Raw genomic sequence first — 133,442 nt, 5'->3', positions numbered from 1 at the left:
CATGAAAAAGCTACTAATGAAATGAGTGCTTTTAAAATCATGTCTCATGCACCATTGTCGAAGAGGAAGACGATAACATTACGTAGATTGAGAAGCTCTGCGAAAGAACCATTTGAGCTTTATTGCTCCATAGATCAGCCAGCATGACTAAACACCTGTAGTGCTGACACATACTTCCAAATGTAGGGAGGAAAAAAATGCAAAGACCAAATTAGACCCCTTTCATGTCAGCAATACAAGCCTGCTACTTGGGGGGCAAACTCTTTTCAAACACTGAGTGGGGCCCAAAGCATCAACAGCATAATTTTAGCATGGAATTTTGCTGACAAACAGTGGAAGAGTCTTTAGACCCGGGAAGCCAGAGAATCCATAGATAGAAACAAGTCATGTGTTTAGTTTGGCTCTACTAGTCAAAACATGATCTAAGCCATGGGAGCTAATTATACATTAGTTAAAAATTACACACTCAGAAGTGATATATGAGATCCTTACTAACACCAGGAAGAAATGCTCCAGTATTTTCACTGGTCTAGCCCGTCACTGATTCAGTCTCATTTCATGGACAGAAGAAAGGATTGTTTCTTTGTTTAATTTGTTCTTATTAAGCTTTTGAAAGAGTTACAAGCATGCATTCTTCCAAAATGCAGGAACTGCATAATAATTAACATATCGCACATGAAAAGCTATTACAATTCCTGCTAGAAAAAAAGATTAGCACTGTGGAGACAGCTGGCCCTGATTCTGATCTCAACTGCTGTGGTAAATCAGGAGTAATCTCACCGAAGTCTGTTGAGTTACACAGGCAGAAGAGATCAAAATCAAGCCCAGACAACTGTAAAAAAATATTACACACCTCTTAGCTAGCATTTGTCAAAAACACAGTTCTTGACATCAATTAAAAAAATAAAACCTAGAAAAATGTGTTATAGAAAGATAAAGTATCATGAGATGTTGATGTACAAATGCATCAGGAATTTTACCATTTGTATCTAGTCCCGCTCCTAGAAGTTAGTTCTGTTTTTTATCATTAAGCTGAGACAATCAGGATGACATGTTGCATTATCGCAGTGAATATACATCTATATACACACAATTTATCTTCAGTTAAATGAAGTTTGGTGTGTAATAGTCCTGAAGTCTGGAAAGCCAGAGGACAGAATTCAGATGATAAAGCTAATAATATTCTGCATCCGTTATAGGGTATGTTAGCAACATCAGGAAAAACTGAAATTGTATTTTTAACAAACTGCAGATTAGCTTTTCATTTCCAGATCCTGTCCATTACACAATCTCTGTATCATGTCAGTGAAAGGTATTTTGCAAAGCAGAGGGTTTTTAAGGGTATACTGTACACTTTCACTGTGTTGAGAGGAGGACCAGTTGCAATCAATGAAGCTAAAACGAGATGAACTATGATTTCCATAAGGCCCAGTTTATGGTGAGCAAGCACATTGGACCATGAGAAGACTAGGCCTCCGTCCCGCAAACTCTTACATACATGCATCATTGTAAACGTGAGTAGTCCCGTTGGCTTCTGTGGGACTATTCACATGAGCAAAATTACTCACGGGCATAAATCCTTGCTGGATTGGGTTTATTGTTCTCGACAAAAAAATCCTTAATCTTGTCATCACGCTCACAGACGATACTTTCCTACATCTATATCGTGCTGATCTAAATTATGGTTTATTTTAAAAGTGTTTAGCTTTGACTCAGAGGCATCCCATCTAGCTGAATGAGTTTTTTTGCATTGCAAACCAGTTCCAAAGGGTCATTTGCAATGGAATGCGGTAGAAGTGGAATCAGATTTCCGATCTGCTGATTTAGCTGCTCCTAGGTCAGAGACTGTTAAAGGTGACCATGGAGGGAGCCGAAGGGAACGAACATATTGTGAACACTGCTCTGAGTGACAGTAAGATCAGGGGTAAGAAATTTTGCACAAAACATTTTTCCCTTTTCTCCTTTCTCTCCTTTCATAATGGTGAAAAGAGGAGAATTTTTAAAAAGAAGGGTCCCTTTAAATCTAAGAAAATTAGCAAATGCACCAAAAAAAAAGGCTGTCTCCCTTAACAATTCTCTCTGGTGGCGTAGTCATTATATTTTGCTTCTGTGTGACATGACAAATTGCTCAAATCACTATTCTCCCACTCACTTTCCACAATCTCAGTGGTAATATGAAAAAGAGTAATATAATCTATAAGCACCTGTTTATTTAAAGCAATCCCTTTGTAATGATTGCTTGTCTTCATAAGGCATGAAGACATTTTCCTTTGCACAAAATATGCATTTTTAACCAGGGAATGTTCTACTTTCTTCCTAACATGCTGTCCTAATTCACCTGAAAAGCAATAAGATCAATATCAGACAGGAACAACAAACACACACACAATCAAGATCTTCTTTCATAGTCCAGCCATTTCTGAAGTAAACGATGAGGCTGGCTCAGCTTTTGACTTTTGCCTTTGAATAAGAAGGTAATTGACTGTGTTCCAGTTAGCCCCACCACCAGGGCCCCCACAAGGGGGGGGGAGAGGAGGAAGGGTACCAGTTTACCACGGGGCCCGGCCCAGGCTGCAACCCCCATTACCATGAGGAAAAATTTTTTCATGGCTCATGAGATTGTATGTATGGGATGAGGGATTGTGATTTGTGTGTGGAGAGGGCCCGTGTTACAAGTTTGTACTGGGCCCAGAAAAAATATGCTTAGGCCCTGCCCACCACCGTCACCACCATCCCAACAAGGCATCGTGGGAATGATGTGCTTCTTGTTGTAATGAATGTCTACTGAAATGTGCAGCAAATATCCTTTTAGCCTGTTCCGCTATTTATACAAATCCAAGGTAAGCGTAACTGTGAAGAACGTAGGGAATAGCCTGGCTAGTGTTCGACTTAATGCCATCATGGATCAGATGAAGATTTAGCACTGTATCCACAGCTACATGTGGGATGCCTACTCAGGCAGTTGTCTGTGTGCAGCCATTCTGATACATTGAGAAAATTACTTTACCTGCTTTGTGCCTCAGTTTGCCCACCTGTAATGTTGTCAGTAGCACATACCTGCCTCTCAGGGGTGCTAGAGAGACAAGGTGGGTGATGTAATATCTTTTAATGGACTGACTTCTGCTGGTGGAAGAGACAAACTTTTGAATTTCCCAGAACTGGAAAAGTTATTGAGAGCACCACGGCTAAACACAAGGTGGGACAGATTGTGATGTTGCCGGGGACTGGTTAAAGTGAAGTAGGCAATTAACACCGCTGCAGTCACAGGACAAAGGACTGCAGGTTGTTGTAATGAGATATAAAACCAGTGTTGCTGCTGAGCCCGTGATTTTTGGTGTCTAGCAGAAGTCGGGATTTAGGTTCCCAGGCTCGCCTTTTGAAGGTGCTGTGAAGGTTTCTGAAGCGAGGGAGTGTGTCCGCCCCATTTGATCTTGATAGGTGTAACAGCGAGAGGGCATGGCCTCTCTTGGAGACTGACAAGGGGGGAAGGCCACGCACTCCTACAGTTTCCTTTGAGGATGAGGACTGAGAGATCTGATGTGGAGTGATCATTTTGTGACAGTTGTTCACCCACAGGGGACAGGGTGTTCTTTTTTCTTGTATCGCTTTCCTGTGCGAGTTCATGCGAGAGCGTAGTGATTGTCTGGTTTCACCCATCTCGTCGCTACCGGGGCATTTGGTGCTCTGGAGGAGGTACAGTGTATGTTGTGATAGGTATTTGCAGGACCCATGGATCTTGACAGGTGTGTTATGGGGGTGTTGATCATCAAAGCAGTGGAGAGATGTCTGCAGGTTTTGCATCTGTTCTGGCAGGGCCTGGTGCCGCTTTGAGTTGGTGTGTCGTGGTTTGTGGGGAGCTTGAGATTGGCACGTTTGGGAGGTTGTTTGAAGGCCAGAAGAGGGTGTTCAGGAAAGATATCTTTCAGGATGGGGGTCCCCATTAAGTATGGGTTGTTGTGAGGCTTTATTAAATAATGTATGTAAAAAACTTGATCATCATTTGCTCTACGATGCTGCATAAATATAATAGAAAATACAGTAGCCACTGACTGGGATCCAGGAGATCTAGGTAAAATTCCTCTGCCATACCCACAAATTGGCTTTGTATAAATCTCTGTCTGTGCTTCTGTTCCCCATTCTTTCTCCCGTCCTTTGCCTGTCTTGTCTATTAAACAATAAGATCTCTGGGGCAGGGACTGACTCTTATTGTGTGTGCAGTGCCCAGCACAATGGGCCCTTCGGTGCAACTACCCTACACAGATGGTTAGTACCGATAGTTCTTCGGGAGGCGTGGGGCAAAAAGTGTTAAGAATCAGTTAAGGTGTGAAGGGAAAATATAAAGGCAGAAAGAAAGCAAACTGAGTTGATGTTACCCAAAGGGCTAAAGGCAATAAGGAAGTGCTTTACAAATGTCAAAGAGAAAAATATTGCTGTTGTAAGAAAAAAACACGTCTGTTAGGTGAGGGTTGGGCTGAAATATAATGATTAAAATGCCTGAGATACTGAACTCCTTTTACAATCCATCTTCACAAATTAAAAAAAAAAAAAAAGAACAACCAAAAACCAAGAGTATGGGTAATTAGGGATAATTAAAGCTGTAACAAAAAACCCAGCTATCAATAACAGTGGATAAAACCATACTTACTAATGTGACTATATAGAAATTAATGGATCTCGGTAACATACATCTTGTTCCAGGAAATGGCTAACTCAGGACCAATCCCTGCACACACTTGGTCCTTAATTTTTCTGCACACATTTACACATGCATGAAGCGTACTTGCGTTCCAGTGAGTTTGCCTACTGGAAATGGACTGCGTTCCTGAGTAAAGTTAAGGAGGTGATCAAATGTGAGTGGGTGTGTGGCCAAACTGATCAGATCCCTGAATTATTTCTGAAAAGTCACAGATAAGTGGGATAGTACCAATGGATTGGAAAAAGCAAATGAGATAACTTCAAAAGAAAGATAGAACATTGTTTACTATATACAAAAAATTGGCTGTTTCTACAATGTTCTGTCACAAAAAAAGAGCTGAATTATCTGCTACAATATAAAGGACTCCTGCAATTTTGTTAGCCTTTATTATTGCACTAGTCTTCTATCATAGAATAAAATACTACATTCTATGGAAAACCAACCTATATTCTACTTCTCCACCTCTTTTATATGATTTGCATAAGACCCTTCTACCTTTTTCTTTACCAAAATAATAGCAAAAGGCACAGAGAATTATAATCACTGCATTTCTTTTCCAGATAAGATTCAATTATCAGTGTTTCACTGTAGCAGCAAGTTCAAAGTACAATGAGGTGCAATTAATACTGTATCTGTTTTAAAGAGCTCTACCCCAAACATTAAGAAAAGGATCAGCACTAGACTGCTTTGGTTCACACTCACTTCGGTCAAAGACAATTAGATTCAGACAGATCATTTGACAAGAAAATTATATAAAAACTTATTTTACAGAATTCGGCACAGAAAGAATACTTCTGGCCTAAGGCATGGGACGTGTTTGTGAAACGCATGAACCGGTTCTCCTATAAAAGCCTGTAGCGCCCATTAATTGCTAGGTAACAAGGTCTTGCCCTGAGGCTGTCAGCCAATGACAGCTGTTTCAAGTTTGCAGGTGAGTGTGCTGTTGGAAAGACTTTTTATGGACCTGCTCTTAAAGGTGATGTTTAAAGACAAATGAAAATGGACTGATGTACTTTTTTCCCCTCCATACCGCCCCCAATGTGAGACTGTTCTCTTAAAAGCATTAGAGAGACAAGGTGGATGAGGGAACATCTTTTACTGGACCGACTTCTCTTGGTGAGAGAGACAAACTTCCAAGCTACACAGAGCTCTTCTTCGGGCCTTGGAAGGCATGACAGAGCCAATACAAGTAGATACCTGTCAAGCAAAAGAGAGAAGGCTTTGGTCTGATCTCTTTGTCTCTTGGCCACTCGCAAACAGGAAAGGGAGGTGAAATTCATCAGACTTTATTTGGCCAAGTATAGGTTCAGTGTCGCTCTTCAATCTGAGGCCTCGTCTACACTGAAGAATTACAGCGGCACAGCTGCCTCCTGTCAGCAGAGATACTCCCCCTCCCTGAGAGGTGGTAGTTAGGTCAATGGAAGGATTCTTCCCTCAACCTAGCACTGTCTGCACAGAGATTTAGATAGACTTAACTACATCGCTCAGCGGTGTGGATTTTTCACCCCCTGAAGCAACATAGCTAAGCCCACCTAATTTTCTAGTGTAGATGAGGCCTGAGGGACCTGTAAAAGACAGATGGCTTGTACGTCCATTGTCTCCCTTACTGTTTGCTATGAGATGAGGGGATTGGTCAGAAAATGTTTAAGGGCAATGTAATCAAGTAGTGAACTCTTTGTTTGATCCAACTCTCCATTCTATGCAATACCTTTGGAGAGAAGCCGGAAAATAAGAGTTCTCTTTCCCCGATGATCTTGTATCTTTCCATTAGGCAAACATCGATTTTCATTTCTTATATTTTTCATGCCATAGAAGCCAATATGGGCCAATTTCTGTCCTCCCACTGGTGCCAATCAGCAGTAGCTCCAATGAAGGCAAGGGAGTTACACCGCTTTAAAACCGATGTGATCAGAATCAGGCCTGAGATCTGTTTTGATTACTACCTTGCTTATGCGCCGGAGATTGCATCAGCAAGCATGAGAGAAGAGCATAATAGCTGTTGGATGTTGTTGTCATCAACGAATGGTGAGCTCTCCCCTTATCGTCGTTATGGGCCCAAGAAAGCTAAGGACAATGGGTCCACTTCTGATCTCACTCCAGTTCTACACCAGTGTGATTTCATTGAAGTTAGAGGAATTACTCTTGATGAACGCTGGTGCAAGTGAGATCAGAATCAGATCTAATGGGCACAGTTCAGTTCTTACTTACTACCGTGTGACTTCATGATTCTAAAAGAAATTATTTGTAGTTTATGTCATTAATGGCTTCTGTCATTTCTTTAATTCCTTAGGGACGCAGCGCTAGGGCCAATAACTATTGAACTCAGCAGTCTGAAATGTAGTTTTTTTAAAATAGAGAGATAGAGAGATCTGTGGCCACCTTCTGCCCTCAGAGTCTAGCCTGTGATCTAGACCAGTGTTTCTCAACCTTTTAAGTAGCAAGTGCCCCCTAACTTCTGAAAATTGTAATGAGTACCCCAACACGCAATATTCCACAGGGTTTTATATTTACAGACTAATGTGAGCCCTATGTTGGAAGAAGGGCTGAGTACATTTGAGAGGAGGAAGGGGTGAGAGAGAGACAGGGAAGGAAGGTGTGAGAGAGAGACAGGAAAAGAGGGTAACTGGTGAAATCTGGGGCTGTCATAGTTGTCAATTTCACTGATCAGCTAGAGCAGTGAAATTGACAAGTTTTCTGGGCACTGGGCTTTGAGCCAGGGAGAGGGGCTGCCACCTGCCTGCCAGCCCGGGAGGTGTGCGACTGTCACCCAATCCGAGCTGGGTCAGAGGAGGCTTCCACACCGGCTGGGACCCAGGGATGTGGGCAGGCGGCTGCTGCCTGTCTTCAAGCTGGGGCGTGGGTGGCTGCCCCAGAAGTCAGAAGCTGCCGCCCGCCTCCCCTTCACTCAGTTTTTCCCGGGTACCCCCTGCCTGTGCCTGGCGTACCCCCAGAGGTACACATACCACAGGTTGAGAAACTATGATCTAGTTCATAATCTGACCCAAATACCATGCAGGGGGCAAATCTAGAGCTAAATCAAATGGAACAGTCACTTTAATTCATAGACCCAAAGGTCAGACGGGATGATTATGATCATCTAGTCTGACCTCCTGCACAACGCAGGCCACAGAACCTCACCCACCCGCTCCTGCAATACACCTATGACTGAGTTATAGAAGTCCTCAAATCAGAATTCTCGGTAGTAACTCCGAACCCACCCCATCTAACATCCCATCACAGGCCATTGGGCATATTTAGTGCTAGTAGTCAAAGATCACTTAATTGCCAAATTAGGCTGTCCCATCATACCTCCCCTCCAGAAACTTAACAAGCTTAGTCAAACATTGTTCTTATCTGGATACCTTGGAATGCACTGGGATAAATGTCCAATGGTGCAAAAGCCGGTGTCGTGGGGCATTTGAAAAATGTAGTACTAGGAGACATCTTGGGCAGATCACAGTGGCCCTACACTTCAGCAAGATAAATCACTGAGAACAGAACATCCCACCCTCCATAAACTTGGTGTTAAACTGCAAGGTCATCAGGGGACCAGGTCCCAGCTAGACCAGAGACCATTTCTCATCTGAGACAGCTGTGCTTTTCTGGAGCAATTCAGATATCAAAACATAGGACAAAGCTCATGAGAGCAGAAGACAGAGCATTCTCACTCAAGGGCCCTTACCTGTGGAACAAGCTCCTGAAGAAGATAAGACTAAACCAAACCTAGCCATCTTCAGAGCATGAAGCAAGACTCACCTGTTCACCAAGTACTTCTCACTACAACAAAAGACAAGGGGGAGAGGGAAGGGAAGGGACAAAAACCCAGCAGAACTTCCTAAAACCTGAAAGAAGCAAAGGGCAAAATCCACAACAAAGTCTTCTATGGACAACATCATCCAGATCTAAATTTGTTCAGGACTTAGATACTGCAGTGATGCGTGCTACAGTAAAACCTCAGACAGATATCTTAGCAGAAGCTCCATTTAATACATTTCTCCAGCAATACTACTTGGGGGGAGGGAGAGCCAGGACAGATATCAAATCACTCCATTTAAGCAATGCACAAAGCCACATTGTTGCTCTAACCATCAACTTTCCAAATGAAATTAACCGATCTGATCATTAGGACCACATGCCCGTTTCTCATTACGGGAACTATGCACTTCGGGTGATTCATCGTCCGATTAATTGGCTCGCACCATTCACAAAATGGATGTAATTGCTGGCTGTGCTGGACAGTTGCGGAATGCAGCATATTTCACGCTCTCAGCAAACGGTGGCTAGTTATGACTCGCTTCGGTGCTCCATGTTGCTGCCTGGTGCTTTCCAAAAAGTAGGCATTAGGGGCAATAATTTAAAAAAAAAGTGAAGAGGAGAAAAATAATTGCCCCATTTAAAATTACTCACCGTGGAATGTCAGAAGCTGAACCGACAAGGCAAGTGTCAGGAGCAATATCAAATCCTTAGCTGTGTGTTTCAGATTAATTCCTCTCCAGTTCATAGCAGGGTTCGCTGTCTCCTTGTAGGAAGCCACGGTGGCCTCCCATGGAGCCAGAGCCTGGGGAAGGGCCCGAGAGCTCTGATTGGCCCAACTCTCACCCTGCCCCAGAGTCTGCCCGGCAACAGGGGACCTGGGTCGTGATAGGGCCACCCGGCCAGGCCAATTGGCAGCCCCGGGGCGGAGCCCCAACAGGAAGGGGAAATACAAAAGCCTGGCCCCTGAGCTCAGTAGGGCCCAGACTGCAGGCAGAGGCAGATGTGTTGCCCCGCCAACAGAGGCCTAGGCCGGAGCCTAGCCGCCGCCGATGAACCCTGGGCCCAGGGATTGGATAGGGCCCTCGAGGAGCTGGACAAGGCAACCCGGCCAGGACGACTGGGCCAAGTTACCCCGACCCCGGGGCCGTGCTCTGGGACCACCAGACTGGGCCGAGACCCCAGAGCAGCCCGAGTGGCAGACACCCCCGGAGGCCAGGCCAGGCCAGATTTGGAGGAACTGCCGGCCGCCGAGCCCCTCCCTGCAGTGGGGCAGGACTTGGAGGAGCTGCCCGAGGCCGACCTGCTCCCCTCTTACAATGACCTGGAGGAGCTGCCCCCTGAAGAGGAGTTTCCTGCCTTACCCCCGGTCGACGAGGAAGGACTAACAACGCTACCCCAGGTGGACTATCCTTGGGACACGGAGGCAACAGGTACTAGGGTCAGTGGGGAGGAAGTAGCCCAGGGACAGCCACGGCCTGTGGCTGAAGCCGCCGTATTGCCGGTGTGTTGTGGCGGGAGCCCCGCCGGCACAGTGGCAGCCGCTTCTGCCACTGCTAGGGCCCTGGGCTGGGACGCAGTGGAGACGGGTGGGCCTGCGTCCCCCTCCCCTTCCCCTTCGCCCAAGCCACCCCAGGAGAATTGCTCTCCTGACCCCGCCGGAAGCTGTTGCCTCCTCTGCTCACCCTGCCTAAGGGTTGGAGCAATAGACTCCTTGCTCGCTCGCCCTGCCTGAGGGCCTGAGCGATCCGCCTGCTCGCCCTGCCTAGGGGTTGGAGCGATAGACTCCTTGCTCACTCGCCCTGCCGGAGGGTGAATTGCCTAGACTGATCTCTCGCCAAGAGTGAGCTATTCCCCTGTAGGAAGCCACGGTGGCCTCCCACGGAACCCGAATCGCTTACACTCCTGCTGAAGATCGAGCGGCACTCTCTGGCAGTAGACGCAAGAGGATGCTTCGAAGATTCCAGCTACAGGAAGGGGTGGGTAGCTGGGAAAAAAGCCCCCCTCTGCCCCAGCAGTACCTGCCCCCTCACATACCATTTCTATCTGACATGCACATAGAACACGTATTCTTCATAACCTAGCTATCTAGGTAAGATACTTATCTGATCCCCACCATAGCATCTGAGCATTTCACAATCGCGAATGTATTTATCCTATGAGGCAGGGTAGGGATATTGTACAGATGGGGACTCAGATGACCAGATCCACAAAGGTACTTAGGTGCCTAACCCCCAGATTTAGTCCCAGTTTTAGACACCCCTGTGACAAACCCCCCCACTTTGGCTGCTACCTAACCCAGGAGGCGCCTACACTCACCCTGTGCCTATCTTTTCGGGGTAAATGTTCCCTATGCACCTAGGTTTCTGCCTCTAGGTGTCTGGATGCCCATCTCCCGCCTAAGCTTCAGAGCTATCCACAACCTGGGGGAAGGCAGACAGAGGAGCGCCCTTCTGCCTGCGGGACACGCTCCAGCAGACGTGCTCAGCAGCCATCTGACTGATTGTGTCCCATCCAAAGTCCGACGGGAAGCAGAGGCGGGGCTTAATTTGTTATGAAAGAGGTGCCGGGGGAACAGAGAATTGAACCTAGGATCCCTATAGCCAAGGTTAGGGCCATAGCTACTGGACCATCCTTTTTCGTAGAAGAGGACCTGAAGAGAAATGAAGTAGCAGTAGGGTCAAACCCTGCTCACCTCAGTGCCAAGGGCAGCCTCAATAACGTCTGTGTGACTGTTTGTATGGGTAAAACAAGCAGGGTCTGGCCACCAATATTTCAAAATTGCTGGGTAAAAGACGTGATGATACTCCAGTGTTTATAAGGGTTCATGTTTATCAGTGTTGTCGTTTGGGCTCTCTACTTTAAACGGCACTATTCTCCTCCCCTACCCCTGCCCAGACAATAACCCTTCCCCCTCCCCAACACTGCATGTGCAGAAAGTTAGATTTTAAAGAAAAAGAGACCAGCACTTCAGCAGGCGAGTGCTGGCAAACGTGACTGGGCAAGGAGGGTGGTTTTTTAGGAAGGTGTGTTCGATGTGGCAATCACTGGAAAAGATTCAGAATGGAACTCTTTCAATCTGTGCTGCCATGAGCCCGAGCACGTAAAAAGAAACACTCAGACCTATAGATTATTTATCCTCTATCCTTTTAATGCACTGTTACTCTAAGAGGGACTGATCCTGAAACCTGTACTCATACAAACTGTCCCAACTCTTACAAATAGTCCCACTGACGTCAGCAGGGACCAACCCTATCAGAACTGCAAATTGTCCCTCCGACCAGCATAAGGCGCTATCACTCAATTGACAGATATGCTTTATTCACGGGAATTCCTGAATTCTGATGCTGCCCCTCTTGGTGGCTGTAAGCAAGTCGCTTGTGTTCTCTGCCTCCATTTCTTCCTATGCGAAATGGAGATAGTGGACCGGATCCTCAGCTACTGCAGATCAGCACAGCTCTCTTACCTCCATGGGGCTCTGCTGATCTTGATTACCAAATGAAGCTGCACCAGAGCCAGCCCTGCTTTGCACTAGTGCAGTCTGTCAACACGACGGGTTAATTACATTGGTGTAGCTTTGTGGTGTGGATCGCCTTCATGTGGGCAGGGGAAAATATGATTGTACCCCTAAAAAGCAAGGGAATGTTCCAGTTTTGTCTAACCACTGCAGCCAGAAGCAAGCATCTGCCATAACCACCTAAGTCCTATGCGTTCTCTTCCCCCAGGTCAAGCATTGGTGTTACCACACTGAGGTCATATTGCCACCGTCTTTCCTCGCCAGGATGAAAGAAACAGCCCAGCTTTATTATGCTATTCTACATCCTGTCTAAAAATGGTTGTGCTTTAGGTTCACTCACTATGGCATCGTTCCAGTATTCTGTAGGCGTCCACAGATATCATGCTCAGGACACCGAGAACCATGAGCCAGTGTGTTATCAGCGCACCTTAGCGTGAGAGAGCTTTTTTGCGGCTGCTAAGCTGAGCGTCAGCTCACTGCCACACCAGCCTGTCTGCCCGGCCAGCAAACTCTTCAAGACGCTGCCCGCCCAAACCTTGCCTTGCAGGTTGCAATCAGTGAACCTCAGAGACGTCTCCCTGCAGAGTCCAATCCCTCTCACTGGACACTCACAGAAATGATTAAGTTCACCCCTTCCAAAGAGACAGAGCCCACATCAGCCTGTTAGGTTAGCTGAAGACGGACACTTCACTTCAATGACAACACTAAGATGGTTTTGTGATAAAACATGAATAAGCTTATTAACAAAAACAACGAGAGTCCTGTAGCACCTGAAAGACTAACAACTTTCTGCGGGCATAAGCTTTCGTGGGCTGCAACCCACTTCGTCAGATGCATGAAATGGAAATCACAGATAGGAGGTATATATACATCCACGGGTAAGAAACATAACAATGGGGAGGGCAAGTGCTAACAAAGTCAATTCAGTTAGGGTAGATCTTATGAACAAAGAACACAGATTTCAGTGATACTCAGCAAGAATAAAAGAGACCGGTATGATTACAAACAAAACAAAACACGATTTCTATTGACTAAAACTTAATTTTAACTAGTTACAATCTTTGCCTAAGGAGTTTTCTTACTTACATCAATTTATCAGCATCCCTAGCCCTCCAGACTAGGAGATCCAACTGTGGTAGAAAGAGAGAGCCTGAAGCATGGGGCCTGGTACAAGGCGAGGCCTGAACTAAGGTGAGCAAAAGTCAGGCCTTGCGGATATAAAGAAAGTTAGCAAGAGTCAGGCTATGAGCAAAAGCCAGGCCCTGTTACAAAGCAGATGCCTGCTTGCAGATTCTCTGTCCAGTACGTGAACTTGGCAAGAATAGTCCTGGTGTTGAAAAAACACAAGCACTGCTCTGCATTAAGGATTCACATCAACACATTTCAGGGGGCTTGTGCCAGAACACCCCAATACAAGATTATGGCGTAAATACACTCCCCAAAGATGATCCAGGGACACACTGACATTCTCTTAAGATAAGGTCAGGATGACAGAGTGATGGATATAGATGTTTTGATCAGACCAACAGGTACAAGGTAACTAACCGTGTCAGAGGGGCAATATGTAACTTGATTATTGAAAGAGGGGTCACAGAGGGGGTGTCTTTGTCCAGCCTAGGGGGAGTGGAAAGCCCCGCCGCTTACTACATTTGCTAATGTAACTGTAGACATTGAGCTAGGGAGCAAGGACCATGCTTCATTGACAATAAACCTGGCCGAGCGCCTTCACCACTGAACCGAGGGTGTGGTCTCTTTGGGCAGTTCAATCAAGAGAACACACACACAGCCAACAACCGACTACACCAACTTTCACAGGCTCCTTCCCTCACTGATGGACAGCCACAAGTCTTTTTGCTCCCCTTTTGTTACTCAGAGTTGCTCTTCTCTGCCTCAAGAACCAGAAAGGCTTCCTGGGGTGCAGATTCTGACCCTGGTGTGATTGTTAAACAGCCTCCTCCCCCGCTTTTTTATCTTGATTCCTTTGTTTACCTTATATGTAAAAGTATTTTTACTGTCCTCTGACTTACAAAGCTTGACCCAGACAGGTGAACCCACCTTCCTTCATCTAAGCCAAATGTGTTTCTCAAGTCTGCCCCTGGAACGTATTCCCAGCACACATGCATAACCATCCATCCATACGTTAGTCAACGGTATTCATGAACAGCATGTCACCAGTTTACGTATGACACCTTACACGACATCCTTGAGATGTACATTATGACAATAATATGTTGGAGCACTGAACGTGTCAGGACTGATGTGCTTTACTGCATGGGAGGGGGGCTCTGCCAGCTGGCACTGTGGGGCACCCGGGTCACAGATGCCACCACCCTACACTTCTTTTCCTCCAGTTCTTTGTCACTTGAGTGTCTCTTTTGGTTGAGACACTGGGCTCAACCCTCCACTGCTCGAAGTTCAACCACATGTTATTGGGGTAGATGCAGGAATCCGTGTGTGAAATTGTACGTCCTGTGTGATTTAGGTCAGACTGAAGGGTTGCTTCTGGCCTTAAAATCCATGAAATACCTGGGCAAAGTGAGCCAAAGTTGATGTGAAGTGCTACCAAACCAAAATGGTAGCATGGTTCTTCGAGAAAGGGATCATTGCCTACTCAACACAGAATGTACAAAAGTATGAGAGATACAAAACAAGTGGCCCTGTAGAACCTTTCTTGTGATCTAGAGCAGCTGCCATGGGCTAGTGAGTGAGAAGAACAGGCTGTTTTGTTATATGCAGCGTCTCTGACGTGGTCTTCCAAAGGATTTCTTTAGCAGAGCCAACTGTTAGGATGGAAAACTATTTGTGTGCATTCACCACAGAAATCAAATCTAAACTCAAAAGGCAAAGACTTCTCTGGCGAAGTGTCAGGTTTATTAATCAAATGGTTCAGCAAATGCGTTATTCTATCATGCTGTGGAGGAAGCACTGGATATTTCCCACCTGTGCCTTCACGGGAATCGATTCATCAACGTGCAGTGACAGAACAAGGAGAAAAGGAACAAGTTAACAGTACCAACGCCGACTTCAAATCAAGAACTGCTCTCGCAGAGCAGAGCTGTGACTGCAGCGTCAGGCTCTCTGTGTCTCAATTAGTACTAACAGACACAACAAGGAAATCCATCTCAGAAGCATGGCAGAGGTTTTGGGTTTGGTTTTTTTTTTGTGTGTGTGTGTGCATTGATCTGTTTCACACCTGCTCAGCCATTAGTACTCTCAACAGCCTGGATGTTGCTATTAAGGGAGACCAGGTGGATAACGGAGGGATTCATTCTTACATCACCACCAGCAGGGGGAAAGAACACAAAGACAAAAAGCCTGTGTGGCCAGGGGAGCAGCATTTCCAGTGCGTGCTTTCCCACACTCCTAGACACAAGTTGAGGCTGCTGGGTTATGAATGGGCTGTTTCTGTTCATTGCCTCTGAGCTTTGGGGAGGGAAAGATTGAGATCCAAAGTCTGCAGCTTGGGTCCTTCTTTATATTAAATTGCTAGTAACCCACTTTGTTTATTTGTTTGAGGGGGAGGGGAATTAAAGGGAAGTTATACTTGTTTGCTAGAAAGAAGTGGCTGGATTTAAGAGTTTTTTCCTTATCTTCTATGCTGATCTTTTTCTGGCAAATGAGGAAATTAATTCACTAGCACACCTAAACTAAAAAACTGATCCTATGTGCAAAAAAAGCCCCGAGCCCACAAACGCTTACACCCTGATCCAGCAAACACTTACATACATGTTTATCTTTATACATGGGAGTGGTCCCTTGGAAGTCAAGTTAAAGGTAACGACATGTATAAGACTTAGCAGGATCAAGGTCTTAAACCCCTGCTTACCTTTACTGATGTGCATAGTTTCAACATAGGACTATACATGTGTAAAGTTAAGCAGGTGCATACATGGTTTCAGGGCAAGCAAAGAAACAAATTTCAGTGTCAGGGATCTAAACAGCTGTGCTAATCCGTGAGCAGAATATGATGAAAAATATAATCATAGCCTTTTAAAGATATTTCAATTATGCAACCTTACTTTGGACCAAAACCTTTCCATTTCGGCTGAAAACTGGAGCTTTTCAGCGTTAGACCCACACCATTGGACGAAAGAAGTCCAGCACTTCCCTCCTCTGAGCAGAAGAGTGAATTGTTCCTTCCTAGCAAAACAGAAAAAGATGATTTTTACAACAAAATATTGGCAGGTCCTTAGTCTGGGTTGATGTATTTCCATACGACCAACAGATGAACTTGCTCAGACAGCTATTGTGCATAGGTATTTACTAGGGTCAAGTTAAGGCACAGACACATGCCTAGGGTCTCAGCTCCTGGAGTTATGTGGTTACATCAATATCTAAGCTTTCATTTATTAAAAAAATGTTTCTAGACCTCATGTTTTGGGGAAAAAAGCTAGGAAATGTGACTCAGGTGTAACCAACACAGTGACGTCTGCCTGGGTCTGCCAACATCCTGAAACAACAACTCTGCAAGAGATAAACTCTCCCGTACATCTCAATGGGATAGTAACACTGAAAGCTACTGCTCTGCTTCCACCCCCTCATTCCCACTCCATGCTGGCACTACCCCAGCAAAGGACTTGGGGACAGAGGGCTGGCTCTGCTGCACTGCTGTCAGTAGCCCCCCTCACCAATAGTGTCTGCTTGGGTGGATGAAGGTTGAATCCTCTCTCTTCTGGGATAGGCACCAGCCTGCCTGGAGGCAGTGAGCGGTAGGCAAGGACATGGGAAAGGCCTAACCTGCCCAATGAAACGGGTGAGCTACCCGTTGATTTCAACAGACACTAAATACCTTTGTTGGCCTGGGCCCTTGTCTTTACCACATCAAGTAAGGTAAGAGCCTTGTGAAGGGTTACCTAGGACCCCGGTTTGCCTTAATCCAGTCCTGACATGAACACTCTTTTTTGTAACATTTTAATGGCTCAAGAATTTTGCATCCCTTAAAATCAGCAGAAGAATCTTATGGAATCAAGGATGCATCATGCTTGCTTCCATCGAAATTAAATCAGCCTCAAAACTGACATACATTGAATAGAAAAACTGTAACACAGGCTGTCCAGAAGGTCCAACTCTGGTTCAGCTCTTGAAACCCCTACAGCTTTCCATTATTTATACCTGTAGGACTCAGTCCTAAACTCAGCGCACCGGGATATGTTATAAACATCGGTCTGCAAGGAGTTTAGTCTTAATGCTAATTCAAACCCAAAATAGTTTTGGAGGCTGGGGTTGTCTGGGTATTAAACTGGAGTTATCAGACTGATATTTTTCATTACGACTGCGAGACCACATTATGATCGGTCAGCTTTACTGTGAATCTCCTGTCCGTTTTCTAGCACTCTCCACCTTCATGATAGCAGCAAGCTGCTCCCAGCGCTCCCACTGAAAAGGCTGTTCTAAAACACATTGAAATACACCACTATGGCTTGTGCTGAACCTTGCACGCCTAACAAACTTGTAAAACAATTCATCAAAGCCCCATTAGGACCCCCAGTTCCGGTTAATTAACCCAAAGGGCCGGGGAGGAATGGTTAATCATGGCCAATTAAACACAGCTGTTTAATGGTGCTTGTTTTCATTTGCCTGGCTTCACCTGAAGAAAAGACGCTTCCTGGGCTAGGGTGTTTTATCAGCCCCACTTGCTTGTGATCTCGCACTGCCTATGACGAAAGCACATCAGTGAAAGCTGGGAGTAACATATCCCCGCTTAACTAGTTGTAGGTAGTTTGTGGCATGTTAATACTCAAGTGCTAGCTTTCAGTCCATACCGCCTCACCCCTCCATAAAGAAACTTTGTCTGCCATTTACTTTTATAACAGGGGCCCATAACAAACATTAAGTTACAAGCACATAGTAGGGGAGGGAGTTGTGAAAAGCGTGTGGATTCACAATGCCTCTTTTCACCCTTAGCGCTGCTAGAGGGAGAGTCCAGCGATGAAATCCAAGGCCGCCCTATGGAAAAGACACCTTCCCTGTAATGGAAAAGTGGCGTTTTCTATGGCCTAGGCTGGAAGACATTCAGCCCCCCCTAGCCCTCCTCCCTGTTGTCTAAATAGCTGGGAGGGGGGGGGAGATGATCAGCGTCTTGCGTGGGTTCTGGCTGCAAGAAAGCACCGCTTCGCCCAGAGGGGAGCGGAGCGGACCCCTCGCACACGGAGCTACTGGAATCAGAAGCACGCCCCCCCCCCCCTTGGGCAGGGCTGCGCAGCTCAGAGGCGCTCCCCGTTAAGACGGCATCGTTCCATTTACACGCGCTCCCGCTGAAAGGGGGACGATTCGGTTTGGCCCGGGAGAAGCAGGCGGCTCTATGGAGACAAGCGGCCGGATCCGGTGCCCCTAGGACCTTGCAGATGCTGTGATCCAGGGCACGGCCCTGGCTCACCCCTGGTCTGCGGGACACCTGCAGCGAGGGCTGGGTCAGACCCTCCCTGAAATTAGCCGGGGGGGAACCGCCTGCAAACAAGCGGACTTTATCCGGGGGGGCCAGACCCCAGTGTAAAGGGAAACGCCCGGCCCAGCCCGGCCCTACGGGGGATCGGGACCGCTCGGCTCGTTCCCGTCAATCAGGCCCAGGTGCGACGGCAGCTGCCGCCGAAATGCCCCGGCCCGCCCCGCTCCGCCCCGGCCGGACGCTGCCTCCTTCGTGCCCGCCGCATGGAGCCCTCGCTGGAGAGCTACTGGGACCCGTGCCCGGGCCAGGTGAGCCTGCGGTGGGGCTGGGCGCCCCCCAGGTTTGGCAGCGGGGCTGCCTGTGCCAGCTGGAGTCTCCCCTGGTTTCCTTTGCGACTGGGGCAGCAAGCTCCTGGGGGACAGGGTCCATGCATACTGTTTGTACAGCACCTAGCACCCTGTGGGGCTGGCCCCCGGGGCTGCTGAGGTTCCCAGGCACCATGGCCGTCCTCCCGCTACAAATAATCCCATTGGAGGATCAGGGCCTCAGACTGTCTCTGGCTCCTCTCTGCTCTGCCCATGAAAACCAAGGGAGAGAAGCTGTCTGTTCCTAAGGGCTCCTCTTTAAAATTTCTCCCTCCTAGAGCCAAGTGCCTTGCTGCAAAGGCATTAGCATCCTAATGCATTGCAACCCTGCCTCCATCTAAGCAAGGTGCTGCTGGGCCTGGGACAGGAGGGTTCCCACCACCACTCACCCCTGTGGGGCTGAACAGAGGGAACAGGTGTAGACAATCCCTGTCGGATTAGCTAGGCCCTTCTGAGGTCTCTGCCTTGTGGCAGGGTTTTGCAGGTTTTTAAGGACCGGTCTGGGCTGCAGTATGGATGGTGTTAACAAGCTCTCCTGCAGTGAGCTCTGTTTCAGGCAATGGGTTGAGGCTGGCCTGTGCAAATGAGGCAGAGGGGCAAGCTTCCCTTTTTGTAATGGTGCCTGCCAAGGTTTAGGGCAGGTCTACACTACTGCTTCTGCTGATCTAATTTATGTCACTCAGGGGGTGTGAAAAAGACACCCCTGAGCGACTCCGATTAGGCCCCCGAGTGCTGTCCATGCTCCCATTATGTCAGTGGGAGACACGCGTCTGCCTCTTGTGGAGGTGGCATATGCCAAGGGGAGAGTGCTCTCCTGTCCTCATACAGCATCTTCACCCGACGCGGTGCAGCGACACCAATCTAGCGCATCTAGAGTAGATCTGCCCTCAGATTATTTTTTTAACGGTGGCTGGAAACCATTTTAAAACTGTTCATCAACTGCTAAAACTGTGTTTCCCCCAGCCTCTCAGGGCTGCAAGGGGTTTTTGAACCCAGGCCTCATTGTAATGTGGAGAGGACCTGAATCCAGCCCTCTAAAGGAAGTAATTAGGGCAACTGATAATGGGAAGGGAGAGGACCAGGAGGTGCCACTGATACTCATACTGGAGGAAGAAAAACTAAAATGGTCTGGAATCACAAAGCTGGGCATGTATCTAATGTAATGTGTCTTCTGTTGTTACTCATTCCTCCTTCTATTGGTGTGCACTAATTCACTGTCTTGTCTTAAACTAGTCCCCAGTCCTGCAAACTGATCCATGCAGTTTGAGCCTCTGCACCTATCACCCTTCATGCCCTTGCAAAACTCCTCTGAAATCATAGGTTTCTGCCCAGGTGCAGAGGTCCATTCGCAGTGTTGGGGACTTTCCACTGTAAACTTTCTGGAGCATGGACCAAATCTTCCTGTGTGTCTCTGAACGGTGCCTAGCACAGTGGGACCTGATCTTGATTTTTGACCTTTGGGTGGTACCACTACAATACAAATGATAAAACAATTGCTGCTGCTGAGTTTGGGGGGGTTTTTTTAGCCACACAATACCTATCTGGGGTCTAAATCAGTTTTGTCCCAATTACACTGTACACAGACAATGATCTACTCTACTGCCAATGAACGTCTTCAAATTGTAGTGACCTCTCAGGCAGGGCGTTGCATGCCACGCTTTCATTTCTTCAGGGAGGCAATGGGAAATCCTCCAAACCTGCATAGCTGAGGGCAGAAACAATCCTCAAAGTCAGCTAACCTAGAGTCTATGTTAGGTAACACTTGGCAGCCAGTTCAGTATAAAACTTGTCATGTGCTGCTTTTCCCTCTTCTCTTCCATGGTATGGTCTTTCTTCCCCCATGCTTTGTCTGGTTTTTTTTATCCCACAGGCCAACTTTCTATGATATTAAATACAAATGTAATTTTCAGATCTTCTTTCCTTAAAGAATTTCATTCTTTAAATCTGCCTTTCTCATGAAATTACTTTTGTCCTCTTATTTATTTTTACCCCTGCTTTTTTTTTTTTTTTTTTTTTTAAAAAAAAAGCTTCTTAATCCTTCCCTCTGGCTCTCACATTCCACCAAGTTCTCTCAAATTGACTGACTTCATTCGTGAGTGTCTGCTTTGATTCACCTTCACTTTGGGGTGTGGAGGTGTCTCCCGTATTCTCTATGGGGAAAGAGAGAGCATTGCAGCTAATGTTCAATGTGTTGCTTTCTCCTCCCCAATAAGCAGCGGCCATGGTAGTATTAATGAGCTGCCCCATGAGCAAGCATTAGCAGAGGAATAACTGGGTTCAGAGGAATGGTGCTATCTAACTTCTGGAACTCATTTTGTCTGGCTAGTATGTCATTTGCGGCACAACTTTGTTCCACCGGCCAGGAGGGCTGAATGTTTGAGGCAGGTAACCAGGAAATTGTTTATTCTTTTTTGTAGAGAGAGAGATTTGTATGAGTGGTTCCACTCATAGCAGGTATTTCTTTGGGTGACTAATTCTGGGATTTCTCATGGACTCCTACCTGGTTTCACTAAACTATGCAATCTTACCACAGTCTCACAATTCTCTTGTGGAAGTTATTTTTCTATTTTGACAGTCCTCTTCATAGTGCATGCTTCATGTGTTGTAGCGCGTTAAGATCTCCCCTCCCCCTGGCAAATAGGAAATAAGTAATGTGTATCTTAAATTAAGATACTTATGCCAAACATGCTAGGGGGTCTCCTGTGCAAATGCCTCCTTATGTCTTACCAGCTTTCGGACAGTTTGCATGCCATGATGCTAAAAGGGTTAAATACAGCTGGTCTCTGTCGCTTTAAAATATGTCCTCAGATACATGTATAATGTCTGGACTTATGTGTTAGTTGTCAAAATCTTTGTGCAGAGTCTGAATGTGGGATTTTCATCTTTAAGGACGGTTCTAGGTACACTGTATGTAGCCATAACTGTTTATGAGGCTCTGAAAATAGGTCCTATGACACCTTTAATGAATGTATCACAGTTCCTTCTTCTACCTACCAACCTAATAAGAGGGAACTGTCTAATTTTTTTGACTGAGTAAAATTTTCCAAAAGTGTCTCTGTTATTTGGATGCTTAAATCCCACTGACTTTCAATAGGACTTAAAGCAAAATTTTCAAAGTGCATAAGTAATTCTAGGAACAAAGGATGTGTCATATTGGATCAGACTGTGATCCAGCCAGCCAGTATTGTCTTCAAGGATTGCTAGTATTCGATGTTTCAGAAGATAATGCAGAAGGCAGTTATTGCATAATCTGCCCCTAGGGAAAGTGTGTTCCTAGTCTCCATTAAATAGATGCTCTTTACATGTTGAAGCAAGAGGATTTAAATTCCTCCCCAAACTTTTGCCCTTTAAAAATATTATAATAAGGCATTATATATTTGGGATAATAAGCCAAGCAAATGGTGATAGCGAACTCAGGAATTTGTGGTTGGGAAACAGTGTATGCCTTTACCACTTCTAAAGAAGAATGTTAGCTATGGTTGTATTAAGGCATTTATTTCTCATAAATTAGTCATAGCCTCCACTGGCCACATAGTACCAGACAGACTGAAGTATGTATAATAGAGAGCAACAGTACAACAACACAAGCCAATACACTTCTGTATTCAGTTGTGAGCTAAGGGAAAATTTAAAGATGGATTCCTAGATTATAATCTATACTGACTGGAGACTACAGCTAGTCAAAAAATGCCAATTGTCTTCCATGGAGAAACTTTGAAAATGTCTTGGGTTTTCCCCCAAAACTTACCAAGAAACTGGAAAAGGTTTGCTGAGAAACCCAGCCCAAACTGCTTCAGTTGGTGAAAAATCAAACATTTTGATCCAAATGAGAATTTTCCACAATTTTTAATTGAGTCAAAAACCCAGTTTTCACTTAAATTTACTTTTAAAAAATTGGTCAGCTCTAATAGACCTTAGTACATTTACACATCTGTCTAAATAAAGCATGGTGAGAAGAGTCTAGGAGGAGCACCTCATTGGAAAGATAAGGTCACAGATTTTTGCGCGTGCTTGCGGGGCTCAGCACATGCTGGCTTTCCAAAGTGTTGAGCCAGCAGCAGCTTCCACTGACTTCAGATGGGGAACGTTAGTTTCCTTGTTTCCTGAGACCACTGAGAACAAGTAAATTTTGAAGTCTGTGGGACAGGTGAAAAGACCCAGAGTGGTTCCCTTTGATCAGTTAAAAGTTCATCCCTGCCATCTACTGGACTCTAAATGGCCGTGCCCATACAGTTCAATATACAAAGGCTGGAATTGGACAGTAAAGACCCTTGTCTTGTCAGGTACCATATGTGTGTAACTTAGATGATGCCAAGGAAAGAAGTTATTTTAGTACTCCACAGTAATTAACTTTAAAACTTCTAGCCAAACTATCACATGTTGAGCTAGCAAGACGGGAGCATCACTTCATCACTGAACTCCTAAAACTTACCATGTAAGTAAAGTTTAAAGTATAAAATTGACTTGCACTAGAAAAGTAAAACAATTTACCTGGCACAATCATGCAAATTAATTGTGCAATAGGCAAGGTACTGAAGAAGGCCTAAAGACAAGTGCCAATTTTATTGTTTGATTCCCTTCTTCGTTTTTCAGTATTTTAGTAATTTGGGCATTGTTTGGGGGGTGCTGTTTGGATGCTCATTCAGTAGCTTATGTGGAACTCCTAGAATTGATCAACCTCTAAATAAGGGTCCAATCCAATGCCCAATTACAATCACTGAAAGACATTCCCGTGGGCTTTGAATTGTGCCCTAGTAGCACAGAGTAGCAAGTTCATCTAGGTACCATGTTGCAAGAAAATATTTATAAAAACAACAATAATCAGTTAATGGTATTTGCCTATTTCTAGTAATGTCTAACATGAGTACTGGGGTGACTTGACTTGCCATCTGAGAACTCCTCTCATGTTTGAATCCATTGGAGTAGCTGTGTTGAGGGTGTGCACACGTGCATCTGGTTAAATTTTGAAACCCTGGACAGCAGCCTATGTTTTGCAACCTTAAATCTTTTGTCTTCACAATAACCCTTTGAAATAACGTCTTCCTCTGGCCACCATGTACTGTTCATGAATGCTGACTTCTTGGTGTTATGCCGCAGCTTGATCTAGCTTGTGTAATAATGAAACTTGGTTTGGAAAAACTCATAGAAATCCTCTAGATCTTAGAGGCTGACATCAGTGAGATGAGAGGGAGAGAAATCACTGAAGTAGGAGCCTATAAAGCTATTTTTGATGAACTTTCAAATTTGAACTTGAAAGTGTTCTCTGTTACAACCGAGTCAGAGTGGGGTGGAATATTTTATTGAATTTTCTTCATGGAATGGAAAATGCATTTCTCAAGTACTGTCACTTGAAGTACATGGGATTTTGTCTTCTAAAACGTGCTTTTCTTTGGCTTTTAAATGAAGGATGACCTTTCATCAACTGGTCCTCAACTATACACTCCCATGAGCCCTTTTGACACAGACCTACCGATTCAAGCGGCTCAAAGTGCATCCTTGAGTGCTCATCTTGACCAATCCAAAGAGCTTTCTACAGACTTTTCTTCTGTGGATCTCAGCTTTCTTCCGGATGACCTTAACCAAGATAATGGAGAAGATCCTTGTTCAGAAGGTGGTCATGAAATGCAAAGAGAGCAATACAGGTCACAGTCAGCAGAGCAGGACAGTGGGTTCTTAAATGACAGCAATTTGTCACAACTGAGCTATGCAGATGCAACTCAGCCCTCACCTGAAACATCTGGTGCCTGTCCCCCTCTAACACCTATGACCCCTATCACCCCAATGACGCCCGTTTCAGAAAGCTCTGGCATAGTTCCTCAGTTACAGTAAGTAAACTCAGGCTTATGGAGGGGAGGCGGGAAAGGCCATATCATATATCTGAAGAAGGGCTAAAGATTAAAATGGAGAGGTAACTAATTGTAGAAATAAATAGTTCATAAATAAATAGGCCAAGTGTAGTTCAGGCTTCAGCAGCGAAAGCTTCTCTAGGAGAAAGGTCACTTGGTCTCCTTGCAAGCATGCCCTTGGCATAGCATTGGGAAGCCTCAAACTACCTAATCACAAGGGTTGTGTGTAACTCCTGCTTCTGAAGGAGCAGCAACCCTCCTCTGCTGTGCAAGCTCCTGTTGAGGAAACTATATTTTAATGTTAGTTAAATTTCAAATTTAGCTGCCCTAAACTCAAACCCAGAGCCTGCCAAGGCCCTAAACCACTACCTGTGCCCTAGACTGCTGGAGCCAAAGTAACAGTACTTGAGAAGTAGGACCTCTTTAGCCAGCCAGGTTGTCATTGCCTGTTGTCAGCGTGGAGGGGTCTGCAGTGCAGCCACCAGCTGGCTGGTGAGAATCCTGTTTGTTCTAACTTCTGTGGGGCTCCATTGACAGGGAGCTGAAATAGTCTGTCCAGCAGTGGGGCGGGGAAGGAAACGGCACAGCTGCAGAAGCAGATCGAATCGTGGCCTCTGCAACAGCCAGGCTGTTGTACTCTATTAGCCTCTCTAGGTCAGGGTGACATCTCTGTAGATAGGAGGTAGTTCACTGACTGCTCAGAGTGCAACAGTAACTCAGTAAACTTTTTTAGCTATAATAATACAGGTTAAAGACATAAAAGCCTATACTGCTGTAGTACTGGGGGTGGGGGGAAACTAGCATATTCAGTCATCGCAGTAGTAGGGTCTCTAACAGTTTTGGTATTGGACCATTTATATTATTGACATTTTCACCAAATAATTTGCTATATGACTTTGTAGTGAAGTAGTAACTGAATAGTCAGGAATGTAATCGGAAGTAAAAATTAAATGTACCATGACTTCAGATGATGTTGAGGATCTTTTTTAATCTATGATCACTTTAATCTATGATGACATTCTAAAAACATGTGGTCACTTTCTTATTTCTTCAGGAATATAGTTTCCACTGTAAATTTGGCGTGTAAACTAGATCTGAAGAATATAGCTCTACATGCCAGAAATGCAGAATATAATCCAAAGGTGAGATTTTATAGAATGGTTTCATTGGGGTTTTAGACTCGCTGGCACTGGATTCTAATCCACCCTTCTTAATCAACGGATTGTCCCTTTTTGAATAGCACTCTCCATTCATAAAAAAGAAATACGTTGAATTCAAGTAAGCAAAAGCTTTTGCAGACTCACCAGTGTTCTGTGAAGGGCAAACATCTTTGTTGCCTTCTTTTATATCCTTGCAGTTCTGTCTTGCTGTGTGCTGAATAAAGCATTTATGGAGTGATCCTGCCACAGGATTCCTGGCCCTTTACAGGAAGTTGGGGCCTAGCCTCACCTGTGACTGATGAGCTAGGGATCAGTTGATTCTGAAAGCCAGCAAATGGGCCAGCTGGGGGGAGAGTTGCTGGAAGCATGGAGGCTCTGGCAGGAAGCTTCTGGGTCAAGGGGGAGCTCCAGAAAGCAGGCTGGCTCCTGTGAGAGGCCCTACTCCAGGGCATAACTCTCAGACAAGTGGCTTGTCCAGTGGAAATGTGTAGGCCCCTGCAGAAGACCCTGGTTGGGGAGGAAGGGGGATGGTTGATGTGCTGTGCTATTTTATGTAGAAAAAACCAAGCTCAAGGCCTGAACCAGCCTGTGGGGGTGTTGTCACTCCTTCCTGGGCTGAGAGGACAGGCCAGCAGCTTACATGTCCCTTGAGGTTTTTTCTTCTAGTTGTACTTTTCAGTGCTAAATAAACACATGACAGTCTCAATTTGGGTTTCTTAAAATGGCGCTGCATATTCAATAGTTACACCGCACTGAAAACAGCTCTTTCCCCTTATTGTGATCATGAGTAGAGCCTCCACTTCCCAATAAAGGGCTTGATCAGGAACAAGCATGTGTAGACATGCTTATTCCAGAATAAAAATACTTCATTCCTGTTTAGGTTAATTCACTGTGGGCTAAGCACTGAGGGCTGAGACATTCCCCTTGATTTTAAAAACAGCCCTTTGCGTCACTTTCTACTATAGCGGCCATATACACACATTCCTAATGATTTGGGATCTAAAGCAGCTCTTTGTGATTATTAGACACAATTAAAGGTGATCTTAAATTACACGTGGAGATAAGCCCAAAGTTTCAGAATGGAAGCCTTAATTTGGAGAAAGGGATACTGAAGTAAATAACATATATTACCAAGTGTGCATCACAACAAAGAATTCAGCATAACCAAACACCTCTTAAAGCTTGTATTACTTACTGTGAAACTTGGTACCAACTTGACACAAGCTTGGTTACCAGGTATCACTCTTATTTATATTACCATAGTACCCAGACCCCCAGTCGTGGACCAGAACCCCACTAGTTTTCTTGTTTTGACTTTTAATCTCTAGAGGTTTGCTGCTGTGATAATGAGAATCAGAGAACCAAGGACAACTGCCCTTATATTCAGTTCAGGCAAAATGGTCTGCACAGGAGCAAAAAGGTAGGACATCTTTCTCTTCTAGGTCTGGCTCTAACAGCACAGGGCATTCTGGGAGAAAATTGTGAAATTATCTACCAGTTCCACAGAAGGCAACATCCCAAGCCCACAAAGATGGGGAGTTGTCCCTGAACACGTCTACCTGTCGGCAATGGGAGCTCTCATGACTGCTAAACTGCACGCTGCTGTTCTGAACTGTAAATTGAGCTGAGCAGGTATTAATAGAAAATCCCTAAATGCTAGAATTCACTGAGTTACTTCCATCTCCCACTCATTCCAAACAAAGCCTCGATGTAACCTGTGTTGCTGTCTAGTCTCTCTAAGTAGGTGTGTTTGAGTCTAGCTGAGGTGCCTTCGTAGCACGGAAATATTCTGCATGTGTTTTGAATCCTTGCTTTCTCTAGTTCATGCTCTTGGTCCTTAAGCCCCTCTTACGTCAGCCTTTCCTGAAGGGAATCACTGGGTCTTACTTCAGAACTAGCAGTGCTGCTTCCTACTTACTTTAAACTGTAGCTCATAATTTACACACTCCAAAAACCATAACCCCTAAGATGCTTGATTAGTTACTGCCTAATCTTATTGGGCCAGATCATCCGTGCTACTTCAGCACAGAGATGGAGAAACTGGCTTAAATGCCCAACTGAGTTTTCCTCCTTCACAGGGGAATCTGAGTGGCATACACTAGAGCCCTGCATGGGACTATTTTTTTTTAATCCCACTCCTATCCCACCCTGCAATACCCACTCCCACCCGCTCCTGCATTTTCTTGCATTTTTATCCTACTCCCACCTGTAAAAAACAAATCCCGCAGGAGAGACAGATTCCCCTATGCTACTTAATATATATAATATTGGAACTCAGAAACAATTTTTACCACTAAAAGAATAAAACAAATCTTGCTTAAGCCATGTAAAAAAAATGCCTTAACTCCTGTTATAATAGACATCAAATCTTTCTGTCCCTTGCTTAAATTTAAGTATTAAAACCTTTATTTAAAAATAAAACTTCCTTTACATTGCTGACATTTTACTTATGACAAACAGACGAGACATTTCCTGTTTTCCCACAAATTACCACAGTCTGTCTGTGTGTGGTTTGTGTTTTTGCCCACCCAATCCCACTCACAACGAAGTAAATTTTACCCACGCCTGCTATTATAGCACCCCAGTCCTGCTGCAGGGCTCTAGCAGGTTGCCTGTTCTTCTTCACTCACTCCTGGTGACCCCCTCCAAGTGCAGGAGGGGTGGTAGGAGTGCCTTGTCTCAGCAATCCTGGGACAGGACAATGGCTCCTTGGCGCTTTTATCCTAAATCCTGTCCTAAATTGTGCTGCTGCTCCTAGGGAAACATAAGGTAGCCTAATGATAGCCCTGGACCAACCCCCTTCCATATTGGAAAGGCCTGACGAGAGCTGTGTGAATAAGTTAATTTTTGTTCAACCTGAAACACGACGATTTGTGTCAATTTTGAGCCTCTTTGGAACACTTTTATTAAAATTAAAGGAAATATGTTTAAACGTTTTGGTTTGACATTTTCTAGGTGTGTTAGTTTTTCAGATGAGAGAATTCAGTGAAACTAACGTGACTTTGCAAAACTCTTTCTTACTGGGGGGGAAAAAAATTAGCCCTACTGCTGGACAAAGTTTTTCGGACAATCTATCATCTTCACCCTAGCCGTACACTTTCTTCTTTTCTTCTGTTGATAAACTTTATGAACTTCCTGCCAGATGAGTTTACAAGGAGCTGTGCTTATCCATGATGCCAAATAACCTAGTGCTGCAGCCTTCCTTGTTACCTTCGACCCCGTTCCTGGATCTGCAGGAACTGGTTGTGACACAGTCTTTGTGGCACTTCAGAACAAACACCCATGTAAACTCCAGCTGCTTGACCACAAAACCACTAGTTCTATTCAGGGTCTTGAGTCTGGCCTGGTCTCAGAATTGAGAACACCAAACTCTCCTATAGACAAGACAGGCTTGATTAAGGCAAGAATGTGACTACAGCCAACAGGGTGTGGGTTTTTTAAATTGAAATTTCAGGATAAGGCTGTAAATCTAGAAAGAACTAAACCGCAAACTCCTATTTCCACCTCTGTGCTCCCTTTAGTGAAGAGCAGTCACGGCTTGCAGCAAGGAAGTACGCTCGTGTGGTGCAGAAGCTTGGGTTCCCTGCCAAGTTCCTGGACTTCAAAATACAGAATATGGTGGGCAGTTGTGATGTGAGGTTCCCCATCAGACTGGAAGGATTGGTTCTAACTCATCAGCAATTCAGTAGGTATGTTGGTGAGGGGGTGATCAGTAGAGAAAAGTACAATGCTCCATATTTTAGGGGGGTTCAATTATAAAAAAAACATTTTAGGGATGAAGTCGTGTAAAAGGACAAGGAAGAAATTCTGATGCTGTGCTATCACTGCTTATGAGTGAGTTATTAAATGCCATAGCAGACCCGTGGTCTGCATGAACTGGCTGCTGCACCGATTTGCTCTGTGGCATCTATAAACCGCTTCACGTTCACTAGACTTGACCGTAAGAGTTTGGCTCTTTTGCAGTCATGTCTATTGAGAAACATTCCCCAGCATGTTTGTTTCTAATGTGGCAGAAGTCAATATGACTGTTGCACCTGCACTGTGGATGTTGGCAGGAATGGTCACAGCTCTGGGAGAGTGACTAACTCGGTGTGTTAGTGGCTGGCTATTAAAAGTACACTCCTGTGTATCATTTGGGAGAGAAGTTTTGTGCTTTGCAGTTCTCTTGCTGTAGAAATATTATTATGTTGTTGTGCTCTAATTAACCTTGTATCATCTTACTTGAGTTTTCTCAAATTGTTAGAAGCATGCTTGGACCATTCTTGTTAAGCTAGTCTTTAAACTCTGGTCTGACGGGAATGTTGTACACACTGAGATAATGTGCCTGTAGAAAGCAGTGAAGTAGGTAGTCTAATCCTAGTGGCGAGAAATATTGAAGCGAATGTAGAGCACGTCCTATTGGTGGACAATGCAGAAGTGAAAACTTCTTGTATGCGTATTCTTATGTTATGATCTATGCTCTGTTTGGACTATTTCAAGTTAATATGTACACATGTAACCTCATGGCTAGGTGACTGACTTAACATGTTTTAAGATGCATTCATTGAAAATTAGTCACCACAAATGATATCACGGGATACTTGGAAAAGGGTGAAATTTGAATGCAATGGAAATTAAAAAATTCAAATTGTGTCTCTGAATTAGGCTTAATACCCTATGCATCATTATTTTGGGCCATCTTGGCTTAGTGTGTACTGTAGACCTATTTTATCTCCTTATTTGCTGTATTTGCATAAGCATTTGTAACTGAAGGATTCTTGGAGACTGATCTAAGACAATGATGCCAACACTTTCACACGTGAGTTACTAAAGGTTGGTTCCTGAGTAAGTGGCCTAGATCTTAAAGGTGCTGAGCAGCCACAATCCTACTAGCTGCAATAGGGCAAGAGGCTACGAGGCTTCAGCAGGAAGCTACAGGTGCTCGGTACACCTGAAAACTGAGCTGCTTAGTCAGGGGTCTAATCGTAGGCAACCAAATTCAAAACCATTGATTTAACTAACTTACAACGTGATACAATTGTAATATAAGGGAGCAGTTTATATTTCATAAAACTTAATAATCATAGAATCATAGAATATTAGAGTTGGAAGGGACCTCAGGAGGTCATCTAGTCCAACCCCCTGCTCAAAGCAGGACTAACCTCAGCTATATCATCCCAACCAGGGCTTTGTCAAGCCTCAGCTTAAAAACCTCCAAGGACGGAGATTCCACCACCTCCCTAGGTAACCCATTCCAGTGCTTCACCACCCTCCTAGTAAAAAAAACTTTTTCCTAATGTCCAACCTAGACCTCCCGCCCTGCAACTTGAAACCGTTGCTCCTAGTTCTGTCATCTGCCACCACCGAGAACAGCCTAGCCCCATCCTCCCTGGAACCCCCTTTCAGGTAGTTAAAGGCCGCTATCAAATCCCCCCTCATTCTTCTCTTTTGCAGACTAAACAAGCCCAGTTCCCAATCAACTAGTAGTAAAAATCAAATGGCCAAACAACGCTCGTAACCCTTTTCCTTTTTTGTGTCTCTAAACAGTTATGAACCAGAACTATTTCCTGGCCTTATTTATAGAATGGTCAAACCAAGGATTGTGCTGCTTATCTTTGTGTCTGGAAAAGTTGTATTGACTGGTAAGTGGCCTTTTTATGTACAATGGTAACTCTGAGCGCTCTGTGTAATAAGATGACACTTATTTTTAATTGGTTAAAGCTAGCTGAGCTGATGTTTCTTGCATAATACAAACACTACTGATGAGCAAAACCTAGAGGTATGCCTTTCAACAAAACATCGAGGATATAAAAGTACTATGTACTACTAGAATATGCCACGAGTTCAAATAACCCCTTTAAAAAAAAAACAAAAAAAACCCCCCACAGAGCACTAACCATGGGAATTGTGTTTTTTTTAATTCTCCACTTATGCCAACATATCAAATATGGCAGCATGCTATTTTAATAAGCACCGTAACTAGAAGCCTACTTACAATTAATGTCTGATGATACTTTCAGGGGATTCAAAATCATCTTATTGCAACAAAACCTGGTCATGCTTTTTCCCCCTAAGTTAGAAAACGTCTTTATCATTAGCATAGTTGCAGCTGATGGGAAAGGAAGGTGTCTATCCTAATCTTGGTCCTTGTTCAGCAAAGCACTTAAAATTAAGTGCTATGATGAATCAGAATACTTCACAGAACCTAGAATCCAAGTCTGTAGGTAAACATCAAAATTCTTGGATGAGCACGCTCAAGCATTCTTTCTGGAACATTTACCATCTTGGGAACATTTTAGTTTACCTTTTCCCCTTATTCAACTCGACTATCTCTATCAGACATATGTGCTGAATGGTGCCAGTGTATCAATAGAGGTGTGTGTGTGGCACTTTAAAAGCAAATAAAAATTGCATGCCTTTGCCCAAAGGAACTTACTATCATAATTATGAATGGACATTGAGGAGCTAAAGCTAAAGCTAAAACATCTCCTCCTCCAACCCTCCTCCTAGGTCTCATGAAGTCATGCTGGCCATCTACACTTCATTGATGCCTCCAGAATACATTTTTGGATGTCATAACTACCAAAAAAAAACCAAACCCACACAAACCACACCACAAAAAACACTCCTCTGCTGGAGCATAAAGCAGGCCCATAAGGGTTCAGGTAAGTCCCATTTTGAAACCTGAGCCTTACTGCAATTCTAAAACAGGACTTACTGAGCTCCTATGGTCCCTCCCTGAGCCAAAAGAATTTTCTGATACCCAAACATCACAAAATAATGTTTTGGAGTAGAGTCAATGGGTGTGTTGTGTGGAGCTTATCTTTTTACGGAGGGGAAACTAAAAATGTTTTAGATGTTTGTCAAGCTGTCCTGCAGTGACTCAAGCATGAATATGATCTTCAGGGTATAAACCCCAAATTGGCTGAGAGTTCTGTACTTAGATTTCACCAACCAATTATCAAAGTGTGAACTCCTCAGGCACTGTAACAGCCTACACATGGGGTCATGGACAGTCCCCTTGGGTTCTCAGATCTATCTTATCACCTAGGCAAACCTACCTTTGTGATAGATGATCCTTAAATCATGAAGCACAGCAATGTTCAGGTTACTTTCAGTCCCAAAGGACCAATCCCTTACAGTAGTACTGGAACTAGGAGTGCTGTCTGGCTTGAAGTAGTAACAACAAACACCAAATACATGGTTTCCATCATCAGCACCCCCATTATAAAAATTGTTCCAGCACCCCTGGTCATTTACCCAAGTCACCTGTACCTTAGATCTTGCAACAAAGAAAATGATTGTAGCCAATCCTATAAACTATATACAGATTTATTTACAAATGAGTTACAATCTTAAGTTTCAAAAGGTAATACAATTTCGATAATAAGCAAAGTCTGTATCTCTTGTAGGGCCAACCCAGGCTAAGTTGCTGGGGATCCCTTGCTTATGCCTAGAAACGTTGCCCCTAGAGTCCAAGCTGTAATGTGATATAGTTCCACCTTGTTGGGAGTTTTTATTCTCTCCCCACCCTCTTTTGCTTTGAGTTGCAAACTCAGCTGATTGGAGGAATTCACTTTCAAGACTCACCTTCATGGGGGTGAAGGGAGAGAGTAAACAAGTCTTCTATCCTCATTAATGTTCCTCTCTAGTCCGTTTGGTGTCGATGGGCTTCCTTGTCAGGCAGGACATGACAGCTTCTGTGGGAGACCAGCATTTCACACGAGTTAATGTCTCTTTCCTGTCTGGAGACTTGCATCGTTACAAAGGCTTACAATACAAATGCTCAAATACCACCTTACAATATGGGATACAGATGTTATAAGTGAGATTAATGCCTAGAGTCACTCACAAGCACTCACTGTCCAAACACTGAACACATTCTTAGAATTATAATATCTATTTTAACAATACTAACACACCAGTGAGCCAGACTGGTACCCAGCTGTGCATTTGTCAGTGTTCAATGGAGGTATAGGGACTTTGGCATGAGTTGGCAACTAGTCTGCCAGCGTGAGCAGGTACATATGTTGGAGTGTCTTCTTTTTTTGTTTTCTGATCGCACCTCCATGCTAATGTTACTATGTCAGCAACAAATGTTTTTGGCCTCCATGGTTTTGAGCTGGTTTAAAAAGTTAGTATGGTAGTCAGGATGTTACTGGATTAGAGACTGAAGGCTGATTATATATGAATGATGCAAAAAACAATAAAAATTTAATCAAGGCACTGAGGGATAGGAGAAATGCTCTAGAGTCGGGAAACGTTGCTGGTCAATATTCATACAATACTCAGTACTTGAATTGCAAAACCAGGGGAGGTGGATGTTGATAAATGCAAAGCACTTTGGAAAACATTATCCCAACTATCCATACAAAATGATGGAGTATAAATTAGCTGTTACAATTCCAAGATCACTTTCTTGAGTGTGGATGATTGAGTGGATGTTTTCAGAGAATGTGCACTGGCAGTCAAAAAAGCTAACCATGTTAGGAGCCATTAGGAAAGGGATAGATAAGACAGAAAATACAATACACTATATAGAATGCACGGTACACCCACACCTTAAATAGTGCGTGCGGTTCTGGTTGCCCCATCTCAAAACAGATGTTTTAGAAATGGAAAAGGTACAGAGAAGGGCAACACAAATGATTAGGGGTATGAAACACCTTTTGTATGATGAGAAAGTAAAAAGACTGGGACTATTCAGCTTGGAAGAGACAGCTAAGGGGGAAGGATATGATAGAGGTCTATAAAATAATAAATGGTATGGAGAAAGTGAATAAGAATGTGTTTACCCCTCCACATAACACATGAACCAGGGGTCACCCAATTAAATTAATAAGCAGCAGGTTTAAAATAAAAGGAAGTACTACTTTACACAATGCACAGTCAACCTGTGGAACTCATTGCCAGAGGATGTTGTGAAGGCCAAAAGTATAACTGGGTTCAAAAAAATAATATAAGTTCATGGAGGATACGTCCATCAATGGCTATTACCAAGATGGTCAGAGATGCAACCCCATGCTTTGGGTGTCCCTAAGCCTCTGACTGCCAGATGCTGGGAGTGGACAGCGGGATGGATCACTTAATGATTGCCCTATTCTGTTCATTCCCTTTGAAGCATCTGGCATTGGCACTGTTGGAGGACAGGATACTGGATTAAATGGACCATTGGTCTGACCCACTATGGCCATTCTGTTGAAAGTTTCATAACAAAACTGAGCATTAATTGCTGGCTGACTAATCAATCCTACAACTAATATTGAATGAGGCATTCAAATCAAATTTGGATGCAAAAATAATGGGGTTTGTACACTCTGTTACAAAAACTTACACTAATACTAACTAATAAACACTTCCAGGGAATTTTAAAAAGCCCCCTGAGGGACTGTAATCTTCTTTTTTAAATGCAATATTCCTTTATGGTATATGCAACTTCAAAAATCTCAGCAGTATTCCACTGCAAGAACCCAAAATGAAAGATTAGATACTGACCAGGTTAGCTTAGCTTAGCTTTTTCAAGATGAGAACAAGGGGAAAAAATAAACCTACTGTTTAATCTAAGGTGATGATAGGATCATGGAAAGGAATCTTGGTTTTAAATTATATCTCTGTTGACTATGCCCCTTATTTAAATCTCCTTAAGAACCTTGGCTTTTCTCACTTTTGGGGATGCTTTTTATTAGCTATTATACTAGGACTTATTGGTGTTGACTTAATAGTAATGAATGCAACCTTGTGAGCCATCTTTAATATTGTCTTAGTTTTTATAATGTTTTAAACTGTTTTTATAGGTGCCAAAGAGCGTTCTGAAATCTATGAGGCATTTGAAAACATCTATCCTATTCTAAAGGGTTTCAAGAAAGCATCTTAAAATTTCTTGCCAAAAAGTCCAAGAGGAATACATAGGTTTGTATGTTTATGTATAGAACCAATGTAACAGTATTCCTGAACCTAAAATACAAAATTGTGAATTATTAGATATAAAGCCATTTTGAACAGACTATAAACCATTACTAGATAGACGCTACTTACAAAAGTGTGTATGAAACATTTTTGCTTTAAGACTTGATGTTTCAAATGTTCAGTCATTGTATCAAGTTCTGTTAAAGACTTCACAATATTCAAAAGTACATTTACTTTTGAAGAGGCATGTAAACTAGGACCATTGCACTATAAAACATTTTACCGTATAATTAATGGAAATCTGTTTGTTTCTGCAGTAGAATGGCTGTATCAATGGAGGTTAGTCCATAGATCAGTCTTGTTAAAATCCTTAAGGTTTTAATCAATATTTTGTAGCACTAAAAGCTAATTTCATGTTAATTCAGAACTTATTTTTTGTCTATATCTTACACAATTTAACATGAGCCATTTTACAGTCAAACATCCAGACACGAGTTCACAAATGACTTTTGTATAATCCTCGGTTGGCCCAGAGAATGATACAAGATCAGGTGAATTATGCCACATGGTGCTGTTGGCGATCACCTTATTGACAATGAATTGAAGACCATTGATGGCACTGGGTGAGGGTAGTTGTCAACTAACGCTAGTAAGAGTGGTAGCTGAAACTGACATGCTACTTATTATTCTTAAAATAAATCACTAGCTGTAGTAGACACAGGTTCTACAAATTATCTGGATTTGGGTTTGGACAAGTAAAAGATAATGCAGATCGAAGCTATCAGATTTTAGGTTATCACAGCCCTATCAAAATGTGGGGTATGTAAGTGTAACCTGGTCTGAACAAACATTTCTCAACTCAGTTTAGAAAGCTACTTTAAAATACTGACTTTACCATCTTGAGCAAAAATACAAACTTTATTAGGACACTTTTTTTTTTTTTTAAATTAAAGTAGCTAGCAAACTAGTCAAGACTTAGCCAGAGTTGAGAGCCCATCACCATCCTCGGGACATTTGATAACTTCATCACCAAGCACACCGTCTACGCAAGACCATTGCGCTAGCCAGAGTGACCACGGTTGATGGCATCACACTGGTATTGTGTAGCGAACTTCCCAGATCTGTCTTAATCCTGCAGATCCACAAATTTGTGAGGCAGCCCTGCAGCGGAACCAAGTCGGGTAAGGGTGTGCACCCCTTTGCATGCTAATAGAGACTTTAAGAGCATGGTCTGCTGAGGTGTTTGTCCATTCTGGCAACATGGCCAAAAAGCCTGCAACACCACTTTTAAATATGAGTGACTGAAGGAAGGCCAAATCTCTGTGAGACTGACATTTCGCAAACTGTCAAACTACTTTTTGCTCAGGATTTAATAACTTTCCAGGTAGGAAATGTGTTTTTTATGCCCCACTCTTTCCTCTTCTGTTGCTATTTTTTTTTGGAAGCATTACTACTACTTGTTTCAGAGAAATTTACAAGTCTTGTCCACATATAAACTGGCAACACTAGTTCACGCTCACAAAGAATGGTGAAGCAGCATTGTCAAAGTGTAAAAGACAACTCAATGTCTATATGTCGGAGGTAAATGCAATATAGCAGTGCTCTCCTCATTATAGGGTTTCAGAGACTGAAGTTTTATCCTGTTTCTTTCATTTAACTGGAACTAGGATAAACCCCACTCTAATTGCAAAGAGGATAAAGCTGTCCTGGAACTGGCTTTCACTCTGAGCCACTAGAGGTCACTGTTAGGTGACTTCTTGGGAAATGAAGAAAAACATAACCCATTGCCAAAAAGCTTTCGCTACCTACCACACCCACTCATGACCCCCTCCCCCACTCCTTGTATCAGACCGCAGATGCAATAATCAAGCCTCTCTGCCCATGAAAAGATTTAACAATCAGGTCTGGGAGTTTTATCTCCCATTTCAACCTGTCTGTTTCTGAGTGTGTCAAGTTTCTATAGAGTCCAATGCTATTTCCTGTCTCCTAGTCATGCGTAGTTTTTTTTCTCATCACTAATGGAAAAATCATCTCATTCCTGATAACTTGATGAAATCTTTCTTGCAGTCCCTTGCGACAAATCAATAAGTGGGAGACAGATCTCTACACTGGGTGCATTATTTGAATTGTGAATTTCCATACTTGAAATGTTCTCAAGTTTAACTTTTAGCTTACAATTTCCTGGCCCTCTAATAATCTTTAAAACTTCTTAGTTACACTAAAGCCAGTTTGTGATGTTCTGGTGGCTTTAAAGTTGTTGCAAATTAGTTTGCATTGGGAGAAGCCTTCTGAGTTTGAAAGTGAAAAGCAGTCTTAGGTCTGGTCTACATTTAAAGTTTTATTTCAACAGTTATGCCAGCAGCACTTTTATATCTGTATAACTATGTACATGATGGTGTGTTCACTGTTTTAACTATGGCAGCATATTTAAGGCTGCAACATTTTAAGGTGTAGACCAGGCATCTCATAAATGAGAATTAGGCCTAATTGTTATGTTTTCTTTAAGTTCTAGATATTGTCTGGTTTTTTGTCTTAAAAAATTTAGCAAGTTTGTCTTGGTTCTTATTTTTACAAGGTTTCTACTAGTGTCAAGGTTCTGTTAGGGATTTTTTTTTTTTTTTTTTTTTTTTTTTTTTTTTTTAAGCAATTCTACTGTTTTTTCTTCTTCCCAGTGGTTGTACACTGAAATTTAAGTTCTGGCTTGGGAATGATCCATCTTCAATTCAGAGTGAATTATACTTTCTCTTTTTGGTTCAATTCTTAGTTTGTCTTATGGGGGAGGAAATGTGTATGGATTTTGACTGATATTCCTATGAATCACTATTTGCATGATGGTTGAGACAGTAGCTATGGGGAGGGGAGGGGTGTCATGTGAAACACTATAACTTTTTGTAACCCTAACCCATGTCCTGTAACCCGAGCAAGGAAACATGCTTTCAAGAATGTCTATAAATAGTGCAACAAAATTGCAGGAATAGGCCTCTGTCACACTTTGTTTTGGAAATAGGTCACTTTGTGTTTGGGTAGTACTGAGTCACTTAACTTAAACTCAGTCTTCCAAGAAGTTTAGACGGGTAGCCGTGTTAGTCTGTATACAGCAAAAACAATGAGAGTCCTGTAATTTGTTAGTCTTTAAGGTGCTACAGGACTCTCGTTGTTCAAGAAGTTTAGAGTGATTCTAGATGAATGGCTGATTTGAGGTACCAGAGCTTTCTCCACCCTACCTCCCTTCAAAACATAAAAACATCCAGGACTGTGAAGATGAAATTGGTACATGAGGAGATTCTGGATGCTGTCATGATACCGTACAGTACTATGTCAGAAATAAGCCTAAAGTTCGGATGGGTACTCTGCATTGAGAAGTGCATACAACAGAGCTCATGGTGTCCTATTCTGGCCAGCCATGAATGAGTCTATTGAAGACAAAATATTAGTGTGAACTCTACAATCCACTCTAGAAGCAGAATGCAAAAGAACCACTGAAACCACGTGGGATTCCTGTTCCAATGCTGATGCAAATCTGCTTGAACTAAATGGGAAAAATCCACCTAGTGGACAAGACACAGGTGGCTCCATTTATTTTTTAAAAAGTTTGCACTATAGACCAAGCAGCAATATTTATGATCTAGTATTAACAGTAGGTTGCTTGTCATGCGATTTTAGATGAGCTGATCCATAATTCATGACTGAATTATTGTGGCAATTCTTTTTGATTATATCAGCACAAGTACACCTTGTCAAGACTTTACTGCGTACAGTCAGATGTGTTACCCGAAAAGTACTACATACAGCAAAGAGCTTGACACAAAAACTGGTGAATATGAGAGATTCATGCTGAACACTGTTAGGCTATCGCTACTCTGCAAAATGTCTTCTTAGGATCACCAGTTTTAGAGGCTTTAACACCTGGAGAAAATACCCATCAGAAACTGGCAAAGATATCTTGCACCAAAGCCAAGTAACCCCACAGTAGTTGCTAAAGAACCATAAACTAGGAAACTGGAATAGAAGAAATTCTGTAACCAGTGCCAAATAGTTACCCCAGTTGTAAGTGTGAGTTAGATTTCAATCCAAGTGTGGCTGGCACACTTGATGCTAAACTGTCTGCATCAAGTACATGCAGCAGGGACAGAAGCCATATCAACAAAACCAAGGACACTGGCTCTACTTTTTTGAGGCTATCCAGAATGCAGTTGCCAGTGCTTGTGTTGATGCAAACCCAATAGGTCACTGCGCCCTCTTCCTCCTCTTCCCCCCTACCCCTCTTATTTTCCAGTAAATGCAGGCCTCCATGGGGGGATCCCAGTGGTCAGAAAAGGCTATTACTGAAGGAGCTTTTTTGATAAGCAGCTGTTTGATCAGAAAGTTAGGAAGGATAGTGAGGTTTATGTCTACTATATTTTTCAAATAAAAGGGGAAGCTGTAGTAGTAGCACATGGAGTGGGGTGGTGGTATTGATCTCTGTTATGGGCCAGGGAAATAACCTTTTGTAAGTCTGAGCTATATTGTGAGCCAGGAGAAGAAATAAAGACCAGCTTTTAAGCAGCACTCCTGTGTGTTCTACCTTTATTCTACTGGTAATTCACACTCCTATTCATGCTGTTCTAGAGGCTTAAAGCAGAAAGAGTGGCCCTCTGTGTTTCCCCACCCGCAACCTTTATAACGGGTCATGCCCTATTTTTAATAAGGGGTTGGGTGGATGCAGTGCAGTGTGGGTGACCATGCTACTCCAATTCAAGAATGTAGAATGTGAAAATAAGTTTATTTAAGGGACTATCTCCTACACTGACTCGCATACTAAACTCACGGGTATAAAACAAGAGGAGGCTATGGATGACTACTCAACTTGCAGAACAGTAAATACAGGGTTTCTGTTCTCAGGGGGGAGGGCATTCTCGAGCTAGTGTTGATATGGCTTTAGGTATCTTACTGAAAGGTCGTGGGGTTGGCAATTCTGGAAGTCATGCCAGTTTAATAAACAGACTGGGTTCTCTCTCTGCCCATCTCTGGCTCAGCTGTGACTGTTCAGGTTTTCAAGAAAGTCTTCCACTCCCCCTGGGGCTAAACTTCGCTTTGTTTCTGAGGGAAGCAGATTCTCTGTTTAGTCGCAGGGTGGCAGGAGCGGGGGCATTAAGGGGGAAAAAAGTTGCCACTGCAGCTTTTGTCCCCCCTCAGAAACGGGGATCTGGCTGGGCTTTTGTACATGCTGCCCCACCTGCCCCTCATCAACCCCCTCCTGCACTGCCCAGCCTGAGCCCTGAGCCCACTCTTTCCAGCCCCCTCCCTTGCCTCAGGGACTCTCCCCCCCCCCCCTGCTCTCTGCCCTCCCCCTACCCTTCCCTCAAGTTTGCCTCTCATTCGCCCCCTCCTCTCCTCTCCTCCCCCTCCAGAACCTGCCCCGCCCCCTGCCTCACTCCCCGCCCCTCCCAGGCCTTCCCCCTCCAGTCCCTCCCCCCCGCCCCTCTGCTCAGCCCCCGCCCCTTTACCCAGCATGCCCCTGTTTGAAAACAAAGTCCCACGTGAGGGGCGGCGCGGAGGGCCCGTCATGGCGTCTCCCAGCGGCTGCTGGCCGCAGCCGGGCTCGGGCTGGCGGGGGCCCGGGTTGGCGGCGGCGGCGGCGGCGGCGGCGGCGGCCGGGCCCGGGTCGCTGGGCGAGGAGGACGCCGAGGGGCTGTACGTGGCGGTGGAGCGGTGCCCGCTGTGCAACACCACCCGCCGCCGCCTCACCTGCGCCAAGTGCGTCCGCGGCGGCGATTTCGTCTTCTTCGACGGACGCGACGCCGAGAGGTAGCGGCGGCGCCTCGCGCGCGGCCTCGGCGGGGAGATGGGACGGTCCTGAGGCCCCCCCCCGGCGGGGAGATGGGACGGTCCTGAGTCGCCCCCCCCCCTCGGCGGGGAGATGGGACGGTCCTGAGCCCCCCTTCCACTCCCGGGCTGGGGTCTGAGCCCCCCTCCCGGCGGGGAGATGGGACGGTCCTAAGCACCCCCTCCCGGCGGGGGGATGGGGAGACCCGGGGGGGTCCTGATTTCCCTCAGGCCGGGGTCTTGAGTTCCCTCCTCCGAGTTGGGGGATTTTTTGGGGGGCGGGGGGACTCTTCATTTCCCACCCTAGCTGGGGTCTTGAGCTTCTTTGCCCCAGCCAGGTGATGGGAGAGTCAGTTGAGGGGGGGTAACCGCTCTTCCCCCCCCCCCCCCGCCCCATCTGGGAAAATTGAGGGGGCGTTGGGGGTCTTGGGCTCGGCGGGCTGGGGAGATTGTGAAATATTGGTCAACAAATGCGTCTGGTAACAAATGCTGTGGCATAACCATTGTGTGACTCAGAGAAACGGAAATATATTTAAAAACATTCCGGGGGAGGGAGGCATAAAAGTATCGTGGTATATTTAAAAATGCACATATACGTATGAACTTTCAAAATTCTGCCGTAAACTGGTGTTAACCAAGTATCTGAAAAATCACAGACATCTTTTGTGTGTGTGAGAAAGCCATATTCCTTTCCACATAAACAGTTCCAATCTTATATGTTTTAAAATTGTCCAGATGTAGTATTCACTTACTCAAAAAATCAGACCCAATAGTTCCTTCTTCCAAAGAGCTGGATGGGTGGCAAGGTTATTTGAATGTCCTGATTTAACTCTGCCCTTCCATAATATATTTTCAACTACTGAGGTATCCTACCTGCTACAAGATGACCATCTGATAGGCCTAATAAATAGTCTGCACAGCACGGTCTGTCTGAAGAATTGTCCCTGTTTTTGGCGTCTGTGCTCTTGCCATATTTATGGTCATTTTACTGAGGCTTCGTTAACAGCTGCTGAGTCTGATTTCTTGAACTACTTTGGGAAGGTGGTGAACAGGTTTGTATGTCTGGATCATTACTTTTGGCCCAAGGATACCAAATACATTTGGTGTAAGAATAGCCACGAAAATTAGTGTCCCTTCTTAGCCTACTGATCTTAAAAATAAATTAATGCAACTCCGTGCCAACTTTATCCAGGATGTTATACTGACTTTTTAAATGTAAAACTTTTTCTGTAGATATTGACTCACCCAAATTTGTACTATTGCATAGTCATATGCTGGACCTTTCATGTAGCTAAAATTGACCCTGTCTCCAATAGCACTTAAATTTAAAAAGTCCACTTATGGCTTGATCCATATAATGGGACCCATCTGCTGCTTAGTCATAATGAATTCCGTGGGGTCTGTTTGGGTACAGGGAGCCCCATGCTAACCATCTTGCAGGACTTTAGTCTGATCTCTGCTTTTATTAGTGCCATAGAGCTATAAACTGACTATATTTTAGCCTTCCAAAAATAGATGGAAAACTAACATTTGTTTAAGGCTATTAGGGGTTACCCACAGCTTCCATGATAAGCTCATTTTGAGAGTCTGAAACTTAAAGAGGCATTTGAGGCTCCTATCCTTTTCCTAGCATCAAGACCAGGAAACTGAGTTGCAGCCTTTATTATAGAGTGACTGCTGTTTCTCCATAAATACTAATGTTTGAGAGGTTTAATGGATATGTGACTCTTTGGAAGTAGTTATGAAAAAAAAAGGTGGTGGCCCTTTTGGATGCTCCAGAACCAACTGAAAAGCCCAACTGTCCTTTCGATTCCCATTTGATATGATGGGTGCTGAGATTTCTGCCATGATGCTTTCTCTGGACCTTACTTGTGGCTTCATCTTTCTCATCCACCTTTGTCCAGAAAGAGCCTTATAAATTTGAGCTATGTCCTTCTGGCTGCTGGAAATGAGAAGGAGTTTTGTCTCTTCTCTCTCATTGCCTTCTGGTTGCATCAGTGGAGAGGTCCGCACTACTCTGCCCATCCAGCAGCCTCCATTTTTTTGTAGCTGTCTTACGCTCTGAATACCCCCTATGTCTGCTCAAAGCTTTACCAGGCACCAGCATGACTTTCAAGTTTCACTGCTGTGCACAAAGGTTCTGAGTGGCAGCTGTCCTTTAGATAAGTCCAGTCTAATTACACAAATACTGAGTTCATGATCCCATATTTGTGTAGCCATAGGGCCACCATATAACAGCTTCATATTAATCCATTACATAGCATTGATGTGAATTCACCTCTGTAGCAGGAGACAGAATGGTATGAACGTAACTTTAATTCTTGTGTTTCCTGTCATTATTTCTTATTCTAAGATTAATGGGATGCCATCAACTGCCAAAAATCACATTTTTGTCTGAAAATTTTTACCTACTATTGTTACAAGTCATACATTACCTGACTAACCAAAAGATTTTAGAGAAGTAGTCTTTTATTTTAGTTTCTGCAATTGAGAACATTTTGTGGATCATCTCTTTCATTATTTTCTCTTTATATTCAGTTTTTGCCATGTGAAAGACTCCCACAAACAGCAATGGTGTGGGGAGAGACATTTTGAAAAATGTGATCACATAAATTGGCAGAGATACTCAAGAGTAGTGCAGTCACTGGAAGTACTCTTAACTTTTTTTTTTTTAATTGACTAGATTTCAAGTCATGTCCCTTTGGCTTTTATTATTAGTAGTAGTTATTAATTTATCTATATTGCAGTTGTGCCTAGATTAGTTTAGCCCCAGCAATTGTTCAGTGCTATACAAGACACATAAATAGCCCTGGCCTTGGTCCTATCAGTCCCATGCATGACTTGGGTAAACCTACGTTCTGAAATTGATTTACCCATGTAATGAGAAATAGAGGAGAAGTGTACCTCACACAAGTTTCAGTCGTGCTTTTAATGAAGTTGGTGTCACTTTTCCTATTCTTTTCAACTGGATTAGGATTGGGCCCACTGTTTGTATTGATTAAGCACATTAGTGGGGTATTTTGTTGGGGAGGAAGGGTTGGAGGGGGAGAACTTAAAAATAAATTTATCACTTCATTCCAGACTGTTGAATTGTTATTAGTTTTCTTGTACTCTATAGAGTATTTAGCATTATAAACTATTAGTCATTTTTTATATTCCAGCAGTGAGCTTCATATCATTTTAGACTTTTTTGTGCTGGAGTATATTATACACTAAACTATAATAGGATTGAAGTTGCTCATATATCTGGCAAAAATTACGTATAATGGTAGCTCACAATGGAAGATAATGCTTATCCTTGATAGGAACTGTCATTCCTAATTTTGCATGTGAGACTGAAGCTCTATTTAGGTTAATTACTAAAGTACAATCATAATTAAGACTCGTGTGTCCGGAAGTCCTTCAGTAATATAAACACCAACATCATTCTTTCCATTATTTGCATTGGGCTTTGTGACATGTTTGAAATCCATGCCAACATCCTTATGTTACGTTTGAGCATGGATGATTAATTTTTCTGGGAGTGAACCATACCCAGTCATTCAAATAACTTTGCGGAGTACATTTTATAAACATACTATAGTGCTTTGCAATTCTGTTTACACATCACAAATGTCAAAGCCAAGAATTAACTTGGGTGTCTTAAGCAAGTACACTTTCTGTAAGTCATGGTTTATGGTTAGATACAGTGAATGTTTGTGGGTAATGAGTTTTCCATGGTTAGAAGGAAGAAACTAAAGTAGATGGCACGTTATTCCATTCTGATCTGGCAGTCAATATTCATACTGGACTTGATTCAAAATACAGTTCCTTTAATCAGTTGACAGGTCAACCAGCTGACTATTGTTTTGGAAACTAAATGATCATTACTTTCCGGTAAAAGAGACCTTTAATCTTACACTATCTATTTGGCAGCCTAGAATTGTTGTTTGCCAGCTTGTCAAATAATATATCATTATGTCACTTGGAAAGAAGATGGGCAATGTATGTTTGTTTTAAAAAAAATTTTTTTTTCTTATTACAGCAATTCTGGCGGTATTCATTTGTTATTTTCTGGAAACTTACAGGATCTGGTAGAAAATATAAAAAAGCTGGGACTGGGACAAAAAAGCTTTTTTCTTTTATCATTTTAAATATGGGCTGGTAGGTATAGTCTTCTTCCAGTATGCATGCAACAAGAGGAGAGCACATTTCCCAGTAGTTGAGATAGAGGCAAAGAATTAAATGTTGTCCACGTCAGAAGTTAGTGGTATAATTAAGGAATTCAGTGATTATGACGTAAAAAGAGTCTATCAATTATTTAATACTATATCCTATATCCCCTATCCTATAAACCTGCACATGCTTAACTTTACTCACTTCAGTGGGACTACTTGCACACACAATGTTAAGCATATATGTGTTTGTGCAGGATCAGAGCTTATAATATCTGTGGCTGCCAATCAGGATCGGGACTCTATTAAGCTAGGCACCATACAGATAGATACAAAAATATCAGCTCTGCTCTGAAGAAAAATGACATACGAAGAGGGATACAGTCAAATGTATACAATATTTGTAAAGATTTGTGGGTTTTTATTATAACATGGATATAGTGACAGCTATCCCTATCAATTTCCACTTTTGTCATTGCTGTTCAGCAAGCAACGAATTAATAAGTGCTCTTTTACAGTTATTTTTTTCTAATGATTGCTGAATCTAGAGAAATAATTCAGAGGAACAGATACTTAGAGAGACCTATCTGTTGGTACTTGAAGCTAGAGAAACCTTCTTTTGCTTACAGATTTAATGTACGACTTCAGATACGCTACATCTCCTCAGTTAAATGAAATAGGAATATCTCTAACTGTTCATTCAAAGTTACACTTGTTTTCTTCTACACTAAAATGTTGTATCTGTATAACTGATTTCTTCTATATACTTTATAATTAGGAACGTATTAAAGGGATGGGAATTTGTGTTTTGAAGAAACCTGCTAAATATATCTGTGAGCTACTTGACATTACTGATGGCTTTGTGTGTGGTAATCTACAGTTTTATTCATTCCCCTCTTATCGTGTAACAACTGACGTTAGTTCCACATACATAACAATTTGGCTTCTTTTTTCCTAAAGTGAAACTCATGATTAGAGCAGTGAGTTTTGCCAGATTTTCAGCACAATTTTCCTTTTTTCCATCACCTGTTAATCTGATTATAGAAATACAGAATTTCCATAACCCCTCTCTACATGATTGCTGGGCAGTGTATCCTTGGGCAAAGTTACATTTGGTTATAGCCAAAGTCAGAGTTACAGTAGGCCTGTATAATTCTCCAGGGTAAATGTAAATCTGGTCCAGTGCACTTCATGTAATTTTTCATGATGACTAGTAGATTGGCAATGTTCAGAAAGGATGAATGTGCTGGGCTGTGCAGTTGGAATGCCTGTTGTGCCACATTCCTCAAAATCATGATTTGTCTCTAGCTTTCATAGCACCTCCCATATTTTTCTTGGAGGTTAACAAATATTTGTTTGACTAAATAGCATTTCTGCTGCCTATCTCTCTGTCTTACCATTTCAGTCTGTCAGCAGGAATGCTGAATAAACTCTGTATAAACCCACATCTATGCTATATTCTGTGAGCTCTCAACCCTCGGCATTTTAAAGAAAGCCTTACAGTTCCATTTTTCTCAAATCAAATGCATGTAGTCAAGCAAAGAGACACCCCACCATTCTAATCTGTTAACTTGCCCTTGGTCTTTGATCCTTTGAGTGCTTAGCTTACATTTAGACCAGGGCAGAATTGTGAGGTGTAGGTGAGCTCTGTCACTAGCGTGGAAGCCTGGCTACAATGCTGGAAACACCCTATACATTTTCCCCCTCCCCCCCTTCAAACTAGTAAAAAGTTGCCAGTAAGGAGACCACTGCTTTACTACTATAAATCAGTGGCTCCCAAACTGTGGTCTGTGGTCCGTGGAGAGCTGGCTGGATGCATGGTGCTGGTTCCTCCCTTCGTTCCAAGAAGCTTCTGCAGGTTTCCTGATTTTTCAGTGTAAAGGCAAGCAAGACGGCCTCTCAAGACAGCTGAATGTGGGGGGTGGCATCTTAGCAGCTTCTGACTCGGGGTAGGGCTGTGGACATTCATTAATACCCATAGCAAGTTCTAAAAGCTGGCTAGCAATCTTATTGATGGCAAAACCAACCCCATGAATATGCCTCTCTTCAGATGACTTTCTTTTCCAAAAGAAGATATAGCCGCCTCCGTCTTCTTTCAATTGACCTTCATCTGCCCAACAGGTCTCATTTAAGGCAACAATATTGATGTCATATCTTGAAAGTTTTCCAGTTATTATGGCAGTTCTTCTTTCAGGACAATCAGAGTTCGGGGACTCCATGAGACTGTGAACATTCCAAGGGGCAAACTTCATTAGTTTGCTTCATATGTTCTGACAGTAGGTAGAGTGATCCTGCTGGACATGGCCATCCAGCCAGGAGGGCTGAGACAGCCTATGTTTAGTGGACCTTTTATAGCCCCTTCCCCATTCAGGATGAGCTGAAAAGGACTGCTTAGCCTCAGCCACACCTGCCCAATTGCACCTCTGTCCCACAAGTCCAGGCCCACGATGACTAACACGCCCGCTGCCTGTGAGCAGATTTGTGACTAGGGATTCCCAGAGATATTTTCTCCTGTCCCCACTATCACTCATCCATCACTGCAGGACTTCATTAGTGGGAGATGTTAACACCCTTGGCAGAGGCCTATGCATGAAATCTTTTAACAAGGGGGAGCCAGTGTGCAGGTGGCAATCTCACAAAACTTGACAGGAAGGAACCCTGGACCCGGTGGCAGGGAAGTCCAAGACAACTGGAGGTCTCCATCCTGCTGCAGCCCTCATCCACTTTAACAGCCACAGAGAACTGACGTACGTCCTCAAATATGCCTGTTCTGCCATTGGGGTCTTGAGAAGTTTGCACCAGGCTTTGTCTGGAGCTCACTTCAGAACTGTTTGCCAAGGGTGACTCTACCAGGAGTACAGAATTCCAGCTGACCTCGTTCTCAGGGTCATTGGGGGACACAAGCCTCTCCACCACAATAAGGTAATGATTCAAGGCAAGGTCTCCTTGACTCTGCATCTTAAGCTTAATAACAACCAGTATGCCACAGTCATTAGTGCATGTGCTCCCATACTTGACAATGACGAAGACAACAAGTAACGGTTCTGCTGTGCTCTTGATGCAGTTCTCACTGCCACAGCCAAGGAAGACAAGTTTATCCTCATGGGTGACTTCAATGCAAGAGTTGGGCAACATCCTGGACTCTGGAAAGGCACCACTGGGAAAAAAGGCATGAGGAAAGTTAACTCTGATGGCATTCTTCTCCTCACTAAATGTGTGGAGCATGATTTGCCTATCACAAATACCATCCTTAGACAGAGGGACAAATATAAGACCACTTGGAAACATCCACATTCCGAACACTGGCATCTTCTTGACTAGGTCATCATCAGAGCCCGTGATCCTACCGATGTTGATATTACACGAGCCATGAGAGGTACGGATGACTGCAGGACAGACCATTCTTTAGTCAGATCAGTCATGAACATGCAGCTTGCCCCACAACACCGCAAACAACTGAAAGGAATTCAGAAAAGATTTAACATCAAGGCACTTCAAAATCACGCTAGTCAGGAGACTCTTTGACAACGCCTCATGGAAAGGCTCTCAGACCTACCTGACAACATTGATGACATTCAATCACATTGGGAGGCGCTTAAGACCATTATTCACAAGGCATGTGCTGAATCGATTGGATATTCCACTCACTCCCATCAAGATTGGTTTGATGAGAACAGCAAGAAAATCCTAGCACTTTTATTCATCAGAAGAAAGGTGCATTTTGCGCTTGGCAAAATGAACCCTCTAACCAGGAAAAACGAGAGACTTATCGGCTTAAAGCTGTAGTTCAAAGGAGGCTGCTTGACATAAAAAAATCAGTGGTGGCAAGCAAAGGCCATGGACAGGCCCACTGATTGGGGAGGGAGGGGGCAAAGGAGGCAATTGCCCAGGACCCCGGTGATTTTAAAAGGGCCATGGGTGATTGGTGAAGCTTCCCCTCAGGGAGGCTAGCTCCCCATCCCGCCTCCCACACGTGGCCCCACCACAGTTCTACCCCATTTGTCCCGCTCGCTGCTGCATTCCCCCCCCCTCGGTCCCGCTCCTCTCTTCCACACACTCCCTTCCTTGCTTGGTCTCCCCACCACCATGTCCCTCCTGCCATCACTCACCGTGTGCGTCCTCTCCTCCCCCACTCAGCCCCTCCCCCCCCCTCCCGCTGTCATTCGTTGTCTGGGGGAAGGCGTTGTGTGGAAGAGAGGAGGGGGACTGAGCGGGGGGGAAGAGACATACTGGGGAAGGGGGGGACACCTGGGGTGGAGTATGAGCAGGGCCATGGGCAGAAGAGGTGGCATGGAGAGCTAGCCTCCCTGAGGGGAAGCTTCACCTGCCAGCCATGGTCATATACCTCAGCCATCCTTTTCTAGGGAGGCGGGGCCATTGATGGTTCTGTCCTGGGGCTTGGAACTGCTGTCGGCAGGCCTGACCATGGAGATCCAGAGTTTTGCTGATCAACATGATGTGCGAAGCTTTTTTCCAAGCAACAAAAGCCATCTACGGGCCAAGTTCAAACGGCATAACTCCTTGGCAATCCCAGGACAGCTCCACCCTTCTTAAGGACAACATAGCTCTCAAGCAATGTTGGAAGGAGCATTTTGAGACTCTGTTGAAGTCTCAGCTGCCACCATTGCATCTGTTCCTCAGCATCCAGTCATAGAACCTCTTGCTGGCCCCCCATCTACTGAGGAAGTTTGGCGTGCCATCACTCAGATGAGAAACAAGGCACAAGGCCCAGATGGCATCTTTGAGGAGGACTTCAAAGCAGGTGGAATAACACTCATGCAAAAACTTCGTCAATTTCTGGTTAGAATTTGGGTTAATCAGAAAATTCCACCTGACCTAAAGAATGGTAACATTGTGACCATTTTTAAGAAAGGGGACAAGTCAGTATGTTGGAATTACTGAGGTATTGCCCTCCTCTCCATTGCTGGAAAGATCTGTGATCACGTCCTTTTGAACCATCTCCCTCTTGCCAAAGACACCCTTCTGGAATCCCAATATGGTTTGACTGTCTCGGGGCACCACTGACATGATTTTTGTTTCATGACAGATCCAAGAGAAGTGTAGAGAACACCACCAGCCATTGTTTATGGCATTTGTTGACCTAACTAAGGCTTTTGATTCCATCAGTCGGGAAGCGTTATGAAAGGTGCTGTCTAAGTTTGGTTGTCCATTGAAATTAATTTGTGTTCTCAGACTGCTTCATGATGGAGTGACCGCCGCTGTCCTCTGTAAAGGGTTAAAGGCAGACCTGTTCACCATCTGTACTGGTGTTAAACAGGGCTGTGTTATTACCCCAACCCTTTTCTCCATTTGTCTTGATGTAATCTTGATTCTTATTCGTGACCACCTTTCCTCTGTAATTGAGATTGATTATCACATGGATGGCCCGCTTTTCAATCTGCGGCGTCTCCATTCTAAAACTTAGGTCACCAGCACTGTTGTTACCGACCTTCAGTCTGCTGACGACTTTGTTATTCTCGCACACACTGAGGCTGACTTGCAATCCACCCTAGATATTTTCTCGGGTGCCTATCATAGCCTAGGACTCTCCCTCAACATTGGGAAGACTGAGGTGCTCCACCAGCCTGCCCCAGCACAAGTTGCACCCCTTCACACACACATTGTCATCGATGGTGGAAGCCCTGGAAAAAGTTGAGCATTTCCCTTACCTTGATAGCCACCTCTCCTAGACAACCAATCTTGATGTGGCGATCAAACATAGGATCCATTGTGCCAGCGCATCCTTTGGAAAGTTGCTCCGTCGTGTGTTTATTGACATAGATTTGTGGGTGGAAACGAAGATCCGGGTTTACAAGACAGTAGTCATCCCCACTTTTCTTTATGGGTGCGAGATATGGGTGATATATCGAAGCCATTTTAAGCATCTGGCATGATACCAGCAGTGTTGCCTCAGGAAGATTCTCCATATCAGATGGGAAGACTGTCGCACCAATGCCAGCGTTCTGTCTGCAGCAAACATCACCAGCGTTGAGGCGAAGATTATGAAACATCAACTTCTCTGGGCTGGTCATGGTGGGTGGCTGGCTGATACTCATCTTCTGAAGCAAGTCCTCTTTTCTCAACTTAGTCATGATAAGAGGACCTGGGGGGATAGAGGAAACGCTTCAAGGACACCTTGAAAAAATATCTTAAGAAGGGAGAAATTGACCCCATGAATTGGTCAGAGCTGGCTGACAATAGATTAAAGTAGTGTCACACCATACATCAAGCCTCAGCCCGTTTTGAAGAAAATCGCCTTGCTCACAAGGCTAGGAAGCAGCAGAGAAGGAAGGAAAATGTACAGCATCCCAGCCAGCAATTGTGCTCTCTCCAAGCAACCACCTGTCATATATGTGGAAAAATCTATAGAGCACGAATTGGATTCCTCAAGCATCTGAAGTCTATCAGTGACTTCCCCCCAGCAGACATCATCCTCATATCGAGGGATAGCCGATGATGAGGGCTGTGGAGAAGGAGGAGCAGGAGAGGAGGCAGGAACCTCCCTCAGGTCTGGATACATCAGTAAGAATGAAGGTACCAGCCAACTAGAGAAGAATATCTAAGGGAGAAGGGAATGAGGCAGTCAGGCAGTATAGCAGAGGAGCAGGAAAAGGCTGGATACTGTGTGCAGAGAAAGGAACTCAGTGTCAGAGAAGCATATGCAGGGTGAGAGGAGAAGAGACCCAGAGAAGCTTGCTCCAAAGACAGCTAAACTACATTACGAGTTGAGCAATATCACTTTTCCATGTATTTGTTTGTTGAAGTTGTCATAGGGATGTATACTATCACAAGTGGGAGGGGAGATGGCCTGGGCCACATATCTCTATTAAGAGGAGATCATAGAATCATAGAAGATCAGGGTTGGAAGGGACCTCAGGAGGTATCTAGTCCAATCCACTGCTCAAAGCAGGACCAACCCCAACTAAACCATCCCAGCCAGGGCTTTGTCAAGCCACACCTTAAAAACCTCTAAGGGAATGGAGATTCCACCATCTCCCTACGTAACCCATTCCAGTGCTTCACCACCCTCCTAGTGAAAACGTTTTTCCTAATATCCAACCTGGACCTTCCCCACTGCAACTTGAGACCATTGCTCCTAGTTCTGCCATCTGCTACCACTGAGAACAGCCTAGCTCCATCCTCCCTGGAACCCCCTTTCAGGTAGTTGAAGGCTGCTGTCAAATCCCCTCTCATTCTTCTCTTCCGCAGGCTAAACAAGCCTAGTTCCCTCAGCCTCTTCTCATAAGTCTTGTGCTCCACCCCCTTAATCATTTTTGTTGCCCTCCGCTGGACTCTCTCCAATCTGTCCACATCCTTCCTGTAGTAGGGGGCCCAAAACTGGACATGGTACTCCAAATGAGGCCTCACCAATGATGAATAGAGGTCCTTGCTGTGCAAAAGTTTGACTACCTGAAATAAATGAGGCAGGCGGAAGGGGTAAGAGGGGCATCGAATAAGGTGAAAATATTAAAGTCTTGCACCTTCCACATGAAAACTTGATCTTCTAGATGATTCTCTTCAGATTAACTCCTAGAATGCTAGCGTATGGTGCCCGTTTGGCAAAACACATCAGGGAATAAGTCCAGTATCTGCACCACTAACAGCATACTAAAGGGATTAAGCTCCCCCTCCCCCCCATTTTAATTAACTCGCTGTTTTAGTTGTTGTGTTAACTGCCGGGTCTGTGTCTTAATGCATTGTTGTAGGCACCTTATTTGCTGCTTTCTTTAAATGTATGTCCCTACACTTTTTGGCACATGAAACAGAATAGAAGCACAGTAGTGTGCCTGCGGGATGAAAACATAAGAAGATGAATCTAAAATAAATCTATTCCAAGGAGTTCTTGGAGGTTCAGAGACCCAAGATTTCAGGCTAAGGGGAGCTCTGTTTGGGAGTTGGGTGGTGGCTTTGTGATGGCTACTGATGTCCACTAGCGATTACGAGCAGATTTGGATCTAGGTCTGCAGAGGTGAATAGTTATATTAACATGTGACATGATATAACCCTTGAAACTATACCACCTCCTTTTGAGCCATTATTGGCTAATTTGTCAAACAATACCATGTGCCAGTGAGTGTGTCATTACAGTCGTGTGTATAAAAAATAGAAGGGAGAAAATTTAAGGCATAATGTATGAAAATTTGCTTGTCCTATATAGCCTTTTAATATCAGAATAGACTTAATTGATTTACTAAAGGCCTATAAAATGGTACTTTTTAAAGTTTAAACCTTAAGAATCAGTGGATTTTTTGAATTCCATTTATACCTTAAATGATTTTGACATTTGAATGACGTTTTTAAACAAAACTTACTGATGAGTTGTAAGCCTTTGAGAATAGTGGCGGTTAAGAATAATACTGATAAAGCTTAATGGAAAACTAGCAGATGTTTCTGCAGTGTAGAGGCTCTGCTCATATTACTGTGAGAGGAGTGTCCTAGGGGATGTCTACACTGCAGTCACTGGGTGTGATTGCAGCTTGTGCCAGCCTTTCACCCAGCTACCTCGGATACTGAAGTAGTGAAACTACAGCAGCACACACGTCAGAGTGGGTTGTACAACCTGACCGCAACCCGGGGTGGTAGTGTTGGCCAACCTGACAAATAATTACCCAAGGTTCCAGGCAAGCTTGTAAAACCCATGCTGAAGCATGCACTGCCCCTGCAGCTTCACTGCTGCAAACACCCCAGCTAGCTAGATTAGAGCTAGCTCAGATATGTCTACACAAACTGGCAGTTGCACCTTATGATTGCAGAGTAGACACACTCAGAATTCTGTAAGATTTCATATGAATTTAACCATAACTTCTTGAGATTAAGACAGACAATTGGGATTTAGATGCTCTTACACTTCAGGACTCTTAATGTTTGAGAGACCTTGCATTATCTCATTGTATAAAATATTTTATTCATAATATCAATAAACAGATTACTCTATTCTCTTACAGGTTTTTAGACAAGAAAGAGAGGTTAAAGCATCTTAAAAACAAACAGAGTGAATTCCAAAATCAGTAAGTTATAGTTTAGTTTTTGGTAGTGTTGTTATTGGTTAATTATAACAATTTTAGATAAAACATTCTCTAGCCTCTTGTATTTTCCTCATGATTGTCAGCTAATTTTCAATTGTGATCTTTTTTCCGCAGTGTTTTAAAGGCTATGGAAGGGAAAAGGATAACTGATCAGCTGGTGAGTTATTTGAAGTCTTCAGTAGTGTTCTAACTCTTTGTATTCCTAGATCTTGCAAATTTTCATTTTAACTTGGGGATGGTGATGTGCTGCCTACCTGAAAAGCGTGATCCTAACAAAACAAATTGCTTTTTGCACACGCACAATTTTCCAAACTACCAGTTTCTACCCTTGGTTTTGCCTTACTTTACTGTAGGAGGGGATAAGAGGAAAGGTCCTCTTTTGGATCAGTAGCTGGTTAAAAGATAGGAAGCAAAGGGTAGGAATAAATGGTAAGTTTTCAGAATGAATGGTGTCCTGTAGGGATCTGTACTGGGACCAGTACTGTTCAACATATTCATAAATGATCTGGGAAAAGGGGTAAACAGCGAGGTGGCAAAATTTGCAGATAGTTAAGTCTAAAGTTGACTGCGAAGAGTTACAAAGGGATCTCACAAAACTGGGTGACTGGACAACAATGGCAGATGAAATTCAATGGTGATCAGTGCAAAGTGTGCACATTGGAAAACATAATCCCAAATATACATATAAAATGATGGGGTCTAAATTAGCTGTTAGCACGGAAGACAGAGATCTTGGAGTCATTGTGGATCGTTCTCTGAAAACATCCGCTTAATGTGCAACAGCAGTCAAAAAAGCTAACAGAATGTTGGGAATCATTAGGAAAGGGATAAATAATAAGACAGAAAATATCGTATTGCCTCTTTATAAATCCATGGTACACCCACACATGCAGATCTGGTCGCCCCATCTCTAAAAAGATTGGTATTGGTAAAGGTAAAGGGGTAACAAAAATTATTTGGGTTATGGAACAGCTTCCATTTGAGGAGAGATTAATGGGACTTTTCATCTTGGAAAAGAGACGACTAAGTGAAGGATATGATAGAGGTCTATAAAATCATGACTGATGTGGAGAAAGTAAATAAGAAAATGTTATTTACTCCTCATAACACAAGAACTAGGGGTCACCAAATGAAATTAATAGGCAAGTATTTTTTCACACAACGTGCAGTCAACCTGTGGAACTCCTTGCCGGGGGATGTTGTGAAGGCCAAGACTATAACAGGGTTTTAAAAAGATATAGATAAGATCATGGAGGATAACTCCACAAATGGCTATTGGCCAGGATGGGCAAGGATGCAAAACTATGTTCGGAAGTGTCCCTAGTCTCTCTTGCCAGAAGCTGGGAATGGGCAACAGGGGATGGATCACTTGATGATGACCTGTTCTGTTCATTCCCTCTGAAGCACCTGGCATTGGTCACTGTTGGAAGACAGGATACTGGGCTAGATGGACCATTTGTCTGACCAAGTATGGCCATTCTTATGTTCTCTTTGCTTATGGCATTCTTCTATACATAGATAAGACAATTTTGAAATTCTTGAGATCTGACCTTGTTGAAAATATCACAGTACTTCTGAGTTGTAGCTGCCAGTGGTGGTGTTAATTGCAAGGTGATGGATTCAAGTCAGTTTTTATTGTGCAATCACTGCATGTTCTCTTTCAGAGATGGAAAATAATGTCGTGTAAGATGAGGATTGAGCAGCTGAAACAAACCATTGGCAAAGAGAATGACGAAATGACAAAAAGTAAGCAGTGTCTCTGTATCCACCTATCGTAATGCCTGTATTGCTTTGAAGAGAGAGCATCAACCAATGTAAAATTTAAGTTTCAGCTTAAAAGAAAAAAGTAATTTTCCTAACCCTCCCCTCTTAAAGCTGATGTGTGATTTCATTTGGGAGGAAAATGCACAAGGGTTTATTTGAAGTGGAGTCAGAGAGTGATCTTTGTTTTGTGTTTTAATTAAAGTAGAGAGATATTATTCAGATGGGTAGATGTTAAAAGCATTCTGGGACATCTTAATTGGAGTAAATCCATCTTTCAGCTGTATCTCTAAGAATGGCTGCCTGCAGAGCTTGGTGCTCCTGACCATTTCCACTATGATAAAGAGTATCAAACAGCTCATCAGCTGCTCTAAATGTCATGTAGTTATTGGTGAACATTATTAGCCCACATCAGGTGCCTGGTTTGGACCCAAATTCTGAAGGCCTGCCTTGTATGCCCTTACTGCTCAGCCCTCACTGTAGTCAAAGGGGATTTTGCCAAAGTAAGGGCTGCACTTTAATTTTCATTGTTTTTTCATTGTAATGATTTCACAAATATGGGCAATTTTCAGCATGTCAGGTTTCAGGAGACAACATGAAACACTTTAAATTTATGAGTGCTACGCTCAGTTTTAATCTGCTCGAGACTTCTCTAAATGTTTAGCTCACACATCATGCTTGGATTAAAAAACATGTTCGCATAGTCACTGCCCCATACTAACACATAATCTCATTGCATAGTCACTCCTAAATTAGTAATTTGACACCTATGCTTGCATGCAGATCCCAGAGGATTTCATTCAGAGGTCAATTAATGAAATCTAGTACCCACCTTGGAATCCCTCCTGAATGGAAGTGAGTCCTCACGTCCACTTTAGAAACTTGAAGTAGTTTTGGCTTTGGAACATGAAATTCTTAAAGTTTTCTGAAATGAACATGAATTTTCGGAGGTGCTGAGCATCTGTCTCTCCTGTTGACTGTGATAGACCGGGGTGATCAGCGCCTCCAAATATCAGGCCATAATCTTTTCAAATATCTGTGGGGACCATCTGCCCATGAGGGGAAGTCAGCATGGCAAGCCTCATGGGATGCTGAAATATCTGACACACATTCTATGGGATAGTGACTAATGTGGCTATGTTTACATTGGTCAAGCAATGCAATCATGGGACATCATGCTAGTCTGAAATAATTTGGGGGACACTTTTTAATCATATAAACCTGGCTCACAAGATGTCAGATAGACTCATAGCAAACTCAAGGAATTGGTAGGCATGATCCCTTGGGAAGCCAGTCTAAAGGGAAAAACAGTTCAAGAGAGTTGGCGGTTTTTCAAAGAGATTATTTAAGGGCACAAGAGCAAACTATCCACTGCATCGGAAAGATAGGAAGTGTGGCAAGAGAACATCCTGGCTTTAGCAGGAGATCTTCAGTGATCTGAAACTCAAAAAAGAATACTACAAAAAGTGGAAACTAGGTGAAATTACAAAGGATGAATATAAATAAACACCACAAGTATGTAGGGACAAAATTAGAAAGGCCAAGGCACAAAATGAGATTAAATTAGCTAGAGACATAAAGGGTAACAGGAAACATTCTATGAATACATTAGAAGCAAGAGGAAGACCAAGAACAAGGTTGGCCCGTTACTCAATGGGTTGTGGGGGACAATAACAGAAAATGTGGAAATGGCGGAAGTGCTAAATTATTTTTTTTGTTTCAGTTTTCACAAAAAAAATTTAGTGGCAATTAGCCATTTAACTTAATAATGCCAGTGAAAATGAGATAGGAACAGAGGCTAAAATAGGGAATGAACAAGTTGAAAATTAGTTAGATAAGTTAGATGTCTTCAAGTCACCAGGGCCTGATAAAATGCATCCTAGAATACTTATGGAGCTGACTGAGGAGATATCTGAGAGCCATTAGCGATTATTTTTGAAAAGTCATGGAAAACAGGTGAGATTCCAGAGGACTGGAAAAGGGTAAATATAATGCTAATCTATAAAAAAAGGGGAATAAGGAGAACCCAGGAAATTACAGACCAGTCAGCTTAACTTGAGTACCTGGAAAGATAATGGAGCAAATAATTAAGCAATCAACTTGCAAACACCTACAAGATGATAAGGTGATAAGTAACAGTCAGCATGGATTTGTCAAGAACAAATCATGTCAGACCAACCTAAAAGCTTTCTTTGACAGGGTAACAAGCCTTGTGGATGGGGGGAGGCGGTAGATGTGGTATATCTTGACTTGAGTAAAACTTTTGATGATGTCTCGCATGACCTTCTCAGAAACGAACAAGGGAAATACAACTTAGATGGATCTACTAGTAGGTAGGTGTATAGCTGGTTGGAAAACCATTCCCAGAGAGCAATCATCAGTGGTTCACAGTCAAGCTGGAAGGGCATATCAAGCGGGGTCCCGCAAGGATCAGTTCTGGGTCTGGTTCTGAACAATATCTTCAGTGATTTAGCTAATGGCATAGAGAGGACACTTATAAAATTTGTGGTTGATACCAAGCTGGGAGGGGTTGCAAGTGTTTTGGAGGATAGGATTAAAATTCAAAATGATCTGGACAAACTGGAGAAATGGTCTGAAATAAAAAGGATTAAATTTAATAAGGGCAAATTCGAAGTACTCCACTTAGCAGGGGGGACTGTTAATAGTGGTGAAAAGTATTTGAAATAAAGCTGCCATATATCTGGTTTTCTATAAGTACCAGGAAGGGTTTCACTTGCTGGGATTATCTGTGTGTATCTCACTTAATCAGTTCCTTGCCATTGTAGAGGCCTCAGGCATTGGTGCACCTCACTTCCTTCTATTCTCTGCCTGTGGCACACAATAGTTGAGTTTCTTGTGGGCTGTAATATTTCGGTGTAATTTTGGTTGTTGGGTTAGTGCGCAGGTGCTGGGTGGCAGTGGTGGCCTGTGCTATACAGGAGGTCAGACTAGGTGATTGGGTGGTCCCTTCTGGCCTGAAACTCTGTGATGCTAATAAAACCTCCATGTGAGCTACAGTTACATCATTCATTTTCTAAAGATAACGCCTGCGGTTATTCTCATAGGCTCGGAGGGGCTTCTCAGAATTAAAGACGAGAACCAGAAGCTTTACCGCAGGGCTCAGAGGCATCAGGAGAAGAAAGAGAAGATCCAGAGACATAACCGCAAGCTGGGAGACCTGGTGGAGAAAAAATACTATGATTTGAGAAGCCAGCACGAACACTTGGCAAATCTTCGGCGGTCACACATACTGGAGCTAACGTCTGTCATTTTTCCCATTGAGGAAGTGAAGACTGGCCTGAGGTATGGAATATAACTTTTTTTTTAGGACAGAAAACTGAACACAAGTTGATAGATTTGCTTTCCAAGTGTTGGTCTGTATCTTGTGGTCCTAATAAAACATACTGGCATATTAGGGATATAAACAGTTAGTGGATTGTACACTTAATTTTAACACGATTTTCTAATTTTACGTTCTAAACTCCTATCTTTTCAAAACAACTTTTTGTATATTTCAGTACATGTCCAGTTATGGACCCTTCCCCCTCCTTAGTGTATGCATAGGAAATCATCACATAGGCCCCAATTCAGCAAAGTATTTAACCATGTGTCCAACTTTTAGGACTTGAATAACTCCATTAACATCAATGAGAGGACTCTTGTAATTAGTCAGGCACATACTTAAGTGACATGCTGAAGTGGAGCCAGGGCTGGGCTGACGAACCACCAGCATGGCCTTTACAAAGCTGGCTGCTATAAGTTCCCCTATTCACTCGAAGAGTTTTATTTTGTTTGTTACAGTGGATACATTCCTTTACCACACGGAACAAAATAAGGAAAGTTGAAATTACATAAAAGGAAACTTTATAGCTGCATCAAATAAAACATCCTGGAAAGACTTTAAAAAAACCCCCAAAAAACTAGTATGTTTGATCAGAAGATGCCAAGAAAAATAATCCTGGTAGTGGAGATTTTTGCATGTTAGGGTTTCAGGAATTTTGCTGTCTTTAACATGCGGCTAATGGCTGCCAAGCACATTGCCTGTGTTTTAAAGAGCTCTGAAAACCCTTCATAACTGTGTTGTTTCAGAGACCCTGCAGATGTTTCTTCTGAGAGTGACAATGTCATGACCTCTAGCACTGTGAGCAAGCTTGCGGAAGCCAGGAGAACTACGTATCTCTCTGGGAGATGGGTGTGTGATGACCACAATGGGGACACCAGCATCAGCATTGCAGGGCCTTGGATAAGTCTCCCTAATAATGGAGACTATTCAGCTTATTACAATTGGGTTGAAGAGAAAAAAACGACACAAGGACCAGGTAAGAAGCAAGGTCCTGTTGACTTCCTCAGTGATCTAGCTGTTTTTAGAACTCTTGTAGCCAGCAGAAGGCACATCAGGACCGAGAACTCGTTTGTTTTGTACAGGCTATGTGGTGTAACCGCAAATGAGTCCTAAAGAGATGAAGTCCTACAGAGATGAAGGGATCAAACGCTTTGTGATTCTCTTTTGGTGGGGAAACACTTGTGAGATACATAATACAGAAATATAGTAGAAGAGAAACAATGTCAGTTGTTAACAACAGTCTTAACAGGATTTACATGCTGTAAAGCAAATGTAACAATTATTCCAAGAATTACTGTTTTCCACCAACTCCTGGCAGCCTTGTTGTGACTGACTACTCGATTCCCAAGGCTCTGAATACTGATAAACGACGCTGTCTTGGGTCGATTTCATTAACAGATCCACCTGGGTTTGATTAAGCTATATTTGAATGATTTCTTTATTTCTTTTAGATATGGAGCATAATAATCCTGCCTATACCATCAGTGCTGCATTGTGCTATGCAACTCAACTTGTTAACATTTTGTCTCATATACTTGATGTAAATCTCCCCAAGAAGTTGTGTAACAGGCAAGTGATTCCATGTTTTTAAGAAGCTGAATCGCTGACCCATTTTGAGCTGACTTTAGTTGGGTCTTGTTCTATGAGCATATCCTACAAGAAGCCGTTATCTGGGCTGGCTGTTTTGTTATGGCTTTACGTTTACATTTTTGTAGTATAAGTATTCAGTGACCTCAATTTAGGAATGAAATATGACCTAGGATTAATATAACACTTCATATCCTAAAGGAACCCACAGAGCTTCACGGAACTATGGCCCAATTCAACAACTTAATCAGGGGACTACATACTCGCCATGTTGAGTGAGGGCTGCAGCATGGACATGTAAAATATGCACTGCACCGCTACAATGCGGCTATCTCTGCGATGGAGAGCCAAACCAATGGGAAGCACAATTCCAACCCCAAATTTTATTAGAAGTGCCACTGGGTCTTTAATGTCTATGCAGAGCAGATGGGCTCCATATCCAGCACGCTGAAGTTCAGTTTATCTACAAAGGCCGGTGAGGGCTCAGTCGGTCCTACAGGGGTCTGAACCAATAGCTTTAGAGACTTTCAGTATTTAAAGCCAGAGGTTTAGACAGCTAAGAGAAACTCTGACTATAATGGGCCTTTCTGGTTCCAAATTCTGTTCCCCTAATGTGCCCCTGTTGAAGCCAAATGGCGCTATTCACAGGAATAAGGTGAGCAGAAATTGGCCCAAAATGGGTATGGTCTGGTAAAAATGAGTGAGCTTGCAAGAAGCTATGTGGGATCAGAAATGTTCTAGACACAGGTGCTATGATTGATTTAAACAAATGTTTAACATGGAAATGTTTTTCTGTAAGCATGTGTTGATTAGCCAAGGGAGAGTGCTATGAAATAGAGCTCAAGTTACTGACTCGAGACAGCATCAACATATTTTCTCTGTATGTGTGTTTTTCTAACAGCGAGTTCTGTGGAGAGAACCTCAGCAGGCGGAAGTTTACTCGGGCAGTGAAGAAGCTGAATGCCAATATCCTTTATCTTTGTTTTTCTCAGGTATGGTGAATACATATTGAGATACTTCTGAACACATTTTAAAATAACTGCAGTTATAAGGATCCTCCAATAACTAGAGATTTTTTTTCTCTCTCTCCCTTTTTCTAGCATGTAAATTTAGATCTGTTGCATCCCCTCCATACGCTCAGGAACCTCATGTACCTGGTCAGTCCAGACACTGAAAACCTGGGCAGGTAATAGAAGGAACACTTGTGTCTTGTCTCCACAATGTAGAATTTCTTTTTAAATTCTAAAGGTTTGTCTTTCATCATGGTCAGTATCATTATAAGGGGCTGATCCTGCCCCTACTCTGAAGCTGTGGAAGGTGCTGATCCAGCAAACCAGAGGGGTTCCTATGTGACAGTCAAGATGGTTCCAGTGTGGAAGAGGGGAAGGATCGCATTTGGGAGCCTGGTTGGGAAACCTGTGTGTCATAGAACTCTGTTCTCTGTGCTTCAGCACTTGGCCGGGCTTAGCTAGAGGATCTGCCACTACATGGATCCACCTTGTCATTCTCCCCAGTGGCTCTGCTGTCACTTCATGCCAGAGAGGGAAGGATTCCTTCCACTTTGGAGGGCTCCAGGATTTGACCCTATGTGATCCCCTCTCCCTGCCCCCTCCATCCCATCCAGCAATAAAAACTCAAGCCCTATACAAACACCACCTGACACTCAAGCAAGTTTTGCAACGTCAGTGCATCCTGCAACCAGAGGCCAAGTTTTGAAAAGTAATGTCTTCAACTTCTAATGAGTTTTTTTTTCCTATAAAACAACTTCTTCCATTAACGTAGCAAGTGTTGCAGAGAACATCAAATCACTGTAGACTGTACGTGCTAGGTTTTGTATTTTTCCTTTTTTACAGTTTAAATATAAGGAAGCAAGCAGAGTTGATTTCCTGTTGGGATAATCTGTTCATAAAGCGATTAAGGAAGGGGTACATTTTACAAATATTATTTAATCGTAATGTTGTTTTTTTCCCCCAACCAGGCTGATTTTTCTGATGTCTGTATATTTTTTCCACTCCATTCTGATATACAGACTGTTTCTTATCTAAAAATCTTTAGTATGATTGAGATAAAAGAAAATTATATTTGGCCCATTCAAAGTCACTCTGGTTTTATTTGTATGTTATGGATGCTTCAGTTCTAGTATTCAGAGAACCAGACTTCAAAAGTCCCTCTTCATTCTTCTGTGCAATCTGAACTCATTAGGAAACGTGTGCCCTGACATATCTAGGAATAAGGAACACAGATGATACTACAGAGTGGGGGACTGTATCTTGGAAAGCAGTGACCCTGAAAATGATTTTAGGGGTCAGAGTGGACAAATAACTGAATATGAGAGCTCCCAGTGCCAGGCTGCGTCAAAAAAGGCTAATACGTTCTTTGGTTATATAAACTGCAGAGGTAGTGAACAGGAGTAGACAGTTGATTTTATCTATACAACATTGGTGAGATCAACACTTGAATACCACATGTAGAGTTCTGGTGTCCGCATTTTTAAAGGATGTTGTAGAATTGGATAGAGTGCAGAAAATAGCCAAAAAGTTATCTGAAGGCTTTAGAAAATGCCTTAAAATGAGAGAAACAAAGATACCAATCTGCTTAGTTTATCACAAAGAAGATTGAGAGATGTAACCTTGCTGATGAACCTTGAGGAGTCAACGTGCTGCCACATGATGGAATTTGTGTGTGTGTGTGGGGGGGGGGGTTAAGTTTATTTTTTAAAAATCCAGGAAATTGTTTAAAAGAAACTACATTAAAAGAACATTAAGGTTGTGAAGAATTGATCATTAGGAAATGCCAGGGTTAAGGTGCCTGTGCTATTGGATGCCCTGTGCACACCAGGCAGGAGATGGGAGTTGGAGGGCCATTCCTGGTCTTCTCAGGTCAAAATCAGGGCAGAAAACAAACTCATGCTTCTTGCGTGGCAGCACAGAACAGTACAATCAGGCTGCAAAACTACTGAGCAAATACATATTGAATAACAAATAAGGGACCCTAAGTTCCACCTATGAGTTTGTCCTGGATCTTGTACATGGTGGAAGCCCACAATGGATAATTTCATCTTGGACACATCCCGATAGATTTAATTTTATACTGAGCTAGCTTTAAAAATTAACAGCTGTTCTGTAGCAGTCGGAGACTTCCACCATCATGGCCATCAGTCAATAATTACTCTGCAGCTTTATTTAATATTTCAAAGTCAAAGCCGAGCATGGTTAGAAATTCCTCCCCCTTCATTGCTCTGTCGATCAAAACTTCAATATCATGTTCCAGATCAACTGCCTTCACTTACCATTTGCACAGCACGCATTGTCACCACTGAGTATTTCTTTCAGCCAGCTGAGAGAGAGATGTAACGGTGTAATGTAGCTGATTTACACTCTCTGACAGAGGTTAGCTGGACTTGGCCTTGATCTTGATCTTCTGCCCAGTGTAGCCAAGCTGTCGTTCCTCTGCCATTTTTCCACTGAGGGGGCTGATGGCATTGTGTCGCTGTGTTCACAGGTCTGGGCCATTTGAAATTAGTGCTGATCTTGAAGACTCCATGGAGTTTGTGGAACCCAGTGGTGCTGGTGAAACGGATGAGAGTGGAGAGGAGCATGTCAGCGATGAGGAGACTGACCTAGGGACAGACTGGGAGAATCTGCCAAGCCCTCGATTCTGCGATATCCCCTCCCAGCCAGTAGAGATGCTGCAGAGCCAGAGCACTCAGGCTTCCCAGCCGATCGCCAGCAGCAGCGCGGGTGGAATGATCTCTTCTGCTGCAGCCTCTGTGACGTCCTGGTTCAAGGCGTACACTGGACACCGTTAACGAGCACGTAGGAAGAAAAACAGGCCTTGCAGAAGGAATATCTCCCCCACCAATGCTGTAGTAAACCTTACCTATTGAGTTAAGTAGTGCCTGGAACACAAAAGGTCAGACTTTAATTTTGTAAACCAGAAGAACCTTTTTATTTACCCACGATGACTGTGATGGTGACATTTTGTAAATTAGCTAGATATACACATCTGACTTATTCCATCAGGGCACTTGGTGTCTCTGAGCTCTGTTTGCATTGTTGGGTATTGAAGAAAAGGAGCCCGCAGCAGTTTCTGAATTTTTACTTCCTAAAGAAGAAATAGATTTGGAATACTTCGATGAGAGGCAAGGATAGGGAGAAAGCTGCTAAAAATTCAGATTGGACAGTGGTGCAAACACACACGATTCACATTTGGTTAAACTCCCTACGGGGTTTTGTTTGTGTGTGTTTAGATCTGTGTCACGTAATGCATAGAAACCTTACAGCACAAATGTACATTTCTAAATCATACTTTGCTCATTCAGGATATGAACATTTTGCATTTTTTAATGTGGTTTCTCATCTTTGTTGCCATATTTTTAATACACAGAAAGCAGCATGGATGGTAACTTACAAAGCTGATTGCTTTTTTAAAATTTGGTTGTGGGTTATGCTCTTCCAGTAGAAAACCGGTTCATTTCATTCTGTTTTCATTGGTAGGTTGTCTAAAAGTTTCATGTTGTGCTGTTCAAAGCACCCAGGGTTTTTACTATGAACACCACACACCAAAGAAACACTGGACATTCTCTTAACTGGACCCGCATTCGTCAGTGCAGAAGGATCGCATTGCTGCAATAATATCCCAATTACAACACCACCGTGTTGTAATGTTCAAGAGTGGCTAAGTTTCATTTCAAGCTAGTTTAATGAAGTTGTGTGTTCTTCACACTACGTGCATTTGAAAATCTATTTTATTGTGTGTATGGTGGGGAGAGGGCTTTTCTTGCTCTCTAAATGCTGAGAAGTACATTTCATTTCACTGCAGAAATGCTGGCTACCACAGTCAGGCTGTTTGTAAAACCACAGGAAGGTGTGGTACGGACAGACGCTTTCATTTGTAAGCACCGCTCTGCTGCCTCCTGTCTTGCAGATATGTATTACTGTGCTTAAAAATGTTTTTTCTCAGCAAGGCTTCAGAAACACATGGTTTACATTGTATCCATCTGAGATGACTTTACTTCATCATGGGGTAAATGGCATAAAAACATGTTCTCTCCTGCCCTTCCAATGGAAGATCTCAGCCACTCGGGTCTATAATTCTTTTAGGGTGACACTTCTTTCCTGTGCAAACAGGTGGTTAGATTGCAGTGAGCTAATGCTCATGTGGGATTACTTGGTCACCTCTGCGTGTGTCAGATGTTGGTTCTGGGGCTTGCTCACCTCACTCTTCCTTTCCCTATGTAGTGATTTTCCCTCTAACTGGAATAATGAGAGATGTGACTTCCTTTGATGCCAGTCTGAGTGCTGGCTCACATAGTTCCAGCAAGGAGCTGTAAGAAGGGCAACGTCTCTGCTCTGGAGGCCAAGCAGATTTACACACAATGACAGGTTCTTTGGGTGTCCTTGGGTTAATCACAAGCTCTTCTCTATCCCTTTTCCCTCCTTTGTATGGCAGCTCTTTCCATGTGGCCTCAGGGGTGCGGATGCAACACGGAAGCCTTGGTTATGGGTTTCCTCTTATTTTTTCCTATCTTGTGACTTTGGGGGATTTTATTTTTATTTTTTATTTTTTTTAAACCAAAGACCCTTAAATCCATAATGTTGGAACGTAAACTTTTAGATGGGATTTATCCTCAGTCAATACAGCTGCTTTGGTTAAAACCCAAGACTTGGGTTCATTTTGGGAAAGGGAACAGTTGAGTTAATAGACTAGTCAAGAATCTTGGTCTAATATAGTCTGAATTAAGACTATGCTAGGTCCTTAGAGACTCCTGCAGAGGATAAAAATAGAACTTGTTCCAAGGCCGGGGGGGGAGCTAGGATTCTGTTACTGGTTAAGTAAAGGCACTTTACTAGTCGCAACTGATCAGATCCCTTGATGTGTGTGAGCAACCAGCACGTGCTCACAAGTACTGTATTCTGGGCTATTAGTGTCACCTTTGACACTACTCAGTTCTCCATTTATTTTGCACTGGACCCCACCATGTAAATTTCCTTTTGTGTACACATTTCTACCACTGTTTTATGTGCTTTTTATTAAAATTCTTTTCATGTAAATGCAAGAAATTCAGTTTTATACACTAAAATTAATTGGGTACTTCACAACAAATCTTTAAGCCATAGACCTTCATAAACATCATTTTCCATATTTTAAAATTTCTTTGCAAATGTCATTTCACTCAAAGTGCACAAGGGCACCAATAGGTTGTTAAAATGAGATGGGGATATAATATCCTTTCAAGAAATGCTTTTGTAACAGAATACAGAATTTTTTTCTAAAAAAAGAAAAAAAAAAAAAGAAAAAAGTGTTTTGCACATGTGTAGTTAAGGGGAAAAAATGGTATGTGTCCAGAACTTGAGTTCACTTGACTGGATTAGTTTATAGATTTTCTTCCAGGGTATGTGAGGGGGGAAGCACCCTTCAATTATGCATATTCTATTTGAAGACAGCCACTGGAGAGTTTACAGAATGATTTGCAGTAGCGTGAATGCAGGTATTTCCAGATAGGCCATGATTTTTGAAAGCGATTAGTGATCTTAGGTGCCCAACCCAAGGTTTTTAGGGACAGTGCTAAGAACCCATCAGCTGAAAACCAGGCCCCCTTCAGATGCACCTAAAAATCACTAATCTCTTTTGAAAAGCGAGGGCCTTCCTCAGCAACTTCCAGACTGGGTGTAACTAAACACAGATGTTTATCTAAATTTTATTGTATTACTGCAATAAATCTTTAACAGTAATTTTCCAAAGGTGTATTCTTTTTTAAGTTATCCTGTGTGTTTTGTTCTTAAATATGATGGGGAAAGAGCATCACTGTTGATAGATTTAAAATGTACCTATGCATGTGGGCCAGGTCTAACTTGGAAATGGTTTGCTGGTATAGTGGCAAACCCTGCTAATATAGACACAGTTATATTGGCAAAAAAGTGCTTTTACTGGGATAGCCTCCTGACAAGCGAAATGAGCTATGCTGGCAAACACACTCTTTTGCCGGTTGTGTGTGTCTACACTGGGGCTCTTTCTGGTATAAAAACGTTGCCAACAAAAAAACCTCCCTAGATAACATTACTATACCGCCAAAAGTTTCTAATGTAGGCCTGGCTTTGATCTACTGTGTTTTGTATGGGGTAAATATGTCGCGTTGCCAAATGCTGTTCATGCATGTTCGTTTCCTTTTCAGCCACCATGACACCCCGTGTATTGTAAGGTAACTTGGAGCAGATAACTCTTAAATTACATTGTTTTATGCTAGCCTTTAAAGTCCACAGCTGCGATAAGTGCTGCATTACACTAGGACCAGCATAGATGGGGTGTTCCTGTGCTTGAGAGGTAATAGTTCAGAGTGGTGGATTATTACAGTATGCAAATGAGTGGAGTGAAAGGTGATTCAGAAGATCAGCTATGCCCAGTTCGCTTTTTCTTTATCTAGGGCTGCCGAGAAAGACCAACATCTTTCAGTTTCCATCTTTTGAAATCAGAGGAAACGATCGGGGCCAGGGCCTCTTTGTTCTTAATCAAAGATCCTGGCTCAGTATTGCTGCAAGGCAGTGCAGTGACAGGCTGGGGGACCAGTAACTCACCGTAAAGGCCTTGGGAAGGGTAGTAGAGACAACACGGAGCCAGGAATGCCTGACTTCCTTTTCCAGCTCTGAGGGTTCTGAAGGACAGTATCTGCCTCAATGAATGAATGGATTGTTGCTAATCATTAAGGACTGCAATCTTACTGCTCCACCATATTGTTTGTGGTCCCACTTATGATGCCCTGGGTGCTTTCTAGCCATCCAGCCAGGGATTGTTCCAAGGCAGGTAGCTCAAGGCAGGGAAACGCCCACAAAAGGTAATTGCCTATAGCTTGATACACTAGAGCCTGCTGTTTGAAATGAGATGATAATTAACAGCTGCTTAAAGGTAGTGACTAATCCCCTTTGGCACCAGCTTGAAGGGTTTGACTAGCTGTTTAAAGAGGGCCCTTTAAGGGCACATCTACACTTAAAATGCTGCACTGCTTACATACAGATGCTTTACACCCATATGCGAGAGAGAGAGAGAGCTCCTGTCCGTGTAGTTAATCCACTCCCCAAGAGGTGGTAGCTGTCAACAAGAGACGCTCTCCTCTTGACATAGCCTGGTCTACGGGAGCTGGTTTAGGCTGGTATAATTGTCCTTCAGGGTTGTGGATTGCTCATGCCTCTGAGTGACACACACTGCTGTAGGCCTGGAGTGTAGACCAGGACTAAAACAGGCCTCTGCATAAACTCTGGGAGGGAGAAAAACCTGACACCTGTATTAGACTTTACCATTTATTGAGTAAATTGCTGGGGGGGCTCAGTTCTGCCTCCCCCTTACACCCATCTGAGAATTGACTTACTCAGGGCAGATGAGGCTGTTTGTATTAATATTGGACAGACAGTCACCGGAGCAGCTTCTGGGAAAAGATTATACACGTCGTGCCCCATGCACCCAGCCCCTGAAAGCACAAGTTAGGCTGGATATGGCAGAGCATTGGTCCTTGTGTCTCACACTAGCTCAGGCAGCCTGCAGTTGTGGTGTTTCTTCCCCTTTGATGGGTTTTAATGATCTTTTCCTCCTTTCAGGAATCAAGGAAACTTGCATGGCAGCTTCAATCTCACAGTCTCAACTTGCCTTAACAGGGGGTCCAGGATTGCTCCAAAGGGGATCGCAAATATTTTCCTCTGCCTTACTGAGCTCTTCCTTGGTGCGGTGAAGCTACAGCATTTTATCTTAATTTTGCTCAGTCTTTGGAGGAAGCACTTTCTTCCCCTTCCTTGCCTTCATTAGAGCTCAGACAAATCACACACAGGCCCTTCTCATATTGTTTTGCTGCTCTTTCCCTTGGGAGTAGAAAGGAGAGCAGTACTTGCACCTACCTAAGGTGTAGGATAGTGTAAGTATAGCGACAAGGTGGGCGACGTGATATTTTATTGGATCAACTTTCGTTGATGAGAGAGACGAGCTTTCAAGATACACAGAGCTCTTCCTCAGAGCTGGGAAAGGTACTCCCAGCTGAATGCGAGGTGGAACAAATTGTTTAGTGTAAGTACATAGCAGATATTATAAGGGATCATTCAACCTAGAGTGGGCTGTAAAACAAAAGGGTGGGGGGGTGTTAGTGGATTACAGACTGTTGTAATACACCATAAATCCAGTAGCTGTTCATGCCATGATTTTGGGTGTCTACCTCCCTAATGAATTTAAGCTCCTGTGCTCCTCTTTTGGGAATGGTGTGCAGGTTTCCTCAGAGGATTGAGAGGCCAGCGTGATCAGTTTGTTTCTGGCACTAGCACCTGTGGGTGAACACTTTTCACAAAACCTTCGCTGTACATCTCATTTCAAAGGAAACCTGCACACCACCATCAAAAGACAAACTTGGGAGCTTAAATTCATAATGCTGCTAGACACACACAAAAACCCACACTGTCCTGGACAGAAACATGCAAGGGCAGCTCCCACCCTTTAGCTGTTCTTTAGAGAAATTGTTCTACTCCAACGGGCCCAGCACCCTCCCTTTCCATCCATTTAAGTAACAGGAAAGTGTTTTATCTACACTGCACTTTAACAGCTGGGGTTGGCCCGTGCCCGCTGATGCGTGCTAAGGGGCTGTTTAATGGCAAATGTAGATGTTCAGGCTCAGGCTGGTGCCCAGGTTCTAGGATGCCGTGAGATGGGAGGGTCCCAGAGCTCCCAAACAGCAATTAAACAGCCCCAGAGCCCAAGTCAGCTAGCACAGGCCTGCTGTGGGTGTCGATTTGGAGTGCAGACCTACCTTTACATAAACACAAACCAGCCATCTGTCCTAGATGGAACAAAGGGCAATAGCACAGAGGACAGAGATGCTTTTTGACTGGCCACACCAGTAGCTGATTTCTCCACTCACCTTCAACTGTTAGTTGTTAGGCTAAGGTTGGCAATGAAGGCAGGGGTTGAGATGCAGCTACCATTAAACAAAAAATCATTGCTGCAGAACGGTTCCAGATTACCATGCAGGAAACCGGGCATTAGGTGGTTCCAGATTGGATTGCTTGTTACTTTTCCCGCCAGTTACTCTGCTGCTGCCAGAGGCTGGGTAGAATATCACTACCCCACCAGGTCTGTTAGCTCCTCTCCCACAGATATATTTTGACCCAGTTGAATTGGAGCCAGTGATTTGCACTGATCCTGGTCAATCACATCCTCAGCCTTGGCTGGGTGTACAAAAGGAGCGCGCACACATATGCTTTGTTTTGGGGCAGCTAGCTGTTCCCCGGCCCTGCCCCTTGCCTGACGAGTTACTCATTCTCACGCCTCCGTGTGGCTTTTAGAAAGAAGCTAAACAGACCCTCCTTTTCTGGTCCTTTTGAATTTTTTCATTTGCTGTGACTGATGCATTCATTTTGAATGAAATGACTGCTACATTGCTCAGCCTGCATTCTGCTTGGCAAAACTTTCCCATGGTGCCTCTCTCTGGACAAGTGTGCCTGTCCCATGGTGTTTTACATTCCCCTTCACAGGAGGAACGCAGGGGTGGACAGCTGCAATTCTGCCTCCATGGCACTGACCCAGCATGGAGTTTCTTATGGAAACTATTCGGTCAGCCTTACAGCTAGCTCTCAGGACTTCATTCTAATCCACAGGAGATAGTGTCCACTTTTGATTAGTGTGCAAATCCCCCCTTCAAAGACAATGAATTACACACACACATTTAAAATGCAACAGGCCAGACTTTATGAAGTACAACTGTGAGCAGTCAGGCCTCAGGAAGATGCGATGTTGCATGGAATTGCTGTTCAAAGAAGAATAGAGCATATGCTATCTACATATAGCAAGCTGAACTTCACATTCAAAAGGCCTGCTAGGGGCAGACATGGAGGCCAGTTAATCCAGCTCCCCATGACCTTATACAAAGAGCATTCAAACACCCACTGTAGGAAATGTGATTAACCTAGCACGTTAAGCACAATAGATGGTTTAGGCTGGTTTATGGCAGGAACCACGCCATGGTGAAGGGATACCTGAATTCAATGTTACAGAACTAATCAGCCAGCCCCATTTTTAGCATAAGTCTACCCAATTAAATTTTGTTGTTGGCCTGGCCTAGAAGTACCTTTTAGAATTCACAGCTGTCTCCACATTCATTCCAGTTCAGGGAGCAGTGAAATATCACAGGAAAGAGCACAAGCTAAGATTTATTCTGAAGGGTGAGGTGGAGAATTCATACAATATTTGAAATTTAGTTTTAATTTAAAATAAAATACTTTTTTTCTCTTCCTCTGAACTACATCACAGTACAACTATCGCCTGAGGTTTTACATCAGTTTATTTCAGGGCAAATTTACAAGAAGAGAAAGTCCGGATAAGGCAGATCTAGAATGCACATTTTATTAAAGTAAAAAAAAAAACAACCAGACAACATGGGTAAGGTAGACAAGAACCTTTTTATACTCTGCCTATACAATAATATTCCTCTCTTTTGTTCACTGCTATACTACTATAACAAATATCTGTTCTAGTCTAATTTTAAGGTTGTCCAGTTAAATCATTTGAAGATCCTTTAAGCAAGTTAACCTTTACCTATTTAGAGTTTCTTCTCAGAAACATTCATATATTATACAGGATATACAGATTTTGAAACAAGACACTTAAAAACACACCACTATAGCCGCAACACTATCATAGCTGCATTGTAGTGATTAAGTTGTTCAGCCAGCTGTAGACTATATGTACAATTAGTTTTTAAATCGTGTTATTTACAATGATGGGCTAAAAGCTATCTGTAATCTAAAAGATAAAGGCTCTTGTGTTTAAGTATGTGCAGTTTCATAGCCCTGTGAAAACAATTATATACACTGAAAACAGCACAGAGCATGAATTTTCCTCCTCCCAAGAGTATAATCTCAAAGGAAAGTGTATGTGCACTAATATTCCTCTTCCGCATCTGCTCCTGCTCCTCTGGTTTTCTTGTGAAGCGTGCGGTTAAAGCTGTGGCAGGCAGGGACCCAATGATTGTCATGAAGACCTAATTTACACCCAGGGATGCCTTTCTGAGACTTGTGACAGCACATCCAATACCCTGGGCCATATGGTAAAGCTTGACAGTAGGGTTTGGGATGCCACCGGCACAGTGACACATCCCCTTTCACATACTTCTTCTTGCACTGCTTGCAAGGATCTTCTTTGTACCGTGGATCACGGACCCAGCGGGAATCAGCTGGCCTTACGTTGTAGTACTCAATGATAAACTTGAAGTAACAACAAGTACATTTAAGAGCAACCAGACTCCTAGTGGGGAGCAATCTGAAGATCTTTACCATGATGTGGTGGGGCAGGAAGGCCATATACTGCTGAGGCTCCAAAAGTTGCTGAATTTTAAACCTAGTCTCCAAAAAGTCATGAGACACCTGCCTTTTCAAACAAGAAGTGTCAAGTACCTGCAAAGCACTTTCCATGGGAGATACTGACAGGGCAAATGGCTGTATGGAAACGCTATTTATCTCATACACTCTGTCATCAGCAGTAACATCCTCAGTTTGGCCCATTTCTCTTAGCTTTCCTTTAATACTTCCCCCTAACTCTGTGTGCTCTTGCTTGGTTTGGTGACCAGGATGCAGAAAGAACAGACTCCCTGGAAGTGGATCTTCACTAAAGCTTAAATTAGAAGGCTGCTCTTTCCTGCACCCCTTCTCAGTCTTGATGACTGATATACTAATGCATAAGGATTCTCTCCTCGTCGGATGTGAATTCATATTAGGAACAGATACAGGCTCTCTGGCTGGACAATCAACAGTCGCACGCTCACTCTGCAAGGAATGTGATGACAGCCCAACAGCTACTGGACATGCAGAAGGGACAGAAGAACCCAGAGTGTCCATGGTCATTTCAGAATCACCTCTGCTGCTGGGTCTCAGTGAGGTTTCTTGATCAAGCTTGACACTGATGTTCACCATGTGGATATCCACAGCTGCTACTGCCGCCAAGGATTGTGGACCGGAAGCAGATTCTTCCCATAATTCATCATCAGCTGAAGGGCCATGCTTTGTTCTCAGTCCTCCATCATCTACTGTAACAGGATCTTCTAGCCTTACCTCCCGACCAATGACTTTAGAAGATACCTTTCCAGCATCACTCTCAGACTGCGTGCCATTGGCCAGTAACATCCGCCCTATGTTTCTCCGGAAGCTGTTGTTCCTGGAGAGGCTCCCTGCTTCACGCTCACTCTGGCGCTTCAAGCATTCAGATTCAAGCTTTGCAACCATGTCCAGCACATGCACGGACTCATTCTGCTGCTCACCGCTCCCAGAGATCCCTTTTTCAGAATGTACCTCACAGGCACCGAGAGAAGAGAAAGGATCTGAAACAGGAAGTGCACCTTTGGATTGACCATTCAGCCTTGTATTGGAAGAATTTGTGCAGTTTTTGGCGCAGTCGGCCAGTAAAGCCCTCGCTCTGTGTTCTAGAAAAGCTACCATCTCTATTACAGATAAAGATCGACCTGGAAATATTCCTTCACCATTGTCATTAACATAATGTACAGAACAGTGCTCAATGCCACATGCAAAAGGCTCTGGTTGAGCGCACCTACTGTTTGCCTCTCTCATCCTTTCTAATTGAATCTTTGCTTTTATAAGATCTATTGATTTTTTTCTTCGTTTAGCTGCTCTTCCATCTATATCCCAGGTGCTTTTAAGTTTCATTGAGCCCATCCTATTGTTTTTGCACTGTTGGGCTGCAAAGAAGGCAATCTTTTCCTTGGTATTCCCAGGTTTCACAACAGCCCAGATATCTAATGGTCCTTCCCCCTCATCCCCCTGGTGGATTGTCGCAGATGGGGCATTCTTCTTCTTCTCAACAACACTTGGGCTTTCTGCTGGAGCTTTCCCACTCATATTGCACATAGTATTAGGATAAATAACTCCCAAAGGCTTTCGAGATGGAGTCACAACCGGGGATGCAGGTAAAATGCTCAGTTTGGTGCAGTTGTTTGTATACTTTTCCTCCTGTGCGGACCTTTGATAGTTCATATGCAGGCCTCTCAGGGAATCTTGGCTTATATCTAGAGATCGCTCTTTCTTCTGTAACTTGAGGTATGGCTTTAAGTGCATGCCAGAAGCCCTAGAAAACAAAAGTAAAGGAATTATTATTGTAAAAGCTGCACAGGGCTCATTTCCCTGTGAGTGTTGAAAGAACGAGGCCCACCCCAGGGGACAGGAGCCACAGGAGGGGCCAGGGACAGGAGAGGCATCAGAATGGCTGCAAGGGCAGCAGCAATTGTACCTTCCCCGGCCTGTGATGTCACCGCAGTTCACGCTTTGAGAACTTCCACTAGCACTCTTTTAATGCTTTGAGAAGCCCCAATGACAACGGAAAGGTTTCCATTATAACGTATCTAAAATTTCATGGAAACAGATTTGATACACAAACGTTCCACCCTAAAGCATTTTTGGTTACACCCAATGTTCTTACAGCTTTCACTTATAACTATTGGTTTAATCTAGATCCTTGATCCATTCATGTTTTAACTGAACTGTAAGCCCCCCACCCCCACCCTTCCCTTATCTTGATATCAATCACTAATTATCTCCTGAAATGGATTTTTATAAAGAATGATTAAAGCTGAATAGAGAAATTAGCAAGTATAATTATACTGATGTACGAAGATCACACCTGATATTTGATCTGCTGATATTTCTTATAGTCAATTCTATCCCTTAAGTATGTTGTTAACCAATTAAATGCACTTGCCCAGGTAGATACCAATTTTTTGTGCAGGGTAAACCTGAAAAAGTTATGGATATAAACAAGATATCGAATTGAGGCCATATCTACACTAGCATTTACGCTGGCAGAATTTTTGTTGCTTAGTGTTATGAAAAAAACCCACACCCCTGAGCAACATAAGTTTTGCCAGCATAAGCACTTGTGTGGACACACTATGTCAGCGGGAGCCGCTTTCCCATCAACATACCATGGCTACACAAGCGCTCTCACAGCAGCACAGCTGTGCCACTGTAAGTTTTAAGTGTAGACTAGAACTAAGAGTCACTTTCTTTGTTTCTACATTTTGCATTGTTATGAACTGAGCCAATTTGAAGTTGATGTTTTTATACTGAGACTCTAACTGCTATAAATTAGAGACAGACTGGAACAGAAGTGGCATTTCTATTACAGCAATAGCTTCTGTGCTCTAGGATGACACTCAGCACCTCCTTTCAATGTGGGCATTTATACAAGTAATTCTGCTCAGTTAAAAACCTAGAGCTGCAGGAAGGCTGGGGGGAACACACCGCACTGCTGTGTGGGAGATACAGGACCAGCAGCCTTCAATCTGTGGTCTCAGTGGACTGTCTCACCAGCATATTACAGGAATAGCCGTAGGGTATGTTTCCATGGTAGCGGATTTAAATTTGTACATTGTAAAGCCTGTTTTGAAACTAAGATAATCTCTTCCTGTTCATTTAAATGGGAGTTAAATGCCATCAGATTCATTGTGACAGCTTATAACAGTGACCACAACGACTGACTAGTGAGAGCCGACAGCCACTCCAAAAACAGTGTCTCTGCCTTTGCATTTCTACTCTGAAAAGTCTCTTAAAGGATCATGCAGTTCCCTGGAGGCTGTGTGGGAATGATGTACAGATCAAACATGCCCAGTCAAGACAAGAGGTTTTTCTAACAGTCAGCCTATTAATTCCAACTTGGGACCAGACAGACTATTTGGGCTCATTCCTCCTCACACATCACAACAGAGGCTCTGAGTGCCAAATGATGCCCTCGGTTGCATTTGGGCCACCCCAAGTTGGTTTTTCAACTCAGTCTATGGTAAGAATCCTGCCCCCAAGGAGAGACATTCAGCAGAGAGCATTTGCCAGAAGCTAAGATTTCTCAACTCCAATTGCCAGCGTAAAAGGCACTGGTGCTTCAGGACAACTTCAGATTGAGTCACTGCAACAGATTGTCCAAAGTGAGGAAACTCCTTTCACAGAGTTGAGAGGGTGGCTCTGTCTTTGCTTTCCTTTCTTCATGGCAGAAAGGGAAGGGTAGGTGGTGCCCACCAAACCGGAGATCTATGCTGTGTATTGTGGGGGGGAGGGGGATACACTGGGAACTGATGGACAGACAGGCGGCTAGTCCACCTTCCTATAAAATACACAATCTAGCGGCCCCATTGGATCCTCTGCTGCTTTCAGTGAGTCAAGCAGAGATGTAGCCAAGAACATCTTCCCATCCCCCTGCTCCCCGTTTGGGTGCGGTGAGGAGATTGCACCCTCCCCTCACGTGCACACAGCGCTACAGGCACCAATGTGCTTGTCCACCAACAGACTGGATTAGTGCAATAAGGCTCCACCAGGCACTACAGCTTGAGGCCTCTTGGGAGCTCCAGCTGTGCACAGTGTGGTTGCTAAGTGTCTTCTGGATGCAATTCAAGGTGTTCATTTTGACTCCTTTATTGGGTCTAGACCACATCTTCCTAGTATCCCAATAGTTGCAACCATGCTGCTTTGTTGTCCTTCCAAGTTGGTTTCTGACGTACCCCACACTAAGCTCTGTGAGAGCGTGATGGGGTATGCTTTAGAACACCAGTAGTTTAGTATAAAGTAATGTCAAGACCGTTTAAGCTTTCCTTCGCCTAACTTTCTGATCAGCTGTATCATTTCAGGACAAGGTCACTAAACTTCTTGGAAGAGAGACCACCCAGAAAAATCCAGGCTGCTGCAGAAAGTGGTGCTTGTGATAAAACAGGTGGCACTCTTCCCTCTTCATACTGGGACTGCACTGCACTGCTTTTACTCTAGAAATAAAACAACTTCTGGCCACCTGACACTGCAAGTCCCTTGGAGAGAGAGAGACAATTGCAGTTACACATGTATTGTTGCCTTTCAGAGTCCTGTAATTTGGAAATAGAAAATAAAATTCTCAAATGGAATTTCTAGGAAATTTGTAGGATTGAACAGAGCGTCATCTCTCTCTCTTTTTTTTTAAACATATTTTCTGACATGCACTAAGCAAGGCAATCAGTAAAACATCCTTCGTCAAGGAGACTGACACTGAAAGTAAGGCAAGATATTAAATTAATAAGATGGGACTAAACTAATTACTCCATCATGCTTAGCCAGCAGAGTTGGTTCAGCAGCTACTGGCTATTTCTGGTTTATGACGAGAGAAAAAGTAGAATCACAGATCATTTATTATGGATTCTTTATTTAAGTTCTTACATTTCCTCCAGAATGTTGGTTACTGTTGGGCGAGGTGGAGAATACTACTGAAGGCTGAACAAATTATATAATACATAAGAAAGTAATAATTTAGTTAAGTTTTATTGCCAGAATAATTTTCAGAGTTCAATTACACTGTGTCTCAATCTAGAATTACAGGAGAATCTCAAAATTTCAAACACCTCAGACATAGAGTTTGTTCATAACTCTGCAAAAAATGTTATGGTTGTTCTTTCAAAAGTTTACAATTAAAATATTGACTTGATACAGCTTTGAAACTTTAAAAGCAGCATTTTTCTTCTGCTTTGTAACCATTTTAATTTAAATAAAACAAGCACAGAAGCAGTTTCCTTACCTTGTCAATTTTTTTTAAAACATTCCCTTTTTCAGTAAAAACAACGAGTGTTCTGTAGCACTTTAAAAGACTAACAAATTTAATTTCTCCAGGCATAAGCTTTCGTGGGCTGTAACCCACTTCATCAGATGTAAGGAATAGAAATCAGATAGGAGATATATATATACATCCAAGGTTAAGGAACAACAATGGGGAAGTTAGGTATAAGCAAAGTCTATTCAGTTAGAGTAGATCAGGTCTATTCACAACCATTGATTAGGAGGTGAGAATGTGTGAACAGTGACAATTACTTCTTGTAATGAGAGAACCATTCCAAGTCCCTATTTAGACAAGTTTGATTGTGTCAAGTTTGCATATGAGTTCCAGCTCTGCAGTTTCTCTTTGTAGCTGATTTGAAAGTTGCTCTACTTCTACAAAAAAAACTTCAGTGTCTCCTGGGAGACTGAAGTGCTCTCCGATTGGTTTATGGATGTTACCATTTTTTATGTCTGATTTGTGTCCATTTATTCTTTTGCGTAGTGACAGTCCGGTTTGGCCAATGCACATGGCAGAGGGGCATTGCTGGCATATGACATATATTACATTAGTAGATGTGCAGGTGAATGAGCTCCTGATGGTGTGGCTGATGTGGTTAAGACTTGTGATGGTGTCACTAAAATTGATGTATGGGCAGAGCTGGCAACGGGGTTTGTTGCAGGGGTATGTACCTGTGTTAGTGATCTTCTTGTATGGGGTATGGTTGCTCGTGAGTATTTGGTTCAGGTTGGGGGGCTGTCTGTAAGCAAGGATAGGTCTGCCTCCCACAGCTTGAGCGAGTGAGGGAATATCTGCTAGGATAGATTGTACATCCTTAATGATGTGTTGGAGAGATTTTAGCTGGGGACTGTAGGTGATGGCCAGTGGTGTTCTGTTGTCTTTGTTGGGTCTGTCCTGTAGTAGGTGACTTCTGGGTACCTGCCTGGCTCTGTCAATTTGTTTCTTCACCTCTCCAGGTGGGTATTATAGTTTTAAGAATGTTTTCCGGAGATCCTGTAGGTGTTTGTCTCTGTCTGAGGGATCAGAGCAAATCCGGTTGTATCTTAGGACTTGGCTGTAGACAATGGATCTTGTAATGTGTCCAGGGTGGAAGCTGGAGGCATGAAGGTATGTACTGCAGTCAGTTGGTTTTCGGTATAGGGTGGTATTAATATGACCATCCTTTATTTGTATTGTAGTGTCCAGGAAGTGGATTTCTTGTGTGGACTGGTCCAGGCTGAGGTTGATGGTGGGGTGGAAATTATTGAAATCCCGGTGGAATTCTTCGAGGGACTCTTTCCCGTGGGTCCAGATGATGAAAATATCATCAATGTAGTGTAGGAAAAGGAGAGGTGCTTGGGGAAGCGTGTTGAGGAAGTGTTGTCCTATGTCAGCCATAAAAATGTTGGCATACTGTGGGGCCATGCGGGTGCCCATAGCTGTGCCACTGACTTGAAGGTATAGATTGGCTCCAAATCTGAAGTAGTTGTGGAGCAGGACAAAGTCACAAAATTCAGCTACCAGGTGTGACATGTACTGAACAGTATTTGCTTTTTATTGTCTCTGCTGCCTGATTGTGTACTTCCGGTTCCAAATGAGGTGTGTGGTTGATCATTCAGTTTGTAACTCTGGTGTTTGTAACTCTGAGGTTCTACTGTTCTGAAAATCTTAATTTAATAGCTTCAGACAGTAAGGAAGCACTGCTAATTCTATCTGATCAACAGACTGGTGGTGCCATCGGTGTCTCAACATTTTCAGTCTTTGGGGACACAGCAATCTGTATTTTAAAAGAATTTACTAACAGACTTTACAGCAAAAAGTTTCTTGGAAAAAAGTTTTCCTCCTCTTCAATGTGAAGTTTAGAAAAGACAGAGCTAGTTTTTAGATGAACCAGTAAGTATTTTTCCCATCCCAGAGTAATAGCACATGTTCTAATTCCAGAAGCTATAAAAAGAACAAGAGTCTTCTAATCAGAACTCGCTTCTAGTATGAAGCGTAGCCCAGACATAACTTTCTAATTTCTGCAGCACTCCAGGCAAGGTATGGTGGCAGCTTCGGGTTAGTTTTTTAAATTCAGAGGTTTTTTTAATGAACTAAATACAAGAGAGTGACTCACAAGATCAGAGTTTTACCCTTGTGGTATTTATTCTGATATTAAATTCAATTTGTTTTCCTCTACCACTAATTTTCAAGGTGTGTCCGATTTTTTTTGTATACACAAGGACGCTGTAGAAGTTATCAGGCTGGGGCTGGAAGCTATGGCACCTGGTTAATGGACAGTTAGAGTTAGGGCTTTTGGGCCCCAGGAAGCTGGATTGTGGGCAAGAACATTACCTGGATGTCTGACCAGAAAAGGATCAGCAGTAAAATAATCAGCTATTTTGTCATTTCAATGATCATTATTCTATCTTTAAACCACTGAGATAATGGAGCAGTTCACACATCTGTAAGGGTGCATCTTTGCTAGAAAAAGAGGTGCTGACATGTTAAAACTAAAAACTGCCTTGTCTTCACTAGGATCTTACCAAGTTAGTTATCATGTGTTAGTTAACAACATACATTTATTCCTAGTAAAGAGAAGGCCTAAAAGCAACTGTTTCAAGCTGCCAGCAGATTCTGGTAGATGTTACTGCATCAGTTTATATTTCACAATGATGAAGGCTCAGAAACCAAAGGAATGGTTTACTTTCAATGAAAGCTTAGATACAGCAGCAGAAGTCTGTAGTATGGCTGTTTTAAACTGTTTTTCTGCTCTATGGGCCAGCCTCCCCAGTCAGACTACATCTCCCATAATGCACCATGGCCGGGGACACTGATGATTCAAGAGAGGTGGCCACCGTATGTGATGGGCGATTTCATCTGGCCTATAGAGAAGAACAAAACCATCAGGCACCCAAACTGCAACTCCCCTGAGGCACCACAGCAGCATTTCCAAATAAAAAAATCTTGGCTGAATACCAAAAAAAATTCAGTATTCACATTTCTGCCCAAACACCAAAGTTTTCCACAGGAAAAAAAAATTGTTTTGACCAGCTCTAGTCTACAGCAAGTTCCATGGCTACGGTTTTGTAGACTACAAAAGGACAGAGTCTAAATGAATTGCCTGGACCAAATGCCAAACACTACCTTGGGCAAATAACTTCCTGTGCCTCAGTTTCCACATCTGCAAAATGGGGATAATGATCCTGCCCTCCCTTTGTAAAGCACTTTGAATTCTACAAATGAAGAATTAAAAACTGCTCTACAGGGCATTTCAGAGAACCCCCTGGCATAGGGGAATCTTTGGATGGCATAAAAATCAGTATAACTGGCTCTATGCCACCCAGTACCCTTCCCACAGTGTATGGAGACTGATATGGGGTGGGAGCAAACAGTGCTGGATACCATGCATTCTTACTGACCACAGAGAACAGCCCCACAGAAGTCAGTGGGAGTTTTGCTCAAGTTAGACTGCAAGATTTGGCTGTAGGTCAACAACAGACTGATGGAGGAGGGATGTAGCATCTGTCCCCTCCACCCAGTGAGAAAAGATATTACACAGAATTTGTTTTTGTTTCACATGCACATAGGGATCAGAAGCTGAGAGCTGGCTAATTCCTCACCAAGTCAGGAAAATTACAAGTTCTCAGCTTTAAAAGGGAGAAATAAGTTTTATATTAGCAGCTTGAATTCAGCACTGTATTCTGTAATTTGCATTTTCTTTAATGCATCAATGTGAGTTGCGTTCAGTGTTACAAGTACTTGGAAGAGTAACAACACAGATGCTCTCAGTTGCAGTAATGTTTGAAAAAGAAGGGAACAATTGAATTTAGTCAGAGAAACAAGTGTCTGCTTGAAGCAAAATATAAGTTTGTACTAATTTAATTATTTACTCTCTAGCCAGACAGATCATCCTACTGATTTATTGGTATTTCTGCTAGCTTTTTTAAGCTCACTGCTTATTTCAAATGCAGCAATCCACTTGGCAATTATATTTTTATTTTGAAGCCATATCCCCATAAAGTTACAGCTGTTACTACCTAAAAAAAAATCCAAAGACTTCTCTGAGGACACAGAAGCCGCAGTAATGACTCTGTAGCTGTGGTTATCTAATACAAAAAATTTTAAGGAACAATTGTGCCCCACAGCCATTAGAACTACTGTTAATATTTCGCTTAAAGGCAAAGGTTATCCAAAGCCAGGGTTTTATCCAAGAGTTTGACGGGCACACAAAGCAGGGAATTAAGGAGTAAGCCTGCATGTGTTAACTATTCCCAGCCCAACTGCGGTCTGTTCATACCGTTTGACTTGGTGGAATGTAGAGGCTGTGGAATTCAGTGGTTCCCTGTGGAGGCCAGCTCTGCAGGAAGTCCTCATCATAATGATCTTCCCACCTAAGGCACGCTGTCACAGCCAATCCATCTTTGTTTACACGCAGGGCTCCCGCATCAGCTTTTCTTGCCCCACACAGCGTTTCACTATGTCTCTGCCAACTAGAAACTGGGGAAACAAAACAGATAAACAAACAATATTGTTAGCAAAGATGCGAAGCACAACCTAGCCAGGGCAGGGTCTCTTCCTATGTTTGGGGTAGGAACAGGACCCAATACGGTGGCGCTATGATCCTGATCAGGGTCTGAGGGCACTGCTAGGATACATCACTACCACCACATGCTTGAAAAGCTAGTTAGATGCACTTACAAGGTTTGATTCTACCGGTGACTGCAGCACTTAGCATGCTTTACATCTTCAAAGACCTGTGCAAACAATACACACACTCCATTATGCTGTCTGCCTAACGGCACTGCAGAGAAGTATGGGCTTTCAAGGCTAATATTAAAAAGTCGAAGCAGTAAAACTCTTAAGACTGCCAGAAAATGATGCTAGCTTTCCAGTCAGAGGGAGGTACTGGATTTCAAAAAGTACAAACACATACTGCCATGCTGCCTTAGCACTTCGTGGAAATTGTCCTCTATTAACACCACATAAAGATAAGCCAGCAAATTAGCCAAAACAAAACTGCTATGAAGTATCCCCGATCTGTACTAGGTTGTTCCTTTCACTCCGTATCCAGGCAGTAGATGCTATTAGCACTGCCTTAACATTTGGACAGTAACAACCACCACCTTCAAAATTGAAACCTAAAAGGAAAAAGTGAACCAGCAAATGAGACCTGGAAAAACTCATGCATTAAAATGTGAGCTGCCAACAGATTGTTCTACAGCGCATTGTTTGCTTCCTCTCTAGAGGACAGTGAGCATTGACGCCACAGTGAAGGAATGCCATTTTTCCAAGCTAACTATAACTCTGTGACCCAGAAGATTTACCATTTACTGTAGCAGGTTGTTCTATCCGTGTCAGCTGCTTTGCAGAACACTCTTAACGCTGCCCCTTTCTTAAAACAAAATCTTTGTAGTGTAGAAAAGCAGAACCTCCCTGCAGGAGGAGGAACTTGCTGAAGCCAAGTGTTTACTGAAATACAAATTTCTGCAGACAGGGAGTTTTGCACAATCCGTTAGCAGGTGCCTGTCAAAAAGAAAGACTTGCGGATCAAAAAGCCTCTCTCTTCACACTCCTGTGACTGGCTTCCCTAATCAATACGTTGCCTACGCTGATTATAGCTCAGAAGCTCCGCCCACAGCCTCACTAACACAGATCTCCTTGACAGGAGGGGGGGAAAAATCTGACCATGACTAATGAAAAACTAATTAAGGGCAACTTTCCTGCCAAAAGAAGGCAAACTGGTTTCCATTCAGATGCTAGTCTATGGTGGAGATTAAGAGTGGCAGTTATTTCACACATCCTTTGGGGGTGGGGAGGTGAGTCAATCATATATGACTAAGCAGGAGCCTTAAAAAAAGGTTACTCTGTAATCCTGCAGCCTTCACAGAGAAAAAAAATCAATACTGAACACTACATGGCATACAGAAGTTTCTTGACAAATTGGAGAACAAAAGACACATTAGAAATACAGAACTGGCAGGGGGTGGGAAGGGGAGATTAGAGAATTTCTGACAATCTATGGAACACAGAACAAGAGTTTAGATTGCTTTGAACTCCCACAACAACAAGAATTAAAGCTTCCTACTAGAACATATGTTTGATAGCACAGTCACAACCTAATCTGTGAGACAAGGACCTATTTGCAAAGGTAAAGTTGCAGCACAGAATACAATCAGTACTATAAGCCACTCCCACTACGTGGTGTTAAAAAAACCAGAATTTCTGGCCATGATAAATACATATGCAAACGTGAGTAATTTAAGAGTTTCTATCGAGAATTTACAACTGGAATCTTAACAGGAACTTAAACCAAAAGTTACATGAAGGTCTTTACTTATATTCTCCCCCACCAACGCTCAATGGGAGAACATAGGTCCTGATTTTCACCCAGGCGTTAGCCTTGCTTCCCTTTTTAAGCTTGTCCACACTTGGATTTCAGACCCAGTGGGAGCTGTCATGTATAGAGACATGAAGTACTGTGTTAGTGCCCCTGGAATGGCAACTGTGCCATTTTAAAAATGCCAGACACCTTTTACACGGGTTAAAGTACCATACTGAAAACATTCCTGAAACGCACGTTATTTAAATGCATTGTGCTGGTATTACGCCAATAAAAATATTGTAAATGCTTCTGAACATGTTAATTTTCACAAACTAGCGTCGCACGGCCACCATATCTAAATCCCAGCTGTAAGCATACCCATATGGTACAAAGTCACAGAAAAAACCCAAGCAAACCAGAGCGCACTAACTGCTGGCAAGTGAAGCCAAGCTGAGCAACACAAACTCCATGGTAAATTAAAATTTCATTCAGAATACTGTAGCAAGGAGAAGAAAACCTAACTGCACCCAGAAGTGCATTAAAATAATTAAGGGCAATTTCACATGGCATTTTGGAACAGGTTACAAATGGAGGTATACCAGAGAGGGAAGAGTGTGTTGGGAAAGGGGCAAGAAATGCAGACCTAAGAGACTTATCGGCAATTTGCCAGTGAAAGGTGTTATTAAATGTTACTCCAAGGACTGCTACTGCATCCAATGTAAATCAATTAAAGATATGCTGTAACTGGCGTGCAAGCATAATCCCACACTAACCCAAAGTGGGTTTTAGTCCCCCTCTAGTGGCTGGTCCACATAAGGGAGTTTAATAGATGGCTAATGTCTCCAAGTTAATAGATCCACACCCTCAACTCAAGCAGTTCAGGTTTATGTTTTAGATCCAGACACCCAGGATGCAATTCCTGGAGTAGTCTCAGAAATGCTCACCACAACTCTTATCACCAATACAGAATACTACTCTCAGAGAAGGGATTCCCCACCGGGAAGTATTCCCATTTTCACCCTCGTTACTTTTTGATAATTAATGCAATACAAAGCTGCACAGAAAACAGAAGAGGGAACCAACAGTCTCATCCAGTTCTTTGCTTTCTTTGCATTCCCTCCCCCCCCCCCCCCTTTCCAGATAAGCACTAGGAAGCAATTCAACCCCAGGCTGTGTGAATAGGCACATTTCCCTTTAAGGCAGTGGCTGGCAGGCAGCTCAATCTGTATTGCAAACTTCAGTATCCTATTATCAGATTTCTGTAGTACTGCAGCAGTTTGTGAAAACAGATATCCTACCTCAGCAAATACAGATGAGGGCAAACACAGAATCAAGCCTGTTAATTTGAGCAGTGAGGTACTGTACTATTTGAGCTTCATAGGTATCACAGCTAGGCCTTTCTGGCATGAACTTTAAGGAAAGTTTCTGCTTTACACAGTAGCAACACTGACTCACAAATGAAAGGATTCAAAAAGTTAGGCCAGGCCAGTCAGTCAATCTGGCAGGAATGCACCTTCTAGCTGGAAATAGGAAGGAGGCAGTGATCTATAATTCTTCAGCATTCTGGTTCAGAAACAATTGTACTGTTCCTGGTCAAACAAAATAAATTCCTTGCCTGATCTATTTTCATTCAAAATTGTTTGCTAAAGTGCCAGATCCACTGAGGAAATATAACAGACTAGACCCATTAAAAACTGAAAATTAAGGGTCACTTAAGCTTCTATCACCTCGACCTTTTGGTCAGTTAGGTAAGCTCAGGGTGCTCTCAAGCTAAGCAGGGTTTTGTCAATACACTAGTTGGATGGACGATTACCAAGTCATTCTCAGGATGCTGTAGAAGTGATGCTAACTATTCCAAAGGTGGCACTTTTTCTCCCCAGTACTGAGTAAATGGTTAACATGGTGTTGAGACACTGCTGGTGGAGGTGCCCAATCTTCCAGTAGATGGAAGTCAAATCCTGAGCCCTTGTCATTACAGATCCCACAGCAATTTTACAAGACTAGGGCATCTGTCCAAATTCCATTTTGGGTTGTACCATTCCATCTACATCAAGCTCTCCCTCCAGTTTAAGTTAGGGTATTCTGGGAGATACACAGCTCTTTTACTTTCCAGGCCAATCTGTTACTTACAAAAAGCACGGAGTCTACGGAAAATGCTCTGTAGCTTCCCTCAACTGACAGCATCCTAGAGAAGTGCAAAATCATTGCTTACTTTGTTTAGTCTCAACATTCACACGTCTCTGGATGGCATAAAGCCATTCACAGAAACTGGCAAGAGGGTGTAGGCCAAGTATGGTGGTGCAATATTGTATGTCAGAGCCAAACACCCACAGCCTCTTGGCTTATGAAACACCATCAAACCAAGACACTGACTGATGAGCCAACAACAAGAATAAGGCTCATTGGCCAGGAAGATACAAAGGGACATGGGGAGTAAAGTACATTAGAGATCAAACCCTTCAGTGGGAGCTACAGTAAGTGGATGTCAAGGAGAGTTGAGAGTGCTAAGCATCTGACCCTGATCTTGCAAGAACAGCAGAGGTTCAAGGGTTAAGGCACAGAAGGAATGAAAGCCAAGAGTGAAGCAAAGCCCTACACAACACAAGAAACAGCGACCTACATCAATGCGTACTATATACACATTGCACATTATTTCATTCAGGAGGGGAAGTGTTCAGGAATTATGGTTATTGAATAGTATTACAACTCTGCTCAAAAAGTGTACTGAGCAAGTTGTGAGAGTTTGGTTGTTAGCTTGTCAGCATCAACTACTCAGTTCACTGAATACAGGACTCCAGAAGTATCTGGCACAAACCAAGATTGTTGGGTAATATTTCCTAACTCAAGATGCTATAACAGCCTTCGAAACAACATTATTTGGAGCGGAGCTAGATAAAGAAGCCACGCCAGATGGCAGCCATCACTACAGCACACAAGCCAGCCAGTACAAGCAGAGCCTCACATTACAATGACTACCCAGGCTCTCCTAGATTTGTTATAGCAAGACTACTAGAGAGGACAGCCTAGCTCCACAGCCACCACATAAACTTGCACAGCTTGCAATGACCGATTTAAGCAGGCTGAACTGTGTGGTTTTAAATATATTCATAAGATTCAGTATTCGTTGCCGTATTTGATAAAAGTTAAACATCATGAGATGATCAGGAAATTGGAGAGCAAAGGGACTATGTGCTGATAGGAGCATCAAAATTAACACAGTCCACCGGTCTGTCACAGCTAATTCGTTAAAAGAATAAGACATTGTCTACTAGCCTACCAAACTGTTCAGTACAACTAACTCAAAGGTGGAGCTTCTACTACTCTCTAAAGAAAGCCAGTTCTGCGTAATTATGTAAGCTTGCCACAGCCGAAACAGAAGAGCTGGAAGACATCAGCAGAGACTAAGAGCAGTATATAGAACCATGGATGCAACTTTAATCCACCTGTTCTCAAACACTTACACCTCCTAAACATTGTGCTACCTTCCCTTTCTTAATCTCAGACTTCAGTGCAGATTTTTAGACATTACACTGCTAACCAGCATCAGTACATGGAGGAGCAAAGCAGAAGGGTGAGAAAGACTTAGCAGGCACACTTTAAATTAAAATGGTTTCAAAGACAGATGTACTAAGGTACTAGAGACCCAGGTCCTCAGACTAAGGCTCAGTTATGAAACAAAAGGGTAGAGGAAGAGGTTGTGTGCTGTAAAGAATTTTAACATATTTCGGTTCCTGGTGTTAAGCTAATAAAATGTTCCCCAGATAACAGACCTCTGGCAAGCTCTCCACAGACTGGCTTCATGCCATTTAAAAGTGACAAGACAGACAAGTCTGAAGACTAAGGCCTGGTCTACACTAGAGAATTTTGTCGACAAAACAATCCTGGTGTACACACTGCAATGACCCTTTTGTCAACAAAAGAAAACCACCTCGACGAGAGGCCTAGAGCTTTTTGCAACAAACTTTTAGCGATAAATCGTCAGCATAGACACTGCTGTATGTTTTTGTCGTGGTAATTGGCCTCCGGAAATGTCCCACAATGCCAATCCTGACCACTCTGGACATCCGTTTACACTTCGCTGCTCTGCAACCACCCGTCCCCCCACTTTGCAGTCGTGGTAAGTTTGAAATTTTTATTCCACTTCCTGCTTGATCAGCATTGAGTGCTGTATGGACGGGCGCAAGCACTGTAATTATAGCGCTTTTTATCACTGAAAAAACTACTGTCGACAAAACTTTCTAGTGTAGACAAGGCCTCATCCATTTCTGATGTCCCCCTTCCTGCAAATCTTTCCCCACTGAATGTTCCTGTGATCAAGCCCCCGGCTGGAAGGCTTCCAAGCAGGGAAGAAGTTCTACAAGCACAGTCTTTTGATGAAGTCTAGTAAATATCCACTATGACCATCTTATGATGTTTCTTCTTGAGCTTTTAGACCTTTCAAAACTATTCCCACCCCACTTGCCTCTTTCTTCCCGGGGGGCTCATTGTTTGATTGGAGCCCAGCTTGTCCTAGTGGCTATTTCCTCTGTATTATTTCATGAAGAACATGGCAGATATCTGTGTTTCTTTTTAAATAGTAATTGTATAGAGGTATAAACTAGCATGTTGACTGCTGCACAGGGGCAGAGTTAACTCAATCTTAGATTTTTTTTTTTTTAAACACATCTCCAGGAAGGCAAACAATGATTAACTCAATAGCTGATGCTTAATGAACAATAGATTGAATCTGTCACTGGAAGCCTACTTCTCACCCCTGGTGAGATGAATAAACCAGACTGACTAGGTCCAGGGTTCCCAGGACAGACAAAGAAGCTTTGAACAAGAGGACTGCCTGTGAACTCAGGGGGAGGGAGACTGACTGGGGTCCAGATTGAGACAAAGACAAAAGCTGCAGGGGTACAGTCTGTCTCACCTAGCCCCAATGCTGAGGGTGGAGGGGGAACACCTGGCAAGGCAAGACTACAATTTAGGTAAGATAACATGCATAGAGGCCTTTTGTTGTTTTGGCCCACTCCCTCTGACTGTTACATTCCTACGGGTAAATAAATACATTGATTTGAATAAGTCCTGTTTGCATTCTCACACTGTTCACTGCTCTTGGAGGGAAATCTATACCAGTAGCCAAAGCCCAGCTGGACCTGCTGAAGACACACGTATGGTAAGCAGGGGTACTGTAACCCCAATCGAAGAATAGAGCGAAGTGCAGATTCCAACCTGAGAGAAACTTTGAAGGGGTGCCCATGGAGAGGCTGAGTGAGGGGTCAAAAGTATTGCTCACCTCAGAAACGTGACACACACACACTTCAGACCGATAGAGAACGCTAGAAGAGACACTTATCCGTATGCTCTCCAGGCACACTGGACATTACTGAAAAGTACAACAAAATGGATACCCACACACAGCTGAATGTAGCAAGACAATGAAACATAACATCTACCAACGGAAAACCAGGGAAACTCAAACTTTAGCACCTCTCCAGTATTTCTCCACCCTTACAATTCACACATCTCACATCTCCAGCTGTCTGGAAAAAAATGAGCTTTGCAGCATCGCCTGAAGGTCCCCAGATTCAGGCTGTTATTCAGGGGGAAGGGCATCTTCCAAAGTTGTGGGGCTCTCACAGAGTATATCTCGTCAGCAGCCTCTTCTCATACATACCAATGGGACTTCAGCTCAAGTGCTTCTCCTGATCACTGGGGTAGTATGGCATAGTAGAGGGAGAGTGGCAGTCTCGGGTAAGCAGCGAAACCACTGCAATCTTTATAGGTCAAACCAACACCTTCAACTTCATCCAGAAAACCACAGGCAGGCAGTGCAGATGATAGCGCACCGGTTGAATATGCTCACGATACTCCACTTACCAAGCAGACCACCACATTCTGTGCCAGCTTCGGTTTGGGGATGATTATAAAGCCTCGCCTCACACAGAGCATACTAAATGATCTAATCCCGAGATGACAGAGATGAGTGACAGTCACAAAGTCCACATCTGAAAGGAAAGGTCAACACCTTCTGCCTGTATGTAAATGATAAAAAGCTAACTGGTCATTGCTGCTACTTCGTCTTCTAGGAGCCACTGGGAGTCAAACCTGACCAAGTAATGGCAGACACACTCAACTGAAGTGGCTGATACTATTCTTATCCTATCCTCCAGTTGCTTTCCCCAGTCATCCATCATCACCTCAGTCTTGCAGAGGTTAAGCCTCTGACAGCTAGCTCTCATCCATACCCAGATCTCGGGGTACAGTCACTGACTGCTGTGTCTTCACTGAGTCTACAAGAGCTGGATTAAAACCGTGGGGGGTAATCCCAGCCAAAGTGGGTTTATCCCATGTGCATCTATACAGACAACACAAACCTTTGTTTGGCCTCCTTCGCTTAGCAAGGTGAAGAGGCCGCCCCAGTCTCTCCCTCATGCACCTGAACAGTGGGAACTTTTACATGTGTGAATTTGATCTGGGAAACTCCAGTGTCAGAGCATGCATGCAAGCAACCTTATTCATGTTAGGAAATACATCACTACCACAATGGTGTTGCAGATTCTTTTGAGGCACCCGAAGAACGTGCTTTAAAAACATTCTATGGCATAGGAGAGAGGGGCCCATGGACAGGCAGAGGAGAGTTAAAGTTACACGAAAAAAGGGAAGTTTAAAATTGAATCTCAAATGTTTATGGATTATTGTATCATAAATACAGTTAAAAATATAGCTGATTCCAACCTTAGAGTGTGAAGATCTCTACTTTTTTTTTTTTTAAAATATGGTATTTGTAGAACAAGTCCTATTCCAGGAAAACTCAGCAAGGCACCTAGAAATATTTTTGAACACTCCAGACATTGATCGGCCATAAACCAGATGACAAAGTTCAAGCTCTTTGAATGGAGTGTAAGAGAGAAGACAAAATAAAAAAAAAAAAAAGAATCAGCCTAGGAGGTAGAGTGTCTGATAGATTCAATATGCACTGAGAAGTCTGTCCCAAAGGCATGTGAAAGACAAAACCACAGAGGTAACTCTAGTGCTCTTGTTCTAATGAAGCACTTATTCAAATAGAGCACTATAGGGAGAATATGTATCTTCCTTTCCTAGATCATGTTGCTTCAGGATGTCTCAAACCTGCAGCTAAGTTTTTCCTCCATCATTCCAAAACATGCCACACTTCAAGGTTGCCAGAAAACTTCAAATGAAGGACAGAAAAAGCCTAGGGCAGATCACCTGCCACCCTCTGCTAACAAAGTATTTTCAAGCTCCTGTGATCAGTTTCAGTTTTGGTATTACTTTTGAATTACTACTTCCAAATAATAAGTAGCAGAATTAAGATTTGGCTACAGACATCACCTGTTAATCTCCTTTAGAATGAACAAGAAGAATCAGCTCACCGGATTTGCTCTGCTTCATCCTAGAAGGAAACAAAAAAGTGAAAAAATCCCGTAGTTGCCGATGTCATTATAGTGCTGGTGCAAACACTGTGTCACATAGACCACACATTACTCCGCTTTCTAGTTGGTGCTGGGCCAGTCTTCTCCTTTGGCATGAGCTGCTGCATAATCCATAGCAAACCGAGAACAGATAAGAGGTAGTTCTACACTCTACATAGCTGTTTCAGAGCGGCTGTGTGCTTGGGTTACTGCGTACAGGTAAAAAGTGTTCAAAGCCACAACTTATGAGCTACATCTGAATTATTTAACATGTAAAGCCTACAATGTTATGCTGTGGAAATTTCTAAATTAGCTTTTCGACTGAACTGCCACAACTTTTGTGGGCAAAGGGAAGAGAGATATCCCTGAATCCCTCCCCAATACAGAGCAACAGAATTTGCTCTAGAAATAGACATGCTCTCTCTGAGCTCTGGAGACTCCATGCTCTCATTTTAGAGCTACCTTTACAAGATTTGTTGGGTTATTCATCCACACATGAAAGATGCTAGAAGCAATAGCAAATTTCAGCTGCAGGACAAAGCCTACAGGCTCTCAATACAGACAGTGTGTACATGGAGAGGGGAAACGAAGGCACCAGTTTGTGCACTGCTGTGACCACTCTGGATCTCCAACCTATCTCAAACTTAGTGGGGGATGGGACTTGAGGAGAAAGGGTTGGGGGGTTTGTTTGTTTCTTTGAAAACGGCTCTCTTCTTAGTACAGCAACATTAATTCTGAACAGCTCTTCCTGCAAGTTAACGACATGGCTGATTACGATGGTCAATCATTTCAGAACCATGCACTGCAGGCTTTCAAGTTTAGGGAGCATTTATGGCTGAAGAGACTAATTTGGTTTATCCTGGTAAATTCCATGGAGCTGCCACTGCCCCTACAGCAAATAGATTGACTGTTACACAAGGTAGCTGAGACTTTGTTCTGCAGCTACAACAGATGGCCACATTCAAAATAGCTTCACTTCATCATTTACTATTCATCACTAGTTGGTTTGCCAGCAATAGCGTGCTAATGTGGCAGTATTGCACAGCTGTACATTCTCTGAATATCTTTAAATACAGGTCTTTCCCTGTTGTGGCAATTTCCATTAGCCAATTTTCAATTGCTTTGGTGCACGCTTATTCATCTCTATAGAAATGTTAGATGAACAAGTTTTGTATCTTCGACTCCACTGCTTCTATGCATGCCAATACAGTGCTGGGTATTTTATCATGGGACCTCTGTTTGAACCTCTGAGAACCTGCTCCTTGCGTCATTTGGCAGTCAACACTGGATTTTCTAGTAGCTATCATGTCAGCCCATGGGGATGGAAAGATTGGAGCTTTGATGGCAGATCCCCATTTATGGTATTTTTCAAAGACAAGGTCTCCTTATGGCCACACCAAAATTCTTACTTAAGATGCTGTTGGACTGCTACCAGTATTTTTCCCTAAACCACATAAATCTCAGTGAGAGTCCTCCTTTCACATGTGAGATGGGCTTTGGCCTTTCATCTGACCAAGCAATTTCAGAAATCGCCTAGTAGTGTCTCCATTGCAGAAAGATCCAAAGGATGCACGATTTCTTCACAGAGACTTTTGAGGTGGCTCTCTGGGTGTATTATTGCTTGCTCCAATGCAGCTGGTTCCTTACCTCCCCCAAAAGGATTATAGAACACACTACCATATCACAGGCAACTTCCACAGCTTTACTCAAAAACATTCCAGTATCTGTGCTATGCAGAGCTGCTACACGGGCCTCAGTGCATACATTTTCTAAGCACTGTGCCTTGGTCCATGCCATCAGATCGGATGCAGCATTTGGTTCTGGCTGTACTGTCTTTTGTCTTGGACTGGATTCCGAAGTGCCCTCCTCCCTGTGGGATGCTGCTTGGGAATCACCTGAAGTGGAACGCCCGTAGGGACACTATTCGAAGAAGAAGATGCTTCAGTCTTTGCTGACGCGCTTCATTAATGGATAGCGCAAGCTGGGTGGGTGTTGCTGACTGCAGAATGTCCAGGAGGTCGTGTTGTGAGTCTAACTTCTTCAACAGGTATCTGAAGGGTGTCACACCCACCCTCCCACAAGGTCCTGAAATTGGCAAAAATCATCAGCCATCGATGGTGGTGGAGGCATGACTGCCTCGTGTGGAGACAAGGACGAAGTAAGGAGTTTGAAGGGTGGCCTCTTTGTCCACCCTAGCCTCCTGTTCTTCAAAGGTCTCCATGTGTTGGAAGTCTGGTGGAGGAGGCTATGTACCCCTAGTATCCTGGTGCAATAGAGCTGGAGGTCTGGCAAATTGATGCAGATATGCTGCCCAAGGACCCCAGTATGGCCACTGGGGAGGTCCTCATGGGAGAGGGGGTGATACCCAGACTGATCCCACCGTCCCTGATGTGGACAAGGATCCCTATGGGTTCTTATAATGATGCGGAAGGGAACCCTGCACTGATAAGGAGATTGACTGACTGTCTCCTTCATTCCCCTCAATGTCCTCCAATGGGGGAAGCCCAACAGAAAAGGGCAGAGAATCCTGCAGTATCAGGAAGCAATGGCAATCCAGAGACCGGGGTCTCAGTATCGAGAATGAGCAAATGAGACTCCGGCTCATCTAACACTGACAAGCCCCTGGAGTAGCGAAATTTCTGTGGTACCGAGTGGGTCGGTACTGCAGCAGCTGAGGTGGATGGTTCAATTGATCTGGAGCACATAGGCACCCAGGGCTCAAGGTGTCTGGTGCTTCAATTTTGCTGGTACCAACGGAGCCAAATGTGAAGGCACCGTGTAAGTTTGATGTAGATGGTGCCATTCTAAAGAAGTGTATGTCCGGGGCCTCCATGTCCTTCACAGACAGTACTAGGGCCTGCTGGAGCTGTGCTTCTTCAAACTACTCCAGGATCTCCCAGACCTGCCAGTACCAGAGGAAGAGTCCTTTGCCTTCATGGTACAAAGTTGAGAGGTCGAGGTCTCCAACACCATAGATTTAGCAGGAAATCAGGGCCTTTTAGGAACTGGCTCCTTGTAATGGCAGGCTGAGCTACTCTTCTTCGGAGCCTTCCCTCAGTCCTCCAAAGTCTTCCCCGAGCCCTTCGAAGGCTTCCCCCTCTTAGAGGACACCTTAGCCAAGGTCAAAGGGCACTGGATCTGTCCAGAAACAGATGTATGGGGTGTGAGATGGGGAAAAATGTGTCTCCTGACCTGACTCAGAAGCAGGTCTAAGGGAGAGCTCCATCATCAGAAGCTTTAATTTGGTCTCCCGATTCTTCGGTGTTCTAGATTTGAAAGCCAGGCACAAGTTACACTTTTGGGAGATATGGCGCTCTCCCAAGCAACGGATACATCTAGAGTTGCAGTCACTGACTGGGATGGCCTCCCAATAAGAGAGGTAGCATTTGAAAGGAACAGTTAACTTACTGTAACTGTGGTTCTTCGAGATGCGATGCAGATGTGTATCCCACCTAGGCATGTGCACGTCCAGACACCAGAACTGGAGAATTTACCTAATAGTACCTGTAGAGGGGCAGCACTCATGCCTCGTGGCTGTAGCCCTTCCCCTGGCTAGATGAGGCACCACCACCCCAACCCCCTCAGTTCTTTTGCACTGTACGACCAAAGATGAAACCCCGATGCTGAGGGGACGGAGGGTGGGTCGTGGAATACATGTCTGCATTACATCTCAAAGAACCACAGTTATAGTTAGTAACTTTCTTCTTTGAGTAGATACATCCATGTATTCTACTTAGGTGACTCATAAGCAGTACACCTCCCAGGAGGCAGGGCTCAGAGTCTACCTAAACAAGGATTAGAGGACTGCCCTTCCAAAGGTTGCATTGGCCCTGGGAGATGCAGTAATGGCATAACAGTTCCTAACTGTATGTATGGAAGACCAAACAGCAGCCCTGCAAGTGTTCAATGTGGAAATGTCAGTAAGGAACATTATTGACGTTGCTTGCACTCCCGTCAAATGAGTTTGCACCTGCTGAAGAAGTGCAGCTGATGCTATTTCATATGCAGTCTTGATACAGGATGTTATCCATCTAGAAATCGTCTGTGAAGAAACAGCCTGACCCTTCATACAATCTGCACGTGACACAAAAAAAGGCAAGACAAAGCACGAACCATTTAGTTCTGTCCCAAGAAGGCTAGACCTTGCCTGACATCTAATGCACGGAAAAGCAGCTCCTCCAAAGATGAATGCGGCTTAGGAAAGAACTTCGGAAAGTATATCGCCGAGTTCAAATGAAACTGAGAAACCACTTTAGACAAAAAATTTTGATGTGGTTATAAGTCACTTTGTCTTTAGACAACGGTGTATAAGGAGGCACTGCCATCAGAGCCTACAACTCTCACACTCTGCTACCAGGAGCATCGTTTTCTGACACAAGAGTGGAAATGGACAAGATGCTAGGGGCTTGAACCGAGGCCCATTCAGTGCTGCTGGGATGTGTTAAGGACCACAGAGGAACCATCTCTCTGACTAGGGGATGTAGCTGAAGAAGCCCTTTGAAGACTCTTACCACTATGGGACTGGAGAAGACTGATCTTCCCTGAATATGGAGATGAAATGCCGGTATCGCTGCGAGATGCATTTTCAATGGACTAAGCACAAGTCCCGACGACTAACGGTGCAGCAGGTACTCCAAGATGCCCTGAACGGGAGCCAGCATAGATTGAATTCTGCAGGTCAATGACCAGACAGAAAATCGTTTCCATTTTAAATAGGCCATCCTGGTGGAGTCCTTTCTACTGTTGAGTAGAATTTGCTGAACAGCTGCCAAATGCTGCTCTTCTTCCTCATTCAGCTGTGCAGAAGCCACACCATGAGATGCAGGGAGCTGAGCGCAGGTGCAAGGTGCGGCTGTGATTCTGAGTGAGTAGGCTGGAATGGAGAGGAAGCAGCACAGGAGGCTGAACTGACAACACAAGAAGGTCAGAGGACCAGCACTGCGCCTCAGCCACACCACAGCAATAAGGATAAGGCTTGGCCCAATCCACCTTCAGCTTGAAGATGACCTGTGAGATGATTAGGATCGGAGGAAAGGCACAGAAGAGGGCCACTTGCCAGCTGAGATGGAAAGCATTGGATAGGCAGCCCAGACTGAGACCTGTTCGAGAGCAGGACAGGTGACATTTCCTGTTGTCCCTTGTAGCAAAAAGGTTGATCATCAGAATGCCACAGGTTGTGAAGATATTCTGGAGGATGCTTGTCTTTAGAAGCCACTCGTGATTCAGCGAAAAATTCCTCCTGAGATATTTGGTGAGGTGTGTGACCCATCCGGGCCTAGGGTAGCCCACTGAAAATGCCAAGGTCAGGGCAAGCTGCAAAAAGGAGAGCGGATTCTCCCAAACCGGTGGTTAATACCAAAGTTAGATACACCAACCAGTCACAAACAGTGCTCCTGATTTCCCACACTGGTTATCAAGAAGCTACAACAAGAAATACACAGCCCCCTTTATTGCATTTCAGTCTCTGGCTCCCATTCAACCACTAGGTCCAGTAAAATGAGAAGTTATTTAAAAACTCTATTCATCTTACCAAAATGTTCTCCTGATTCCCAAAGGGTCAGCCACATTACCAGATCAATATTAGTTAGGATCTTTCCCAAAATATCACGCTGCCAGCCAAATCTTTAGTATCTAAAACTAAAGATTTATTATAAAAGCAGAGAGACAAATGAGAAGAGAGATGTTAAATGATCAAAGCAATCAGATACATACAAATAACTTCAAAGACCATATATATCAGATTCTTAGCAGAATTGTGGAATTTGCAGGCTTGTACAGTTCCTTTGATGTACATCCAGTACCTGGATGCATCTCAGTCCTTTGTTTCACAGCTTCAGTTGTAGATGCGTTGATCCAGGGGTAGGAAGAAAGCAGGAATGAAGACAAAATGGAGATGGTGCTGCTGCCTTTTATGTCCTTTTGCCATGTGGCTTGTCCCCAAACACAGCCACAGAGTGCATGGCATGGAAAAGCCTCAAAGACAAATCCCCTGTCCACAGGCATGTTCCTACATGTCCTGATGACTCATAAGTCCTGGGTTCTTTCACGGGATTCATTGCATAGTTGATGGTCCTTGATCATCAATGCTGACACTAATCTGCTTGGCGGGTGTAAACCAGTAGCACAGCACAAGTGTTTGGATACAGATAGATCATCATATCCATAACTTAAAATACAAATATGTTACATACACACAAACAATATTACCATACTTAGCAAATTATAACCTTTCCAGTGGTACCTGACATGACATAGCTTGCAAGAATCATTGCAATTTTGTCATATTGGAATTAAAAAATTGAAACGATCGCCCCTAATCCGGACGGCGTCACAAGGTGATTCTGAACCCCAAGCAGTGGTCAGCTAAAGGAGGATACTCTCCTTAAAACAAAACTGCCACCATCTGATTGCCTCTTGTCAGAGCATGCTGAAGTGTGCTGCTCCTTGCTTGTACACATAATACATCAAAGTGGTATTGTTGATAAATCTGTGAACCGCTGAGCCCCTGATATTGACCTGAAAAGAGTGACATGCATTGTAAATAAATGGCACAAAGGTCCAGCATGTTGACATGCAGAAGGGACTTCTGCTCCAACCACAGACCTTGAATTTTTAGCAACCCCAGATATGCTCCCCAGCCCATCAAGGAAGTGTTGGTGACAACGCTCCTGGCTGATAAGGGCCGGAGGAAAAGAACGCTTTGACAAACATTCTTGAGAAATGTCCTGCAAGGAGTCCAGGACCAGTGGAGGAAGATGGACCAATCTGTCCAAGGAGTGAAGTCAGACAGTAAACAGTCTTGAGTTACATTTGGAGGGGACAGAGACGCAGCCTTGTGAACTGAATCACCTACGTGTAACCAGACATGTGGCCCAAAAGCCTCAGGTACATGCAAACTATCGTGGAAGACTGAGATTGCAGACTGAGGCAGAGATGATGAATCACTTGAAAATGGTTGGTTGGCAGAAATGCTCTCAAATTCAGAGTCCATTAGGGCCCCAATGAACTCTATTTTCTGCGTGGGTACCTAAGTTGACTTCCCGGTGTTTAGGATGAAACTCAGATGGCTGAGCAAGCACAGTGTGAGGTTGACATGAGAAAGGACTTGCTGTCTAGATCTGCCCCTCAGTAACCAGTCGCCCAGATATGGGAAGATATGGATCCCTTTCCTTCTGAGATATGCTGTGACATTTGGTAAAAATCCAAGGGACAGAAGAGCCACCAAAGGGAAGCACCGTATACTGGAAATTGCACTCTGCTATGATGAATCCAAGGAATTTTCTGTGGCTTAGCAAAATTGCCACATGAAAGTAGGCATCCTGAAAGTCCAGGGCAGAAAATCAGTTGTTCTGAGACAACATGGGGAAGATAGTCAATAGAGTGACCACTCGGAACCTCATGTACCCGATATATTTGTTTAAGGTGTGAAGGTTGAGAATGGATATTACACCCCTTCCTTGGATTTGTGCACCTGAAAGTACTAAGAATAAGAAATCTAGACCCCAGCGATCCAGGGGAACCTCCTCCACCGTTCCTAACACAAGCAGAGAGAGAGAGAGAGAGAGAGAGAGAGATTGCTCCTCGAGCAGATTCGTAAGAGGGACGGGGAGGGTGACTCTCCCAGGTGCCAACAGCTGCTGGATACACACTAACTTGTGGGTGTTCTCCTCCAGGAACTCCGCTTGAAGACCCAGGAAGCAACCACGGGGCAAAACAGGTCTTGGTATGCCTTGAAATCCTCCTGTACTGAACGGGAAGAAGAGTTTGGTTCCGTGGAATTGTCCAGGGACAAGGATGAGGCAGTTAACTGTGCCAGAGCTGGATCCTGCTCCAGGACTGATAGGCCTGGGTGGGACAACTGTGGAGGCTCCTCCAAGAGAAGGCATGCTGGTACCTGGACCTGTGGCAGATCAACGGCTTCAAGTAGGACGAAGGGTGGGACCTCCATGACCAACGGCCCATGGATTCCATGGAGGTCTTGGATATGACTAGGGCATTGGTGGCCAATAGGTGCTGGACTAGGGGTCCCTATGCCAACCACAAGACAAACACCAATCCTGGTTCCCATAGCGTTTCATGAATGGTCCTTATTCAGGCAAGGGAAAGCAGGAGAAGGACTCAGATGCTAAGGAGTCCTGGGTTTCGGAGGATAAAGGTGGGGCCAGACTTAAGGGTGCAAGTAGATGGTCTGATTGTCCATAGCCCAGAATGATGAGGGGGTTGGCACTGATGGTGGAAATGGTACTGCTGGCACCAAGTACAACTCCATTGGGTTTCCGGTGCTGAGAGCAGTGTCAACCCCGAAGTCACCATCGGTAACGAAATAATGTTTCTGAGGTGGAGGGTGGTGACTGCTGCCACAGCAACATTGGCAGAGCTGGCTGAAGGGGTACTGAAGAAGTTCCTCGTCCCAAGGACATCCTTCGTACCGAGTCTGATACTGGCCCGATTTCCCCGAGTGTGGAAGAGAAACATCAGGATGTGAGGCCAACAGACCCAGAGGGTTCAGCAGCCCGCCCAGCCAATGGAGTTATAATTGACACAGCCCTGGCAAAGTCATAGGCCAAGGGAGAGGTCAGGACAGAAAGTCAGAGGGGGCCACTTCTCCCTGATATGTCACCAGCACAAAAGCAGCTGGTGCCAGCATCACCCTTGTCGGCAATGGTCTCAACAGACAGCCAGGAGCCAGAACTGGAGTCAACAGTATGGGGTCTCTGAACCCCCTGCACAACCACTCCCATGCCGCGCACTAGCATTCACCACATGCCGATCCATGCTCCTGAAGGAAGGAAGGAAGATGAGTCCCCATGGGCCGTGGAGCGACTTCAGTCAGTATTGTGTGACCTTTTCCTCGACACACTTGACAGGGAACGACTCCTTCTCTAAAGTCCTGTGCAGATATAAAATTTGTATCTGCATCTGATCCACGATCCACAAACATGGTCCATGGACATGAAGTGGATATCCACAGGGCTCTATCCATCTCTTTGGAGAGATGCTAGATCCAGGACATGAAGCAGCATCACTCTCAAAACCCAAGGGCAACCTATGATCTGACAAGGGCCTCTGTGGCGAAAAAGGACGTGTGGCCTGTTCTAGCTGGTGCTGCTTCCGATGAAAATCCCTCACCACTTGAGTCGGTTTCATGAACGATCAAATCGAACAATGCTCCTTGTCGTGGGCTTTGCCTAGACATAGTAAGCACTGTGTGTGGGGATCGTTATTAGGATCTCCCCCCACACACACATAATGGACAATGTTTAAAACCTGGCGAGGGCATCATCAGGGTACACAAACTACAACTAACTAATAAGAAGTCTAACATACACTATATGATATACTATAGATACTAATAAATTAAACACATCTAGAAAAAAGAGTCAGTGAATAGAGGGTTGTGAGGTTAAAAACACCACAGAGCGTGGACTCCAGCCACAGGCAGTAAGAAAGAACTAAGAGCGGGGCAGTGCCATCTCATATAGCCAAGGGAGATGCTAGAGCCAAAGGTGTGAGCGCCACCCCTCTAAGGACACTGCTAGGTAAATTCTCTGGCTCCAGCGTGTTGGGTACACATACAGCTAAGTGGAATACATGGCTGCATTGAAGACGACCCTGGAGAGGCATACCCAGCCAGACTAAATAAGCTCCTCAGGAAAAAAAGAAGGAAAAAGGGAGAGGAAAATATCTAAACCTCTCACTACTATCTAACTCAGGGCTCAACAAATTTGCTTTGGAGCTAGGAGCCAGCCCAAAAATGAAGGAGCCAGACAACATGGGCCCAGCGGCAGGGCGCCCTGGCCAGAGCGCAGCAGTCGCTCTCCCCTCCCAGATCCGCCCCTTCCCTCCACCCCTCTCCCACAATGTGGGCCCAGCGGCAGGGCACCCTGGCTGGAGCGCAGCAGCCGCAGCACTCCCCCCTCCTGGCCCCACCACATGGACGCAGTGGCGCCCTGGCTGGAAAAATACTAGGCGCCAGAATTAGATTTCTAGGCGCCATGGCGACCTGGCACCCGGGATCTGTCAAGCCCTGATCTAACTAAATCCTATACTAACACCACCAACAAGAAACACTGAACTATATACAGAACAACTGCAAGACACACTGACGCATGCAGAAGGCAGATTCGCAAGAGCTTCATCTCACGCCAAAGCTGGAGAGGAGCATGCACACACGAAACAGAGCACCCTTGGAGACACAACTCAGAGAAGTGCATATCTTTCTAACACCTTTCCTGCTGTACACACAGACTATGAGTGGAATCTTATGTATACTCCCAATAGGTTACGCCATGAGTTGTTCCATCTCGCATTGTTATAAAGAAATGTCCAATCAGCAACGGGGCAGTTAACACCATTTGCTGTGCCAAGAAATAATATATCTTTTCACGCACAAAGACTCATTCAACCATCCCAACATGTCAGATTATGTTGCCCATCATAGTCAAGCATCCAAATTTTCCCAGGGGCCTTCCCATAGACCAAATCTGCCAGCTGTAAGCCTTGGATACATCAGCATCAATACCAGATTACAAAATACCAACAAGTCTGCGATGGTCAGAAAAAACTTTTACAGTACTTGTGCCAACAATTACAATACTACTTTAGTTCAAATGGCATAGACTTTTCATTATAATCTCCCTCCCCATTTTCACATGCTAACAACTTTCTCAAACAATATTGTGCTGGAATTTGCTATTCTTGGAGTCTGCTCTGAGAAATTCTGAACAAAAGTTTGAAAGGATTTAAGTTATTAAAGAGATAATGCCACTATCCAATGAATAACAGAAATTAACCATCAGATTTTTATTTTAGTTTGCAAGAGTATCTCAAAACAGGTGACCTATGACATTTCAAAATTGGTACTTAAGTAGTTCTCCCACTGTTTATGCTTTACTAACTTTGAAAGAAAAATGGTCTTAAATTATGGACATTTGCAAATTCAGGACCATGTATCCATAATAGAAAATTATCAGTCTGTATTGCAGTGTGCATCTTGCTGCAGTCAGTTAATTAACTCAAAACTCAAGTCCTTAAAGTAGTGTAAGTAATTTATTTGGCTTTTAAAAGCTTTGGCCAAGTAACAACCAGCCTGTTAGCTTTGAAAGCAGAATCGCTCCAGAGCAAGGATCTGAAAAGATCTGCAGGACAGAAAGCTCCAGATTCAATTTCCTTCTTTTAACTGGTATTTAGTTTTAAAAAACTGAAATTAAATTAAAAAAAAGTTAGTGCAATGCTGTGGTCACAGTTTAAAAAAAAAATATACTACACCAGAAATGTCAACATGGCCACTATACTCCAGCACAGTATTTTCCGTTTCTGTATAAAATGGTTCAACATGTAGTGTGATACTTTGTTTTTATATGTTGTAAAACATATGCTATAAAGCTTAGGAAGTACCCACTACAATAACATTGATATGGAAGCCCTGGCTTATGTATTTCCCAACTGTCCAATTGTAAATGAAATCTGGAGTCCTGCATTACTTTTTTTTTTTTTTTACTTTTTAAATACGGAATACACACACACATGTATGCATGCAAGTGATATGGCAGAAATAGATGACAGCCAGGTTTTCCTGTGGGAAAAAAAATTTAGAAGTGAGAAAAACAGGATTAACTAAAAACGGTGGAGTTTAAAATCAAAATAAACCCAAGTGCTAGAAACCAGGAAATGCAGAATTATTGTATTTCATAATCAAGGTATCCAAGCTACCATAACCTCCCCCCACTTTCCCCCCACAAGCATTGTCCTGAGAAATTAAGTGGGGGATGGACCTCCACTTTATCTAGAATAGTTTAGTTGTAGCAGGGTCTACAGAAACTAGAATGCCCCAGACTCTCACTCATCTGTGCTGGTGCAGCTTTACAGTCAGAGCGCACACATGAGAATTTAAGGGATTCCCAGTTAGACAGATTCCACACTGGAGGCAGTCATAATCCACTTATTAAGGGTTCAATATTCCAGCTGGGGACATTCAGTACCTCGCCTGATCAAATCCTGAGATTTCCATGTGACACCACATTTTTTAAGTACCATTAGACACAGACTGAACACGCCTACATACAACTTCATAGGACCAGCTTATGAAGCCAAGGCACATGTATGGAAAAGAGAACAGATCAGTGAGGTGTCGAAGCAGAAAAACAAAAAGTGCTTGATTCTACCAGTAGTGCTTCACCAGGATGGGATCCGCAACGGCACTACGCACAGTATGGAAACCCCACCAGTGCAGATTCCCAGTGCAAAGCTACACACACACACACACACACACAGCCGCCACAAAGCTGAGATGATCTGCATGCACCCAGCTTTGCAGACCCATGCAGGGTGAAGGAGGGGCGTGATGCCACACCCCATACAGATGCGTGGGCCAGGGGACAACAGGTTCATGTAGAAGATGCCACTGCTCCCCAAATTCCCCAACACCTACCAGTTGCAAGCACAGGGGCTGTCCACACAGACAAGGACTAGGCTGCGTCATGTGCATTCAAAAGCACTGATATGTGCCCACAAGCTGAAATTCACCTTAAAGATTTTGCATGATGGATGAAAGTGGAGGTATGTGACAACCTTCACTAAAAGCCATTCCTTACTAAATTACTAGGCAGATGCTCTATAAATCTTTCAATGAAGAAAACATCCTGGATGTCCTCTGCAAACAAGTTCAACTGTGTGTTCAAACTTTTTGGTTCAACTTTTTGGGAGTAAGTAAACAGTACAACAGCAGCAAAGACCAAAGTTCAGTGCAGTATCCTCTTACATTACTGACTCAGATTTTACAACAGCCCTTTGAAACAGTCAATTTCAAGACCTACAAACTTCATGGCTCTTTAAAAAAAAAAAAAAAAGTCAAGAGCCACAAAAACCTAGAGCTAACACCCACAAGATTTTGACCAGTAACTACTTATATGATTAAACTTCTAACTATTTCAAGCACTAGCAACTACAAGACAAACAGCATGAATTGCAATTTCATTGATTCTTTGGAAAGCAAAAAAAAATAAAAGCTGAAAAAGCAGTATCCAAATTTCACTAAAGGATGTTTTCTAGTTTGTTACTGTATGCACTGGGATTTTGATCACAGATGAATAACTATTGTTATTCCAAGTAACCTCTAGAATGACTGACTGAAAGATTAAATGAAAAGATGTCAAATGCACAAAGTAAGCAAACTGAGAAAATAAAACTTTGTGTATAGTCAATGCCACTGTTTTCTCTATAGAATCAGTCAGTATCTTCTATGTGGCGGGAGAAACCCACAGAACAGAGACCATATGACTTTTTAAGAAGAGGAAAAGCGAATGAAAACAAACCACAAACTGGGAAGGGGACTCAGGATATGTCTATACATACAGCTCTGCAGCAGCGCAGCTGTACCGACACAGCTGCGCCGCTGCAGCGTGTCTGGCGAAGACGCTCAATACTGATGGGAGATAGTTTTGTTGGCATAAAAAAAACCCATCTCCTCGAGCCGCAGAAGCTATGTTGGCAGGAGAAGCTCTCCCTTGTCGGTGTAACTTATGTTGCTCAGGGTGGTGATACATTCACCCCCGAGCGATATAAATTTCGCCGACGTATGCTATAGTGTAGACATAGCGTCAGAAGCAGTAAAGTACCTGAAACTACTTCTAATAGGCTTGTTTAAATGGATCAGAATTAAATTGATAGGGGCAATGGTATCACTATGAAATTATTCAACACATTTTTAGGTGTCTCTGCACATGAATGGTTTGTAAGAGATTTACTGCATGATACGAGATCATAACACTAGACAGACAGACTAAAAAATGAAACTTCAGAGTGCCTGCTTATCGTGCTGGAATTTAGGCAACAAATCACAACTAAATCCCTTTTCTGAAAGCCAATTGAATTTTGCTAGCATGAAAGGACATTGCTACAGCAATCATCAAGTATCAACTTAACCTCTCAACATTTAACATGTCTCATTAGTGTTCTACAAGCTTGCAGGAAAAAATTTCAAACAACATCTCCCTCAAGAAAAAAAAAAGGGGGGGGATGTGTGTTTTTTGTAAGTCTTCGTTTTTTCCATTCTGAGCGATCCCTGCACTATTTCATAGCTCTGATAATTGTACCACTGACTAACCTCCAGCTGGGAATAACTGTTTTTATCATCACTATTAAAAACAGTCCCTCCTAACTCATGCTGATAGGAATCTGGAAACTCATTGTAACTGCATCCCACCCTATAGCTCGGGGTGGCCAAACTGTGGCTTGTGAGCCGCATGCGGCTCTTTTACAGTTAAAGTGCAGCTCATGGAGCCCCCTATGCCACCCCCGCCCCCTCAATTCTCCACCTACCAGACTGGGAGCTTCTGCCCTGCAGCAGCGTGGTGGGGCTAGAGGATTCTGCCCAACGGGGAGGGGCATCTTGGGGGGTTAGTGAGTTTGGCCACCCCTGCTATAGCTGCTCAAAACACTACAGAGAAATGAAACTATGTGCTGGAGCAAGAAGAATCCCTGAGCTGAAACACTGCTCATTTAATTCCTGGGGAAATAGAACCACGACCAAGGAGATAGGCCAATGCATAACAGCAGTAACAAATTATTTTGTTTTAAAAAGGGGAGGGGGAGATATTTTAAGGCCACATTGTTGGATCAGTTTAGGCACAAAATTTAGGATATGTAAAACCAAGTTTTGGTCAAGGTATACCAATGAAAACATGTACCTTCAAATACACTTTACTTTTAGAGAAATATGATTCACCTGAAGTGTACTCCACCCTACAATGTAGTATTCAGCTAATGTAGGAGAACCAAGAAGTGAAATTGACTGTTCCAAGTGACAGGATGCAAAAAGTAAACAAATGGCAAAAAGTGAAATGGCTTTACAGAAAGCTTTCAGTTTTAATCATTTCAGGTGCAGCTACCAGGCAATCAGATGCCAAAGAGAAAATTGTATAGCACAGGGACGAGAGAAGAACTCCCCAAAGTTTACTTATAGGTTCATTAGGGATTACTAGATTATTAAGAACGACCACACACATTGTTTTTTTTAAAATGCGAGTTTCAACAACTTGAAAACCCATGTCCTTTATTCCTGGAGATGTATGACCAGTGATCTACTGTTACACACTGTAAATCTGTCACATTTCCCCCTGATGAGGTCTTTATTAAATAAACACCCTGCAAAGCATCCTCTCTCTTCACCTCTGCCTTTTCTTTTCCCACTGTCTGGTCTTTCCTTCTTTTTAGGAAACTGCATTCCCTGCTCTTTGCATTGATTGTATAATTTTACACGGACCTCAAGAACAAGAGGCTTAAATAAAAAAAGATTATTCAAGTGTCAGTTTGAGTCTATTTCCAACCTATTTTAAATGGTTCTTCGTACAAAATCCAAGAGGCATTTCTTAGGCACTTATGGGACATGCATTATTGCCAAAGTATGAAATCACCACATAATACACCTTCAATTAGAAAAATATTCACGGGCCAAAGCAACTACTCCAAACTCCCAGGGGACTAGACAGCAGCTTTCCAGGATCCCTTATCTTAAATCCTGGGTGTGCCTACATTCGGCTTGTGCGTAAAGCTCATTCAGCCGGCTCCATTGCAAAACTGGACTTCTGTGCATATTAAGTTCCCTCACCTACCCAAACTTGTTTTACTTTTCTTGCTTCCTCGAACTTCCCTCCCTTAAAGGGTCACATGATAATGACCTTTCTCAGCTGGATGAAGGCTGACAGGACTCTTCATAGACCAATCAAAAGAGTAAAATTCATGGGCATTGCAGAGCAATGTCCCGGGTCTCATTACTGCCAGTCCCCAGAAGCTGGAGACTAAGTACTCAGTCCAAGTCTCCCAACTGAGCCTATAATTCTCCCGGTTGCCTCCTTTTTATTAGCCCTCTATGGCTTCCTGCTCAGCGAGGTGACAGTGCTGCAATAAGACGTCTCTGCTCATTTTTGTAAACTCAGGAAGTGATCAGCTTGAAGTTTTTTTTCCTGTCCAATACCGTACAATGAAACTTTTAAAAGCAATTGTTACTTCCAAAGTTTGCTTATAGTAGTTCTCATTCAATTATATCAAGCAAAAACTATTCACAGCATGCCTGCAAAAGGACTTCAGCACTAGGGAACACTGGTGGGCTGCAGAAGTGCTTCAAGTGTGCCCCCATCATTTTTTATGTCCTTCAGTATGAACAACTCTCAGTCCCCTGTATCAGATCCTGTAGCAACACGACACACTGAGCCATCCAATCAGTAGCTCATAATGGAATGACATGACCCAGGACTTCCATTAGCCACACATGTAAGTTTTGGGTTTTTTTCCACAGAGAGATGCACAAGTTGCTAACAGCAAATGCTTCCCTTAAATTAGCAAGTAGATTGGTAAAAACCTGTTCAAGGCATGCAAATAAAAGCACGACACTTCACTGTAAAATCAAGAGCTTTTAGGTCTCCCATCCTCAGATCCGAGAAGCCGAAGAGTCCACAATGATAATGACTTAGAGCACAGCAACGAACCACGCAAATACTTCATTCCACTATTCCTCTGTTCATGAAACTAAACCCCAGACCAAGATTGTTACAAGCTTACACAAAAAACAAGAGTGTTAAGAGTTGGCTCTACACAAAGGGTGGGAAAAGAACCATTATCTATCTTGCCCCAGCACTGCACCCTTTTATTTGTAGTTATTACTGCAAGCTGCTTTTTTTCAGACAATGAATGTGTTATTATAGGTACCTTTATGCTGTGCCAAAGCACATATACACAGCAATTCAGAACAATCAGCCTTGCTTTCATGGGAGCAAAGGTTGCAGCCAAATGAAATGGGTGGAGACTACATTAAACAACCTTGGAATCTGCAAATAGGATGTAGGAAAATATGACCATAATGCAGATGCAGCGTTCCCTTTCACCTTAAAATGGGACGGATGAAATAAACGCTTCAGAAAACAAACTGAATTATTTGAATATATTAACTAAGCAGAAATTCTCTCGCTATATATGAGTCCTAAAACGGCAAACTGAAAGGTCTGAAACTAAAGGGTAAAGTTTCTCATCCAAGAAGAAACACTTAATTTAAAAGATACAGGGTACCTGTGAGATGGAATCATATTGATTCTAAGAATGTCCATCCATCCATGCAGAATGTGCCTGTCTCTAAGAAGTGACCAGATTCATATTTGCCTTTTTAAAAGGAGGATTTTCAAACTGAGGCACCTTGGGTTTCCCTTGCTTGCTTTTCAGGTGTCTGTTAGTCAGCGTTCTCCTTCACAAACCAGATTCCGCCTCTGCATGGTCATCCACTGAAGTCATGTCCTTGAGTCTGTGACATCAGTCTGTTGCCATGGTAATGATGAGGGCTGTCCAAAATTCAGCACTATGGCATCACTGCAGGATCAAGCAGCAGAGAAACGAATACCTGAAAGTTAACAAGTGCATTTTGCAAAGCATTTTTTAAAAAGCCTCCTGTCACATAGATGTCCAAGAGCTCATTGACCTGGGAACACAACCCAGGCTGACCGCAAGTATGAGCCCAAGATATGGTCTTACTGAGACCACTACAGGGGACGCAGAAGGAAGAATGTGTCTGCTAGGGTGGCCAGAGTGATGAGCAGCGGCTGGAAAGAGCATATATATCTTTAAAAAAAAAAAAAAGAGAGAGAGTTCTGTAGCACTTTAAAGACTAACAAATTTAATTTCCGCAGGCGTAAGCTCACAAAGATTTGGATATGTATATGTTGCCTCCTATATATGTTGCCAATATTTGCTGTATTATTTCTACCAACTGCACCAAGTGAGCTGAAGCCCACGAAAGCTTATGCCTGCTGAAATTAAATTTGTTAGTCTTTAAAGTGCTACAGAACTCTCGTTGTTTTTGCTGTATACAGACTAACACAGCTACCCCTCTGGAACTCCACATATATCTTTGGGTAGATGACACCACAGGGGACACCCGGGTTCCCACACAAACTCAGACCTATCCTGCAGCTGCAGTTCATCAATGGGGGATGGCTCACTTCATCTGCTGGCCTGCTATTGTGGAATGACACATTTTTTGGCCTCTGAGTTCCAGCAGGTCATGAGATAATGTCACTGTTGTGGAAAAGGTGATGCGCCACACAGCAGGCACTCCAAAAATTAAAGGGGGCTTTGAGCTGGATGCCAAGAGTTTGCAGAGAGAAGAGGAAATCAGAGAGTAGTGATCTGCGCACCTGTAAACAATTCTCATAATAAGTTGGGCATCAATTAAAAAAGTACCTTAGAGCTGTCACTCCATGTAGGCTTGGACATTACAGTTCTCTAGGGTTTCTTGCACACGCCCGAGAATGACATTCCTGAAGAGCAAAAGAAAGAGGAAGGTTAGAACCACAGATAATAAGCACATAATAAACGTTATCTTTAAACTAAAAAGAGCCACTGGAAACAACGAACAAGACCCGTCTAATGCACGGTGGAGAACACACTAGTCAGGAAACAGAGCTGGAGGGGTCCCACTGTCAAGAGACCATGTGAATGACAGTCAAGGTCAGCTCAAAAGGAGAGGAAAGAACTGTGGTTTTACTGAAATACTACCTAAACCCACAGGCACTGTGGCAATTTTGAAAGTAGGACAGAGGTGGAGCCCACACCCTATCTGACTGAAAATGGCTATATTACCTTTGTCGTAAGGTTAACAACTGTCAAAGATTCTCTCCCATTGTGTCTTTGCGGGTTTCTCCCCTCTGCTACAACCTACATTCACTGCTCCATAGGAGTCTCACAGTCAGCCAGAGGAGAACTTCCTGAGCACAGATGCTGCATAGGTCAGCCACAGGCTGCCTTGTGCAGGCCCCATCCAAGCATCATCTAGGGGGTGAAGCAGGGCCATCATCACGGTGCTAAGCCACCACAGGCAGTGGTGTAATTTAAAGCAGCTCCCCAAATTACATCAGAGACAGTTTTGGTCACTAGGATTCTAGGCTGGTTGAAGATGCAAAGGAGACATAAAAGCCACTTCGGCTTTCCCTTCCCTCTGAGCTGCACTTGTGCACGTTGCATTTCCAGGAGGCGTGGCACAAAGTCTTAGTCCCTTAACACACTGAGGGCTGCGACACTGATAGCTGGTCGTTGCTCATGGGCAACTTTATGCCTTCACTGAGGGCTGGCCAACCACCTGGCTCAAGAGAGCCAAGTAATCACACAGTGAAAGGGTGGCTACCCTGCCCACGGAGCAAGTTCCATTGGTCAGCCAGGAACTCGGGGGACAGTATCCTCTTTGCTTCCAAAACAAGCGTTGCGGCTACTAGGAGAGAGGAAGAGGTGTGGCCATCCATGAGGTCAATCAGTGGATGGGATGAACGCCTTGGGGGAAGATGACAGAGCTTTCATTTTAAAAGATGCCCGTCATTTTCCTTGCCTGTTCCTCTGTTTGCATCAAACATATGCCCTTTTTGCGGCCACACCATGGCTTTCAATCACTTCTCTACCACAATCAGACTCTTCATCCTCAAAGCAAAGGCGCTGTTCAGCGCTGCTCCTGCCTTTATAGCATCTATGGTCACCCAGCCTCAACCCCGTTTACATCTTACACTTTGGAAGCTTCAGCTCACTTTCTGGCCCTCTCCTTTTCACTCATGAGCAAGTCCATGCTCATTACCTACTGCCCCTAGCCCTAGATCATCCTTGTGACTCTGGGAGCCCCTTGATGCCAGCTGGCAGAGGGCACAATAAACCACCACTCAAATCAGGCCTGACACACTCATTGTCCCAAATCACTCTGGCCATAATCTGTATCTAAAAGATGTCGTGCAAAGTATCATAAGCAAAACTGGTAATGTGCTGGTCCCACAATTCATTGTGTGATGTCTGTACAGGGTGTGTACAAAAACATACAAATGTGTGTAGAAAGCCCAGCCTGCCCCAGACAAAGGAATATGTATTTATCTGTTTGAGCAGCTTGACCACAGAGGCCAACAAAAAGTACATTGACATGTAAGGTAAACAAAGCCATCAAGCTAGCAAGGGAGATGACCTATTAACAATCACAACAGGAGATGGAATCTGCACCCCCAAGAAGCCTTCCTGGCTCTTGAAACAGTCAATGAACTTTGAGGCAATATAACAAGGGCAAAGAGACTTTTGAGTTATCCACCATTTAAGGGACAAAGGGGAGCAGCAGCCTTTGAATTCATAAAAAGTGGATTCTCTTGGCCTGGGAGGCACCAGTAGCTGAAAACTGAATACAGGTGAGAAACCTGCTCAGACAAATATTGTAACTTGCTGAAATTAAGTTTGTCACTAGAAAGCATGTTTTGTCTTTTTTACTTGTACAATATCTGTCTCTTTCATCCTTTCCTTTCAGCCCTTAAATCTCCGTTCTTCGTTAATAAACTTACTCTTGTTTTATCACACCGCACTGATTGGAGATTGAACTGGAGATTGAAACCTCAGCTAACCTAACAGGCTGATAAGCACACTGTCTCTTTGGAGGCAGCGAACGTAACTTCTGAGAGTGTCCAGCGAGAGGGACTGGACACTACAGAGACATATCTCTTGGGAACTCGGAAATTGGGGTTACTGGTTAGTACCTGCAAGGCAAGGTTTGGCCTGGCAGAATCCTGGAGAGTTTGCTGGCCAGGCAGACAGGTTGGTGCATCAGAGTGGTGAGCAGCAGCAAAGTCTCACTTGCTGAGGCAGAGACGGATAACACAGTGGCTCACAGTTCTGGATGCCACAAGAAGTGTCACAATCCACCCTGACTTGTTTCTCAACACTTCCTCTTCCAACACTGACCTCCTTCCTTACTATAATCCTGGACCCACCCAGTTCTTAAAAGAGGAACCAATAAGTAGCATGCACAATAAGCGTCTCACGATCTCACCAACATAACCTCACCCTCTCCTAACCCCTCCACCCACTTCTTGTTTATCAGCATCCTCCCACGCTGTGTTATCTAATTTAGAATATACACCGCAGGGCGGGGACCCTTTGTTTATTGCCACACACACCTTTGGTGCTGTATAAATAAATTCCACAGCCTGTTCAAACCTAAAGAATCTGAGTGTAGTTCAATACCGGGTTACATCAGCTTCTGAACGACTGGACAGGTCAAGGGCCACAATTAATTCACTGACAATCACTTTAGTGGAAACATCTAGTTTGTGCAATTATCCAGATCCACTGGACTTGTGGCAAATATTAGACCTGCTGATTGTTGTCAAAGAGTGCTTGGGAAGAAAACAAAATTCAAACCCCTCCACCCATACCCAAAAGGGTGAGAGAAAGAAGAAATGCATCCTCTCTGCAGCAGAAAGCCTCAATTGTCTCCCTATTTCCAAAACCTAAACACACCTTCCATGCTTTCCTGGTGCCAAGAAAACCAACTGTCCAAGCCTTAAGCCTCTTCTGGCCCCTCTGACAGCTCTTACAAGAGTCACACATTTTCCAGTACAGGAATCTGTAGCACAGCGAGAGCTGAAACTTTGGGGCATCAAGTGAACTGAATTTAATATCAAAATGAATCCAAGGCCTTGCTGCATAACTGGATTCTCTGCTGCGTAATGCAGGCTGAATGAGCCCTAGACTTGTGTTTGCTAATAATTGAGATGGAAGGTGGAGTGGGGGTGTGCAGAGGTCTTCCAGGGGGTCCATCAACTCATCTAGATATTTGCCTAGTTTTACAAGAGGCTACATAAAAAGTACTAGCAAAGTCAGTGCAAACTAAAATTACATTTTAGTACAAACAAGTCACTGTATGCAAGTACAATATTTATATTCCAATTGATGTATTTTATAATTGTATGGTAAAAATGAGAAAGTTAGCAATTTTTTGTTGCTGTGACACTTTTCTATCTGTATGTCTGATTTTGTAAGCAAGCAGATTTTAAATGAGAGGAAACTTGGGAGGTAATTAAGACAAATCAGACTCCTGAAAGAGGTACAGTAGTCTGGAAAGGTTGAGAACCACAGCCCTATTGCATCCATTATGACCCTTGGCCCTTTATGCTGGAAGCTGCAGTTGCAGGCCCCATACTTGCTCCTAGTCATATGCTCTGCAGAAAGGCTCATATAGGGGTTACTGCCGCTTACAGAGGGGCAGGCAGAGGAGACCAGGCTCAAAGAGGGCACTCTATGCAGCGAGCAGGAACTGGCCAGGGAGCTGTGACGCTCTGGAGACAAGAGCCAGAAAAGACTCCGAAGGGTGGCCAAACTGTTTGGGTTGTATTGTTTTGGTCTGGAGCTTTGTTAATTCAAAAGCCCCAAGAAAAGAAATGGAGCTGTAGCACTGGCTGAAGCATGATTTCACCTTCCCTGGCTGGCAGATCAGCCCATCTTATATGGCCCAAAAGCACAAATTCAAAATACCAGATACAAATGCTGTGATGGGAACACATACACTACTTTGTGAAAATGGGTTAGCCCCTGCAAATATCTGTCATGACTAGGGAAAGGTCATGCAATCATTCCACAACCATCTGTTACCTGGCTGATGGAGCAGAACCAGGTTTTATGGCTTCTTTGGGACTGCGTGCATCACTACCAGGGAAGCAGTATAACATTTTTCACTGAGAGATGCAAGCTGACCCTCTAGACCAGTGTTTCTCAATTAAATTTGGCCGCGGAACCCTTTTTAACTTCTGCGGGGCCATGCGATACCCTCCGCTGAAAAATCCGGGACATCTTCCCCTTTTCGGCGGCGCGCGCTGTCAGCTGTTTTTGGCAGCGCGGTTTCAATTTTTTGCGGAACCCTGAAATTCATCTCGCGGAACCCCAGGGTTCCATGGAACACCAGTTGAGAAACACTGCTCTAGACTACAGCATCTGGAGAATTGCACTTCATTGTTTGAGCCTCCTTCCTAGTCCATTGCATGAAAACATCCTGGCCTCCTTGAAAATAAGTACCTAAATGACCACAAAGTTTGTGTTCATTTACGTACGGATTTTTAGAGGTAGGGTGTTCTTTTTAGTGTAAAAAACACCCTATACTTCATAAGGGAAAGACTCTCAATTAATCTGCCTTTATAATGAGACTAAGCAGAGGCCCCAATCACATGGTTTTTAAAGATCCCAAGGCAATTTTTGCAAGAGTGTGCATTAGCCTCAACATGCTGTGTCTTTAAGTCAGTTTGCAAAATGCTTTCAGATCCTTCTAGATGAAAGCCATCATACAAATGCTAGTCCTAACCTGGGTGAGCCTTTTGGTTTGGAACTCTCTGGAGCGCAGTGTTGTATCACCTGCAATTATTGAAGACGTTTGATGCTATAGCTGGACCTACACAGAATTTTTCTGATGTGACTAACCTCTTTATTCTCTAGGACCTAGCTATACTGCCAGCACAGTGAGACTGAAGATCTGCAATCAAAATAAATCAAGGTTACAAATGTTACCAGCATAGCCATTTGCCTAAGACACACCCCTCATTTTCTTTCACTTCAAGAGTAAACCCAAATTTTAAAATAAAGATGCCCGATGGTAGCATATTACTGTGCTCCTACTATCCCAATTCTAGCACATCCTCAGACCCTGTATCTCTGACTAATGGAGATCAGAACCAACAGCACCCTCTGTTGAATCTGAGGCAGATGTCTCATGCCAAGAGACTCTGACAGGCAGTTTATGAAGTGAAAAAGGTAGTTACTAGCTGATGGAAGTTAGCTCTGAGGCTGCTCTAAATTAGGCTGGGACCAAACTGGAAAACCATATGGAATATATGCTAAGTTTTCCATAGTGATGTGAAAGTCCTAACCACAACATTCCTGTTCAAATCGAAGCCAGTCAGAGAGAAACACTTGGGCAATGCTTTCAAGATTTATTACGTGAAGTCAAGCAGACCTCTTGTCCAGGATGGAGTCTGAGAAATTCAACAGTCCTATCACAGCAAAAAGTATTTTCCTAACATGTTTGGGAATTAATGCCTATTGTGGGCATAGGCAGGAACCAGACACCTTTTTTTTTTTCCTTTTAGCACTGCTTTGAGGTAAATAGAACTGGCGCATGGGGCGGTATTTACTAGTTCCAAGGAAGTATTTTATCAGGAGTTTACAGAGTGATGCAAGTCTGTGAACTGAGCCATGGGCACAAATGCACTTCTATTTCATTTCAAAAGCCTTCTCTAAAGCTTTGACCAGTAATTCCTCTTTGACCTCTTCTCTTGTGTCCAAGGCCATGTCTACACCACAGAACTGAAGTGAAAGAGTAGAATCAGTTTAAACACAAAACATTCATTCAATGTGAATTAGAACCACTGAAGGTTTCACGCCGCTTCTAAACTAGTGACATTTTAAGCACTTTCAGTTGCAATGCCTTCTGGGTACCTATCCCACAGTTCACAGCACAGTGGGTCCTATTTGAACTTATTAATTCAACCATTTTAATGTCTCCCACACAGGTACTGAACTGGTATTCAGCCCTGCAGAAATCAAATCTAACCCAAACTGTACGGGCTTGGGTATAAGCCATTTGGAACACTTGCATCCATGGATTCAGGGTTTTTCAACAGTATGCCAAGGCCAAGACATTCTTAACATGGTACAATTTCTCCAGTGTACTCAAGGATTCAGAGCAGTACTTGCTTTGGACAATTTTCAAAGAGAGTTTCCAGATAAATTGGTACAATGTTTTAGAACTTTTTCCACATATGCTGGAGGTACATCTCCATTTTTTTAGCATGCAGCCCAGAGATGAGTCATGACAGCTGCAAGGAACTTTGTTCTCTAGCTGACATTCACAGACTGAGATTACAGTTTATCGGAGGGGAAAAGTGTTGTCAAGTTTTGTTCAGATTAAGTGTCGCAAGCCACACCTCAGCTGCTGGAGGCCTATCAGAATGGACTGTCATGCCATTACAGTGCTAATCTATTTAGTAATGGAAGTCACTGGAGTTGGAAGATAAATATTTAAGACGTTTCTTTTTTGAAGCACACAATATCTCATCTTGTTCTTTTGCCCTTCCTGCCCACCCCAATTTACTTTGAAGACATTTGAGGGTGTTGCTCACAAGATGCAAATAAGTCCGGTCTGGGAAACTGATTTTCGGAACACCTGCTTTGGTCTAACTGCCAAGGCAGAGAGGAAGATTGTTGGTTTATTTGATCCAATCACTTCCTGTTCTCAGAAGCAGCTCTGGCACACACCAAAGCCAACAGTTTCAGACATGAGGGCCTAACTTTAGGCACTTCAACAAAAGTGGCCTGATTTTCAAAAATGCAGCGCAATCACGGTTCCTATTAACTGCAGGGGCAGTTACTGGTATAAATCAATGGTAAATGGACGGTACATGTCCCCCTTTGCCCAGTCCACACAGGATGCAAGTGCTACAGCCTCACACGACACAACCCAGTCCTTTAACTCCAGCTGTAGAGACTCAGGCTTACAGCTCTGGAGGGCTCCATTTCAGTTCTCAGCGTTGGCCAAAGTGGCCATCACACTGGTATACAACCTGACATTAGGCATCCAAGATTTGGCCCATACGCACAAAGAACTTAAATGCACTTTATCCCAAAAAGAAATACTGGATATGTTGTAAAATGGTATGTGTGGATTCCATGAATGGTTGGTTGAGTGCTGTGCAAAAAGGACATGGGGCCTGGGATATCCAGAATCAGATCCTTTCCTCCAGGTGCAATTCTGATAGGGAATATCAATACATGTACTAAAAACCCACTTAGAATTTTTATCATCTTAATCTTGAAAGGTTTTGTTGTTGTTTTCAAGCTAAATATGTCCCTATCCCAACCTCGTATCTATCCTGGAAGGCTGACTACAATCATCTGTAATAAAGATGAGTTCATTTTTAAAAGCTTAGGACCTGTATTGATGTAATCAGCAACATTTGTACTTTTGAAGGTGTTTATCAAGGCAAAGTTGCAATCAAACATTACATACTTATCATACATTACTTTTTATTCAAGCTCACATTAATATTCAAAGACCCTGGCTAAAGATTCTGGCTTGCTGGGTGGAGAGCCTTCCTCCTGCTCGAGGTGTGCTAAAAAGGGTGAACAAACTTCTAAATACCTATCCTCTTTTTGGAGCTTCTCTTGTGTACGTACTTGGATGGAAAGCTTTTCCATTACGAGGACAATCCATTACAAGGACAATCCATATTTTACTATATCACAATTCTATAGAAGTCACATTTTTCCAATAACATACAACATGAAGTCTTGCTGCTAACAACAAAAAATTTTAACAAAAAAATTTAGATCCTTTTCTGGAGCATTAAGTAAGTAGGTCAGGGGGATACCTAGGAAGATGATATTTTGTCGTAAATTGAACCTCTAATAATTTCCTCCACAAACTATCTAATTCCTAGACATAACCACCACATGTACAAGTATGTCCCCCTTTTTCTGGAGCCCCTCCAACAGAGCACCTGATATAAAGTGTTACCAGAGCCCAAAACAATTGCTGAGAAGGGTGAACTGCCCTCCTTTTCAAAGGAGTGCTATGTTGACATGTATATTGTTATTCTTAACTATTACCCTAGTGATCAAAGCATGCAAGAAGTGAGAATCATATTAGGGTGCCAATCTCATTTTGGCATCATAAGTGGACAGAGCTTGAGAACGTACCACAACCTGAACCACTGTGGTTCATTTGAGCTGCTAATTTTTTTGTCCTTCTGGAACCCATACTATGCTTGAGAGCTCCCTATGACATGCACCAATACCATGTCTGCATTGCCAAGGCTGTGGGTCATCAAAGCAAGTAGTTATAGCTTCTGCTGAAATAGACAATGGGACTCCAGGCAAAATTCAGGAGCATTCTTTGTGGAACAACAAGAGGGTCTTTCTAAATACAATCCCAGAAAGTTGGTAGTTGCCACCTGTAATCTGCAAACTGCTTAGATTTCAAGGGAAAGAACAGCTTTACTTAAATTTAAGGTTCATAAAAATGTACCCTTCTGTGTACCCCCAAGATGCACGCACATCTACCTAGTTTTAAAAGCAAAAAGGGAAAAACATTCCTTCCTAAAAAATTTAAAAAAAATAAAATAAAATATCACTGATCCACCCTCTTTACCTCATTTCCTAATGCAAATGCTTGAAAGATGAATCTTGCACTGCACCCTAAAAGTTAAACTCAGGCTACCTCAGACCAAGTAAAGAAGCCACTTCCACAGCTGAGGACTTTCCATGAAGAAAGCTGTGCAGCCAACCTTGTTTGCCTCTGTGTAATGCTATCTCCAGCAGCTCAGTTTTGCAGTATTGCCATAACCCTATGCAGTCCAGTCATGGACCAGGAACCAACTCGGCACCATACAAACCCAGAACAAAGAGGGTCCCTGCGCTAAAGAGCTTACAATTTAAGAGAAGAGACAACAGATGGATACAGACAGATGGGAGAGTACGAGGAAAAAATGAGACGTTATAGGTCAGCACACCAGCAGCCTAACCATTGCCAAGTTTTTGTAGCATCATTGCAAAGAAGAGTTTGAATGAGGGACCTGAAGTATAATGAGGTAGTTTTACAGATGTTTATAGGCAATCTCTCTCCAAGCACATGGGGCAACATGGGAGAAAGCCCAACAAGTGAGCAGGGGAGGCCAGCATCGCTAGACGACTGATAATGGCTGTTGACATGTCGATAGTGAATGAGAGATGATAGGTTACCTCAGCTCCTGTGATGGTTGCCTAGCTGAGGGGTAAGCTTTCAAGGCTAGGACCCAAACCAAGAAGGGATTTATGGAGAGAAGGGAACACTTTGATTTGTTCCTAGAAGGAAATAGGAAGCCACTGGAGCTGTGAACTCATTGTACCAGTTCCACATCAGCTACCACCAATTGACATAGAAGAGCCTCATTTTAACCCAATCATAGCTCCAAGGAGTTTTCAAATGTAGTTCGAAGTAGGGTACACTGCAGTAGTCTCATCCAGAGGGTCATTAGTGGCTCCAGATGCGGTCTACGCATGCAATTGCACCCACAGAAATGAGGCTGGGATGTGCAGTACTCCCATGGCTGAAAGCACAGCCAGCACCTACTGGGGCAGGGATGCCCCATCCATGCGCTCTGTGCTACAAGGGCAACTCCCTCGGAAGCCTTGAGACAGCAGGGAGGTGTAAGGAGTAGGGGGGATGCTAGCTTTGGTTTCTAACTGTTGTAATAATTGCAATTAAGTCTTCTTACACTGAATTAGCTTGCAGCTGTGTTGCTGCAGTTGTATACATGCACTGTACAAAGAGCTGAGCATAATCAGTCTCTTATACAGTGCACAAATACAGTTGTGGCAACACAGAGCAAGTTAGTTCGTCGTATGACTTCTGAATTATGATTCTTATTTTAGTACGTTTCTACCTCACTATACGATGAAGATTTTATAGATGCTTTAAGTGTCCATTAACTACAGTCAAACACTTGATGGAAATACATCAAATATATAATTACAGGGAAATACTTGGTGGCCCCTCTCTGATGCCCCATCCACTCCCTGGCCAAGCACTCCGTTGGCGAGGGCAACAGCTCCATAGTTCTAGGCCTCCTCCAATACTTCCATCCACTCCCTCTTTATTCTTCATTACGAAAACAGATCTACACTACAGAATCTAAAGGTCATTATAATCCGGTGGTATGTACAAAGTTCCTGGAGTTACTTTGAAGTGATGTACCTTAAGTAACAGCAGATGCAAAACTCTTTGCTCACAAAAGCAGAGTCCTCTTCATCATAAATAAATTAGGGACATACACTGGAGGGGGTATGTCAGCGTGTTCATACCTACAATTCAAAGGAAGTGAGAGTAGAAATGGCAGACCCTTAGAGGAGAGGACTGGAATAGTCTCATTGACAGTTATGTCCTCAGCCACTGGGATGTTGGGTTAAAGGAAAAACCCATGATAGCTAGAGAGAGAGACACACACAAAACGCTAGGACTGTAACTATAAGGTTTACAGGAGCAGTCTATTTTTGTCCAGGTCCAAATTTCTTGGTCAAAGTCCAGACTCCAGAGAAAATAATAATAATTATAATAAGTAAATAAAACATTTCAGGGTCTGTTCAAAAGCATCTGACAGTCCGGATTTGGCCCACGGTCCGCCTATTGACTACCCTTGGTTTAAGCTACCTAGCTTGACTGTTGCCTACCCTGTATACTAGCTATGATGTTATTTAATTTACCTTTGATTTAATTCGATCTACTAATACACTTAAAAAACTTCCAAACCTGGCACTGTAGCTGTGTGGCTTAGTGTTTCTAGTGTAGACATACCTTCAGGAAAGTTAAGACAAATCAGCTAAAGGTGTGAAGTCAATGTGCATAATTTAAATGTTAATTCACCTTAACTTTACTGAGTATGTCTGTGTAGATAGGTGAATGTTTTGGAGAAGAGATCTTTAATAGAGATTCAATGCACCAAATCCTTTATACTGCAAAAGGTTACAATACACATGATCAGAGATATCCTAGAAGGTCCTCCAGCAAAACCAAGGAAAACCAGACTTGACACACTCCACAATCCCATGGTTTAGAAAAAAAAAAAAAAGAAAAAGAAGAAGAGGAAGAGCAGAAAGCAAATGCTTTTTATAAAAAATATTTCAGGCCTTCTTCAAACAGTACTTCAAAGACAAAAATAGCACAATTCTATTTAAAAACATTTTGCAGTTGACCTTTGAAGAGACCTAACTTTTCACCACACACTTTACTACGTATATTATGGTTGGATTTATTCATTTTTGTATTTAGGTATTGGACACTTCTTTCTGGAAAGACTTCGTATTTAGATTGGTCTTCATAGTTGTGGAGAGAAAATTTCCTTATTCACTTTTTCACCCTCCCACCAGTCAAGATTTTATAGACCTCTATCATATCCTCCCTCCCCCCCACGGCTTAATCCTCTTTCTAAGACAAAAAGTCCCAATCTTTTTAATCTCTCATCATACAGAAACTGTTTCATAACCCTAATCATTTTTGTTGCCCTTCTCTGTACCTCTTCTATTTCCAATATATCTTTTTTGAAAAAGGGCAACCAGATGTGGGCATACCATGGATTTATATAAAAGCATTATGATATTTTCTGTCTTATTATCTAGCGCTTTCCTAATGGTTCCTAACACTGCTGGCTTTTTTGATTGCTGCTGCACACTGAGCAGATGTTTTCAGAGAACTATCCATAATGACTTGAAGATCTCTTTCTTGAGTGGTAACAGCTAATTTAGAGCCTATTGTTTTGTATATATAGTTAGGATTATGTTTTCCAATGTGCATTACTTTGCATTTATCAACATTGAATTTCATCTGCCAATTTGTTGCCCAGTCACCCACTTTTGTGAGGAACCCTTTGTAACTTTTCTCAGCCTGCTTTGAGCAGTTTTGTATCCTCTGCAAATTTTGCTACCTCATTGTTTACCCCTTTTCCAGATCATTTATGAATAGGTTGAACTGCACTGATCCCAGTACAAACTCTGGGGGACACCACTATTTACCTCTCTCCATTCTGAAAACTGACCATTTATTCATATTAAATCCCTATTATTTGAAAACTCGTGATTGGGGAGGTCCCAGACAATTGGAAAAAGGCAAATACAGTGCCCTTCTTCAAAAAAGGGAAGGAGGGGATCCGGGGGACTACAGGCCGGTCAGTCTCAGTCCCTGGAAAAATCACGGAGCAGGTCCTCAAGGCATCCCTTTCGAGGCACTTGGAAAAGAGGAAGGTGATCAGGAACAGTCAATATGGATTCACCAAGGGCAGGTCATGCCTGACCAACCCGATTGCCTTCTATGATGAGATGACTGGCTCGGTGGATGTGGGGAAAGCAATAGACATGATATATCTTGACTTTAGCAAACCTTTTGATACGGTCTCCCATAGTATTCTTGTCAGCAAGTTAAAGAAGTATGGGTTGGATGAATGGACTATAAGGTGGATAGAAAGCTGGCTAGATCATTGGGCTCAACGGGTAGTGATCAATGGCTCGATGTCTAGTTGGCAGCTGATAATAAGTCTGCAGATGACACTAAGCTGGGGGAAGTGGTAGACATGCTGGAGGGCGGGGATAGGAGCTAGGCAAATTGGAGGATTGGTCCAAAAGAAATCTGGTGAGCTTCAACAAAGACAAGTGCAGAGTCCTGCACTTAGGACAGAAGAATCCCATGCAGTGCTACAGACTGGGGACTGACTGGCTAGGCAGCAATTCTGCAAAAAAGGACCTGGGGGTTACAATGGACAAGAAGCTGTACGAGTCAACAGTGTGTCCTTATTGTCAAGAAAGCGAACGGCATATTGGGCTGCATTAGTAGGAGTATTGCCAGTAGATCAAGGGAAGCGATTATTCTCCTCTATTTGGCATTGGTTGAAGCCTCGTTTGGAGCACTGTATCCAGTTTTGGACCCCCCACTACAGGAAGGATGTAGACAAATTGGAAAGAGTCCAGCAGAAGGCAACAGAAATGATTAGGGGGCTGGAGCACATGACTTATAAGGAGAGGCTGAGGGAACTAGGCTTGTTTGGTCTGCAGAAAAAAAGAATGTGGGGGGATTTGACAGCAGCCTTCAACTACCTGAAGGGGGGTTCCAGGGAAGATGGAGCTAGGCTGTTCTCAGTGGTGGCAGATGACAGAACAAGGAGCAATGGTCTCAAGTTGCAGTTGGGGAGATTTAAGTTTTCATTAGAGTGTGGTGAAGCACAGGAATGGGTTACCTAGGGAGATGGTGGAATCTCCATCCTTAGAGGTTTTAAAGGCCTGGTTTAATGAAGCTCTGGCTGGGATGATTTAGTCGGGGTTGGTCCTGCTTTGAGCAGGGGGTTGGACAAGATGACCTCCTAAGGCATTTGTATCATTTGTATCATGCCTCATTTGTATCCGCTGGATCATTTGTTGACCCCCTCAAAGAATTCTAATAAACTACTGAGGCATGATTTCCCTTTATAAAAGTCATGCTGACTCTTCCCAAACATATCATGTATATGTGTCTGATAATTCTGTTCTTTACTATAGTTTCAACCAATCTGCCTGGTACTGAAGTTAGTCTTACCAATCTGTAATTGCCAGGATCACCTCTGGAGCCTTTTTTTAAAAATTGGCATCATATTAGCTATCCTCCAGCCATCTGGTACAGAAGCTGATTTAAGTGACAGGTTACATACCACAGTTAGTAGTTCTGCAATTTCTTATTTGAGTTTTTTCAGAACTCCTGGATGAATACCATCTGGTCCTGGTAACTTATTACTTTTTAATTTATCAATTTGTGCCAAAATTTCCTCCGACACCTCAATCTGGGACAGTGCCTCAGATTTGTTACCTAAAAAAAGGGGCACAGGTATGGAAATCTCCCACACATTCTCTGCAGTGAAGACTGATGCAAAGAATTCATTTAGTTTCTTCACAACGGCCTTATCTTCCTTGAATGTTCCTTAAGCACCTCGATCGTTCAGTTGCCCCACTGATTGTTTAGCAGTGTCATGAGACTGGTACACCCCGTCACGGGTGTCAAATCAATTAAGTTGGGAAGGTGGGAAAAAAGCGATGGGTCAAGTCAACCCCTTGTCAGGGCAGCATGGTCTAATGGCCAGAGTTTGTACAGCAGCCCTCTACTCAGGGTAGTGTAGCATAATAGCCCATTGGGGTAGTGGGGCGCAGCCTATGGGAGCATGGCTCTGGGGTGGGGGGGAGCTCAAGCCCTCCCTGCTCCTCTGAGCCCCAGGCCAGGGCCTATCAGTGACAAAGGTGATTGCCACCGAGTCAGCAGGGATCCTCCCGAAACATGCTGACTGGCAACCTGTTTTATCCCCTTTAAAACCACTCAAGCCTCCTGGGCTACTTCCTACCCTGGTGGTGGCGATGGTGGCTTTCCACAATTCCCTGGGGTCTCCGCGGTCTCCAATTGGTGCAGCTCCTGGAAGCTCAGTCCCTTCTCCAGGTATGTCTGGCAGCCTAGGATCCGTCCGGCATTCGGCATGGCTTGACTCAGCGGTCAACATCTGCAGTGGTCCCCTGGAGAGAGCCGATGGCGTGCATCCTTCCCTGTCAGCCATCCACCCAGCCTGAGCTGGATTGCTGCCTTTTATATCCCCCTTCCAAGCAGAGCATGTTCAGCAGAGGTGGAGGAGCATGGCTTCTTCAGCCCAGAGTCTTTAACTCTCTCTAGGCCAAAGCGGGGCTGGTACGCCCCATCACAAGCTGGCTCCCTCGTTCCAAGATAACTTTAATTTTGCTGTTACTTTTTGAGTCTTTGGCTAGTTGATCTTCTAATTCTTTTTTGGCGTGCCTAATTATGCTTTTACACTTGACTTGCCAGAGTTTATGCTCCTTTCTATTTTCCTCAATAGGATTTTAACCTCCACTTTTTAAAGGATGCTCTTCTGCTTCTAAATGCTTCTTTTACTTTGTTGTTTAGCCATGGAGGCACTTTTTTGGTCCTCATACCATGATTTTTAATTTGGGATATTCAGTCTCACTATTGATCTGTCACTGTTGCCTCACAACCTTATATTATACAGCCTTCTTTGAAGTCAAAAGCCCCTCAACAGCCCTTGTGTGCCACTGTTTTGGATGATTCAGCTTTCTTCATGCCCTTGTTCAAGATACTTGCTCTACAGTCAACATCCTGAATTCAAATGATCTGAGACAAGCTTTCAAGCTCACACAGAGCTTAAGGTCACCTGAAGAAGAGTTCTGTGTCAGCTTGAAAGCCTCTCTCTTACCAACAGAAGTTGGTCCACTAAAAGACTTATTTTGATTTGATTTTTTCCTGTTACAGGGATAGCAACAGACGCAGCAAAATGAAGTTTGTATGCTGCAGTTTCGGAACCCAATTCCCTCTAACCGAGAGAAGGTGGGGCATCTACTACAAAACGTGTTTTCACTTCTTACCAACACACATGAGATAAGAAGAGATAGCAAAACTTTCTAAAAGAAACAGAAGGGGAGGTAGTAAAGGAAGTGGCAACAAACCGTAACACAGTCTACATATTTCAAGATGGGTTAAGTGACTTCATGTAATCCAGAAGAGGATTCAATATTTAAATAAAGCCTTCTAGTATTTTCTTTTACTGTAAAAAGACCTCAAGAGGGAAGTTATAAATTTAAAAAGGCATACTGAGCAAAACCAGAATCATGAATATTTACAGACCAGGTAAACTGCTTATTGCAGGGGTGTCAAACATCTGGCCCGCAGCCGAATACGGCCCACGAACCTTTTTGGTCTGGCCCCTGGAGCCAGCGCGCACTGCCACGACATCTCGCAGCGTTGTACTCTTTGGCGGCGTCACGTGCTGCCGCCAGAGAGTACAACGGCGCAAGATGTTGTGGGGTCACGCGCTGCCACGAGATCTGTGTACTCTGGCGGCAGCGCGTGGAGCACGGTGTGCACGGGACACGGCGCTCCAAAAGGCGGGAGAGGGAGAGTGTAGTCTTGGGGCATCGCACAGTACTATAATTCTTAATCATTGATAGATTCTTTTAATCGTAAAATAGTAATAGTTGTAGAAGTGAATTTACTGCAGTTTTTATATCGCCGATATCAAGCAAATAAAATATACTACTACATAAAAATGGTGGTGCCTAGTATTTCGATTTATGGTATGTATGGCCCACATGAAGTACATTTTATTAAAATCTGGCCTGCCATAGCAAATGAGTTTGACACCCTTGGCTTATTGGATAAGACAGAATTTTTCTGGATGGCTTTGGGCTTGTGTACGCTTGTGTTTATGCCAGCAAAACTTTTGTTGCTTGGGTATGTGAAAAAGAACACCCCGAGCGATGTAAGTTTTGCCGGCATAAGGGCTAGTGTAGACAAGCACTTTATCTTCAGACTTAAAAATCCCACCTGAAACAATAAAGAGCATTTGCATATTAAAAGATTGCTTCAGCCACAATGAAACTGAGTTTAAGTGAGGATGTTTGAGACTATGTATGTCTCATGCTTAATTGTTGAACAGTGAGGAGCCTTACTTATCTCAATTCAACCAACAGAAAGCACTCGGATTCCCAAATGTCAGAGAAGCTGCAGGAAGGATGATATGCCTACTGGGGGGTGGGAAGGGGACACAGTAGTTGAGAAATAAAAAAAGAGAGATTCCCAATGCTTAGGGGTAGCTTGAGAATAGTATTGAAGAACTCACTCTGCATAACCCATATCATATCAGTTATATCAACACTACTATAGTTTGCACCAGAGAATTTGACTTTTAAGAATGAAAAAGATAAACCGACCAAGTGGGTGGTATAACCTAAATGATGAAAGAACATGTATTTAAGTGAACCACAGCACCTGCTGAATTTTTAATCATTAATGTTCTCCTGGCTTGCAGCAAAACAAGCATTCATCAGCTTCCAAGCCCTACAAACAGGACTATAGAGTAATAAATTAGAACAGTAAGATTTTCGCTGGCAGAAATTCAATTTCATGATCATCTAACTCCATTATATTACAACTAACTGCAGACACTGCTTCTGCTGATTTTTTCTTTTAAAAAACCTCATGACATAAAAAGCATTACATTCAATATTTTAGTCTTCCCCAAGTTACCTGGTTCCAATCAGCTCAAACATTTCTGTGTAAGATAACGTCACTTAGTATTATTCCTGAAGAACATCTACAGCTAGTATATTTTCCATCTTCAAGCAGTACTTAATAGTCACTGAAAGTGATGGCTGAGCTTCAAAGAAGAGTCAGAGTGTGAGGGGATTAATTTTGTAACCACATGGACAGTAGGAAGAGCAAATTGTACAGATTTTTCCTCTACCACAACAGAAAGAGATAAAATTATTTGGGGGGATGACGGGGGGAAGAGAAGAAACATACTAATTCCACAACTACCTCCAGATTCTGCTACTTGGGGCAACTCTCCTAATCTCATTAATCATGTTTTAACAAGAGCAATATTCACAAAAATCAGTAAATCTCATCTGCATTGACCTTTGAACATAAAGAGGGTCAAAATGGAATTTTAAAACACGTCTGAATTTCACTACTGCATATAGCAAAAATAAATCCATAGTTTTCTATACAGCACATACTGTTAGTGAAAGGTGCCTTGCAGATTAGACATGAACTTCCTCATTTTGTAAACCAAATTCAGCTTCTAAAGACATGAATAGTAAATGCAGTGACCAGAAAAGCCATAAATTGCATTAGACATGAACACAACTGCTTTGTGTATTTGTATATAAGATGTTTTGGGAATGATACAAACTTAATTACTCACTGGAGATATGTGAGTTTTCAACACTGCTCTATCCTTGAATCATAGGCTTTAGTAACAGACTCATCCATAAGTTTGTCTTAATGATTCTCGCTTTTTATAACAACCTTTGCAAGGCTCCTTACCAAAAATAAAACCAGAAAACCAACAATGATATTTTGATTAGAACCAGCTACTTATTCTGCAGTTTAAATATATTTACATCGGCTCAACATTGTTGTTTTGGGGGGCAGGTGGAAACAGAACACTGAATCCGGTGCTACCTGTCCACAATTACAATAATTGTGCTAGTTTGAGAATTACACGAAAATATCAGCCACAAAGGAATGCAAATGCAACTGTAAGAAACAAAGGCCAAGATTTTGTAGCAAAGCTGTTGCCACCCACAGCAACAGCAGAGAGAGAACTCTATTCTTCCTGCTCCAGATGCACAGTGCTTCCTAGTACTTGAACTAGAGGCAACTCTCATAACGTAAACTCTTATCACTTGGGCTATATCTACACTCCGCCTATGTCAGCAAAATTTATGTTGCTCTGTGGTGCGAATATTCCACCCCCCTGAGAGACAAAAGTTACACGGATATTATGTCGCACACAGAGGTTGGGTTTTTTATGCCGACAGGAGATCTCTCTGCCGTCAGCATAGAATATCTTCAATAGCCGCAGCACTGCACGTAGACATACCCCCACAGTTAATTAAGCGGGTCTCATTTTATCCAGTGGAATACTACGGTACTCATTACTAACTCATTACAATATGCTCCCTGAATCACAAAATATACAAAAATAATTGTATACCCTTGAGAAAATCTTGACAAGTTGTCTCCATATGTTCACAATGCCTTTCATATCTGAACTGATGCAAAAATAGATCTTAATGTTTCACTTACATAACAATAAAGTCTCTGTATTTTAAGTTTTTTTTAATAATTCTCTAGTCACACATAAAAGAACCAACTCAGTCACAGAACATGCAAAAATAAGACTTTAGTCACTGGCGTTAAATGAAATCAAACGCTCTCAACTTATCAGCCTTATTAAAATGCAACTTCTAGTTACGAAGTGCATGTCATTAAAGAGGGCGATTTCAAAAGTGTTACTCAATTAACAGTCACTGTCTGTGTTATCAACCTGCTTTTGATAAGGCATCACCTCTTGAATAGTCCTTCTCTTTCCTTCAAATGGTCCTATGTTGTGACAAACTTACCTTTCAAGAGGAGAGCCTGACACATTACTTCCCAAACCAGTCAATAAGGCTCTTTCATTCAGCCACAGAGAAGGCATGTAGCAGTTGGAAAGCAACACAAGGCACTCCCTTCCCCCTCCCCTCAGGACTGAACACACTGCATTCAAAACACTCCCAGTCCCTGAAGCAAGGGATTAGCCATTTATTGAGGAAGCAAAACACTGAAAGATTCCAGTTAAGATTCCAAGGGCCAAATACATCCCTAGTGCAACTTAATTAAATCAACAAAGTTACACCCCAGATTAATTTGGTCACAAATGACTACATTACTCAGATTTAACCAATATCATTTCATTCATTCAGACATGCTACCTACGAGTACACACTTAGCAAAGAAAGAAGAGAAAACTAAATTTTTGGAGTAGAACAATAGTATTTCTGCTACAGGGTTAAGCAGTAACATTAGCAAGCCCACAGACAATCATGAGGTTTAGACTTTGGACTTCCAAAGCAACAGTGGCCACCTCTGTGTTTATTGTTTTCCTGTAAGGGTATCAGAAAGGGACCCAAATATAACAATAGGTATTTATACAGAACCTTTCATCCAAGGATCAAAAAGTGCTTCATAAACATTCATTAAGCCTGGCAACACTCTGTGAGATAGGTATTGCCCCCATTTTACCGACTAAGCATGTTTCACAAATATTTAACCATACAATTAGGGTAGGTCTACACTATAAAATTATGTCAACTAAAATTATGTCAAAGTACAGTCACTGCAGTAATTAAATCACTTTTGCATGTCCACGCTACACTCCTTGTGTCAGCGGAGCATGTCGTCACCAGGAGCACTTGCACCGATTTAACTGTCAGTGTGGGGCAGCGGGGGACAGCTTCTGAAAGCCAGCAACAGGCGATGTAAGCAACAGAGTCTACACTGACACTGCCTCAACCTAATTACGTCAACCTAAGCGCTACAGCTCTTGCGGGGGTGAAATTATTAAGTAAGCGTAGCGGGCGAGTTACATTGGCAGGAATGTCATTTTAGTGTAGTCGCTTACAGTTAGATTGATGTAAGCCGCCTCACGTCAGCCTAACTCTGTAGTGTAGACCAGGGCTTAGGCGGTCTACACTAGCACTTTTGTTGGCAAAATTTGAATTGGTCAGGGTGTGAATAAAAACACCCCGACCAACATAAGTTTTACTGACAAACATGCCATTGTGGACAGGGCTATGTTGGAAGGAGACACTCTCCTGCCGACATAGCTACTGCCAATCATTGGGGGGTGGTTTAATTATGCCAATGGGAGAGCTCTATCCAGTCGACATAGAACAGTTACATGGGAGACCTTACAGCGGTGGCGCTATAGCGGTACAGCTGTGCCGCTGTAAGTTTTGTAGTGTAGACAGAGCCTTAGTGTAAAGAAGAAACTAGGTTTTATTTTGTTAAACAAAAAGCTACAACTCATTATCTTGGATGCAGCCTTGGAGGAACAATATCATCTGGACCAAAAAAAACACCACATCCACTGGAACTCTATTTTTAACCTTTTAGTCTGTTTATTGAGTTCTGATACAATGCCCATCTGATTGGTACAAGTAACACTACACTATTTTTAATAGTGATTAGAGTTCTATATTTGGATTGCAGTTTGCATCTATTCAGCTTCACAATATCTTCTTTAGGGGGTTCACAAAGCAACACAGTAGAGGAAAAAAACCTCAGAAAAATGGGATTGTAAAAGAAACACTGGCCAGGAGATTCAGGACAGGTATACAAATTTAACTCTCTTTTAAAGTAGATTAATTTCCAATTGACAGTGTTTCTTTAAAAGACTCAGTCCTGGTATGTTGCACATAGGTATGTTAAAGATTTACCGTTTATATAAGACACGGCAAAATTTCTCCCCTCCCATTTCTGCCACCCTCCCTCACGGAGCTGTTGGGTGGCACCAGACGTGCATTTCAGTGTTGGTAGATGTATACAGCATTGTGTAATCATTTGGGATGAAAGAGGCTCTCCCATTGTGAGATTTTATTTAGAAAATATGCAGGGGACAAGCGCCGAGACATTATCAATCCCAGGAACCTCTTTTCTTTACACAGTGCGCTTCACACCTGAGCAGGCACCTGGATGCATGTCAGCACACAGACCCATCTCATTCTACTGCAGAGACTGATGTCACAACCACAGCCTGATGGCATTACCCACTCACTATATTATGATCTCACTGCAGCTGAAGCCCCAGCATCATATTCCTGTCCTCCCAGCTCACTATAAGTGCAGCAGGCAGGAGGAAGAGGATACAGGAGGAAGCCCTACAGGGGGGCTGGGGCATCCCAGCTACAGGGAGGGGAAGTGAGCCCCTGGAAGGGGTGTGGATGTCCTAGCCACATCAAACCTTCTGCAGGGGGTGGGATCCTGTATGAAAGGGCAAAGAGTGTGTCGTGGACCCAGAACATGTGAAGGACCCTCTAAATGCAAGGAGGGTGCGAGAGCCCCACCAACGCCGGGGGCAGGGTGCCCCGTAAAGAAGTGCCCCATCCAGACCCTCGCAGAAAGGGGGGGCCGGGACAGCAGAGCCCCATCCCCACAGCTGCAGCAGGGAAGGGAAGAAAGGGAGGCCGATGGAGGGGCTGGGTGGCGGGGAGGGGAGGAAGGGCCCCCTTTGGCCCCCAGCAGCAGCAGGGCAGGGAGCTGCACAGGAGAGGTGTCAGGCACGGGGGCCCAGCCGCGGCGGGCAAACCAGGCCCGGTTGCCCCTGCCTGCCTCTCGGCTCCGGCCCGACCGCCCTCGCCGACGCAGCCCCTTCCCGAGCCCAGCGTGGCCAGGCAGGAAAGCCCGCGGCTGCGTCCAGGGCCTACTCGCAGCTCTCTCTCCGCAGCCCGCCCGGCCGGGTGGGCCCCACGCCGGCCCCCCTCAGCGGGACCCACCTGCCCGGCCGCCCCTGCGCTCCGAGCCCCTGCTCCCGGGGCTGCGCGGAGCGGCGCAGGCCCCGGGTCCCTCCCCCCGCGAGCCGCGGCCCTACCGAGTACAGGGCGCGGGCCCGCCTGCGTCCCGGAGCGGAGCAGCGCGGCGCCCGGAGCCGGTGGCGGGCGGGAGTCTCAGGTGACCCCGCTCGCTCGCTCGCCGCCGGGCCGGATCGGATCCTCCCACCCCGCCTCCACCCCACAGCGCGGAGCCAGCTCGGGCGGGGTGGAGCCGCCGCGGCCGCGCCAATCCGGGCCCGGGGCGGAGCCGGCGCTGCCGAGCTGGGCCCAGGCTGCTCCCCCCTCCCGCCCCCCAGCGCCAGGCACCTGGAACTGCCGCCCCCCCCCCCCCGCCAGCAGCGCCAGGCACCGAGCGAGAACGGAGCCTCAGGAGACACCAGGCCCCCGCCCCAGCGCCAGGCACGGGGAGAAACCACTCCCTCCCGCCCTAGCAGCCCCCTAGCACCAGGCCCCCTTCCCAGTCCCCGCTACCAGGAGAACTCCCCCCCCCCACCCGTGCCAGGCACCGGGAACCACCAGCGCCCCCTTCCCAGTGCCAGGCACCCGGAGAAACGCCCCTCTTCTCGTGCCAGGCACCGAAAGAAACCTCCCGCACACCCGTGC

General features: G+C 43.6%; 3 protein-coding genes across 12 annotated transcripts; 2 read left to right on the top strand and 1 right to left on the bottom strand.

Annotated features, from left to right (window-relative positions):
- Positions 1–17,770: 17,770 nt before the first annotated feature.
- On the top strand, positions 17,771–35,897 carry TBPL2 (TATA-box binding protein like 2). Of its 4 annotated transcripts, none has more exons than XR_010921200.1 (8): positions 17,771–18,659; positions 24,123–24,541; positions 25,617–25,704; positions 27,051–27,142; positions 29,244–29,407; positions 31,249–31,343; positions 32,212–32,366; positions 35,496–35,897. XR_010921200.1 is itself a non-coding variant. In XM_067555134.1 (7 exons), the coding sequence occupies exons 1-6, from the start codon at positions 18,615–18,617 to the stop codon at positions 31,338–31,340; spliced, it is 900 nt and encodes a 299-aa protein (XP_067411235.1). In that variant the 5' UTR covers positions 17,771–18,614; the 3' UTR covers positions 31,341–31,343; positions 35,496–35,897. The 4 variants fall into 4 exon arrangements, 2 of the variants coding, with proteins under 2 accessions (XP_067411235.1, XP_067411234.1); XR_010921199.1 differs by having other exon boundaries at positions 29,244–29,411; XM_067555134.1 differs by lacking the exon at positions 32,212–32,366.
- A 5,255-nt stretch (positions 35,898–41,152) lies between these two features.
- On the top strand, positions 41,153–68,017 carry ATG14 (autophagy related 14). The gene is made up of 10 exons (XM_067554826.1): positions 41,153–41,394; positions 54,512–54,574; positions 54,707–54,749; positions 56,257–56,338; positions 59,419–59,656; positions 60,443–60,672; positions 61,148–61,265; positions 62,185–62,275; positions 62,384–62,469; positions 64,785–68,017. Exons 1-10 carry the CDS (start codon positions 41,153–41,155, stop codon positions 65,089–65,091), a joined length of 1,500 nt encoding a protein of 499 aa, XP_067410927.1. The 3' UTR covers positions 65,092–68,017.
- A 4,413-nt stretch (positions 68,018–72,430) lies between these two features.
- FBXO34 (F-box protein 34) lies at positions 72,431–133,020 on the bottom strand. 7 transcript variants are annotated; one of them, XM_067554821.1, is made up of 6 exons: positions 132,878–133,020; positions 110,799–110,875; positions 109,635–109,959; positions 92,535–92,554; positions 83,134–83,333; positions 72,431–75,383 (listed from the first exon to the last, which is right to left on the bottom strand). In XM_067554821.1, exons 5-6 carry the CDS (start codon positions 83,211–83,213, stop codon positions 73,190–73,192), a joined length of 2,274 nt encoding a protein of 757 aa, XP_067410922.1. In that variant the 5' UTR covers positions 83,214–83,333; positions 92,535–92,554; positions 109,635–109,959; positions 110,799–110,875; positions 132,878–133,020; the 3' UTR covers positions 72,431–73,189. The 7 variants fall into 7 exon arrangements, with proteins under 7 accessions (XP_067410922.1, XP_067410919.1, XP_067410923.1 ...); XM_067554825.1 differs by lacking the exon at positions 72,431–75,383 and adding an exon at positions 78,467–81,718; XM_067554818.1 differs by lacking the exon at positions 92,535–92,554.
- Positions 133,021–133,442: the final 422 nt, after the last annotated feature.

The sequence above is a fragment of the Emydura macquarii genome, unplaced genomic scaffold, assembly GCF_026122565.2.
Source record: "Emydura macquarii macquarii isolate MOO-44397 ecotype Brisbane River unplaced genomic scaffold, CSIRO-AGI_Emac_v2 contig_1551, whole genome shotgun sequence".
Taxonomy (NCBI): Eukaryota; Metazoa; Chordata; order Testudines; family Chelidae; genus Emydura; species Emydura macquarii.
This window is presented reverse-complemented; position numbering and strand designations above follow the sequence as displayed.

Bases quoted from the DNA above. Each gene is read 5' to 3' on its own strand.
- TBPL2 (XM_067555133.1), top strand. From the start codon at position 18,615: ATGGAGCCCTCGCTGGAGAGCTACTGGGACCCGTGCCCGGGCCAG. The intron at 24,542-25,616 runs GTAAGTAAACTC...TTATTTCTTCAG, and splicing joins GGCATAGTTCCTCAGTTACA to GAATATAGTTTCCACTGTAA. The intron at 31,344-35,495 runs GTAAGTGGCCTT...CTGTTTTTATAG, and splicing joins TGGAAAAGTTGTATTGACTG to GTGCCAAAGAGCGTTCTGAA.
- ATG14 (XM_067554826.1), top strand. From the start codon at position 41,153: ATGGCGTCTCCCAGCGGCTGCTGGCCGCAGCCGGGCTCGGGCTGGCGG. The intron at 54,750-56,256 runs GTGAGTTATTTG...GTTCTCTTTCAG, and splicing joins AAAGGATAACTGATCAGCTG to AGATGGAAAATAATGTCGTG. The intron at 62,470-64,784 runs GTAATAGAAGGA...CTGTGTTCACAG, and splicing joins GACACTGAAAACCTGGGCAG to GTCTGGGCCATTTGAAATTA.
- FBXO34 (XM_067554821.1), bottom strand. From the start codon at position 83,213: ATGATGAGGACTTCCTGCAGAGCTGGCCTCCACAGGGAACCACTGAAT. The intron at 75,384-83,133 runs GTATGAACAGAC...TTTGTTTTCTAG, and splicing joins ACATTCCACCAAGTCAAACG to GGCTTCTGGCATGCACTTAA.